This window comes from Candoia aspera, chromosome 3 (assembly GCF_035149785.1).
Source record: "Candoia aspera isolate rCanAsp1 chromosome 3, rCanAsp1.hap2, whole genome shotgun sequence".
Lineage (NCBI taxonomy): Eukaryota > Metazoa > Chordata > Lepidosauria > Squamata > Boidae > Candoia > Candoia aspera.
Genome location: NC_086155.1, coordinates 7634985 through 7779163, shown reverse-complemented (window position 1 = coordinate 7779163; position 144179 = coordinate 7634985). Strand labels below are relative to the sequence as shown.

General features: G+C 40.9%; 4 protein-coding genes across 10 annotated transcripts in view; 2 read left to right on the top strand and 2 right to left on the bottom strand.

The window, feature by feature from the left end:
* The window catches only part of COL9A3 (collagen type IX alpha 3 chain), a 58397-nt gene extending 30298 nt beyond the window's left edge, over positions 1 to 28099 (top strand). The window contains exons 14-32 of one of the 2 annotated variants that reach the window (XM_063296954.1): positions 1863 to 1916; positions 2243 to 2296; positions 3188 to 3241; positions 3721 to 3774; positions 7227 to 7280; positions 8802 to 8855; positions 9630 to 9674; positions 10200 to 10253; positions 10413 to 10466; positions 13657 to 13710; positions 14254 to 14325; positions 15068 to 15103; positions 17015 to 17059; positions 19180 to 19212; positions 20070 to 20216; positions 21973 to 22027; positions 24527 to 24709; positions 24801 to 24878; positions 26645 to 28099. In XM_063296954.1, the coding sequence (XP_063153024.1) occupies positions 1863 to 1916; positions 2243 to 2296; positions 3188 to 3241; positions 3721 to 3774; positions 7227 to 7280; positions 8802 to 8855; positions 9630 to 9674; positions 10200 to 10253; positions 10413 to 10466; positions 13657 to 13710; positions 14254 to 14325; positions 15068 to 15103; positions 17015 to 17059; positions 19180 to 19212; positions 20070 to 20216; positions 21973 to 22027; positions 24527 to 24709; positions 24801 to 24878; positions 26645 to 26820 (1356 nt within the window). In that variant the 3' untranslated portion in view covers positions 26821 to 28099. The remainder of the gene's footprint in view (positions 1 to 1862; positions 1917 to 2242; positions 2297 to 3187; positions 3242 to 3720; positions 3775 to 7226; positions 7281 to 8801; positions 8856 to 9629; positions 9675 to 10199; positions 10254 to 10412; positions 10467 to 13656; positions 13711 to 14253; positions 14326 to 15067; positions 15104 to 17014; positions 17060 to 19179; positions 19213 to 20069; positions 20217 to 21972; positions 22028 to 24526; positions 24710 to 24800; positions 24879 to 26644) is intronic. The other variant, XM_063296955.1, reaches the window with a different exon arrangement.
* Positions 28100 to 28198: 99 nt separating this feature from the next.
* Positions 28199 to 40621, bottom strand: TCFL5 (transcription factor like 5). The gene is made up of 6 exons (XM_063296956.1): positions 39569 to 40621; positions 37329 to 37521; positions 36828 to 36984; positions 35321 to 35558; positions 30554 to 30695; positions 28199 to 29231 (listed from the first exon to the last, which is right to left on the bottom strand). Exons 1-6 carry the CDS (start codon positions 40297 to 40299, stop codon positions 29109 to 29111), a joined length of 1584 nt encoding a protein of 527 aa, XP_063153026.1. The 5' UTR covers positions 40300 to 40621; the 3' UTR covers positions 28199 to 29108.
* A 17163-nt stretch (positions 40622 to 57784) lies between these two features.
* Positions 57785 to 127013, bottom strand: DIDO1 (death inducer-obliterator 1). 5 transcript variants are annotated; one of them, XM_063296949.1, is made up of 17 exons: positions 126697 to 127013; positions 106703 to 107006; positions 104984 to 105082; positions 103456 to 104326; positions 102202 to 102520; positions 101091 to 101288; positions 98391 to 98616; positions 79787 to 80267; positions 78672 to 78831; positions 77855 to 77971; positions 77079 to 77186; positions 76306 to 76441; positions 74491 to 75034; positions 73944 to 74097; positions 70600 to 70689; positions 69714 to 69909; positions 57785 to 63000 (listed from the first exon to the last, which is right to left on the bottom strand). In XM_063296949.1, exons 3-17 carry the CDS (start codon positions 105048 to 105050, stop codon positions 59705 to 59707), a joined length of 6963 nt encoding a protein of 2320 aa, XP_063153019.1. In that variant the 5' UTR covers positions 105051 to 105082; positions 106703 to 107006; positions 126697 to 127013; the 3' UTR covers positions 57785 to 59704. The 5 variants fall into 5 exon arrangements, 4 of the variants coding, with proteins under 4 accessions (XP_063153019.1, XP_063153018.1, XP_063153023.1 ...); XM_063296948.1 differs by lacking the exon at positions 126697 to 127013 and adding an exon at positions 108015 to 108182 and having other exon boundaries at positions 106802 to 107006; XR_010067521.1 differs by lacking the exons at positions 57785 to 63000; positions 69714 to 69909; positions 70600 to 70689; ... (6 more) ...; positions 79787 to 80267; positions 126697 to 127013 and adding exons at positions 85481 to 85507; positions 93556 to 93771; positions 108015 to 108182 and having other exon boundaries at positions 106802 to 107006.
* Positions 127014 to 130777: 3764 nt separating this feature from the next.
* Positions 130778 to 143369, top strand: GID8 (GID complex subunit 8 homolog). 2 transcript variants are annotated; one of them, XM_063296947.1, is made up of 5 exons: positions 130778 to 130859; positions 136780 to 136909; positions 137501 to 137697; positions 139530 to 139727; positions 140668 to 143369. In XM_063296947.1, exons 2-5 carry the CDS (start codon positions 136792 to 136794, stop codon positions 140839 to 140841), a joined length of 687 nt encoding a protein of 228 aa, XP_063153017.1. In that variant the 5' UTR covers positions 130778 to 130859; positions 136780 to 136791; the 3' UTR covers positions 140842 to 143369. The 2 variants fall into 2 exon arrangements, with proteins under 2 accessions (XP_063153017.1, XP_063153016.1); XM_063296946.1 differs by lacking the exon at positions 130778 to 130859 and adding an exon at positions 130881 to 130974.
* Positions 143370 to 144179: the final 810 nt, after the last annotated feature.

Genomic DNA, 144179 nt, shown 5'->3' with positions numbered 1-144179 from the left:
GACTTCCAGAAGAATTTAAAAACCTGGTTCTGCCGCCTTGCCTGGGATGGGAAGGGCAATAGCTCTTCCTGGGGGTGGTAGGCGCCGTAGTGCCCTCCCTATTGAATGAGAGATTTTCGCCACAAGGGTCGTATATTTATTTATTTATAATTATGTGTATATTCTAATTTATGTTTTATGGTTTTAATCTGTTATTGTGTTGTAAACCAGCCAGAGTCCCCCTTGGGAGAGATAGGCAGTGACAGAAATTTGAAATATATATAAATAAATAAATAGTCCATGTAATCACTAGCAGGCACCTTGGTTGATCTGAAAAGTGAAGCAGAGTTGGGCTGTTTTGCATTTGGATGGGAGACCACAGAAAATCTCAGGCGTGTGGAACCTTAAAAATAATGTTCCAGAGAAGGCAGTAGCAAGCTCTTTCTGTGTGTTCACTAAGAAGGCAACATGGATGTGTCTAAGTAGCCACCAGAAATTGAGTCTGACTTAAGGAAGAATTTTTTTTAAAAAATGACAACAACAACCCTGTGAGGTGGGTTGGGCTGGAGAGTGTGACTGCCCCAAAGTCACCAGCCGGCTTTACCATCCTCCCCACAACAGTTTGCAGTCAAGCTCAAGTGAGAACGTCCAGACTCATTGGCTTCCATCCCCAGCCATGGAAACTCAAGGGGTGACTGGGCCAGTTTCTCTCTCTCAGCCCAACCCACACACAGGAAGATTCCTGTCCCAGATGCTTTGAGCTCTGCAGAAAGGGGAGGCTCTAAATGTAACACATACATCATCATAAATGTTACATAAATGTAATTTATACATTTACATAAATTACATAATTACATAAATGTTACATAAATGTAACACATAAGTCATCTCCCATATAGACTACTGCAATGCACTGTACATGGAGCTGCCCTTGAAGAGTATACGGAAGCTTCAGCAGCCGCGCGAGCTGTTTCTGGCGCCCTCAGAAGGGCACATGTTACACTGCTGCTGCGCGAGCTGCATTGGGTACCAGTTTGCTTCCGGGTCCAATTCAAGGTGTTGGTTATCACCTTTAAAGCCCTACATGGCATGGGTCCAGGTTACCTGAGGGACCGTCTCATCCCCACAACATCGACCCGCCCCACCCAATCAGGCAGAGAGGGCATGCCACGGACCCCGTCTGTAAGAGAACCTCATCTGGTGGGGTCCAGGAGGCAGGCCTTCTCTGCAGTAGCCCCTGCCCTCTGGAACATCTTGCCCCCGGAGGTGAGGCAGGCACCTTCACTTCCGACCTTCAGGAGAGCCCTGAAGACTTGGTTCTGCTGTCTCGCGTGGGACAGGAAGGTGTCATGAGTACAGATGCTGAGCAGGAGGCCCCTATCCAGGGGGGGAAACGCATGCGTACTTTAGAGACTTCGAGCTGTCATTCGAAGAGACACAGAACAGACCCGCCTTGAGTTTTGGGGTTTAACTGTCTGGGTTTTCCCACGCTTCTTCAGTTTGGTAGGATTTTCTGTCTACTATAGCAGTTAAATAAAACACTAGGGACTTTCTCCTCGTCTTGGCGTGGTCTTTGCTTAAACCAGGACAGAAGGTGGGCAGCCATTCATGGGGTTGGCTTGCGCCTTAGAGCCCCTCCCACCTGATTAGAATTTTCCAGCCTCTTGGATTTTACACTTATTTATATTGTATTTTATATTTGTAAATTGTTTTATTTTTATAGGATATTAATTGTTTATTATTACAGTTTTAATTTTATTGTAAACTGCCCAGAGTCCCTCTTTTGGGGGAGATGGGCAGTAGCAAAATTTGAATAATAATAATAATAATAATAATAATAATAAATCAGCCCTGCTTTGCCTTGAACTGATTCTCTTTCATAGGGTCCTCGGGGATTAAGTGGACCAGTTGGGCCAATCGGTCTTATTGGTGACAGGGTAAGTTGGACACCATCCTTAATCTCTCTCTATTTCCTTGGCCAGAGTTGCTAGCAGGATTCATTCGGTTAACAGGATGGAAACAGAAAAGTTTGCAAGTTTAGAGCTCAACATGGCCACTAACCCACCCACTGATCTCCCATCGGCATTATGGGGATAAATAATAATAATAATAATAATAATAATAATAATAATAATAATAGCTTCTCATACGGGAACAATGTGAAATATCTCTGAATTCCTTTCTGGCCTTTGTAATTTATTAATTAAGGTTTTTTTTTTTCTGGATGGACAAAGATTTATCATGCTATCTCCTTGATTTTCAGGGAGACATTGGATTCAGAGGACAACCTGGAATACCAGGACCTCCAGGAAAAGCAGTATGTTTTATTTTTAAATTGTATTTTCCCCCCCAAAGAGCCTTTTTTCAAGCAACCAGATTTTACCCAAGCAGATAGTAAGAGAGCGCACGGCTTTCATCAGCAAGCACTAAATTTAGCCCCAGTGTTACCAATTAAAATGATTTCTGGAAGCTACTGGAGATCAGAAAAGGCCAATGAGATAAATGCTCACCTTCCCTCCCTTGCAATAATTTATATGCCGCCTCTTCCTGGGCTAGACAGTTAATCAACAGTCTGACAGTTTACCTATGATCATGCTTCTGCATCTCCTTTGGACTAGCATATAGAATTGTCTCCGCTTCAGTTGCTGGCTAATAGTCACCCTTTAAACCCACAGCATGTTATTACCGGCACTGTCAATTCACTATCATTGTGAATGCAACCTCCATGTTGGAATGTGACTTTGGAGGTGCCTCCAAGAACCTGTTGGTCAGCAACCATGAGATCTTCTATGATAAGTCTCTGTGAACTTGAAAAGTCTCCAAAGGGGGTGTAGTTGGGTTTGGTCAAGGAGATGAAGCTTTGGAAAATCTTCAGAATTCCCAACCTTTCCCACGTTCCCAAAGATGACCAAAATTTAGACTGGGTTTGCAACCTATGTGAATGATTCTATCCCATTGCAAACAATAGAAGGAGAAGGAGAAGGAGAAGGAGAGGAGAAGGGGAGGAGGAGGAGGAAGAGGAGGAACTACTGTGAAGGAAATGGAAAGAGACATTTCCATTTCCTCCATCTTTATTGTTTTGAGTGGGAGGGCACTGACTAAGATGCAATGCTCTAAGAGGGATGAGGATTTTTTACTTCAGTGTAAATCAGAGCTAGTAGTAGAGGGGAAGAGGTGATGTGTAATGGATTCCACTTAATAATTTCAGGGCCCCCGTGGTGATAGAGGCCATCAAGGTTTTCAAGGGCCAAAAGGTGATGCTGTAAGTATAGTGGAATTCCCACTTTCCATGTCTGTGTGTGTGTGTTGTTGTTGTTGTTGTTGTTTAAAGTGGTGTAAGTTATGTACCTATCAAGTTATTCCCCTTTGGGGTAAGCAGTGTTATGCAGAAGGCAAGAAAGAAGTAAGAAGTAGTAAGCCAAGGAAATTAATGGTGTGAGACAAGAAGAAGGAAAGGAGATATAATGAAAACTAATTTATCTTAAGATTCAGCTTTGCTCTACACCAGTGTTTCTCAACCTTGGCAACTTGGCAACTTTAAGATGGGTGGACTTCAACTCCCAGAATTCCCCAGCCAGCATGCTGGCTGGGGAATTCTGGGAGTTGAAGTCCACCCATCTTAAAGTTGCCAAGGTTGAGAAACACCGCTCTACACTATTACTGCCTCCTTAAAGGATTTGATAGGTCTTCCTTGGGCATTATTGAGATCTTCTAGAAAATTCCCTTGCTTTCTCTTTCTAGGGTCAACCAGGTCCAGAAGGAGCTCCAGGGACTGCTGGGCCTCCAGGAGAACCTGTAAGCCATTTTTATTTTTTATTTTTTTATTTATTTGATTTCTATAGCCACCCATCTCAACAAGTGACTCTGGGTGGCTTATGCCATGTTGCTTGCTAACTGTGGGATGCAAAGACATTTTAACAACATGTGGGTTGAATCCACACAACACTTAGAACCTGCATCTAGGTTAAGAGAATACAGATAATGTTGTGCCCCCCAAATGATGGCTTGACGTGATCACCTGCTCATACAACTTGCTAAGTCTATGGCTGCCTTCCCACCTCATGTTGCAATACAAGTACCTTAAACCCATGTAATAATAATGATATATTAAATTTATATGCTGCCCAACTCTCAGCGATTCTGGGCTGTTTACAGTTTGAGTCTAATCTAGTGTGTTGTGTGAAGTTAGCTATTAGCTAAACTTTTCCATGCAGGAAATTAAGTCTCACTATAGCTGTCTTCGGACAACCTCTTTTATTTTTATTTATTTATTATTCCGATTTATATAGCCCACCCACCTCAAATATATGACTCTGGGTGGCTCACAATTAGAAAACAATATAAGATAAGAACACCACAACAATACAACGATTTAAGAACAGTAAAGCCAATACCACAAAATTCATAGCTGAGGTAGGCAACGTTCATCAATAATGATCAATACAGCCATTGTACAGGTTCTCCTCCTTTCTGTAAGCTATTCACACGCACTGGATTCATACGAGAGAGTCAGACATTAAAAAATAATCAAGGATAAGGCTCATCCATGCAGCTACTTGGTTTGGAATTGACCTGGTAAAGTGGGTTGTACGAACACAGTCAAGATAGATCTTTCCTAGGCTGTGTGATTTCAGATCTCCACCACATATTTGCATACGGAGCCAATTAAATGGCTAGCCATAATCATTATTATTACATGCTTGTTTCCACCACCGGGTGTTTACTGGTTTTTAATCTTGTAAGCCGCCCAGAGTCACTATGTGTGAGTTGGGTGGCCGTATAAATTTGTTTAATAAATAAATGAATGTACTATCTCTTCAAGAGCCAGGAAAAGCATGCAGCTCTGGTTTAGGCAACTCTTTGTAACTCCTTTACTAACAGTGGCCCTAGGCCAGCCTTTCTCAACCTTTTGACCCTGGAGGAACCCTTGAACTATTTTTCAGGCCTCGGGGAACCCCTGCACATTCAGGCTCAAAAATAGGCCAGAGGTTACAAAATTATTACACTCGTTTCATGGGTAGCCCTGTATAGATGCACTAACAGTGTTCTTAAACTAAAAATAAAGAATGGAACTTACCTCTTTAATGTGAAGTTGCCTGGATTTGAAATAATTTTTTTAATAAAGCACGATCTCCCCGGAAACCCCTAGGGACCCCTTGCAGAACCCTGGGCTTGCACGGACCCTGGCTGAGACACCCTGCCCTTGGAGGTGTCACTTACTTAATTCTGTGTGAGGACATAAGGGGTTGCATTGGTATGTGATTGTGGGTTTGAGGAGACGCAGGGCTGGCCAGATGTGCTCCACTCTGGGTCATGTGACCAGAAAGGGGGGGGCTTAGAAAGGAGCAGTCAGCAGCATTCTGAGCCCTTGCCTGAGCTCCTATTGAGATGAACAGGGAGGTTTTTTCTGGGGTTTTTTCTCTCAGCAACCCCAGGCTGGACTTTGTGCATTTTCAAACCTGATCTTTCTTTTGCCACCAACTCCCCACATGCCAAATTTGGCCCTTTGTTCTGTTCAGAGAGTTATTCTGCTGAAGGACAGACAGACAGACAGTGTCCTGAGCCCCTTCATACAGTTTCCTTCCTTACCTTCTTTTGGGTTGGAATAATAAAAATCCTGCATGTACTTTTTTTTCTCTAATAACTTTATTAAATTTTAAAACAAAGAGATAAAATCTAACAGAAAGTAATGAAGAAAGAGAAAGAGAACAGAAGTGCAGAAAAAAAAAGAAAAAGAAGAGAACAGAAATAGAAAAAGGAATAAATTCTGATTCCTTTTACAACAGATATAAGTAAAACTTACATTAAACTCTTACTCCAAGGTTACAACATAACATCCATTTTTCTATTTCTATTAATATTAATCATTAATATATTAATGATGATTAATTTATTATTAATAATCAAATCCATATATCATAATTTCATTCTTTTCTGTTTCATGCAAAAAGTCCAAAGGGGGCTTCCAATGCGCCATAAAATTAGTCAATGCCTTCTCTCTAATCAAAGCTGTCAATTTCACCATCTCAGCCAACTCCAACAACTTTACCATCCATTCTTCCCTTGTAGGTAATACCGAGTCTTTCCACCTTTGAGCATATAAAAGTCTCCCTGCAGTCATCATATACAGAAACAAAGTTCCCTATGATTTTTCCAATTGTTTATCCATCAGTCCCAAAAGAAAGGTCTCTGGTTTCAATTGTATATTAATCTAAAAATCAAAAATCTGCATTTAATCATGGCTAACATGGCACGGAGAAAAGTTCAAACCAGACACACCATGTGCAGGGAGGCATATGTATACTTTTTAGATTGGGGCAGGCATTCAAACTGATATTTCTCCCCTCCAGCTCTATGGTTTGGTTTAATAAGAACAGCCTTACCTGATTCTGCTCAGCCCTTGGGTATTTGACTAAAAACTTCTCCAGAGTGTTTTCAATTTAACACAGCCTCATTATCTTGTAACTATCAAGAATGGCTTGTTTTCTGTTATTTCCCTTGTGTTTCTATAGCTACAGTGATTTAAATAAAAAGCATTATGGCAAAATTAGGGGGTTGAAATAATTCTGAATTACATAATACAAGAATACAAGTACTACATGCAGCATAGAAGGCTCTTAGTCATTAATTCATGTAGTTTTCCTTAGGCGATTTCCCCAAATCCGGGGGATGAAGGGCAGTTTGGGTAGCTGAATATAGAAGACGTGTTTCACAAAGGAGCCACTGCCAGTCTAGCCATGAATATTCCTGGTGGCTCCATCCTGGCGTGGTACTGTTGCAAATCATCCACCCAGGTATTACATTCTAAATATTTACACCAGGACTCCTTCCCCAGAGAGGAAATCCATACACTTTCAGCAGACCACTGGTCCCCTGTCTGGTTCAGAAGGATGCCCAAAGTAGAAGATGGGTTTTGTGTTTCAAACACCAACACAAACCATTGTGTTTTGGGTGGATAGAACTGAAGCCTCAATGGGTGTTATGGGGGGGGGTCGTCATCCAATGGTGGTGACTTCTCCCCTCTTCTCCTCCTTTGCGCTGGCTACATGCCAACCCATCTCCTGGTCTTCTGAACAGGCACCTACCCTGACTCAGCTTCACTAATGCCCACCTCCTTGGCTTCAGGTAAAGCAGTGTTTCTCAACCTCAGCAACTTTAAGATCTGTAGACTTCAACTCCCAGAATTCCCCAGCCAATAAAGAACCCACATGTTCCTTCTGCCTCTTCATCCTGTTTCCCTGTTTCAGGGCATTCCTGGAAAAGATGGAAGAGATGGAGCACATGGACTTGACGGTGAGAAGGTTGGTAGTCCTGTTTCGAAGTCCTGAAGGGCTTCCATTCCTAGTTCAAACCAATGACCCCTCTGGTTAGTGTATGTGCCTTCAGTCATGTCCCCCCATCCTTTGGCTAAAGCTCACAAGAAAAAATAAAACGAGGTATAGGTTGATGTGGCATTACTTTCCAAGTTGGGATTAAAATGCAAACATTAATTCTTGAACCAAGATTTGATTATAAGTCTGTGCAACATGAATACAAACAGTGAGGGAAAGTAATTGAAAATGGGGGCATTTTAAAATACATAAGACTGCAATCTTACATGCTCACTTACCCATAGATATGTGAGACTATTTATGTACAGGTAGTCCTCGCTTAACAACCATTCACTTAGTGAAAGTTTGGACTTAAGACAGTGCTGGAAAAAATGACTTGTGACAGTCCTCACACTTACAACCATTGTCACATCCCCGCGGTCATGTGATCACGATTTGGGTGGTTGGCAACCGGTTCACATTTATGACAGTTGCAGTGTCCCGTGGTCACATGATCGCCATTTTTTACCTTCCCGGCTGGCTTCTGGCAAGCAAAATCAGTGGGGAACCACATGATTTGCTTAACCATCATGTGGTTTGCTTAACGCCCACAGTGATTCACTTAACAGCTTCCACAAAAAAGTCATTAAATTGAGTCGCATTTGCTTAATGACCGCTTCACTTAGCAACCAACATTCTGGTCCCAATTGTGGTTGTTAAACAAGGACTACCTGTATTTGCAATATACATTGAATTCTGTTGTTTGTGAACATGGTTATAAAATGTTTTCATAATGGAACAGAAGAGTGTGTGCTGTTGACAGAACTTTTACCAAAAGGACTTTAAAACTCATGGGTGCCAGCAATACTTTCCTCTGACATCATTGAGGAAAAAAGAAGTGTTCTGCATTTTTCTCATTTTTCAGTGTTTCATTTCATTACATTTTTCATTTGTAAACTCCCATTTGGTTTGCGTTGATATCTATACAAGACCCAAGCAATCTTCTACAGCTTGTAAATGTTGTGTTCTTGAATCGAACGATAAGGGATTTGGAAACAAGGCTTCCCTACATGTGCAATTACATTGTTTTTGTGTTAAAGACAGCAGAAATGCATCAGATAATTGGCTTTTTCTAACCATATAGGCATGAACATTTAAGCATTCTCCTTTCTCCGAAGATCAAACCTACCAGGTTTCAAAGCAGCTCCCTATTTTAGAAGCAGTTTCAAATATCACACAAATAGCCATAATCAAGAGTTAGTCACCCTGGGCACCATCATGCATTCTTGTATAGCAGCCTGGGTATAAGAAAGAAAGAAAGAAAAAGAAAGAAAGAAAGGCCAGAATCTGTTAGTAATCATTGTCTATTCCTTTCTAAACTGATATATTAGCAATTATTACTATTATTATTAAAAATAGGGGAATGGATTGTCATATTATTAAAGCAAACTCTTAATAGTGTCTGTAATAGTCCTCAGCAAGTTGCACATCGTAATTTCTTGACCTTCACAGGGCGCTGCAGGTCGTTCTGGTGCTGCTGGAGAGAAAGGCCCAAATGGACTCCCTGTAAGTTTTCTTCCACAAAAGTTGGATCAGAGGGACCTCATGGTCCTTTTCAGATTCTCCTGATACAGCACAGATCTCCTACAGGTTGAAGAAACTATTCTTCAGAGATATTGGTATCCTGTACTGATTTTCAGTGGCCTAAAAAGTTGGCAGTGATGACTTTTCCGTTCCCATCCCATCCTATTTTTGATTAAGCTTCCAGTCGCAGGAAGGGGGGACCCTGCCTTATGACATACTAATCATTTTTAGAGGGCATGTCGAGTAAGACTGAAAACTTTTCTTATTTCCTTGATTTCTACTCCATCTTTCTGCTTTGTGAAGTACTGTGCAGGATTCCCAGAAAAACGTCCAACCCTTGATGGGCTGTTTGCAATAGTCATGCAGAGAGGAGGAAGGAAATGGGAACTGGAGTTGATAGAACAAAGCTTGCCCAACCTGGTGCCCACCAAATATATTAGATTTCCGTCATCCCCACATGAGGAATTATAGGACTTGAGGGGTGGGGAAGGCTGACATTAAAAGGAGATGGAAGAGGAGAAGAGATCCATTCTTCCTGCTGATCATTCTTGATTAGGTTGTTGAGCAATACTTGATGCTCCATAAAACTGGAGGTTATTCTATCATTGATCTGTGTGCATGCCTACATGCTTACTTTTATGGTTCAGTGAGAACACAAACCATTCTTTTAAGAATAGTTGGTCTCTGGAAGGAGACATCATAAATGTATTTACTGATTCAGTTTTTCAATGTTGGTGACACTTTTTCCCCTATCAGGGACTACCTGGAAGCGCAGGCCCTAAAGGTGAAAAGGGGCAACCTGTAAGTAAATCCTGCTACAATCTGATTCTTCAGGGTATGCGCTGAATTAAGCCATGGGTGGACCAGGGGGCTACCCAGAAGCCACACTTACCTTCTGTAGATGGTGAAGGCTGCAGAGGTGTGAGGAACGGTGCAAAGTGAGTGGACTATGTTGTACATGGGGGTGAGCTGCATAATATCGGAGCAGTTCCTGGGTTTGGGAAATTCCATTTGTTCCTAGGGTTTTTTAAAAAAATTAGTTTTCCACTAATACTTAACCCTACCATTTTCTTCTGATTCCCACTTCAAAATAATGTGAACCCATGGCACTGATTTTCAACAGATGAGGTTGAAAGGAGCTTGGGGGGGCCACAAAAGTGGTTTAGGGGATCAACAGATGGCCCTGGAGGTTCAGGTTGTCCATTCTTCAATTCAAGCAATACATGGATGTTACCAAAAGGCATCCCCTGGGCTTTCCTAGGTAGGTGAAAAAAGTAGCTTGTTTTGAGGTGTGTGGCTGACTTTTCCTTCCTCCTTTTCCTAAAGGGAACTCCTGGAGAAATGGGAGAATCTGGCCCTCCAGGAGAACCAGGTTTACCTGTAAGTATCTCCCCGGTACATGCATTTGTTCAGTGTTTCTTTCCGTATCTCTGAGGGTGCATTCAGGCCTGTTGTCATATCACCTAACCTACGTTTTGGTTATCCTGGGTTAGCCTCGTAGAAAACACATAACCAGCAGTTTTGTGCTTGTCTTTCTAGGGAGAACAAGGTATTCCTGGTGAGAGAGGTGAACCTGGCCCAAGAGGATCTTCTGTAAGTAACTAGTCATTCCATTTATAAGACCTGAACCCGCCATTATGGCACTCAACAAACTTAGACTGAACCAGAATTCTTACCTGGAAGCTCCATCGGTGGGTCTGGTGAGCATTAGAAAGTTAGGTTTCTGCTCCAAGATGTTTAGAGTCTATACTCGTAGACTAAGGAAGATGACCTTGACAGAGATGTGCAAGCTGTGTTGCCACAAAGACAAGGGGTAAAACACTGTTTAAGTCCAGAATGTCCAGATAACATTTGGAAGCGACTCAGACATCTCCCTAATCCACTGTAGAATAAGGAGGAGGGGGAGGTACAACACAGTCAGACTTGCAAGGTTCTGTTTTTCTAGCCAATCTCAATAAAATAGTTTCAGCCTTCCTGTGGGATTGATTTCTTGGTCTGGTCTACCTCATGGAGCTGACAGTAGTCCAGAGTTGGACAACCCTCTTTCTGCCCAAGGACTACATTTCATCAGGGCCACTGGCATGGTGGGGCTAAAGCCAATATTGGGTTGGATCCCAGAAGCAAAGTGGGTGGAGATGCCTGTTTTTTTTTTCTTTTTAACACCTGCTACTCTCTCTCTCTCTCTTCCTCCCTCTCTCTCTTCCTCCCTCCCTCCCGCCCTCCCTCCTATCCCTGTCCAAAGTAGAGTACAGGTGAAAAAAACTAATATTTTTGCAGGAGGGCTTGAAATTTATTTATTTATTCCTAACATTTATGTAGCCACCCATCTCACAGAACATGACTCTGGGCAGTGTACAATAAAAGGAAACCATAAAACGAACATTAAAACATTAAAACACACATTAAGATTCGGTCAGGAGCCATTTAAAATTAAATCTAGACCCCCCCTGTTGTACGATGACTGTGCTTTGTGGCTCCTGAGCGGGTTTTTCAGACTCTCAGTTTGTGAGATTAGCTGCTGAGCTTGGGTCTGTTGCCTTAGGACACGCTTGGGAGTTGTGTAAATACAATTCCTAACAAATCCTTTCCAAAATTACATTGGAGCAGAAGGTACCAAAAGGAACTTTTCAGTGGTAACTGACTTTTTGGGTTCCTCTTCAGAATATCATAACATTTAGAAGTCAACCCCTGAACGGAAGCTTTAATTCAAGATAATTATCTATATTCAGATGGCACATTATGAAATTTAGCAATAGACTCACAGCAGATGGTGTGTGTGTGTGTGTGTGTGTGTGAGAAACGGTTTCTTCATTTTTACTGAAACAGATTTCTTGCAAGCACCTTGAGTTAATTGTCAAATAACAGAATACCACATTAGGCTACATCATGGGGTTTTCATGAATTTCCAAGGGAGAAAGACATCAGCTTGAAAAACAAATATATTTTGCATCTCCTGCTTTCACAATCGATCTGCATGGAAGGGAACACAAGATAATTGAAGAAAAGCAAGAGAATATCTCTCTTGTGACCTGAATATCAGATCACATTCTTCTCTTGGATGATTTTTCTCCTGAAAGAATGCTCAAAATGGATGCATGAGGTATTCCACTGCCTCCCCTCCAATATTTTTCATCCAACCCTTCTAACGTGGAGATTGCACTCTTGCTGGGACTGCTTCAATTCTCCAGCTGCATAGTGAACATTATGGTATGTAATTCACAGCAGACTTGTAAACTCCCCCTTTTGGGGGGAGATGGGCAGTGATAGAAATCCGAAAAATAAATAAATAAATAACCGCATAGGATTTCTCCCACTTTCTAAAAACAGCCTCAGAGGACCTGGCTTGTGTTGGCAAGAGAACGAGGTTAAATCTGTAAAGGCTGTCTCCACACACAGATATATGTGCTGTTTTCCTACTAAAAATGTCATCCTGAAATTGCTGTTTCCATCTGGGGGGAAGAGATAAGTCACCCTATTCCATCATTGCAATATGATTCTGAATGACTGTCCTCCCCAGGAATGTTGGCATTGCAGGTGGTATCTCCATGGCGGATGCCCCAAATTTAAGTAGTGTTGGAAACCACAATGGCTGGTCCTGGCTGTTGGGTATATTGGATAATCAAAAAACTATTCCATTAGAAGGCAGTAGCAAAGAACGTCTTTAATAGTGCCAAAAAGACTTTATGACCTTTTTTAGATCAACAGATTTGGAAAGTTTGAGGGAAACTAGCTTTAGGTCAGGAATGAGAAAGATTTTGGCCAAAGACCACCATTTCCATTTTTTAAATTGAACTTTGAATGCTACAGGAGTCACAGTTGTGTCATTAAAGATGATGGAACTGAAATGTTGGCCCTTTTTGGAGAATCTTTTCTGGAGTTTCTCTGTGTGTGTGTGTTTTAGGTTGGGGTACATGATGCCTAGCAGAATCTGATCACGTCTGTTTTCTTGTTATTTTGGCAAAAATCACAAAAAAATTGCACTGTTTATTTCTCCTGGCTGATTGCTAAATGTTGATAGGGTGTCCTCAGGAGCTACACAAAGCTTTAGATGTTTATTTGTAATTTACTCTGGGTGCTAGACACTTCTAATATATCATGATAAGAAAAAATAAATCGAACTAAACTGTCTTGAAAGAGCAAAAACAGACATAGTTTTCCTTCCTTCCTTCCTTCCTTCCTTCCTTCCTTCCTTCCTTCCTTCCTTCCTTCCTTCCTTCCTTCCTTCCTTCCAGCTTAGTTGAAGAAATAAACAAGGACAGGCACCATGGGAAAATGATATTTAAGACCATAGCATAAAAACTAAGCTATAGGACAAATAATAAAATTTAAAAGCTCCATCATTGCTTTCAGGCAGCTGAGGTTTTGAGATGAGATTCATGAAGATGTTAATATTGATGACGGTGCTGGTGGTGATGGACTCAAGACAAAGACCCATGCCTCCAGGGAAAAACTGTAACTCAACACGCAGTCCTTGGTGGCTTCGCAGAATATAAATTCAGATTAAGAAAATGCTGTGCTCACATCACACGCTAGGCCCAAACGAGTCCACTGTTCGGTATAACAGCTTCACGTGATGGTCTGGTTCACACAGTATGCTGAGGCAACGGCTGGATTCTCACAATACGCTGAATCACAAGCTACCCAATTCATTTTAGCTAAGCTTAGCTTGCCGGGGGGATCCAGCCAGTGAATGCCCAACCAGCTTTTCCCTCAGTTTTGCAAAGGGAGCATTAGGAAAGACTACAGTACTACCTCCCTTCATTGACCCTTTCGTTTCTTCCAGGGAGGGCTTGGTCCACAAGGACCTGCTGGAGCAGCTGGCGTAAGAGGCTTCCAGGTCAGTTATCAGAAGATAACCTAATGATGGAACGGGCAATCCTTCTTGGCCAGGATGGGTGGCTGCAACTTGCTTCTGTATCCTGCCTGTAGGGTCACTACCAAGGATTTTATGATGTCAGCAGACTAGGTGTAGAGTCATGTTTCGCAAACGTGGGAACTTTAATGGCTGGCTGGGGAATTCTGGGAGTTGAAGTCCACACGTCTTAAAGTTCCCAAGTTTGAGAAAGAGTAATATTAATAAAAGTAACATGTAACGCAGGGTTCTGCCAAACTAAATGGGGCTGGCTGGCTGGAAAACTAAAGTGATTCATAGGGATCTGCAGAGTGCAGAGTTGCCAGATTACAAACCAGCAATCTTTTATTTCAAGACGGGCTAAGATGTTTTCTCCTTTACGGACCGCTTTAAGCCATCCTCTGAAATGTCCTTGATTTCGAGTAACGGCATAGCAGCTGCATGCGGTTTGATGCAAACTTGTCATCAAATCCCCTCTCCCTTTCTTCGGCTTTTTCTCTTATTTCTCTCTTTCATTTAACTTTCCAGGGTCATACGGGACCAAGTGGGGAGCCTGGTCGACCTGGCCCCACCGGGCTACGGGGGGAATCCGGTGAGCAGGTAAATCCTCTACAGAAGTGAAAAGTTGACCAGATGTGGCTTTGATGAATGTCACTGGCAAGGAATGCAGAACTCTTTTTGGTAGGGCTGCGATATTTAATCGGCCCACTTGATCGGTTCTGCAATCTAAATTTCAGAGTCGGTCTAAAATATTTCCACTGACTGAAGAGGGCTGCAAAGGAAGAGGTCATTTTTACTGCATGAATTCTAGATGTTAAACACTGTTATTAAATTAATGTTGTCTTCTCTGTTAGAAGATAAGGAATGCCGTTTTTAAGACCCATCTTCCTGAAGCACCTGTTTTGTAGGAGGCGGGGCTTAGTGGCAGCTCCACCCACACCGTGATGTATGCAATCATTACACGTGATGTCATTTTAGAGCACTAAATGGGTGGAACTTGCCACCCACAGCTTCTTCCACTGTCATGTATCTACTGCAGTGTTTCTCAACCTTGGCAACTTGAAGCTGTGTGGCTGGGGAATTCTGGGAGTTGAAGTCCACACAGCTTCAAGTTGCCAAGGTTGAGAAACACTGATCTACTGCAAAAGTGCTCCAAATACTGTCTTAGATTTAATACATTCAGTTAGAAGAGATTCTTTTAAATCAAACATTCAGATGTAGACTAAGCTAGCCTAAAAGGCATTTCTGGGTAACTTCTTTTTAACTGTGTTCCTGCAACTTGAATAACTGGTCGACCATTTTGGACGCTTCTTTTTCATGCTTCTTCTTTTCTTGTTTCCAGGGTCCTACTGGAGTTTCAGGACCCAAAGGTAACCAGGTGAGGTAAAATCTCAATTCTCTGTGTGCGTAAATCATTTTAAACCATGGTTTGTCTAATCCTGGTTTACTGAACAAATAGCAGTGGCTGGAGTCATAGAACAAGCTAGCCACACAAACCACATTATCATTCGATCACGGTGTGGGAAAATAGTTTATGCCCCTAATAGCACATCTCTAATATTACAGTTATGCAAAGGCAACACAAGTTCCACATTTTTTGTACGTGTGTTGCAACACTGCACCCGTGCGCGAAAGGGGCGGAGCTGGTGTCGCAGAAGCAAGATGCTGCTTTTGTTGTTTTGGTGAAAGCTTCAGATCCTGCAGATGCCTTTGTCTAGGAGAGCGATGCAATGGGTGCAGTTTGGGTTTATTTCCTTTAAACAGGCTACAGTACCATATTTGGGGTACAAATATCCAGATCACCACTGGGTGGCAGCACATCATTTCTGCCTCTCAGCATCTCTTTTGCAGCCCAAGGATAGTAGTATACAGGTAGTCCTCACTTAACAACCATTTGTTAGTGACAATTCAGACTTAATGATGATGCTGGAAAAAAACGACTTTCGACCAGTCCTCACATTTATGATCCTCACAGCATCCCCATGGTCACATGATCACAATTTGGGCACTTGGCAACCAGTTCGCATTTATGACCCTCGCAGTGTCCTGTGGTCACATGATCGCCATTTTCGACCTTCCCAGCTGGCTTCTGGCAACAAAATCAGTGGGGAACTGCTTGATTCACTTAACAACCATGTGGTTCACTTAACACCTGCAGTGATTCTCTTAACAACTGCCACAAAAAAGGTCATACAATTGGTTTGGATTTGCTTAATGACCGCTTCGCTTAGCAACCAAAATTCTGCTCCTGATTGTGGTTGTTACTGTAATTCTATTTTAAAGCCATAGGCTTTAACAACATGTAGTTGCAACTTAAATTTTGAGAACTTATTTCCATCTTCGGTTAAGTATGAGGTAGTTTTAGGTAACAGACACATTTCTGCATATTTTTTCTCTTAATACATTTGTTGATTCTGTATGTTTTTGTACTCATTTGCAAACCACATTTAGAACAATGTGGCTTTCTTCTCCATAAATGTGCCATTTGAGAAAGTGTGAATTGGATAAAATTCCTCTCCCATCCTTAACTGTGATTTCTCACATACCTGAACAAGGAACGCCCTCTTCTGGTTTAAAGGAGAAGGGCTACTTCTAACCAAGTGCAGCAAGCGACTAGGTTTAAGGCATAAAATTGTTCATGAGCATCCCAGAAAGAAAAATGCTCTTTGGTTTAATTCTGAATCAAAGTCATGCCTTTGGATACTCTTAGCAATACCAAGGCTTTGAGTTCAGAGGCTTGCTGTGCTCTAAAATAGTGGATAATTTGATCTGAAACTTGGACAATCCCCACTTTGAGCTAATAATCTTGAGTTGTTTGTGAGTATGATTGAACAAATGTATTCAAAATGCTCTAAGATAATAAGCATTCATAAATTAATATTAACATTATTAGCATTGTTAGTGTTACTAATAATATTGGTGTTATAAGGGCTACTGTTAGTTAGACAAAGATGTCTTCAGGAGATGGCAGCATTTAGCTGACCTGATCTGGGTTTGGAAGCTAAGCAGGTTTGGGGTTGTTTAATACTTGGATGGGAGACCATTAAGAGATCCCAGGAATGTAGGTAGACTAGGGAGTTGAGAAACATCTCAGGAGAAGATGATGACAAGCCACTTTCCTAATGTTGCCAAGAAAATTGTGTGGCATATCCAGGCAGCTACAAGGAGTTGAGCATGATTCAGAAGAGATTAAACATTGATCTTAATTAGCCAAACAACTATAGTGACTTTAAAGTCTTATTTTCTTTTTTCTTTTTGGTAATAGTGTTCTTTGTATTTTCACATGCAGGGCATTGCAGGAACAGATGGACTGCCAGGAAGTAAAGGAGAACTGGTATGTAGTGTTACATCTGGATGGATCTCCAACCAAACTTGTTTCACTCCACTTCTGTTGGGACATCTCCTTTCCAAATTTTCCAGCTGCACAGTCATGGCCCACCTAGGCTGGGAATTCTGAGAGCTGTAATCCTATCACTTCTGGAAGCACCAGATTCAGGGCGGATCAGTGACCTCACCATGGTGATGAAGACATGAGCCTGGAGATTCCAGAGAAGTCTTCCTGTAGGGTAGTCTGGGGAGGAGCGGGGTGGGTTCTGGCAGTGGCTTAAAACCAAGGGAATTTCAGCATCCATCCATCCATCCATCCATCCATCCATCATATTTATATAGCTGCCCATCTCACATAAAAGTGACTCTGGGTGGCGTACAACACTTAATTATAAAGAGTAAATACATAAAAACAGTCACAAAAATAACTATAAAAAGACACATAAAACAAGCAGGGATGATATCCCATTTAGAATCAAGATATCCCCGTGTACTCTAGTGTCATGGTCTGTGGGAATGACCTTGGGAGACAGGGGGAAGAGCTGCAACCAAGGCAACAATCTGATAAATGAAACCTGAGTCCGAAGGAGGGGTGGGGGTGGAGAAAGCATCTTGGAAGGGACCCTCCCTAGTTTTTGGGAGAGGAAAGGTGAGGGAGGGGAGAGGTGCTTTCAGACTCACAAGACTGATGTCAGCCCTTTGAGGCAGTCTAGACAAGAAGCTCCAACCATGAGTACTGACACTACCTTCATTGTAAGGTTGCAGCAACAGAATCTTGCAAGTCTGAAAGTACCTTTTCCTTTCCTGAAAACTAGGGAGGGTCCCTTGTGACACTTTCTCCATCCTACCCCTCCTTCAGACTTAGATTCTATGCACAAAACATAGCTTTTTGTGTTTGTTTGTTTGTTTATTTATTTGTTCATTCATTCATTCATTCATTCATTCATTCAATTTATATAGCCGCCCATCTCAAACTAGTGTTAGTCCTGATCATTCCAGCTTGAGCCTCCCAATCTTATCGACTTTGCTCTGCTCATAGCTGCCACTTGGGACAACTGGAATGTTCCTGCTTTTGCTACAGTGCCTGACTGTGCCTCTGGTATTCCTCAATTGCTGGATACTGGTGAAATCTATGCCATCAGGCATTGCTGCATTTCTGATTCTACCTTTCCAGGGCAACCTCTTTGCCCATCAGTGCCTCAACAGAGTCTCCCTTTATGTGGCAACCATCCAGTTCTTGGGCCGGTTTCTATGTGAACTCGCTTGGGTGCTACCCCAATTCCTCCCAGCATCCTGGGAAATGATGGCCTTTACCAAGGAAGCCATGACCCCTAGTAGGCATCACAGGGTTGTTTCAGGTCATATCTTCAAGCTAGGACACTTAAAGATCTAGTAGCTGTGGCCACACAACATAATACTCTTGGTTGGTGTTAACCCTCAGGATGTTTTCTGTGGCTTAGTGGCAAACCCAGCTTAGTTTATGCTTCCCTGTATTGTGGGAACCCAGATAGAGGGTTAATTCAGTAACTAGGTTAAGTGTATTGTGTGAATGTAGCCAATGTGATCATTGATTCATCTTCCTTTAAAAAATTAGCATAGCAGAGGGGTTTTCAAACTATGTTATACAGAACCCAAGATCCTACAAGAACTTGAAAGGGTCCCATGAAAGACAAAAGGGAAAAAGAAATCACTCAGATGTGGCCAATTTTCTATCACTAGAGTTTTGCCTCCTCATCAGTGGTTCTGGGATCTTGTTTTTTCAACTAACAGTTTCCTTGTCCTGAACAAGTTTGCAAGCCCCTGGAGCAGAGGACTTCAGAACTGAGGATATGATACAGAACTGAGCCAGTGTGATGAAATATAGTCTAGGGGAGACCCAGGTTCACATTCATCCACAGCCACATAAGAGCATTCCCCAACTAAACAAGGGTGGAAACCAATGGCCCCTTCCAACTCTGTGATTCTTTAGTTCTACATCGTCCCCACGTAATTTGTTCAGATGATAAATTTGGATAGAGTATTTGTGATCTGCAATGAAAACCAATCCAGATTCTTTCAATTTCATTTCAGTTTCCTGCATGGGATTTAAGCAAATAACTTTAGTCTAATTTCTTTCTTCTTTTCTAGGGTCCTTTTGGACCTCCTGGTCAGAAAGGGGAGGTGAGTATCGTGTACTTTCCAGAGAAAAAAGAAAATGCTGGTAAGCCCACCCACCCCTGGTGTTTTTCACTACATGTATTTGTATGCATTTATCTGGCAGTTTTTATTTAAAAAATCTGAGAGGTTGCTATCAGAGGAAGCTATGTAAGGGAAAGTCAATGTCACCTACGCAAGGCTTCCTGACCTCTTGCCGCCATTCCTATATTTCATTTAAAAGTCCCTGTGAGTAGTGAAAACAGTAGAAGGCCAGAAGTATGGTAGCTGATGCTTTAAGCATGCTGGCTAGGGAATTTGGGGAGTTGAAATCAGCCCATCTTAAAGTGGCCAAGTTTGTAAAACACTGCTTTAGAACCACCATTCCCAAAAACTCAAGGAGAGAAGGTGATATGCAACAGCCTGGCTGGCTGTGAATTCTGTGAGCAGTTGTCCAGGTACATCTGGAGAACACCCAATTGGGAACATGCTGATATAAATATTACCCACCAACCAAGCTAGATATATTAATTGCACAGGCTCTACAGCAGATGGACAGGGAGAAGTTAGCCTTTTTACCCTCTGTCTTTATTTCAGTCCTGATAAAATTGACCTCCCTGGGGCTCCCCTTTGGATGGGGACAGGAATCTCCATGGTTTTTGAAAGAGGATGTGGCAAGACTAGGGGCTGATTCCAGTTTTAACCCACCTTCCTCCACTGAGGTAGTGTCCATGATGGTTTCCAGGCAGTCTCACATCCAGACCATGATGAGTAATTTGCTTAGTTTCTGCAAGGCTGCTGTATCCATTGTATCCTTTCAGGTCCAGTTTGGAGGCTACAGCTTCTCCATTTGGGATTTTTTTCTTTCTTTCTTTTTTTTGCAGGCAGGACAGAGAGGAGACCTCGGCCCTAAAGGAGTCCAGGGCCCCAATGGAACTGTTGGAATGCCAGGAATTCCAGGCCATCCAGGCAAAATGGGTTTACAAGGAGAGCAAGGAATCCCTGGGATTGCTGGGAAACCAGGCCCTCCGGTAAGAAGTCTGGACATCTCATTGTACAACTGTATGTTGGTCCTTGTCTGCCCACTTTTTTTTTCCTACTCCAGTTTAAAACTCATTTTCCCTGTGCCCTAAGTGCTATTCCTAATATCTGGACTGTTGTTCAGTCGAAGACCCATAAGAGAGCACTCCACATTTCTGGGATGGTGGGATTTACAGTCACGCATGCCCTGGTTATCTCCCATATAGACTACTGTAATGCGCTCTACATGGAGCTACCCTTGAAGAGTATCCAGAAGCTACAGCTGGGTCCAGAATGCAGCCGCGCAGGCAATCTTGGGTGTTCCAAGGTTTGCACATGTAACACCTTTGTTGTGTGAGCTGCACTGGATGCCAGTCTGCTTCTGGGTCCAATTCAAGGTGTTGGTTATGACCTTAAAAGCCCTACATGGCATGGGGCCAGGCTACCTGAGGGATCGTCTCACCCAGATTACATCGACCCATCCCACCTGGGCATGCAGAGAGGGCATGCTACAGATCCCATCTGTAGTTTCATCTAGCAGGATCGTGGGAGCGTGCCTTCTCTGCAAGAGCGCCTGCCCTTTGGAACATTCTCCCCCCGGAGTTGAGGCAGGTCCCTTCACTCCTGGACTTCCGAAAAAAATTAAAAACCTGGCTCTGTCAACACGCCTGGGGCAGGAAAGAGAATAGTTCCTCTTGGGGATGGTTAGCTCCATAGAATTGCCCTGTTTGCTTGTGGATAGAGGGAATATCTTAGCCATCTGGATTTTATTAGAATATATTTTAATATATTTATATTTTTATGTCATTGATATTGTTGTATATTATTGTATATTATATTGTGGTTGAATGTTTTTATTGTGAACCGCCCAGAGTCCCTCCTTGTGGGGGATATGGGTGGTGATAAGATAGATAGAGAGATAGAGAGATAATGTAGCCACCATTGTATCTGGAGGCCCTCTGACTTGACTAGCCAGGATGGGGGGTGTGGGTGAGTGCACATTCAAAGAATGAGCTGGCTGTAAACCCCCAAACCATGTTTGCCGGCAGCTACCCAGCATCCAGCAAACACCTGAGTTTCAGTCTACCTTCTAAAGGGAAAGTCCTTTGTCATGTAGAAAGGAGAGATGTCTTTGGTAGGAGATGTATTGCTCCAAAGCAATAAATGCTTCAGATCTGTGTTCTGCAATAAAGCCAGAGTAGTTTTTTAAGTACATAGAAAGAAAAGAGCGAATACTTCAGTCCACAGATGCTCAGAGGAGATCCTGATTTAATTATTTATTTGTGTCTGTGTGCGCATTCCATTTATTTTCCACCTCCCTTCTGGGATCTTAAGATGACATACGTAAGGATTTTCCCTTGGTTGGGCTGGGGACTTGGGAGACCCATATCATCAGTTATGAAAGGTCATGGGATGACTTTGGGTCAGTCACTCTCATTCCAATCTAGCTTACAGTGTTGTTATTATTGGAAAAAGTGGGTGGTAGGAAAGTTAAGTATGCTCCTGAAGAAAAGAGGGGATATAAATCTGAAGAATACATAAATACAGGACGCCTAGTAAGGGCTGAAAGATTGTGACTGGTCCAGAGTTACTTAGAGAGCTCCCCAGTGAGGCATCACAAAGTTGGAAGCTAAGTTTCAACCCTGGGATTGAAAGTCATAAAACATCTGGGGGAGACCAAGTTGGGGAAGGATGCAGTAGAAGTTCCTAATGAGACCACAACTCTTATGAAGGTCTGGATCTCAAAATACCATTGCATAATTTTAGGGAAAAGAAGCTAGTGAGGAACGCATACGGGAGCTCTGTGATGGAATGATCAGTGGTGAGTACAGATGCAGCTTCCTGGGCAAGAAAATAATGCTGTTTTGTTAAATGGATTGTCGGTGACAAGTCCCGCAACTTGAGCAAATCTTTCAAAAGGGATGCTTCTCAAAGCACCAGGCCCGGGCTGCTGAGAGACCTGGGACTCTGGGAACAGCTTCAGAAGCTGTGGAACAAATCTGAAAAGAGATGTGGCTGCTTTAATGACGTACCAAAAGGCTTCTTACATGTTCCCAGGCATCACAAAGCACCTCTTTCAAAGATTTTGCACAACTGTAGTAAGAATAGAAGACTTGCTTTTCTTAATGCATCCTTCAAACCCAATGCTATTGATGTTGGCTATGGCTCCCTAGGGCCTTGGAAGGGATTTTTTTTCTAGGTCTAGCCTCTGATATTTTTGAACTGCATAATTCAGGGATCAAACTTCAGACCTTGGGGATGCTTTGCATTTCTAAATATAGACCTAACTTTTCTTTAAGATGACACTTTAAAAATGAATAAGGCAATGTGGTTAGTTGTACTGATTTCATGTCCTGCTGATTGGGCTTCAACTAGGGTTTGACTGGGGGAAACAGGAATTTGACATTTCTTAGTAAGTACATGAGATACTATAATAAGAATGGTTTAAAAGAAGAATCCATCACCTAGGCACTCTAGAGATAGTTTTAGATTCCATTTGGGAGGAATGAGAACTAAGACGGTTTCACACACAACTATAATATTGGATGACCAAGCTGACACCAGTTGTGTTATTTGCTTAATACAATCATACTTACATGCATACATATGGAAGGAGTACTATGCAAAGCACAAGCAAGACATCAATAGTACACTAAAAAGGTGTAAGAGAAGAACAAGAAAAAGGATAGCTCAATCTAGTTTTCACCAACATCAAGCACTATACTTCTTCAGGCCTCTCTGTCCTTGCAAGCCATCCTTGCTTCCACTAGGAACACGTGCTGCTTCATACATAGCCTTTTGTTCTTCAAAGATCTCATTGTTTTATTTTTGAGGTTCTCATCAACTCTGTTGAACCATGACTTCCCTAGTCTTTTCTTTCCTCTTCTTTTATATATTTGTTTTGCCATTCAATCTTCATTCATTTTCTCCATATGACTAAGCCACCTCAATGTCATTCATATTTGTCACTCACTTGTTTTCAATCCACACTCATACAGCGCCCCCCCTTTTTTGACCCTATCTGTTTTCTTAGCATGAGAGTTAGTTCTCAAACAGATTAGTGAGTAACAAGGTAAAAGCAAATATGGCTGTTGCAGGTGAAAACAAAAGAAAAAGAAAAGGAAGTGGGATAGCTCACACAAAAGAGTGGGACAAAAATCCATTCCATAGGGCAAGAAGGAAAAAGAAACTTTTGAGCTTCTTGTTTAGCCCTTTCACCCACTTCCAAAACAATGTTTTATTTCCAATGAAATCATTTTGTACTTCCTCTTTCAATATTAACTGTTTCTTGATCTCTATTTATATTCTTTAAGAGTTTGTGTGTATATATAATTTTATACTCTCTCTCACACACACAACGTTCCTTTTTAATTTATTGAGATTTAATTAATGGAAAGTAGGCATGCCTTTTTTCACAGCAATTATTCTTTTATATGCATTTTTTTTCATTCACAGCCTCTTTCACTTCATCCCCCCAAACACCTGTTTTTAAACTTCCTATTATTGTAACTCTGTGGCGTGATTCTTTACACTCTGTTCTAAGCAGCTTCCAGTCCTCTGTCATTACATCCATTTCCCTTTCATTCTTTTGAGATATTAATCTCTCTAGTTTGATACTTTTCATACAGCACTCATATCTTGTTTCCCTGCTGTCATTCTATTTTAACTTTAGGTTCCTTCACTTCTTTTTCTTCCATGTCTATTTTTTCCCAAGATCCATTCTTGACACTACTAGATAATGTCTGTTCTCATTCATAGCTTCTCATCATCCTTCACTAATTCTCTCAACCGTTCATTATAAACAATCAAATAAATGAAGAGTGAATTAGTTGACAGGACGTGGGTGACTAAGAAAATTGTGGTTGGGTGGAGTTGATGAGTCCCTAAAAAAGAGAAAGAGAAGTTTAAAGAACAGTAGATACGGTAAAAGCAAGGATGGTTTGCCAAGAAAGATATGGAGAAGTACAGCGAATGGCGTTTATTTATTTTCTGCATTCTGAATAAAGATGCTTATCCCAGCACAGAATACCTGGTACATGTGTGTGTGTGTGCGTTTGTGTGTGTATCATTTTTTTTTCTTTTGCATGAAAAGAATTTTTAAAAAGCAGGCTAAACCCCACAAAAATTAAAGAACAGTTGGATTAAATTAAATCTTTAAAGAAGTTCTAGAGTTCCTGTTTTATATAAAAAAATGGTTTGGCATGCCTTAATTTATGGCCAGATGTTTGCAAGCTTCTCTGGGAATGCATTGAATTGTTCCAATGTATCCTTTGACAGTCAAAAGCCAGCCTACAGTTTTCTTGTTTGTTTTTAATTCCAGAGCAAATTGCCCAGTTAGCTGCTAATTTAAGAAAACCTTTGGCTCCTGGCCTCATGGGGAAGCCTGGGCCTACTGGCCCTCCAGGGCCTCCGGGGGCAATGGGGAGCATTGGACATCCTGGGGCCCGTGGCCCACCTGGATACAGGGGACCAACAGGGCATTTGGGAGCCCCTGGTCCCAGAGGTGAGTAAGCCCCTCTTCAATGCTTCCCAAGTCAGTTTACAAAGAGTGTCCTTTAGGTTTCTGATGGACCATTTTTATTTAAATTTTATAGGGGACCCTGGTGAAAAGGGAGACAAAGGGGTCATCGGCAAAGGCGTTGATGGACCTGATGGAGATCAAGGATCACAAGGTAAGTTGAAGGAGTATTCTGCAGTTGTGTGGCTCCCACTTTCCGAAGCATCAAGACCAGATGTTCTAGGGAGACCATAGCTCCCTTTGGAGGAGACAGAACTGAAAGCCTACAGGGGTTTTGGTCATGCTTGATTTATTCATAAATATGCCACTCTGGTGGCAACTTACATAGATTTCCAGTAGGCGACCTCCAGAATTCTGCTGCTTTCTGCTAGTCCAAAATGGCTCCCCCAAAACAGAATCCTAAAGGTGGTCTCACTCTTTCTGCACCAAATATCAAGTACTGGTACCACTGTACATAATCCCAGGCACCACGGTGTGTACGCATACTGTATGTACAGACATACCTTTCCAAGCATCAAATAGCAATTCAGATATGATTGGCATCCTTCTGGAATCCAGAGCACTAATTTAATTTGTATAATTATTAGATGGATTTACATAACTTAATGAAGTTTCAGCTTTCACCTTCTTCGACTTCTCTATTAAAAGAGTGCAGTTATTAATGTTTTATTACTTTTATTTCACCTGCCTGATAATAATGACTGACAGCCCAGCTTAGTTGATGATGGTCATCAGGGAGAGTTCCTTATGCCCTCTCCCTTCTATGTTCCCTAATGAAAAATAAGAAAGGGGAAGATTAAGGGGAAAATGCTAAGTTATGTTCCGCAGACCTCTCCCATCATTATGAATAGCTGTCATAATGACCCCCCATTTTCTCAAACCATTTGCCCGTACTGGCCCAGGGGCACGATAATAAATCAAACAGCCACTATAAAATAGGCCTGCAGAACACTGGAAGTATGGGGGAACACACTGCAGATGATAAAAAAAATGTATTCTACAGTGAACCAGTTAGCCACCTGTTGTCATAAAGGGAAACACATTTGTTCGTATTTGATTAGAAATTTACCTTAAGAAGCCATCTCTGGGTCTGAATGATCCGATGAACTTTAGGCAAGTTGATCAAGAAAGTAGTGGCATTACAGCTCCATGAATACTTAGAGGAAAAGGACTGGCTAGGTACATTGCAGTGTGAATTAATACTTGGCTTTGGCATAAAAACAACCTTGGTCATCCTGATAGATGCTCTAGAGAGAAAAGTGCTTGGCTGATACTTGGGGCTGGCCTTCAGCATTTGGACACACACCAGATTTAGACAGGCTTGTATTTCCTCTTAACTAGCACTTCTACAGCTTGTAGGCTCTCCTATTTCTGGCAGTGCTACATTTTATTGCATCAGTGGTGGGGGCTTTATCTCTTAGTATAATTTAACAAAGCTTTAAACATGGTTCCTCTGGGTATTTTAGAGAGTTTTAGTTGGGTTTTAATAATTTCTATTACATGTAAGTATCTAAAAAATCTTTGTGAGCCACTAATAGGAGTGGGCAGCTTAGAACATAAATGAACCCAAACTTAGCCATAATTCAAACTTTGCAGTTTTCCACATTTTGTAATGAAACTTGACAGTTTTAAGAATGCATAGAGGGGGGTGTCTAGCAAATTTAAGAAACCAACTGACAATTTGCAAAGATGAGAAACTGAGAGGAGCTGAAATTGACAGGTTTGTCCATTTCAACCAATCTAGATTTAGATGTTTACAAACTAGATTAAGATCTAGATTTGGAGGAAGACAAATGGCACTGACAAGAACAGACTCAGATTTAAAACCAAACCAAACCAAATACAGTGACTTTTTATTTCTGGTGATTTTGTCCATGGAAATGTGCAGAATAACCAGCTTTTTGTTTTTCCCCTTCCAAGGACCACCAGGTGTCCCTGGAACTAGGAAAGATGGTCGGAATGGTTTCCCTGGTGTTCCTGGATTACCAGGAGACCCTGGAAGACCAGGTTCAGCTGGAGCACAAGGAACTCCAGGACTCTGTGATACATCTGCCTGTATGGGAGCTGCTGCTAGAGGAAAATCCAAGAAATCATAAAACTGCATGAAGTTGAATGAATGAAGTGAGGAAAGGGAACTGAGCATTCAATGGGTTTGTTCATACATGATGAAACACTGTCCTAATCGAAAGAAAATGAATAAAATGGATACTATACAGGTAGTCTTTGACTTGCAACCATTCAATCGTTTGAAGTTACAACAGCGCTGAAAAAAGTGACTTACAACTAATCCTCACACTTATGACCATCACAGCATGTATCTATGACAGTTGCAGCGTCCCAGGGTCACGTGATTATCATTTGCGACCTTCCCAGGGGCCTTCCGACAAGCAAAGTCAATGGGGGAAGCCGGATTTGCTTAACAACTGTGGCTAAAAAGGTCGTAAAATTGGGCATGACATTGCTTAGTGACAAAAGTTCTGGTCCCAATTGTGGTTAAGTCGAGGACTACCTGTATTTCAGTTCCATGGGGAAAAAAATCAACTTAAACAAAATGGTCTCTGTAGTTAAATTCTGTTTCATACAATGTATAAGTTCTTTGCAGAGATATCCTATTATTCCTGAAGTATTTTCCATTTAACAACTTCCCGCTAAGATTATACACTTTTTGCAATGGCTTCATTTGCCACCATTTTATGTTTATGAATCCTGTTTTACTACTGGTAAAATGACAGATGTAAAGGTTCCATTTATTATTTGCCAGCTGGTCCAACTGTACATACCTGCAGATATTACTGGGCAGATGACTCAGAGAGAATTATCTAGCAGGAACAATGCACACATAGTCCCATTAAATGGCTAGGAGCTGGGATACTTTGTAGAGATCTCTGTCTATTTTGACTGGGGTTCATAAATGTAAAAGAAGTGAACTGAATCAAAATGGATGCTAAGAACTACTGTTTATAAAATCTGCACAATTCAAAGATCCCCCTGAAATTCACACCCCAGCATTTTGTACCAACAGCTTATTATATTGAATCAAAAGCCCTGTTGGAGATTCATCTGAGTGTTCACGGGTGTGGGTTGATCACAACAGCAGCAGAAACATTCTGCAGGTGTGTTATCATGATACACTCAGAGCCCACTCTCTGACATGAATTCTTAAAAAAACTTCCAGTTCATGGTTTATGAGACAAAGCCTGTATGTATCTGTTCCTCAAGTGATGAATTTGAACATTTCTCCATTATTATAAAGGATATTCAGTAATGACACGTTATACCCTTTCCACATTATTGATAAAGACACAATGTACAGAAAATGAACACTATCTAAACGGAGTGTATAAATTACTGTAAAAATAAAATTTAAAACTGTAATATTGGGCCTGCCTATAATAGGCTAATTCTGCTTTGGGTTTTTTTTTTCCTCTTGGTGATTGAAAATAAAGGGGCTACACAAGTGTGAATATCCGTGATTTAAACAGTATTTATTTTGCGATAAGTTCTGTATAAGAATACCTACTAGCATCATCTGTTTTGATAAAGCCACTGTCAATTAAATATGCTAAATACTTCAGCTTTCCTAACAGATATATCTAATAGTTGTCTTTAAAAAAATGAAAGGAAAAAAATATGTGCACTTAAAAACCATGTATTTTTACAAAATACCACTTTTGCACTGAAAGGATATAGCTGAATGGGTATTGTCACATAAAACACCACGGAAATCGATGAGATTTGCATCAAAGCTTACCGCTGTATTTCTTCCATCCATTTAAATGGATCTTTGTGCAAAAAGAAAAAAAAATCCTTCACTTTTTCCTGTATGAGACATTGTCAGAAAGAGTGCAAAACATATTTAAAATAGTACTGTATTTGTAACACATAGTGAACAGCTTTTTCTATAGATTTTAATTTTATAGGGTATGAACTTTGAAAATGAAAGACAGATCTGAGTTACTCTATACAATTACCATCTTTTATATAGTTTATAAATTGCTTAAATTTCTTCCTCCAATAGCAGAACTGGTTCTCATGGGATTCTATTAATTTATCAAGAGGGAAAAGAACAAGTTGCTACAGATGTAGCATATTAATTATTACATATTTTGACAAAACAAAATCAAAAATAGAAATGGGGTGAAGAGTAGCATTTACTACTGTTGAACACTATTTCTGCCCTGCCGCTAATGAAAAGCTCTAGTGAATTAACGTTGCTGGTTGTGTTCTTTTTTCCTGGTTTTGAATAAAGTTTGTCATTTCTTCAATGTTTATATATTTTTCAACCATATTATAAGAGAAGACCAGTGGGTGAATTTAGACGTAGACATCACGGATAACCTTGTATGCTTGCACCTTTCACCGGCTCTTGAACATGAAGATCAAATTATTTCATGTCCATGGATGTACCATTCTGGGTGATCTCCTGGGCTGCACATGTTGCTATTGGATCTGATCTTGTTAATTTTAGTCTTCTGCCTGTTTTACCACAGAATACAGTTTCAAATTCCTAAAATCCCAAAAACAATTCCAAGATGAATGGATAAGGTTTACAAGAACTGTATGCACAAAGATATCCCTAAAGCCAGTAAATACTACGAAATCCAAAGTTATGCAGCTTATCTCAAAAATTGTTTGCAGTTTTTTTTAAAAGGTCCACTACATATCTTGGTTCATACAATTTTTTTTTTTAGTAACAATGGTAACAGCTGCTTTACTTATGTCTGGATAGAATTGTTCAATGTAAGGAGCAGTTGAAAAACATGAGGCTTCTTAACTATTGCTGATGACCCAATGTTTTGCCATTGCCTCCTTCCTAGGGCTGAGAGACAGTGACTGGCCCGAGGTCACCCAGTTGGCTTCATGTCTAAAGTGGGACTAGGACTCACGGTCCCCCAGTTTCTAGGCTAGTGCCTTAACCGCTGCACCAAAGTGGCTCTGGACTAAAATTATGCCTGTTCTTTTGCCCTACTGAGTGTAGTTCAAGAATTAATGAACTCACAACTAAAGTAAGCACATGCTTCCTAGCATCTTACCTGTCTGGTTCACCTTTGAAAAAACTTAATAGTTTGCTTTCAAATTTAATTTGACGAGACCCATATTAAAAATGTAAGTTCAAGACTGATGAATACTCCAGTAATTATTCCTTTGTATCTTAGTTTACTAGGTACCTGATTTGGCAGGTCTAGGGTGAAACCTTTGATTGGCATGTCCTTCTAGTCTAAAATCTTTTCCACACATAAAGTTTGGTGTCTGTTTTAGCTTCACAGCATCACAGTATTATTTTATGTATAATAATCTCTACTAAAAAAAAATGTAGGCTGGATTCACCTAAGCCTTTATATGGTTTAATCTTGAACATGTGACCAGCACTGATCTTGAACAATCTTGAACATCTTGACCAGCACTGATCACAAATCAAATGTTCTGATGATTTTTGCCAGTTTTCTTCCATTTTAATGTAAGAAGCATGTGATGTGCAAGCTCTAAAAGTTAGAAAAAGCAAAGAGCCTATTCCCAAAAGCTGGGGTAAATAATAATAAAGCCTTACACTGCACCCACAGCATCAGCTTCCCAGCTACCAAAAGATTGGTCCAACCCTGTCCTACAGAATGAGAAAAACATTGGTGGCTACTGCTCACTGGGCTAATATTAGTGTCTACCTGTCCAGCTTATATATCTAATATAATTTATAGGATAAACAATTGAAGATGTGCAGAGTATGGGAAGAACAAAAAATGATCCTATGAATAAATATTGCTTGAGATGCAGTGAGGTATTGCTGTAACTTTCTTATTACAATGTTCTATTATTTATGTGGAGCTTATTGACCTTTTTCAAGGAATCCCCATGTCGCTCTTGAATATATTTTAGAAATGCTGTTGTCCATTGTAACGTTGTTGCCTTATCAGTGTCTGAAGTGCAGAACGGAACAAGAAGATTCAGTTCATCGCAGCAAATCCTGATTCTGCGCCTAGAAGTACATATATCTCGGTCAGTTCTTGACTCTGAAAAAGCTGCCTTTGTATGTATAAACCCAATATTTTATTAAGACTTTAGGAAATAACTAGTCAAATGTGCTTGTAAGTTTCATAGGTATTACACAATACTAAGCATTTTTTTTTTATTTTTAAAGATCTAAAAAGCCTCCTTTTAATTAATTAGACTTGCCCCCTCAGCCCTGACACCCAAACAAAACACAGTTTGGTCTCATTCATTTCTTGCACTTCTTGCATCTGCTCCTCTTGTTGAGTCCTGGGAAATCTTATTTTGCTGTTCTACAAAACATCAGATACATTGATAGAACTATGTAAAGGATTCCTCTTAAATAAAAGGATGAGATTAGGGAAATCATCTGCTCAGAAAGTATATCACTGGCAAAACTTCAAAGGGTCGAAATATGAAAATTAATCCTTAATTATGTAATTCTAAAACCAGCATAGGTCTGGTCAGGTTTTCCTCTCTGAGATCAGATGGAGAACACTGGATTCCCCTTCTGTCTCTCTGCCAATCTCCCTAGCTCTTTTCATCACCTGAAATTCAACAAAGGGAGCCCTGGAAGGACTGATGAATTAATGACGCCTCAGAACTCCCAATCCACCATAAGCCTAAATACCTGTAATGTTTTGGACAACTCTCAAGCTGCTCTAATATTGCCGCCTGCTGTTTGCAGTAAATTGATTTTGCTTTTGTTGTTTATTCGTTTAGTCGCTTCTGACTCTTCATGACTTCATGGACCAGCCCACGCCAGAGCTTCCTGTCGGTCGTCAACACCCCCAGCTCCCCCAGGGACGAGTCCGTCACCTCTAGAATATCACCCATCCACCTTGCCCTTGGTCGGCCCCTCTTTCTTTTGCCCTCCACTCTCCCTAGCATCAGCATCTTCTCCAGGGTGTCCTGTCTTCTCATTATGTGGCCAAAGTATTTCAGTTTTGCCTTGAATATCATTCCCTCAAGTGAGCAGTCTGGCTTTATTTCCTGGAGGATGGACTGGTTTGATCTTCTTGCAGTCCAAGGCACTCTCAGGATTTTCCTCCAACACCACAGTTCCAAAGCATCTATCTTCCTTCTCTCAGCCTTCCTTATGGTCCAGCTCTCGCAGCCGTATGTTACTACGGGGAGCACCATTGCTTTAACTATGCGGACCTTTGTTGTCAGTGTGATGTCTCTGCTCTTAAGTATTTTATCAAGATTTGTCATTGCTCTTCTCCCAAGGATTAAGCGTCTTCTGATTTCCTGACTGCAGTCAGCATCTGCAGTAATTTTTGCACCTAGAAATACAAAGTCTTTCACTGCTTCTACATCTTCTCCCTCTATTTGCCAGTTATCAACCAAGCTGGTTGCCATAATCTTGGTTTTTTTGAGGTTTAGCTGCAAGCCAGCTTTTGCATTTTCTTCTTTCACCTTCATCATAAGGCTCCTCAGTTCCTCTTCACTTTCAGCCATCAAAGTGGTATCATCTGCATATCTGAGATTGTTAATGTTTCTTCCAGCGATTTTAACTCCACCCTTGGATTCCTCAAGCCAAGCATGTCGCATGATGTGTTCTGCATACAAGTTGAATAGGTAGGGTGAGAGGATACAGCCCTGCCGTACTCCTTTCCCAATCTTAAATCAGTCTGTTGTTCCATGGTCTGTTCTTACTGTTGCTACTTGGTCGTTATACAGATTCTTCAGGAGGCAGACAAGATGACTTGGAATCCCCATACCACTAAGAACTTGCCACAATTTGTTATGGTCCACACAGTCCAAGGCTTTAGAATAGTCAATAAAGCAGAAATAGATGTTTTTCTGAAACTCCCTGGCTTTTTCCATTATCCAGCAGATACTGGCAATTTGGTCCCTAGTTCCTCTGCCTTTTCTAAACCCAGCTTGTACATCTGGCAATTCTCGCTCCATGAATTGCTGAAGTCTACCTTGCAGGACCTTGAGCGTTACCTTACTGGCATGTGAAATGAGTGCCACTGTTCGATAGTTTGAACATTCTTTAGTGTTTCCCTTTTTTGGTATGGGGATATAAGTTGATTTTTTCCAATCTGATGGCCATTCTTGTGTTTTCCAAATTTGCTGGCATATAGCATGCATTACCTTGACAGCATCATCTTGCAAGATTTTGAACAGTTCAGTTGGGATGCTGTCGTCTCCTGCTGCCTTGTTATTAGCAATGCTTCTTAAGGCCCGTTCAACCTCACTCTTCAGGATGTCTGGCTCTAGCTCACTGACCACACCGTCAAAGCTATCCCCGATATTGTTATCCTTCCTATACAGGTCTTCCGTATATTCTTGACACCTTTTCTTGATCTCTTCTTCTTCTGTTAGGTCCTTGCCATCTTTGCTTTTGATCATACCCATTTTGGCCTGGAATTTACCTCTGATGTTTCTAATTTTCTGGAAAAGGTCTCTTGTCCTTCCTATTCTATTGTCTTCTTCCACTTCCATGCATTGCTTGTTTAAAAATAATTCCTTATCTCTTCTGGTTAACCTCTGGAATTTTGCATTTAATTGAGCATATCTCCCCCTATCACTGTTGCCTTTTGCTTTCCTTCTTTCTTGGGCTACTTCTAGTGTCTCAGCAGACAGCCATTTTGCCTTCTTGGTTTTCTCTTTCTTTGGGATGTATTTTGTTGCCACCTCCTGAACAATGTTGCGGACTTCTGTCCATAGTTCTTCTGGGACCCTATCTACTAAGTCCAGTCCCTTAAATTGATTCTTCACCTCCACTGCATATTCCTTAGGAATATTAGTGAGCTCATATCTAGCTGATCTGTGGGTCTTCCCTAATCTCTTTAGTCTGATCCTATATTGTGCAAGAAGAAGTTCGTGATCTGAACTACAGTCAGCTCCAGGTCTTGTTTTTACCGACTGTATAGATGTCTGCCACCTTTGGCTGCAAAGGATGTAGTCAATCTGATTTCGGTGTTCTCCATCTGGGGAAGGCCATGTCTCTTAGGTTGCTGGAAGAGTTTGTTATGCACATTGAGTTGTCTTGGCAAAATTCTATCAGCCTATGTCCTGCTTCGTTTTGTTCTCCCAGGCCATGCTTACCTGTAATTCCAGGTGTCATTTGACTGCCCACCTTAGCATTCCAGTCTCCCGTGATGAAAATAACATCTCTTTTAGGCGTGTTGTCCAGTAGGTGCTGCAGATCCTCATAGAACTGCTCTACTTCAGCTTCTTCAGCATCTGTGGTTGGGGCGTATATTTGTATCACTGTGATGTTAGATGGCTTGCCCTGAATTCGAATTGAGATCATTCTATCGTTTTTTGGATTGTACCCAAGCACTGCTTTAGCCACTTTACTATTAATTAGGAAGGCTACTCCATTTCTTCTGTGGTCCTCTTGTCCACAGTAGTAGATCTGGTGGTCATTTGATGTGAAGTGGCCCATTCCAGTCCATTTCAGTTCACTGATGCCCAAAATGTCTATCTTTAATCTTGACATCTCACCAATAACCACATCCAATTTGCCCTGGCTCATAGATCTTACATTCCAGGTTCCAATGGTGTGTTGATCCTTAGAACATCGGATTTGCCGTTCACCACCAGCACCGTCGGCCGCTAGCTGCGTCATCACGTCTGGGGCTAGTTGAATTCATCCTCTGTTCCTCCCCAGTAGCATTTTGACCATCTTCCGACCTGGGGGGTCTCATCTTCCGATGGTATACTGACATATCTCTGGTTGTACTGATCCATTTAGTTTTCACGACAAGAATACTGGGGTGGGTTCCATTACCTTCCCCAGGGATCGCATTTAGTCTGACCTGTCATGACCTTCCCGTCTTGGGTGGCCCTTCACGGTTTAACTCATGGCATCATTAAGGTGCTCAAGCTCCAGCACCACGACAAGGTAACAATCCTTTGCTGAAGTGATTTTGCTTAGTTTCACTTTAATTTGTCATTTAAAAAATGGGTTAAGACCTGGCTCTCCGGAAAAGTGTCTAATGCTGGGAAAGGTGGAAGGAAAGAGGATGACCAGCACCAAGTTGGATGGATTCAGTTATGGTGGTGATGAGGGAGCCATTGGAAGACCTGAAAGACTATGTTAGGAATAGATTGCCGAGGAGGAGGGGGAGCGGGAGGGGGAGGAGGAAGAAACAAATACTGATTCAGCTCAGTTTGTCACTTTACTGGTAGGTCTATCGGCTTAACAGAACAATAGCCTTATTCTGCCCTTTTGTAAAGGCAGAAAGGAAGCCTCTTGGAAATGTTGCTGAGAAAATAAAAAAGGACCATTGCAATATTATAACTTATATTGTACCATCATACTATCTGTGTTGTACAGTTTATTCGCTATGAATGTGGAAAGAGAGACTGTTTTAAAAAAATGCAAAAAAAGAAGAGATAAGGAGAGAAAGATTGCTCCTGAAAACTAGCACATGACATTACAAACTGCTAGGATCCTTGGACAGCAACTGACTTGCAGAATTATCAAACCCTGCATTAAATTAAATTATAAAATGTATTATTTTAAACATGTATACAATACTTTCATTTTAGTTACTCTGTGTGTGTATTCTTTTTAATTCAAGAGGCTTGCAAAAGAATTTGAAATTCTTCCACAAAGAACTGCTAACTCAAGAAGTCACCAACAGCCATTACCTTCTGTCTCTTTCCATCCGGTTGTGCCTCTCCCGGCGTTGGGAGACGCTGCCTTGGCTTCCATTGTGTGTATTTTGGGATGGCTGGACTGCTTGCCATGAACTCTGAGCTGGAGCAGCATTTTGATTATCACACACATTCTGAATATCACCGAGAGGTCTGCGCTGTATGTTGGTATCCAAGGGATGGATTCGACCACGACTTCTTCTGTTTATTGTTTGCTTACATAAAGCCTCTCCTTTGCAAAAAAGAGAAAGAAAAGCTAGCTGTATTTTGCCACTGTTGCACGCCTATAAAAATGATGGTTGAAACATATTTTCACTTTTAACCTCTCCGGCTCATTTATTCTCTTTAGAGCTGTCCACTACTGTATTACATCATTTTCCACTGATAAAGGTATAAAACGTGTAAATTAAAATGCATTTTAGCAGGGGTGTCCATAGGAAGAGCGTCAAAAAATCAAGAGGGCAACTACAACCATGTGATGGAAGCCCAGCTGTTTTTACATCTATTGCGACGCACATTAAAAAGTGGTAGGGCTTTGATCGCATGGCTGTGGCCCCCATCTCAACCTCTGACTCTGCTGCAGAAACATAAACAAACTTGCATCTTAGCAGGACTTTAAAATAAACATCAACTTGAGACGTACAAATTAGGTCACCATTTTCAATTTAATAAAAGTGTTCATTTTCAAGCAAAATTGCATCTTTAATATTCCCATTTAAATTCCTTACTGCAGGACAAAAATCAGAGTCAAAACCAAAGGTGATTCAGTGATCCTTTAACTCATAGCTCCTCTTGCTAATCAGAAATTATTGCCACTGATTAAATTTATTCCTGCTGACTGGCAAGTTATAACTGTAATTAATAATTCAATAGTTAAGCCGTATGGCTCCAGTTGCTTCTGACTTCCACAGCACTAGACACACCTATCTGCTGTATGTATGAAAGAAAGTGCTTTAGAGTCTGGAGAATTCATCCAAAAAGGTTTTTTTTTAGATTTTTTTTAATCCTGTTTTTATTATTTTTATAAATAACTCAAGGTGGGGAACATACCCAAATACTCCTTCCTCCTCCTATTTCCCCCACAACCACCACCCTGTGAGGTGAGTTGGGCTGAGAGAGGAGAGTTTCCTGGTTTCTAGCCCAGCACCTTAACCACTAAACCAAACTGGCTTTGTCTGATCTCAGAAAAAAAAAATGCAGTTTTTGGTTTGTTCAATTCTGAGTATTTTCTGTGGCTTTCTCTAGTACTCTACAAGCACAACACTAAAAAAAGAAGTATTCTATGCAGTAAAATCCATCAAGAATAAGACAAAACTCCCAGGGCCATCCATAAGCTTCTTCATAGCTTCCGAAGAAACAAAAAACTAGTTTGTTAATTGCGAATTGCAAAAAACTAGTTGGTGAATGCGATTTGCATTAAACAAGCTGTTCAAAATACCTCCTCTGAAGTCGAGATCCTTAAGAAGCCCACACCAATATGAGATAAAACTTCACCATTTACCTCCCAATTTAATCCAAACATGTTCAGGTACAGCTTTATTTCTGGCACCAACTGTTTGTTTCGTTGCTTCAATTTCCTGCTGATAACATACAGAAAAAGCTCGAGGCAATCCAAGGTCTTGATGTTTGGCTGCTTCTAAAACACTGGCTCCAGAGCTCTAAGAGGAAGAAAAAGCAAAGCTAAATTTGTAAATATTGTAAGTTTAGTTTTAATGCAAGAAAATGGGTAGGATTGGATACAAAACAGAAGAGAGGACTTTGGGGTGGGGGGGTGGGGGTTGCTCAAATCTTTCCCGCTTGGACTTGCTGTTCTTTGGATCCTGGCCATTAATTTGTTGATTCTATCAAATAACATCCAACAAGTGATACAGACCTTATGATTCGAAACTCAGATTGTAAATTCCTATTATTGTCTTTCTCCAGAAGTCTGAATATTGTAAAGCCTCAACTGAAACATCAAAGCAAGCAGAAAACAAACAGACCAACCAACCAACCAACCAACCTGTGTTTGTGCAGGATTCATGTTTCCAGTTGCAGGAGAAGCAGCGTTTGGTGTAAATATGGGACATGTAAATTGCAATGCAGTTGTTGCAGTAGTGGCAGTCTTATTTTTCACTAACGTAGTACATTTATTCTGCTGCTGGTGGAGAGGAACACCCATCACTTCTGAAGGATGGCGAATGAGGGTCACTAAACTATGAAATAAATCAATAAAAGAATGGAGTTTGTTTGAAATGAATCCATATTTTGATATCAGTAGTCACTTCAGAATGCTAGTTCAACCAACCATATATTGGACTATGTAATTAACTGATCTTTTTTTTAACCCAAAGAAAAAGAAACATGTTTTTTTTTAACTTTTTGAAATAATAACAAAGTGCTATAGCAATCTTCATCATAAACATCTTCATACATAATAGTTTTTTTTCAGGGCTTGAGTCGGTAAGATTTCCTATATAGTTCCAAGCTAGTTTCCAAGTATTCCCATCTTTTCAGGTTTTCTGAATTTTTTTCCTATCCTTGTCACTCACTACATGTTATGAGAACTTCACGTAAGTACAGTGATGTATAAAGAGAGTATGATTTGAAAAAATAATACCAAAGTTTGATGCCTGTGTCATTTATTTCATAAGCAAAGTCATTCAAGGTGCAATGTGTCGGTATGAAAAGGTTATCCCCTCAACCAGTTCAATCAATTCAATTAAAGAGATAACTAGAGACAATTATGTCAGTACTTCATTTAACAACTGGGGCTGATTTGAGTCAGCTCTGCCTTATATAAATTTTACAAGCTTTGGCTCCCTCCCCAATCAATGAAATTCCCACCCATACAGGTTTTAGAGACATGTCGTGCCCTGCTCAGAGAAAGAAAAACAAGATTACTCGCCAGTTTCTTCAGCTGTTCTTTTAACACTTACTGCTATTTTACATTAAGATATGACAAAAAAATAAACTGATCAGAGAACTGGGTCTGTCTGCCTTTCTCTTCTGTAATTGGATAACAAGCCATCTTTGTAGCCACATTCTTGGGAACACGAGGAGGAAGTTTTTAATTCATTTTTATTTATTTTATAGTTTTTGTATCCTGCCCAAATTACTAAAAAGAGCAACGTTTATAAGAGCCACAAATAAAGCCAATTTAGAGGCTGAACAAAGTCTATACTATATTCTTATGATGAAAATTTGCTAATGGAATTATTCACTGGCAATTTATGTCTAATTATTTATAGGATCCATAATTGGACTATTGATTTCAGCATATATGGACTGCAATCCAATGATTCTATAGCAAATTTTGAAAATCAATATGATCTTACAGTATAAAAATCTTTAAAAAGCACATATGCTTGGAAATCAGAAGTCACAGTCACCCTGAGCTGACCTTGACGCATCCATGCAGTTGACTTGATAACAACATGGAAATCCTTCGCTATTACTTTTTCCAGCATGTAGTTTCAATTCTCAATCTAACCTGCAGCTCTGGAGTTTCTTTGGTGGTATCTAAGTACATCCAAGTACAAACTAGTCTAACCCTGCTTGGCTTTCTGGTCAGATAAAATTGGCACAAAAGTCTTTTAAGTGCAGACATAGGCATCTATGGAGGCGGCAAACGACAATATGCTTGTCATGACATCATCACACAAATTTTGCAAATTATGTACTTGCATCATAATGCATTTTACATAATCACATAATTTGCACAATGAAACTATGACATGTGTGTCACCATTTTGACTTCTCTGTAGCTTGTAGCAGGTGCCTGTGAGTGCAGGAAATTAAAGGCAGAGATTCATAAAGAGCACTCAAAACTCCTATTCCTTAGTGTGGTTCAATTAAAAGGTTGCATTATTCTAAAAACAGGTTAGATCTAGAGCACACAACTGATTTGGGCAAGGATTCATGTGGAAGTTTACAATCATGCTTAATCAAATTTAACTACTTTTACAATCAAGGGAGCTGAAAATTGGAATTGTTGTTCCTCACTCTATGTGTATACCAGATGGTAAATTAATACAGTTGTAATTAACTTGAATGTTTATACCAGATGGTAAATTAATACAATTTTAATTAACTTGAATATGGCACCAAAGGCTGTAATAATTTCTTTCTGGAAAAAATTAATACATAATGAACATATAATAAACATGTTTCTGCACCTCAGCAATTCCCTGGTTTTACTGATGAACGACTATTACGAGCAAATTGAATAATACGCTTAAGGAAAATAAAAATGAAACACACTTGTTAATGGCCACTCCAGTTTCTTGAGTTTCTTGGCACCTGGGAATTTCAGTCTGGATACTGTTGAATCGGTCTTCTAACCGAACACGGACTGCAGATTTGGCTCTGGATTCAGGAACTGCTGCTAAAGTTTCTGCAACCACATTTTCTTTATTTATCCCACCCAAGGTTTCACTATGTTTTAATTTTACTAAATTTTGCCCGTTTGTATCTACGGAGCTCCCATTAGGTGCTTTTTCAGCTTGGATTGGTGGAAGACTAGATTCACTAAGCAACATCATCCTTAGCTCTTGAAAGTCAATATGCCCTAGACACTGATTAGGCCCCATGAAACTGCTGTCAGAAGTCAAGCCAGACTGGCAGATAATGGGGTAGAGAGACTGGTTTCCAGAGCTGTTTGATGAGAAGCCACCTTGGCTGTTACTACATGATGACAAGTATTGGGATTGATTTGCAGCATTGTTGGTTGAAAAGCAATTAGAGTTTAGCCTACTTTCCACTTCGTTTTCATTTGACTGGGCCTCCATATGGGAGTAGAGTATATGCTGAAGCTGTGTGTATTCTATTTCTGTCATCTCCACCAGGTTGAGGTCTGTGGTGGTGAAGCTAAGATTGTGCTCACTGAAAGAGGAATCGGTGGGGCCTTCAACAACAGGACCAGAAGAACCTTGATCCGTAACTACAGCCCGAGGTTCGGAGGCTTCAGACTCCTTGAGGGTTGTGTCTGACATGATTCTGAAGAATACCAATGCCACCACGCTTTTGGACCACTGAATATCCAAACAATGGATACCACCTGCTTGATGCACCAAAAACTGTGCAATGGCTGCAATCAAGAACAAGCACTATGAAAGGAAGTTGATTGCTGTACACAAAAATGCCGTTTGGATCCTCCTATTAAGAGCCAACCCTTCCCACCAGAGCATAAGCATGCCCAGCTTGCAAGAGCTAGTAGGAACAGCTGCACCATCCAAAGCAAACCAGGGCCGTCCACACTGCTGGCATGTTCTTCAAAAACTGCCTGAAACGAAAAGCTGCCCAAAACCTTAAAACACCCCAATCCTCCCCAAACTGGAAGGTCTGGTGGTAGGAGAGGAGAGGAAGGTGTCCTCTTTAAAGCAGAGAGACGCAAGAAAGCTTCTAGCCTCGAAATGAGAGGGGGAAAAAAACCCACAAAAGGATTGCACACCACCCTTTGAAAAAGCACCGATGCAGATTATGGGTTAGTACTGTTTAAAATGTTTTAAAAAGTTAAAAAGAGGAGCGTCTTGGGCCCCTCGTTCCCGGGAGGTCAGACAACCTTCCCCCACATATCCAGGGGGAGTGGGGCAGCGGGGCACGAGCTCGGGGCCCTTCGACGCCCCCTTCGGGGAGGGCGACTGCAAACGGGACAACCTGGGCAGCAGCCTCCGCCGCTCAGGGCAGGTAAGTCCCCGCCGTCGCCTTGGCAACCAACGGGAGGCCGGCTGGGCAGGAGCGCCACGCCCACCCACCTCCCCGCCCTCGCGACCGCCGCTCAAACTGCCCCGAGGCTCCCGGCGCGCGTCGGAGGACACGCCCCCTGCTTCCTTCCCCGCCCCCTTCTCTCCCGGCACAGCCTAACGGACAAAACCGCGACCGGAGGACGAGGCCAGGAACGCCGGGGGCGGGGACAGAGGGGAGGTGCGTGCGCATGCGCCTGGTGCTCACCTGGACAAGTTCCGCCCACTTTGTGTCTCGGCTGCCTGAGGGGAGCGCAGGCGGCCGGGGGTCGCCTCCCCCTCAGAGGAAAGCTGCGTTTTCCCGTCTGTCGCCGTGGAGGGGTCTTTTTTTCCCCCTCGTAGGAAGCCACCTTGCCCAGAAAAAGCGTTTGGGGTCTTTCCTCAGCCGCCCTGGAGCCCCACAGAGGCTTTTCTGGCGGAAGGAGGGGCTCAAGGCGGGAACGGGGCCTGATTTCCCTCCCTAGGCCCGGCTTTTCGTACTTCGGCCGTTTTCCTACAAAATAGAACAAACGCCACCGCCAAACAAGGTGTTTTCTCCATCGGGATGCCCTGACCCTTCGCAGTTTCGTTTTTTGATTGCCTGTTCTGGGGCTTTTACACCCCAAAGTCATCCTTTTGCACTCAGCCAACATCTTGCCCCCATCCCTTGATGAATTGCGGCAGAGAATGTTTGAGTGACTGCAGTGAGGAGGTTTTGACTGAGCTCAAAGAAGCAAAGCAGGACGGGAGACCACCAGGAGATCCCCAGAGCTGAGCACTAAACTGAGAAGTTGGGAGAAAGAACACCATTTGATTTATTTGTTTAATGCAGTTGCGAGGCTGCCTGATTCCAGATGACTCTGGGTAGCTTTCTTTTTTTTTAAGTAAGAACTATTCAAAAAGGAAACATCATACACATCCAGAAGCACTCTGTATAAAACAAAACATCTGATGGGCTCAACTGCCACTCTGCCCCAAGGCCTAGGAGAACAAGCCAAGTTTTCAGTGACTTTCTGAACATCATCAAGGCAGGAGTTGTATGGATCTCTGTCAATGGCAAACCACTTCCATATTGTTAAGATAATATCATGGCTGTACCACGCCCAGCCTTGTTACCCGGTATCTGGGATCGTGCAACACACAGCCTATTCACATTGTGGAAAGATCTAGCAGCTCTGTTGGATCCCTTGCTAAGCTTGGCTAGCATTAACCTTGGTTGGGGTTTTATGTCTGTGTAGAGGTTAGCATATGCTGTGAACCCAGCTCATTTGGTTGATTTATGGTTAAATGTACTGTATTGTGCAAATCCACTTCAGCAAAGGATCATTACCTTGTCGTGGTGCTGGAGCTTGAGCACCTCAATGATGCCATGAGCTAAACCGTGAAGGGCCACCCAAGACGGGAAGGTCATGACAGAGAGGTCAGACTAAATGCGATCCCTGGGGAAGGTAATGGAACCCACCCCAGTATTCTTGTCGTGAAAACTAAATGGATCAGTACAACCAGAGATACGTCGGTATACCATCGGAAGATGAGACCCCCAGGTCGGAAGATGGTCAAAATGCTACAGGGGAGGAACAGAGGATGAATTGAACTAGCCCCAGACGTGATGACGTAGCTAGATCAAAGCCGAAAGGACGGCTAGCGGTCGATGGTGCTGGTGGTGAATGTTGAATCCGATGTTCTAAGGATCAACACACCATTGGAACCTGGAATGTAAGATCTATGAGCCAGGGCAAATTGGATGTGGTTATTGGTGAGATGTCAAGATCAAAGATAGACATTTTGGGCGTCAGTGAACTGAAATGGACTGGAATGGGCCACTTCACATCAAATGACCACCAGATCTACTACTGTGGACAAGAGGACCACAGAAGAAATGGAGTAGCCTTCCTAATTAATAGTAAAGTGGTTAAAGCAGTGCTTGGGTACAATCCAAAAAACGACAGAATGATCTCAATTTGAATTCAGGGCAAGCCATCTAACATCACAGTGATCCAAATATACACCCCAACCACAGATGCTGAAGAAGCTGAAGTAGAGCAGTTCTATGAGGATCTGCAGCACCTACTGGACAACACGCCTAAAAGAGATGTTATTTTCATCACGGGAGACTGGAATGCTAAGGTGGGCAGTCAAATGACACCTGGAATTACAGGTAAGCATGGCCTGGGAGAACAAAACGAAGCAGGACATAGGCTGATAGAATTTTGCCAAGACAACTCAATGTGCATAACAAATACTCTCTTCCAGCAACCTAAGAGACGGCTTTATACATGGCTTTCCCCAGATGGAGAACACCGAAATCAGATTGACTACATCCTTTGCAGCCAAAGGTGGCGGACATCTATACAGTCGGTAAAAACAAGACCTGGAGCTGACTGTAGTTCAGATCACGAACTTCTTCTTGCACAATATAGGATCAGACTAAAGAGATTAGGGAAGACCCACGGATCAGCTAGATATGAGCTCACTAATATTCCTAAGGAATATGCAGTGGAGGTGAAGAATCAATTTAAGGGACTGGACTTAGTAGATAGGGTCCCAGAAGAACTATGGACAGAAGTCCGCAACATTGTTCAGGAGGCGGCAACAAAATACATCCCAAAGAAAGAGAAAACCAAGAAGGCAAAATGGCTGTCTGCTGAGAGACTAGAAGTAGCCCAAGAAAGAAGGAAAGCAAAAGGCAACAGTGATAGGGGGAGATATGCTCAATTAAATGCAAAATTCCAGAGGTTAACCAGAAGAGATAAGGAATTATTTTAAAACAAGCAATGCGTGGAAGTGGAAGAAGACAATAGAATAGGAAGGACAAGAGACCTCTTCCAGAAAATTAGAAACATCGGAGGTAAATTCCAGGCCAAAATGGGATGATCAAAAGCAAAGATGGCAAGGACCTAACAGAAGAAGAGATCAAGAAAAGGTGTCAAGAATATATGGAAGACCTGTATAGGAAGGATAACAATATCGGGGATAGCTTTGACGGTGTGGTCAGTGAGCTAGAGCCACACATCCTGAAGAGTGAGGTTGAATGGGCCTTAAGAAGCATTGCTAATAACAAGGCAGCAGGAGAAGACGGCATCCCAGCTGAACTGTTCAAAATCTTGCAAGATGATGCTGTCAAGGTAATGCATGCTATATGCCAGCAAATTTGGAAAACACAAGAATGGCCATCAGATTGGAAAAAATCAACTTATATCCCCATACCAAAAAAGGGGAACACTAAAGAATGTTCAAACTATCGAACAGTGGCACTCATTTCACATGCCAGTAAGGTAATGCTCAAGATCCTGCAAGGTGGACTTCAGCAATTCATGGAGCAAGAATTGCCAGATGTACAAGCTGGGTTTAGAAAAGGCAGAGGAACTAGGGACCAAATTGCCAATATCCGCTGGATAATGGAAAAAGCCAGGGAGTTTCAGAAAAACATCTATTTCTGTTTTATTGACTATTCTAAAGCCTTGGACTGTGTGGACCATAACAAATTGTGGCAAGTTCTTAGTGGTATGGGGATACCAAGTCATCTTGTCTGCCTCCTGAAGAATCTGTATAACGACCAAGTAGCAACAGTAAGAACAAACCACGGAACAACGGACTGGTTTAAGATTGGGAAAGGAGTACGGCAGGGCTGTATCCTCTCACCCTACCTATTCAACTTGTATGCAGAACACATCATGCGACATGCTTGGCTTGAGGAATCCAAGGCTGGAGTTAAAATCGCTGAAAGAAACATTAACAATCTCAGATATGCAGATGATACCACTTTGATGGCTGAAAGTGAAGAGGAACTGAGGAGCCTTATGATGAAGGTGAAAGAAGAAAATGCAAAAGCTGGCTTGCAGCTAAACCTCAAAAAAACCAAGATTATGGCAACCAGCTTGGTTGATAACTGACAAATAGAGGGAGAAGATGTAGAAGCAGTGAAAGACTTTGTATTTCTAGGTGTGAAGATTACTGCAGATGCTGACTGCAGTCAGGAAATCAGAAGACGCTTAATCCTTGGGAGAAGAGCAATGACAAATCTTGATAAAATACTTAAGAGCAGAGACATCACACTGACAACAAAGGTCCGCATAGTTAAAGCAATGGTGTTCCCCGTAGTAACATGGCTGCGAGAGCTGGACCATAAGGAAGGCTGAGAGAAGGAAGATAGATGCTTTGGAACTGTGGTGTTGGAGGAAAATTCTGAGTGCCTTGGACTGCAAGAAGATCAAACCAGTCCATCCTCCAGGAAATAAAGCCAGACTGCTCACTTGAGGGAATGATATTAAAGGCAAAACTGAAATACTTTGGCCATGTAATGAGAAGACAGGACACCCTGGAGAAGATATTGATGCTAGGGAGAGTGGAAGGCAAAAGGAAGAGTGGCCGTCCAAGGGCAAGATGGATAGATGATATTCTAGAGGTGATGGATTCGTCCCTGGGGGAACTGGGGGTGTTGACGACCAACAGGAAGCTCTGGCATGGGCTGATCCATGAAGTCATGAGTCGGAAGCGACTAAACGAATCAACAACAATTGTGCAAATCCAGGAAATAGATTACAGGTAGTCTTTGCTTAACAACCATTTAGTGATGGTTCAGAGTTACAACAGTACTGGAAAAAAAAACTTATAACCAGTCCTCACACTTGTGCCTGTTGCACCGTTCTAAATGTTAGGTCACGTGATCACAATTTGGGCCAACTGGTTCGCATTTATGACCATTGCAGCATCCCGTGGTCAAGTGATCGCCATTTCCAACCTTCCTGGCCGGCTTCTGTCAAGCAAAATCAATGGGGAGCCATGTGATTTGCTTAACGGTCATGTTCACTTAACCACCGCTGCTAAAAAGGTTGTAAAATAAGTCAGATTTAATGACTGCTTTGCTTAGCAACCAAAATTCTGGTCCCAGTTGTTGTTAAGTGAGGAATACCTGTAATTTAGTATCCAAGTACAGTAATATATTAGTTTAAATATTAATTTTATTATGAAAACCAGTGTTATGTAGTGCTTAAGATGTTGGACTAGAACCTGGGAGACAGAAGACCAAGTCCACCCTCATTCAATTTGGGCCAGTATTGTCCTTCAAGCTAGCCCAACTCCTTGGATTTTTGTTGTGGAGAAAAATGGAAGGACTGCTATATATGCTGTCTTGATCTTCTGGAGGAAAGCTGGTGTCATGAGTAAGGATGGCGAGCAGGGGGCTCCCATCCAGGCTGTAAAGCGCATGCGTAGTACTGAGGAATTAAGCAACCATTCAAAGAAACACAGATCAGGCCCGCCTTAGCCTTTGGGGTTTATATGTCTGGGTTTTTCCCACGCTTATTCAGTTTGTTAGGATTCTGTTTATGTAGCAGTAATAAACATTAGAGTACTACTCGTCTCACCGTGTGTCTCACTGTTAGGACATCAGTCCTAACAAACTCCTACTCCCATCAAAAAATTAAAGGAGAGACATTTGGAAAATGTCTTCAGAAAACCAAGAAATTCGGCTCGCCATCCAACAATTGGCAGCAGCCCTGCAACAACACCAACAACAGGTAGATCTACAGGTCAACACATTACAAGCTGCCATGCTACAGCAGTTACAACAACCAGCTCCGATTAACCCACAACCGGTGCCAGCAGCAGCAGCTCCGCCAGTAGTCTTGAGATCCCAGGGCAGTCTGCCAGAGAAGTTTGGAGGAGAAGCAGGACAGTTGAGAACCTTTCTCACACAGTGTACAATGTTTTTCGACACCAGACCAGCAGAGTTCCCCACAGACAGAACCAGAGTCACCTTCATCCTAAGTCTGCTAAAGGGACCAGCAGCCAAATGGGCTATTCCCATGGTGGAGAACAATGACCCAATTCTCAACGACTACCAGAACTTTTTGGCAGGGTTCCGAGCACACTTTGACGACCCGATCAGAGAGGTCACTGCCAGCTGGGAAATTCGGAAGCTCCAGCAAGGTAACAAGAAGGTGGGAATCTACATTGCTGATTTCAGGTTGTTAGCAGGAGATCTGGACTGGAATGAGAGTGCATTAAAAGACCAATTCAAACGGGCTGGATGAAGAGATTAAGAATGAATTAGTGCGCCAGGGAACACCAGCTAACCTAGAAGCCTTATATCAGTTGTCTGTGGTCATAGATGCCAGGCTAGAAGAGCTCAGACAGATGCAGCCGGGGAGAGTCAGGGGCCTCAGGACGCTCCCAGGATTTCCAGCTCTCTCCGTAGCATCTCCTCACTCAGGACCAGAGGAGCCGATGCAGATCGGGGCGAGCAGGGGGCTTATTTCCGAGGCTGAGAGGCAGAGGAGAGAGAGAGCCCTCTGTTTCTACTGTGGAGCCCAGGGGCACATGGTGAGAGCTTGCCCAGCGAGAAGCCAAGCAACTTCAGTAAGAGCCCCAGGGCAAGCAGCTGAAACAAGACCCATCTCCGCCTCTGCTTCCAACCAGGGAAACTCCGTAGGTCTCCCTCCACAGAGCTCAGCAGGGAGACCATCAATCAATTAAGGAGGGCTCATTCCGAGGATTCCAGGCAATCCTTTTACTACTTACCATTAATAATGCACGTCAACCCAGAGCACCAGGTCAAGCTAGAGGCCCTCGTGGATTCCGGAGCTTCAACCAATTTTATTGATGTGCAGACCATACAAGACTTCAACATTCCGACCATAGAATTGCCATGTCCCATAGAAGTGGAGACCATTGACGACCAGCCCCTCAAGGCAGGGCCGATTAGAAGGTTCACAGAACCGGTGCAACTGACAATGGGAGACCACACTGAGTGGATCCAGCTTTATGTTACTGCATCGCTTAATGTGCCTGTAATCCAGGCACGCCTTGGCTGAGGATCCACAACCCATTGCTGAACTGGACTATGGGAGCAATCTCCTTCCCAGCTAAGGAATGCCAGCACCACAAGATTCAAGCCGCTCTCCAGCAACCAACGCAGTCACGGAAGCAGGGGGGGTCCAGTTGCCAGCCAAGTATGCAGATTTCGCAGACGTGTTCAGCGAACAAGAGGCCACAGCACTACCCCCCCCCCATAGGGACTGTGATTGCACCATTGAGTTGATACCAGGAGCCAGGATTCCAGCAAGGAAACAATATCCCATGTCTCCCAAGGAACTAGCCACCTTAAAGGATTACTTGGACTCTAATCTCCAAAAGGGGTTCATCCGACCATCTACTTCCCCAGCGTCTGCTCCTACCTTCTTCGTACCAAAGAAGCCTGACCCGTTGGCACCTGCAAACCAGGAGACACCCATGAGAGTGGTCCACGATTCCAGTTTTTTAAATAAACTCACAAAAAAAGAAACTTATCCACTGCCCCTAATATCTGATCTGCTGGATCGCTTACAGAAAGCACGCATTTTTACCAGGTTGGATCTCAGGAATGCGTACAATCTGATCCGGATGAAAGAGGGGCACGAATATCTAACTGCCTTCGACACCAGGTTTGGTAAATTTGAGTACCTTGTTTTGCCCTTTGGCTTGTCTAATGCAGGAGCCATATTTTCCCGATTTATGAATCAAATTTTCTCTGATTTACTAGATAAGTATCTGGTCATTTATCTAGATGACATATTAATTTTCTCTGAGGATGCTACAACTCATGTAACCCATGTACGTAATGTCTTACAAAGACAGAATAAGCTATTCGCCAAGCTAGATAAGTGTGCCTTTGATTTAACTGAATTACATTTCCTGGGCTATAAAGTATCAACAGAAGGCATATCCATGGATCCTTCTAAGGTCCAGGCAATTCTCTCTTGGCAACCTCCCCAAAATGTTAAAGATGTACAAAGATTTCTAGGATTCTCCAATTTCTATAGGCAGTTCATAAAGAATTTTAGTGACAGGGCTAGACCCCTCACGCAGCTTTTGAAGAAAGGATCAAAATTCATTTGGGGGAGAGAGGGCAAGCAGCCTTCCAAGAATTTAAGCAACTCTTTGCATCCCAGCCGCTGTTAAGACACCCTGATCCCACGAAGCAATTCATAATGCATTCAGATGCTTCCGATATTGTCATTGCGGCGGTGTTATTGCAATATACAAACAAAACCGAGAATACATTGCTTCCGTGTGCCTTTTTTTCACGCATGCTCTCACCAGCAGAGAGAAACTATGATGTTTTTAACAAGGAGTTGCTGGCAAAGCAGCATTCCAAGAGTGGAGGCACTGGCTAGAAGGTGCAACCTTTCCTGTGAAAGTTTGCACCGATCACAAGAATTTACAGCTTCTACAAAACACCAGATCCCTCACCCCACACCAAATCAGATGGAGCCAGTTTTTCTCCCGTTTCAATTTTGTTATTTCTTATGTGCCCGGGGCGCAAAACTGCTTGGCAGATGCCCTGTCTCGATCCTTTCAGGCAACCCCCGCCACTCACCAGGAGGTACAGGCTACTATATTACAACCTCACAACTTTGATCAGTCTATGCGGGGGAACCAGACAGATTTTAGCAGCAGGCAGACAAGCAGAGGACCTATTTACAAGAGTCAGAGCTCAGCAGCAACAGGATCCATATGCCAGGGCCAGGATGGATGACCTCCAGAGGGGCCCGCAAGACACTGTCCCCCATTCAATGTGGAGGCAGGAATCCTCTGGCATAGTGGGCAATTATATATTCCCCCTTCATTGAGGGAAGAAGTACTGAGACTTTGCCATGACCATCAAATGGCAGGCCACGGAGGTGTTTTCAAAACTCTCCATAGAGCTCTGAGAGACTACTGGTGGCCTAAGATGACTGCAGATATAAAGGGTTACATTGCTTCTTGTCACACCTGCAGACAAGCCAAGCCTCTCCCAGGGAAGCCCACAGGACTCTTGCAACCCCTACCCACCCCCAGTAGGCCTTGGGATACAATCTCCATGGATTTCATCACTGATTTACCCCCGGTCCAGGGGATGACTTCCATACTAGTGGTGGTGGACCTTTTCACAAAAATGGCGCATTTTATTCCTTGCAAGGGCCTCCCATCGGCACAAGCCACAGCGCAGTTGTTCATGGACCATGTTTTTAGGTATAGAGGCATGGTGAATCACTTGGTGAGTGACAGAGGCCCACAGTTCACTTCCAGGTTCTGGAGGGCCCTTTTCCAGTCATTAGGGGTCCAGATCCACCTGTCATCATCGCATCATCCGGCTAGTAACGGGCAAGCCGAGAAAATTAACCAGTGGTTACAGCAGTATCTCAGGTGTTACACCACTTATCAGCAAGACAATTGGCCAGCCCTGCTCCCCATGGCAGAATTTACTTATAACAACTCTGTGCAATCCTCGACCAAGATGTCCCCTTTCCAGGCACTCTATGGGGTTAACCCTCGGGTGTTGCCCACCTCCTCCCAGCAGGGAGCTGTTCCAGACGCGGCTGATTTTCTTAAAGAGCAACAAGCCGCACAGGAGTTGTTAAAGGAGCAGCTGAACAGGGCAAAGAGTGCTTACAAGAGAGCTGCAGATGCTCACAGACAAGAGGGGCCAGCGATTGCAGTAGGAGACAGAGTGTGGCTCTCTACCAAGTTTTTGAACTCTACCAGACCCTCCAAGAAATTGGACTCTAAGTTTGTGGGCCCTTTCACTGTGGTACAGCAGATAAATCCAGTGGCTTATCGTTTACAGCTACCAGCATCCATGAAAGTCCATCCAGTGTTTCACAGATCATTGCTAGCCAAAGACCCTCCCCCAAGTGCCTTACGATCGCAACTGCCCCCCCCCACCTCCAGTAATTGTGGAGGGGGAGGAGGAATACGAAGTTGAGGAAATTCTGGACTCTAGGAGGAGGGGAAGGGGCATCCAATATTTCATACACTGGAAAGGGTACCCTGAGGAAGAGCGCATGTGGGAGAATGCCAGAGATGTACATTTTCCAGCACTGGTTCATCGATTCCATCAGCTTTTCCCTCACAAACCCAAGCCTCGCACTCTACCAGAGATTCCTCACTTGGATGAGCAGGCAGAGGAATTTGTAAGTTTGCACCTTCCACCCCCGCCTGAAGCCTTGACTCCAGTTACAGAGGAGGGGGGGCCCCTGCAGCCCTCCACCTCAGGCGTGCATTTCCCAGGGGGGAGGGGGGACGACTCTTCTAATTATCTAGCTATTTTCCAGCAGCGGCCACCTGGTCCAGAAGCGTTATCAGACCTGGAGAGCAGCACTGATTTGTCCTTGGAGGAGTTTTCCTTTGAAGACTTTCCATTGTTGCCCAGTTCCCATGGGACCTTAGAAGGAGATGTAGACTCTTATCAAGCCTCTGGAAGGGAGGGGGCTGAAATGGAATGTGAATCTGGAGGGGAGGGTGATGTCATGAGTAAGGATGGCGAGCAGCGGGCTCCCATCCAGGCTGTAAAGCGTAGTACTGAGGAATTAAGCAGCCATTCAAAGAGACACAGATCAGGCCTGCCTTAGCCTTTGGGGTTTATATGTCTGGGTTTTTCCCACGCTTATTCAGTTTGTTAGGATTCTGTTTATGTAGCAGTAATAAACATTAGAGTACTACTCCTCGTCTCAGCGTGTGTCTCACTGTTAGGACAGCTGGAATATAAATCTATTTTTATATTTGTATCAAATTTTCGTATTTTATTTACCCACTACAAACGGTTTTATGCTAATTTAGTCATTTTGACAAAATGACTCATAAGCAGCAATATACAAATATACAATAATACAGCTGTCATAAAAAATCAAATATATCAAACATTTATGTACTTAATTTTTTCATTTAGCAATTTATATGGTTGGTCAACTTGCTAATTACAACTCAGTAACAATTGCACAATTGTATCATAATCATAAAACTTTAGCACTATATTATCATCAGACAGAAACACATATTCTCAGGTACTTCTTCAACCCTCAGTCCCCAGGTGCATGTTGGAAAAGTCATGTTTTCTGAATATTAAAAGCGATTCCAGATTTTTTGTGTGGTAGGAGGGCAATCCACAGGAGGGGAGTGCCTGCAGAGCAAGCCTGCATCCAGGTCCCCCTTGTTGCACTGAATCAGAAATAATTCAGCAGGACACAGAGGTGCAGAAGCTAATGGAGTTTTGCAAAGAGAATTCTGCTTGTTGCAAAAGCCTGCTTCACGCTGCATAAATGCAGAGGACTCACATGGCTGTCACTTGATTAGATTGGCACCAGCCCAGCTGGCCTTTTGAAAGCAGCGTACAAATGTTTTAAATAAAGCTATTCCAAAAAAGGAGGCGGAAGAAAATGTGAATATTATCAACCTATCGCACGATGTAATTCCTTGTGCCAGCAAAGGGGTTTTGCCTAAACGCTTGCAAAGAAAACACCCATCCACGCAGATAGAAATGCTAGATGATCAGACTGGCTTCAGAAAAGATAGACATGAAATTAGGTTGGTAATACAAGATAGATATGGGGGAGAGCAAGAGAGAAGTCTTTGACTATAGCAAGGTCTTCAAATGGTCATGCCAGAATGTGAAGCATACAAGGCTAATGGGTGTGCCAGAACTTCAGTCATATTCATAAAGGATACTTCTGTTGATGATAAAGATAATGAAGGATATACATAATTCCAAGACAACAAACACCTGGATATTTTAAAAATAGTTTCTGCAGTAGTAGTGTACAGTTGTGAACGCTGGACGCTGAGGAAAGACAAAGGGGGGAAAAACACACACACCCAGGATGCCTTCCCACTGTGGATGTGGGGATTGTTACTAAGAATACCCTGGACTCCAAGAAGAACCAGTCAGTTCTGCACCAAATGAAAACCGACTGTTCTGTTGAGCAAGGACCAGCAGACAGAAACTCCTGTCCTTTGGGCCTGTGAGCCCAGCAGATAGTGGGCTAGAAAAAATGAAGATGCTTGGCAAGGATGAAGAGAGAGAAGAAGGGAAAGATGGTTAGTACAGAGGATGAACAGAATCGGAGATAACTGGCAAGTTCTTGGAAGAACTGCAAGCAGGCCCACAACTAGGGTCTGTGTCACCCGGGGCAAACATGGATTCCACGCCCATTTTGGTGCCAGCCCCAGCGCTGATTTTGGTGACCCCCAGCGCGGTGCCCGGGGCACATGCCCTACTTGCCCACCCACCCCCCAAGTTGCAGCCCTGGCTGCAAGATACTAGTAAAGGCAGGTCAAGGGAGGAAGCATTTGTCCAACTCCATGGCACTTAACTAGCAAACAAATTCTAAGTATTTTCAGAACATGGAAAAATAATAGGTTTGGAAGAAACAAAGTTCCAGGGTGATAACATTTACCTTCTGTCTGGCAAGCAAATTCTCCCCCTGCCCTCCTCACATGCCCCTTAATGTATATATAAGTTCAGTTCCTGCAGTTTAATTTTGTTTTCAAAATATTTTCCCTGTTTTATGTTTGGAAATGTTTTAAAAATAAAATGGGTTTCTTAAGCTCAAAAACTGGGACACAAAAAGTAAAGCAAAATGGATGTTTAAAATATGTTTTCTTATAAAATAATTTAAATTAAGATTCCCTCACTTCAAACCTGTCTCCTGATCATTATATGGAAGCAACTGTGTCCTTTTCTTAGCAACAGTATAGAAGTGGTATTTTTTCAACCGCCCAGTGTGAATTACCAGCCCTAGGATTTCCTGGTGGCCTTCCATCCAAATACTGACTAGATCCAACCCTGCCAAGGTTCAGTATGTACCTGCTGTGCAAAACTTTGGTGTATCAAAATACTCTGCAAGAAAATGCTAAAGCAAAAATGTGTTTGAATGTACTGTATGTCCCTTGCAAAGGTAAAATCCGTGCAGTTTCATTTTTAATACCAAAGATCTTACTGGTTGACAATATTGCTTTCCTTATTTTTAATGCTGCACAGGATTTGGGTGAGTTACTTTATAGCCTCTCATAAATTACCTGCCAGAGTTCTTGTTCAGGGATTCAGGCAGCCCTGCTCTTGCGCATTCCTCCCACATCCCACTTTCACTCAACAGATTCTCAGCATTTGTGGCCACAAAATATGTTCCATTTCTTCAGATATTTTTTTTTTTATTGATGGATTGATTGAGGGAAGGATCAAGCTTTCTTTTTTCCTCTACTAATGGTTTAAACACAAGCAAATAACAACAAATGCTTCTGCAACTCTTGTGGTGTTCCCAAGCATGCTAATAACTCTTTTTGGCTTCTCAGAGGGGCCGCATTAGCCACTGACTTCAGTTCAGCCACATGAGTTCGCAGAGCAACTTGGTGGTTAAGTTCTTTCCCATCTGGTATGAATATACACTGAACAGGATTCCAGAGCAGGACTGTTTTTCGGCTCAACTTGGGAACTGCACTTGTGAAAAATTACGGGTGGGATTTTCTCAGATACCAAAATCCTCTGATGATACTACCTGATCTCAGTTGGCTATCTTAGAGGAAACTTACAACCTGCTTTTTTAGTCACCGCCTGATCAACACATACGTGTAAATTAAGAGTGCCGTCTTTATTCTATTTGTTCGTTTTGCAGTTCTGGAATATCAGACCGATGGAATTCAGTTGTCTGAGTTTGCTTAGTAAAAGTCAGTGATGGAGAAATGTACAGAAATGCATCATCCCTGCACCAGTTCTGGGAAACGGCCATGGGTAGTTTGTTGGCATGTCACAGTTGTAGCTTCTGAGTATTGTTGTTGTGCACCCCTTCCAGTTCCAAGCATGGCAAGAAGCAAACTATTCCATTCAGTGGAGGGCTTGGAATCCTGATGGCCAAGATCACAATTATCTTTTGTGCCAAATTTTAATTGTGAAAAATGTTTTCGCATGTCCCCTTTCTTCAAGGGCAAAGATGTCCAATTCCATCCATTCACTAAAGAAAATAAGCACATGTTCCAAAATGTCATTTCAGAAAGTATAGTTACTGCTTTATGGGTTCTTTTTTAAATTGTTTTATTTTTTATTTTTTTTTATCCCGTCTTTATTATTTTTATAAATAACTCAAGGCCGCGAACATACCTAATACTCCTTCCTCCTCCTATTTTCCCCACAACAACAACCCTGTGAGGTGACTTGGGCTGAGAGAGAGGGACTGGCCCAAGGTCACCCAGCCGGCTTTCATGCCTCAGGCGGGACTAGAACTCTCATACCACGCCTGATTGGCTCTTGGGCTGAGAGAGAGGGACTGGCCCAAGGTCACCCAGCCGGCTTTCATGCCTGAGGCGGGAGTAGAACTCTCATACCACGCCTGATTGGCTTTTGGGCTGAGAGAGAGGGACTGGCCCAAAGTCACCCAGCCGGCTTTCAGGCCTAAGGCGGGACTAGAACTCTCATACCACGCCTGATTGGCTCTTGGGCTGAGAGAGAGGGACTGGCCCAAGGTCACCCAGCCGGCTTTCATGCCTCAGGCGGGACTAGAATTCTCATACCACACCTGATTGGCTCTTGGGCTGAGAGAGAGGGACTGGCCCAAGGTCACCCAGCCGGCTTTCGTGCCTAAGGCGGGACTAGAACTCTCATACCACACCTGATTGGCTCTTGGGCTGAGAGAGAGGGACTGGCCCAAGGTCACCCAGCCGGCTTTCGTGCCTAAGGCGGGACTAGAACTCTCATACCACACCTGATTTGCTCTTGGGCTGAGAGAGAGGGACTGGCCCAAGGTCACCCAGCCGGCTTTCGTGCCTAAGGCGGGACTAGAACTCTCATACCACACCTGATTGGCTCTTGGGCTGAGAGAGAGGGACTGGCCCAAGGTCACCCAGCCGGCTTTCGTGCCTAAGGCGGGACTAGAACTCTCATACCACACCTGATTGGCTCTTGGGCTGAGAGAGAGGGACTGGCCCAAGGTCACCCAGCCGGCTTTTGTGCCTAAGGCGGGACTAGAACTCTCATACCACACCTGATTGGCTCTTGGGCTGAGAGAGAGGGACTGGCCCAAGGTCACCCAGCCGGCTTTCGTGCCTAAGGCGGGACTAGAACTCTCATACCACACCTGATTGGCTCTTGGGCTGAGAGAGAGGGACTGGCCCAAGGTCACCCAGCCGGCTTTCGTGCCTAAGGCGGGACTAGAACTCTCATACCACACCTGATTGGCTCTTGGGCTGAGAGAGAGGGACTGGCCCAAGGTCACCCAGCCGGCTTTCGTGCCTAAGGCGGGACTAGAACTCTCATACCACACCTGATTGGCTCTTGGGCTGAGAGAGAGGGACTGGCCCAAGGTCACCCAGCTGGCTTTCGTGCCTAAGGCGGGACTAGAACTCTCATACCACACCTGATTGGCTCTTGGGCTGAGAGAGGGACTGGCCCAAGGTCATCCAGCTGGCTTTTGTGCCTAAGGCGGGACTAGAACTCTCATACCACACCTGATTGGCTCTTGGGCTGAGAGGGACTGGCCCAAGGTCACCCAGCCAGCTTTCGTGCCTAAGGCGGGACTAGAACTCACAGCCTCCCTGGCGCCTCAACCACTAGACCAAACTGGCCTAGTTATCCTGCCCCCACCCCACGTAAAATACACATATATACTTTTCAGTCTGTTTCTAGTATTCATGTATCTTAGACTGAAGAAGGAACAGAGCTGCATGACTGACACACTAAAGGCCAGAATGAAATCTCAAAATGAAGTATGCAGACCCATACACACTGCACTAATACCAGTAATTTTGAAAAGGGGTGTGTGTGTGTGTGATTATGCTATTCTTTTCCCAAGCCCACTGTCCTCCACAGAGAGGCAACCAGCATACAGATCAGGTTCTAAATCTAATTTCAGACCTGCAGGTGATGCTGAACTACCTACCCCAATTTTGGGAACCTTCCATGTTTTCTTTTTCTTTGTTGGAAATGTCAGTTGTTTTGGATGTTCTCTTAATGCTTGTTGGTGGCATGCAAATCTTTTCCATCATTGGGGAATATGCTCCGAGGTTCCACTTTTAAGCTGCTGAGAGTGCGTGTAATAACTACATGAATAAAATGTATAGGGGACTGCACAAATGATCAAATTTAAAGGTTCATCTGGGTTTTAAAAAGTGGTATGCCTTTTCCCACCATGTCCCTTCTCCTTCCTCCTTCGAATTAGCTGGCAAGAGTATGGTAAAACGGAAGACTGGAAAAGATTCAACCTGTCCACCATTAACATTCAAATCTACCAGACCTGCAGAACTCAGAACCCTGCATAAATGCAAAATAATTGCTTCTCTCTCTCTCTCTCTCTCTCCGTATAGGCCCTCCAATTGGCCAACATTAAATGGCATATGTCTCCCCAGTATGTAAGTGGGATTAAAAGTAATGCATATTTAAAACAAAATCATACAATAACCAGGAGACATGTTCAGAAGAATGAAGTCAATAGTTATAGCGAGTTGTCCAAGTTGACGAATTTCATATTTTGTCTATGTAATGTGAAGCAATTCCTTCTATCGGTCCTGACCAGATACTCTGCCCCTTTCATGAAAATCAAAAGCATTCTTGTGACCTGTAAAGATGTAGAGATAATCAGAACTATTCTTGAAGGGTTAGTCTGAGTTGCTGGCCCAGATGAAGGGGAATCTACTTCTCAGGTTTGAAACTGGGTTTGCCTGCTTAGCAGTCCTAGGTACTGTAAGTGCCTGTCATACATGACCACCACTTTTAAAAACTGAAAGCTGGCCCATGATGCTGTGATCACATGACTGCTATGCTACCTTAACATTGAAGATGCACAGACCCACAACGGAGCATCTCACAGAACTTAATTCCAAACCACAACAAAAGCATACAGCATCTTTTTTAAAACAAAAAAATGTGAGTGAAATATCCCCTTTTTTGCAAGATCTGGCCATCATTTCCCAGATTATACTGGTATACTACATGATTAATGATCTAATCAGTACCTATAAAACTATTCATGCCAAAGCTTTCTGTAGATGTTTATTTGACTTACAGTAACAAAAATCTATGAAGTTCCACATTTAATGTACAATGATATATTCTGAAATATAAAATACAATTTACAGAAACCTCTGTCAAGTAAACCTAAACAACACTTGATTTAGCATACTTACATGTATGGTTTTAAGTTAGAAACATCTTGAATAAAAAAATTACATCATAGTAGATATTTGCGTTTCTATACCACCTCTTTACTGCTTTGCAAAAGAGTTTGCAAACAGGCCATTTTTTAACGTCAGCATGTCCATGATGTTTAAAGACTAAGATGTACCAATATAAAGTATAACTATGTAGTGATTTATTTATGGAGTAGTACTATTTATAATGCAGATTTCAAAATGCAGATGTTACGAATCTAATTTTACATTTGCAAATGTTTACAAAAATATCAAAGTAACTGTTCTTCTGTAAATGTATAAACCCAATTCAACTGGTAATGTTTTTCTATGTACGGTTTAGAATTATATTATGAACTTGAAGAATACAGAAAAAGTAATAGAATACTGTATTTCACAGTGAAAAGCCTTCCCTTTTAAAGCACAGGATTGTTAGTAACAACTTTATTTTTCCAATCTTTACACAAATATTTACCTCCAATTTTATCACAATAGCCATGAATTCATACGGACAAGACACATTCCTGTCAGAATTAATTTCAGTGCCACTGATGTCAACGCGACAATTACCAGCATCCTGAAATCTCTCCCACCCAAGTTAGAACTTAAATGTTCTTAGTCTTGGCTCAACTAAACTGTTTTAGTTCATTAATCTTTTTGACCGATAACCATAAGAAAAGTCAAACTGCTTCAACTCAATGCTTGATGTATTAATCCAGATAACTATTTTCCCTCCCCTCTTTATTCAGTCAATTTATGTTAAAAAAAAAAATCCAGTAAGTGTTTTTTAAAGCTTAGTTGTATTGTGTACAGAGGGCATTAGTTTTCATCACTTTCACCTTTTGTAAAAATGCAGAATTTTAAAAGATTCTATTGATAAGAAAGGTAGCTACCTAGGTAGACATATGTATTTATTGTCTGAGCTCTTAAATCAGTTGAAGTTACATTCAAAATGCCCTCGTGTAAAATATGAGTTTAGAAATTTAACATTTCTTATTGAAATACTCTGCAAATTACAAATAAGTAGCAACACTGCTCTTCAGCCATCATTTCCTAAGTACACAAAAGCCATTCTATAACTAGATTAACTCAGGACAGAAAGAATTGACTTTTGCTGTTATGTAGGAACCTGAAACACCAACACGCTATAGATTTGAGATGTAAAGGTATGGCTTCTAAGATCTTGCTTAAATCCTCATAAAATTACCAATCAAGTTATTGGAAAACACAACTCTGAATCCTTTAAAAGCAAGGTGCTTTTTTGAAGACAGTTCCCATTTTTTATGTCTGCAAATGGGAACTCAAGATAAAGGAAATAGTAAGGAAAACACAAAAAGCCGCATCGTAGAACTGTTAGGCCCCAGCCATGATCCTTCTGGGGGGGGGGGGGGGAAGCAGGCCATGCACATGAGCTATGAGGACCCCTACAGACCCCGACTCTAAAAAGGCAGGGCAATGGTCCTGTGCCCTACTGTCCTCTGATCTCTACACTGGTACTGTGACCAGCCAGGGGAGGATTGCGTCTTATGTATTCTGTAAGAAAACATTATGAACAAAATGTATCAAGTCCAGGATGCACCTGCTTCCTACCTTAACATATGCATTTACAATTCAAAATTCGTCTCATTTGTACGAAAGCTTTTACCAAAGTATTTTCTAACAGAATATACAGTATATACAAGTAGTACACAGTCAATTCTTACATTTTCCCCCCCTTTACTTCTAAGTGACTCCTTGCTGAAGGGTCTTTTTTGTTTTGAAATGTCTACTTAGCAGGAGCAACAGCGGCTTCTGGGGGTAATGGCTTTTGGCTGCCTGCCTGCGACTCTGGCTTAGAGTCTCTGTCACATTCCTGGCTTTTGCTCCGCTCCTTGCGGTCCCTCCCTCGATCTTTGTCGCGGTCCCTCTCTCGGTCCCTCTCCTTCTCTCTGTCCCGGCTGCGGGCCCTGTCCCGGTCCCTGAACCTATCGTAGTCACGGTCTCTGCTCCTGGATCGGTTCCGTCTTCGGTAAGAATCCCCTTCTCTGGTCCTGGTTCTTTCCCGGTTCCTTTCCCAATCTTTGACCCGGTCTGAATCCCTTTCCCTGTCTTTATTGTAGTTTCTATCTCTGTTTTTATCCCAATCTTTCTCCTTGTGTCTCTCCCAATCCCTCTCCCGGCCCCTGTTCCAGTTTCTGCCACGATCCCTTTCCCAAGCCCAATTATGCTCGCGATCCCTCCGTCTATCATCATTTCCTCGGTTTGATCTATTATCTGATTTCTCGGGCTGCTCTAAGGCTTTTTCCTTATTACCGCCCTCAAATCTTTCCCTCTGCCTCCCTTCAAAAGCCGGGCCTCTGTAGTCATTACTTCGACTTTCGCGAAAATCAGATGCTGGCCACTGTGCTTCTGATGCAGAACCTTGCCCTGAAATATTAGGATGAGAAGAAGATGGTCCAGATTCGTCCCATATCTCTTTTCTGTGCTGTGGAGGATGGCTTGGAAGATCCAAAAGTGGTCTGGGGCCTGGTTTCATACCTTGAGACTGCCCTGGAAAATTAAGTCTGTTAGGGGTAGAATCATTTTGTTCTGAAAACGTGGCAGGTGCCGGCCCCCTTGGTCCTCCAAACTGATGTGGTGCTGGACCCCTCTGGTTTGGAAATCTGGGTGGTGGACTTGCTCGCCTGTCTTCAAATGGGGAGGGCAGAAGTCCCCTAGGTCCTGGCATGTGACCTGGTGCAGGTCCTCTTTGTCCTTCAAATTGATTTGGAGGAGGACCTCTTGAACCTCCAAAATGATTAGGTGGTGGACCTCTTGGTCCTCCAAACTGAGTTGATGGGCCCCCTCTTTGATTTTTAAATTGATTTGGTGGAGGCCTCCTTTGGCCCCCAAAAGGAAATGGGGATGGTCCTCTATTTCCCATAAACTGTGGAGGCTCAGATCCTTCAAACTGCCCAGGAGGACCACTCATCTCACGATACTGAGAATCTGAAAATTCTCTCTGTTCCACATGCGATTCTTTGTGATCTTCAAATTGAGAGGGTGCCTTTTCTCTTGGCCCACCAGGAAATGATGGTGAAGGGCCCCTATTTTCAACAAAAAGAGGTGGACCATGTTGTGCAGAAAATAATGAAGGAATAGGTCCTCTTGGAGCTGGAAATCTGTTTGGTGGGGGACCCCTTTGTCCATCATTATTTGGTGGAACATTAGACCCTTCATTAAACTGTTGTGGTGGAGCCCTTTGTCCATGGAAATCAGAAGCACTACACATTACTGGAGGGCCACCTTTTTGTCCAGCTGAAGAAAATGGAGGACCACCTCTTCCTTCCTCACTTTGAATTGTGGAAGATTCCATCTGTTCATAAAAGTGGCAAGGAGGAGGATTTATTTCACCTTCATAATTCAACTGACCTCTTTCTGCTTCAAAGTGACCAGGAACTTTCTCCTGAGATGTAAACGCTGGACTTGAAAAAGAATCTCTTACGACCCCTGGAACATTACTGTCCTGAGAGGTATTTGCCCAAGGTACAGTCTGAGCATTATTAGAGCCTGAGAAAATGGGGAGAAAACATGGATTGGGAGGTGTGGGTAGCAGTACTTTACGAACAGGTGCACTTGTAGATGATTCAATAGAAGCTGGTTTATTTATAATTTCCAGGTGAATTTGTGGAACACTTTCAAAATTGATAGGCACATTTTGCTCAGAGACAGCAGGACCCGTTTCACTTGCAATCCATGCTTCATTGTGACATTTATCCTCTTTGTCAAATGAAGCTTGCAGTGGACCTGAATAGCTGGATGGAGGAATCTGTCCAGCAGAGGATTCTCCCTGTATCACCTGCTGCTTTACATTAAAGTCAACACTTTCATTACACTCAGTGAGAATCCTTCTAGCTTGTCGGGGATCCCTGCTTTGTCTGGGATCATTTCCTTGGCTGAACACTTGAGACTGAAAAGAGGAAGTAGGCATTTCAGATTTTTCAGAAATCTGTTTTTCATGTTGGAATAACTCAGTTTTTGCTATGGATGATTTTGGAGGTGGTGACATTAAAGCATCAGATACTGAAAAATGAGCCATTGATACACCCACAGCTGCCCTTTGCTGCCTGAGGGCTTCTTCTTGCTCTTCAAGTTGTCTTTTCTGTTCTTCTATTTGTTTATTTAATTCTTCCAGCATTTTCTGTTGCTCTACCAAAGAGGGTGCAGCAGCTGTATCAGGCACAAATGGGGCCGATGTGGTTATGGAGTTGTTTTTAGAGTCTAAATACATTTTATTAGGTAAATCATCCACAGCCACTTTTGCTTCTTCTAGGATAGTTTCATCTTCCGGATCATAGGCTTCATCTTCTTGTTCTGAAGTTTCACAGCATTTCTCAAGTCTGCTTTCACCAGCCAGAATTTCAAAAGCTCTCTCTGGAGCATATTCTTCCTCAGGATCATAAGGTCTATCATCTTCCTCCTCTTCTATAGCTTTATCTTTTGACATCTGTCCAAATTGTTGCACAATGGGGTCTATTAAAGGAGCAGCAGGTAGTTCGTCATCAATAACTTGTGCTTCAGGCTTCAAAGTAGGAGTACCTTCAGGTTCCTTAGGAACAGAGTCAAAAGACTTCTTTTTCCCAAAAAGGGTTTGCAAAATGTGATCAAGTGGTGTGGATGATTTTGAGGTTGAGGAACCAGAAGAAGACACAGTAGTGGTAGTTCCTGACCCGGAAACATTAGATGGTGCCACAGTGTTTGAGTTTCCTGCTTTCACTGATGACAATATTTTTAATACAGAAGGTGCTACTGTTGAAGACGGCTCTGAAGGTGGATTTGGAGGTGGAGGTGGAGGTGGAGGAGAACCAGGAGGTGTTGTACCAACTGTTGTTTCTCCAGAATACAGAGCAAATTTTGCAGATTTCTTTTCTTGCTGTGGAAGTGTGCTGCCCTTAGGGTATCCTGAGACTTCCATTTCTTCCTGTATCTGGATTCGGCTTCTCTTTTCATCAGCCTTTTCTGATTCCAACACAGCTGCAGGACGCTTAGTTTTTTGACAAATCACTAATCCAAGAATTAAATTTGGACGGGTTGATTCAAGACCTAAGGGGAAAAGAAGAAACAAGATGTTTAGAATTTAAAGAACCATTTTTTAAAAAAACAAACCATTTAATGTTTTAATGTTAGGGAGAGTTACTAACTCTGGCAGGTACTTTATTAACTATAAATCACAGGTATATTGGTTATTTTATTTATTCTAAGATATAGTCAAAAATTTTACTACTAAATAATCAATTAAGAAATATGAATGTTGATACGATTAAAAAGTTGTAAATATTTAAATGAAAAGGTTAACTAATATAATTTAGGAAGGAAGCTTATGCCATATATCATATTAAAATATTTACAAATGCACCATGGTTATGATGCATTACCTCCATGAATTTGCTAAGAATACTACATACGTTTATGTAATAGAATTGTTAAGTATTACTTTCACATATTCAGTTACAGAATGGTACCCAGAAGATGGTCTGTAGTTTAAATGTACCAAAAATACTGTGAGCATAAAATATTGAAACTCATGGTAACACAGGAAAAAAAAAGAGATAGCAATTCACCACATTTGTAACCCATGTGTTAGGGCTCAGTTTTAAACATGCTGTCTGTATTATAACAACACAGTATGTTTTACATTCGAATTGAAACAGACCAATCAGTATATGGGTATCATATTTATGTATTTTTCATCATAGATCATGTCACTTGCAAAACAGATATTTGCAGTACAGGTCAATGAAATGTACCGTCAATTAGACATACAGTAGTTATTAAAAGTTTCTGAACCCTTTTGAATTTTCAGTATTTCTGCATAAATGTGACCTAAAACATGATCTATTCTCCACACAAGTCCTAAAACTAGATAAAGAGAACCCAATTAAACCAATGAGTCAAAAACATACTTGTTCATTTATTTATTGAGGAAAATGATCCAAAGCTACATATTTGTGTGTGGCAAAAGTATATGAACCTCTAGGATTATCAGTTCATTTGAAAGGGAAATTAGAGTCAAGTGTTTCAATCACTGGGATGATAATCAGGTGAGTGTGTGGGAGGTCCTGCCTTATTTAAAGAACGGAATTCTGGGTATTCACTATCAAAGTTTGATCTTCACAACACAGTACGTGTCAGGCCGTGAACCAAGGAAATTCCTCAGGACCTCCAAAAAATCAGTTTTTTGGTGCTCACAGGCTGGAAAAGGTTACAAAACTGTTTCCAAAGAGTTTGGAGTCCACCAATCCACAGATCGTGAACAAACGGAGGCAATTCAACACCATTGTTAATCTCCCCATGAGTGGTTGACCAACCAAGATCACACCAGAACAAGGTGTGTAATACTTCAGGAGGAGCAGCCCAGGGTAACATCTAATTAAAGGCATCTCTTGCATTGGTGAATGTCTGTGTTCATGAGACCACTGTGGTGGTGTGCATGGCAGGGTTGCAAGGAGAAAGCCACTACTCTCCATAAAGAACATTGCTGCCTGTCTGTAGTTTGCAAAGACCACATGGATAGACCAGAAGGCTATTGGAAGAATATTCTGTGGACAGATGAGACCAAAATAGAACTTTTTGGCTTGAATGATAAGCATTGCTTGGCGTAAGGCAAACCCTGCATTCCAGGAAAAGAACCTTATCTCATCTGTGAAACATGGTATTATGGTTTGGGCCTGCTTTGCTGCCTCTGGACCAGGACAACTTGCCATCACTGACGGAATTATGAATTCTGAATTCTACCAGCAAATGCTACAGGAAAATGTCAGTGTTTCTGCCTAGGAACTGAAGCTCAAGAGAAAGTGGGTCATGCAGCAAGTTGTGTGATCAAAGAATGGTTAAAGCCAGAGAAAGCTAATGTTCTGGAATGGTCAAGTCAAAGTCCTGACCTTAATCCTAGAGAACTGTTGTGGAAGAACCTGAAGCAGACAGTTCATGTGAGGAAGGCCACCAACATCCCTGAGTTGAAGCTGTTCTGTAAGGAGGAATGGGCTGAAATTCCTCCAAGCTGACATGCAGGACTGATCAACAGTTATCAGAAACTTTTAGTTGCCATTATTGCTGCCCGAGGGGGGCACCCGCGTCACCGAAAGCCAAGGTTCACACACTTTTGCCACATACAAAAGTGGCAAGCTTTGGATAATTTTCCTCAATAAATCAATGAATGAGTCTAATGTTTTTGACTCATTGGTTTAATTGGGTTCTCTTTATCTAGTTTTAGGACTTGTGTGGAGGACAGATCATATTTTAGGTTATATTATATATGGAAAATTCAAAAGGGTTCACAATCTTTTAAGCACCATTGTACACAGATTTTAAACTCATTTGGGAATGGAAGAAATATTTTGGTGTTTTTAAAGGAAAATAGTACACAATATATGAAGAATTATAGACAATATACAAAGAAACTGAAATTCATTGCTTAAAAGACTTTGCTATTTCCTAGTTTTCTAGACAGCATGACAAATTAGAGGTTTTCATAATGAAAACTGAAACTATTGAAGGCTCTGTCTTTTTTATCCTCAAAAGGAATCAACTTCTGATGCCCACGGTGACAAGGTGGATTATACTGTATTTCATGTTCGGGTAAGGATACAGGGAAACTATATTTTTGACTTCTATATTATCACTTCAGCAAACTTTCCAAGAGATGATCCTCCTTTGTTACTGGTCAAGTAGAACCTCCTGTAAGACTCCTTCAATGCCTCTCCTTTCACCTCTGCCCCTTCCTCAACTCCAATCTTACCCTTTATTCCTAGCTGGCATTCACACCAACATTAACTTTGGTTTACATCATCCCCCAAGACAGTTGCCCTCAGGCTGTCAAACAAGTCTCAACTGGGATACAAGCAATATATTTCATGTTTTTGAGGGAATTATTAGAATGAAAAGGAAAAGCCTGAGCTACAGAAAAGATTTCATCAGCATGAAATACTACTCCATTGTATCATGTTGATACAAATGAGAACTTCAGACACTGCTGATGCCGCTGTGTCAGCTGAAAGAGTTTTCCTTCTGAAACCAATCCTGAGATTTACTGCCGGGAAATTGCTAGTCTTGAAAAGTGTATTGGTGTGGATTTTGTAGGAATCTGATAATTCATTAGTGCCTATGAAAGCATTTCAAGTTCCTGGACAATGGTAAATATTGCTATTATCTGAAAGCAATGATAGTCTGTGGTAGAGCCAGTACAATACTGTTGATCATACTGTAAATGCTAAAAGTGCTGCAATGCAAGACGACATTGTGGAGCAGTGGCGGTTGGTGGACAACTCTACACAACTCTAATCCACATAGGTTGTTTTACCTCCCTCCCCTGCACTGGTGATAGTTAGGGGCAGGGTGTGGGGAGAGGAAGTAAATAAGCAGAAGTGACCAGAAAAATGTATGAATCTTCCTCAGCCATCTTGCTGTTAGAAGGGCTCAATTTTATGGATCACAGACATGGAAGAAATGATAAATGGGGCTGGGATAATTTATTTATACAGGAAAGGAAGATGCCTTGCTGCAGCATTCATAAGGCTATTCCATTTTTCCAATTTCTAATTTTATTATAGATTTGGTAGAGAAATAAAAGAAATAAATACCAACCACTGAAACTTCTCAACAAAATGGATTAAAATAATTGCAATTTTAAATTCCCAAGGTTTTGTAATGTTAAACTATATCAATCCCATTATAAATGAGATTTTCTTTTTCCTTCTTGATTTTAAGATCTGTTGAAGTAAATTCTTATAGAAAGAGTGTGCACCATGTGACAGAACTGCCTAGATATCCAAGAACAGGTGAGGAAGTAATACAGTGTATCTATTTTGCCCATAACGTCTTTTTTTCTTTTATCTTGGGCTATATACACTTACCTGGAAGAAAATACTATTGAACACAATGGGCCTACTTAAAATTACACTTTTAACATTTTGTAGTTTCCATCTTGAATGTATTAGAGCAAGAGGTAATTGTTACTTTTGAAATATTGACTTTTGATACTGGCTTTAAAAAAAAATGATACTCCAGAATTCAGATAAAACAACAGTCTGAACTCTAAAATGGAAACTATTGATGTAGAACAAATACTTCTTAAGTGTACTTGTAAAATAGTCCTACAACATGTTGCTATCTATGTACAGCTGATGCTTTATTTCAAAAACTATTTAAAAAGGTATGATTTATCTTACAAAACATTAAATTGACAGAGACAATTACCACTTCGTATAAAATACTTTTATTGAGATTATATATTGAAAACAGTATTCATCTTTTGGGCTGGGGAACATTTATGATTTTATATCTCTTTTTATACATTCATCCATACTACAAAGAATGAAGACAACTCCTTGTGTGTGAAAATACTCTAACTAATCTTTATCAAAATTATTAGTACACAAATTCTGTTCCATGTTTCCTTTTAAGAAAGTGTGGATTGAGAACTGCATGGTCCTTGGCTGTATTATAATCCCCATCTCTTAAGTAAAATGGTAGCTACAGTTCGTGAAGTTGTGATAGTCAACATTCTTGCATAGCAGTTGAGAATTTATTTTAAAGAGTACCATCATTCCCTCCTCAAAAGTACATTGAAATATGTACTGGTTGAACAATCCATAAAAGTTGGATATTCTAGGATGTGAAAGCAACCACTCAGCATTAAAAAAAAAACTGTATAGAGAACAAAGTGCCTTTGTATGTGCAAAAAATGTGAAGTTTAACCATATAAGGCAAAACCATACAATAAACCCCAAAGAAATGGACATGCTCGCAGGATGCACATGAGTACGTTTTGTAACCACCCCAGTGCTGGAATCTGCTCCCATGGGACAGATCCAACGACTGTTGCTGAGTAAAATTCTCTCTTTACCTGTTGGATCCCTCTACTCATTGGGCATGGAATCATAATTCCATAGCACTTCCCAGTCATTATGCCCAGGATTGCACTGTAAACATGTTTCAACTTATGTGCATTTTCAGGAGCAACGATATTTATGATATAGAGATGATTTCAGACCTGCCTTCCTGCCTTTCAGGTTGTGAGAGACCCATTAGGAGAATACATCCCAGCAGCTTCCTTTCCCCTAGTATTTAGTGGAATATTTACAACAAGGCAATCTTTTGCACAGACGATATTTTTAGAGCAGATTGTTTTGCCCACCAAATTATTTATATGATTTAGAATGGCTCTTAGGGAACTGGTTTTCCAATGACGCATGCATTCTTCAGAAGGATATCTTTCATCAAAATGTTGATAATTTGTCCATGACTATGGCTCTTCCCTGAAGAACAGAGAGTGATTTGCAATTTTTAAGGAATATTCTCGGTTCTTGCCAGCCTCAAGATTTGCCCAATAGATCTTAAACTGATTATTTTATCTGGACTGGGGGGACAGAATAGTTTTAATACTGAAAGCCACAATTGGAACATTCCCTGCCAGTGATTCATAGAACCAGTATGTCTCCCTCCTTCTCTTTCATTTACCCAGCATCTGCTGGAAGAAGAACCTCCTTGCCAAAATTGTAAACTGTTTATTGGTAGAAATTTATGCTAAAAGATCACATGTGATTTTCAGGTTGGCCAGTTCAGCCCTAGACTATGATTATACAGAGATTTTCAGTGATAGAAAAGACTGCAGGAAGAGGTCCAAAGTCAAGATCCAAAGTAAGAATTACTGGTTTTGATAAAATGGGTACATTTCTTGTTTTCTTTAGTTCTCATTTGCTTGCATACCCAGATCCAGAGAATTTCTGGAGGAAGCCATTTTCTGCCCACCTATTGTAGCACATTTTTAGCTATTTTGCTTTACATGTGTAGCATACAGACGTTCTCTCTACAAGAACATCTGTATGATTTCTCAGAGATCAGGAATATAGAAGTATAGACATTTAACTTTTAATTTCAGTAAGAATGTGCAACGATGATGGTGATGTGCCATCGAGTCAGTGTTGACTGTTCTTGACTACATAGATTGATTTTCTCCAGGATGATAACATACATGTTCAATTAAAATCTATTATTAGGCAAAAAACCCTGTCTTCAAAGCTAAGAATGTCATTTTTATTGGAATATCCTATCCCATGTGTCAAAGCTTGACTGAGGTGATGTCACAGTCCAAATTAGGCATTTAGTGTATGTCTCATTTGCTACTTCAAAACTTCAGATCTACCCACTCCTTTACTTCACTTGGAAACTTTGTACCCAAACCTAGAGATCTTGTAAAATTTGTGATATGAGAAATCAAGCATACTCAGAAGATACTTGTTTATATAAAACACCATTCAACAATGGGCAAGCAGATCCTACCTTCCAACCCGAATTTCATTTTATAAACTTCTATGAAGATAGCATTCAGACCTGCAGCATGTCATGTTGTGTGTTAATGTTTTAAAACTTGGCTAGTATATCTACGCCTGTTTGAAGAGCAAAAAACCCTTGTCCTCTAGGGAAAGATATGGCTATAATCATAGATTATATTTTTCTTATTACAAAGTGTGTGTGTGTGTGCGCGCGCGTGTTTGTATGCCACCCAGAGTCACATTTTGTGAGATGGGCAGCCATGTAATATGCTAAATGAATAAATAAATGACCTATGATTACATACCTACATCCACGCACCCACAAAGATGCACTTGAGATGAACTGTGGTAGAGTTAAAGTTTTTGCAATCACCCTCTCCAATTTCTACTGAAACATATACAGTGTGTCATGTGTGGTGTAATGGTTGTAGCTGTAACTTGGAAGCTAAAGGTATGTTGTGCTTCCTATAATTTATTGCTTACCTGGTCCCTCAAAAGGCAAAAGTTTGGATGGAATAGGATCCTTAGCACTGAGGGGGATCAAATAGAGGTCTTTGACATGTCTGTTGTTATTAGCTACTACTCCAAATCGGCACCGACTGCTAAAATAGGAGTAGAGAGAAATGTAGGCAGCTTCCTCCTCTTCTGTGGCCGGATGGAAACGGATTAGACACAATTCCTGGAATATAAAAATATAAAGGAAAAATACTGATTCTTGAAAAAAGAGCAAATAAAAGCAACGTACACTAAGGTACCACATTTTCGAAAGAATTAGTTCAGAATATTGGTGGCAATCTCAAAGGTTGTGTAAACTTAAAAAAAAATCTTAACTAGCCTATCTAAAAAGTCCCCACCAATTTATTAAACTCAAGGTATTGTAAAATTATCATTAATAATTGAAATGTTCTGATACACAATGCTTTTTAAAAATATTCAGAGGTATATCAAAATAAAAGCCCTGTAACAGACCAGCAAAAATTCTTACTGTGATGGTTAATCTTAAATCAGAGATAACAAGCGGTTATAATCTGTTGCTTATCTTTCAAAAATACATACAATCCATACAATACTTATTTACATAGAACTAACCAGGGAGGAGCAAAGAAGGCTCATCAATATAGTTTACTTCAGAAAATCTGGCTGACTGCTGCATTGCACAATTCTTTGTAAAGTTCCTGCTATTTCAAAATATGTAGAGCGGAACACATTAGCGATTGCTTGTACCAGAAATTCAAACTGAACTTAACTCCACCCTTGGGCAGCAGAATTACTCTGAAGATGTATTTGGCCCCAATCATCATCATCATCATCATCATCATCATCATCATCTCAAATGGATTACTGCCAAACTTGATTTTTAATTGAGTACCTTTGATACAGAGGATTTAAGTTTCCCAATATAATCCCACACTGTCTTTGGTGAGATCCTCCCGCCGATATGAATGGTGTCTGGTAAATCCTAAAGAGAAAACATGAGAAGAAGCCATAATTTGAGGGAAAGTTTTCTGTTCATACTGTAATAGCTAGTATATAAAAAAGAGTTAATATATAAAGAAAAGTCATATTCTTATCTTTCTATAATCAGGGCTATTATCCTCTCCTTTATATCTAACTATTTGGCACAAGGTTAGAGAACTTGAGGCTTTCATGGTGTTGCTACTCCCAACAATCTCAGCAAGAATAACTAGAGGGGTTCTGACCTAGGACATTAATAGAAAAAAAAACTGACATTTGTTTCCTCTCATAAGAAAGTCAAAATGGATCATCTAACTAGGTCCATATGACCAGGCAGTTTTTATGTATACAACTATTACCTTGCATGATACAAGAAAAAACATATTTGGAAATCCTTAAGCTACGCTACAATATTGCTAGCTTACAGGGAAGTAGTAATCAAGAAATACAAATGACGAATCACACTGGGAAAATCTGCATCAAAGACCTATCTAAAGTTTTCAGAAGTAAAGATGTCAGTTTAAAAACAAAGGTGCGTCTGACTCACACCATGGTCTTCTCAACTGCCACATATGCCCGTGAAAGTTGGACATTAAAAATGGAAGATAGAAGAAGAATTGATGCATTCGAATTGTGGTGTTGGCGAAGATTATTGAAAATATAATAGACTGCCAGAAGAACAACCAAATCAGTTTTAGAAGAAATACAACCAGAATGTTCCCTAGAGGCAAAAATAACTAGGCTTAGACTCTCATACTTTGGGCACATCGTCAGGAAAGACAGATCGCTTGAAAAGGACATCATGTTTGGTAAAGTCGAGGGCCATGGAAAAGAGGAAGACCTTCAATGCGATGGATTGTTACAATTACCGCAACAAGGGATGCAAACATTGGAACAGTCAGTCATATGGTGCAAGACCGAACAGCATTTCGTTCTGTTATACGTAGGGTTGCCAGGAGTCCTAAACGACTCGATGGCAACTAACAACAACAACAACTTCATACAAAATTATTAAAGTTACCAAGTTATTAAATTTGCTTTTAATTTTTTGCTAGATTTAAAATGTATAGCTTATCTATGAAACAGATTAGCGGAGAAATGCCAGCATGACGTAGTGGTGTTAAAATAGGACTGGGGAGATGCAGGTTCAGGTCAGGATTCCACTATGGAAGCTCCCTGGTAACTCTGGGCCAGCCACTTTCTCTCAGCCCAACCCATCTCAGAGGGTGGTTGTATGGAAATGTAAGGGGATGGGGCACTATGTATGCCACCCTGAGCTCCTCAACATCTAACACAGTGTTTCTCAACCGTGGCAACTTTAAGGTATGTGGACTTCAACTCCCAGTATTCCCCACCCAGCATTTGAACCACTGTCCTATGTCCTCATCCAACTCTTATGCAAACCCCAAAGAGCATCATGCATCAAGTGTGTGGGTTTGTGCAAATGCCAGGGACACTTTCTTCAAATCACAAAGGATTTAAAAAAAAACAAGTAATGATTGTGTGTGTGTCAACCTAATTCTTTTTTTTAATCCAATTACAGACGTCCCATTTGATAACTGCATCTAAATAACAGTTTTGTGTTTTCCTTCCAGACTTTGAGTTACTTTACATCACTGCTTCTTACCAACTCAGGCATCTACCCCATAAAGTAAATTGCAATCGACCATAATATATCAGCCCTCAACCTCACTACACAATCATGATGCAGTACCTGCCATGCAGCTTAATGCTGTATTATCCTGAATGGAATGAGCACCATTACCTTACTTTAAAGCCAACAAGATTCCTTTTACCATTTATTTGTGTGGTTCATTTACTGCCCTTCTTTACAAAACTTCCATCACTCTAGTCTGCCCCATTTAGTATAATGCAACATGCCAACTCTTGCCAATAAAGGAATGTGGCCGTTAAGTGGTCTTCTTTTAACATGCTGAATGTTTAAGATATATTATTTTTATTCTCATCAAGTTCTCCAGAAGGCTTCTGGATAGGTATCTGACTTTCCCGTTAGTTAATGTGAACGGAAGTGTGTCCTTACAACTATTGTTCAGCTACTTTAATTTCTAAAACAGAGTTGGGTTTACTTTTTTCTTCTTGCTCTCTCCCCCTAATTTATGCAGCTGCCTGTCAGATAAGATGTGACTTGGGTGGCGTACAATAAGAAACAGACCATAGAATGTTTTAAAAAACATTCTACAATTAAAAACACCCATCAGTATTTACTATTAACAGATCAGCAGAGGATATGATGTGATAGGCAGTGCAGCCACCTCACTAATTCACCATTACCAGTACATGCTTTGTGCTTAGTTTTATCTTTTAGAACAACTATTTGGGGGGTTTTTTTGTTTGTTTGCCTTGTAATTTGCTCTACTGAGAAAGACCTGTTTGGGAGGAACTTTGACCACAGAATAAAGATGTGTGTATATATACTGTAAGCCAGAAGCTAACTGGAAGATCAGCTTCCTAGATTTATTTAGACCTCGGCCATCTTCAAGAATCAGAGGAAGGCCTGCTGCATGTGTTGCAAATGGCAGATCGCCACCTGCAATTTTCCACGTGTAGCAGCGTTTTCAGCGTGGCTGCTCTCTCTCTGTAGTGCTTCACCATGCGCAGGAAACAGCAACTCTGAATCACTTAGAACTCTCTATTCAATTAGACCTTCCCTGGAATGAAGTTCAGCACCATTTCTCCCCTGCTCCTTTTACATGTTATGAATGGTTTTAATTATTGTAGTTTTATGTCATTTTTGTACTATGACTTATTAGAAATTCGGTTTGTGCACTGCTATACCCCGTTTTGAACCCAGAAAGCACTACGCAAGCGGGTCAAATAAGTAAACAAAGTGCTTTCGTCGCAAAAGGCTGCAAAATATGCAGCTTGCACCAATAATCAACTGCTGGAAATTGCACCTCCTTTTTCTGAACTGGCTGCTGGTGCAAAGTTGTCTTGTTCTAAAAGGAACCTACTTGCATCCAAGTAGAAACACTGAAATCCCTTTGCAAACATGCAGCTACAATTTCCTTCACTGTTAAGTTTAATATCCAGCTCTGCACAACTGTCTGCTCCCAGCTGGACCAAAATCATTTATGAGCTTTTTAAAGAGTTGATTTCTTCAGCTTGCAGACTAATGTATACATAACTGATGTATAATGAAGCTGTCACATACTATTTTTGTTCCTTAAAACCCAGTTAATAAGAAAAACAGATTCCAAAAGTGTTCAGAGAAAAGTGGTATGCATGTCAAAATCCTACCTCACTGAGATAATCAAAGGACCCAGAGACGGGATAAGCTTTGGTGACGAACTTGGCCACGCTCTGCATGTTGATAAAGCCTTTCCAAATGGTATTCAGACGAGAAAGGAATAGGGATGTGTCTCCTTCTTGGGGGGACCAAATCTCTGACATACTGCAAAACCATAAAAAAAAAAGTCTCAAAAGGTTTCCCCATAACAACCTTCTCCATCCCAAACGTTTTAAACATTTTTAACTTGAAGCAGCTGATGCTGCATCAGAATTCAGCTGCAACTTGGCTACTCAGCACTGAACCCAAACTTCCCACAATTTGCTGGTTCACGTGTATTCTATTATTCCTGAGAGCCGAATAAAAAAATTAGGTTGCTTTTCCACGAAAGAAAAGTATTTTGGATTTGGCAGGAGATGGACACCATGAACTTTTGGGCTGGGGAACATAAGATTTGCTTCCTCCACAGTCCCTTAATTACATGCACATGCATATGCACCCCCCGCTCCCCATTTTGTTAAAGGCTATGATCACCCCTAATCACAGGACATAGCATACCTGACACTTAAAGATGATTGACCTGCCAAGTATCTTGGGTCTGATGACGACAGTTTTGTTAAGATTGACTTTGGAGCTGGTAAAACAGGTCTTAATATTTCTGGCTTGCTCTCCGCTACTGAAACTTTGTCAGGAGCGGGAGAGGGATGCAACGGAGAAACCCCAGCAGAAACCGAAGCTGCTGAAGTGCTCACAGCTGTGCGGGGGTCTTTGCCAGAGACCGTCACTGTCGTGATGACCCCGGCGGTGTAAGATGTGGGGTAGGCTGAGCTCTCAGTGGACAGAGAAGATTCGGAGTTGTTTTGCACTTGTGATAAAGGAATGTAAGTTCTTTCCAAGGTTGGCTGAGAAACGGTCTCAGTTGCAGGTTCAGCAGTGGGTTCTGGGGCATTCTCCAGATCTTCCTCTTTTACGACCTCGGCATCATCTGTTGGTGTTGAGCTTTCGGGTTTCAACTTAGTTTCTGACTTTGGTTCTGTCTTCTTGGCAGTTGATAATTTGGGTTTTTTTGAAGCTGATTCTTCATCAGATGCAGAAATCTGACCTGTATGGTAGCCAAAATGAACATCCATCACTGCAACAGGGTTTGTGGCTATAGTATATAGCTTCATGAATAGGGAGCAGAGCATGAGCCTTAGAGACCCATGAAGCTACTCTTTGTAAAACTTCAGTGAATATAACATGACAACCTGATTATGGAATTCCCTTAGAGGTGAGGACACAATAATTCCATCCCTAATAACTTAACTGGGAAGAAAAACATTTATTATTATGCCTGGTTTTAGTGGGTATCAATCAAGACTGAAGGTTTAATTCTCCTTAGTGTTAATGCACTGTTTTAGTATTTTGTTTCTATTCTTTGTATTTAGTTCTTTTAAGGCCAGGAGGGGGCCTGGAAATGTCTGTATAAATAATAATTAATGCACTTCATAGGTTTGCTGTGAAAAAAATAAGAGAGGTGAATCTCTGATTCAAGGCAAACTGAAATACTTTGGCCACATAATGAGAAGACAGGACACCCTGGAGAAGATGCTGATGCTAGGGAGAGTGGAAGGCAAAAGGAAGAGGGGCTGACCAGGGGCAAAGTGGATGGATGATATTCTAGAGGTGACGGACTCGTCCCTGGGGGAGCTGGGGGTGGTGACGACCGACAGGAAGCTCTGGCGTGGGCTGGTCCATGTCCAAGTCACGAAGAGTCAAAAGTGATTGAATGAATAAACAACAGTCCTCAACTTAAGACCATTTGTTTAACGATGGTCCGAAGTTACGACAGCCTCAGAATGGGTTCTTTATGGCCTGTAAAGTATTTCTGAATGTCACAAAAGTTGCACATACACCATAGTCACATGATCACATTTCAGGCACTTGGCACCCGGCTCGTATTTATGACCGGTTGCAGCATCATGCAGTCATGTGATTGTGTTTCCAGCAAAAAATACCCATCGGGGAAACCGGATTTGCTTAATAACCGCTGTAAAAATGGTCATAAAATCAGGTCTGGTCACGTGGTGACTCAACTTACAATGGAAATTCCAGTCGTAAGTCGAGGACTGTCTATATTCCCTTTATTGCATTTTTATTGTATTGTATTTATATTTTGTTTCTTATATTGTGAGCCACCAAGAGTCACGGCGCCAAAATTGAATTAATTAAATAAATAAATGGAAAAGAACTGTTTTTATCTGAAAGTCTGTCAACTCAACTTTTTTGACTGTCAGTTCAGATCCCTAATTGTTTCTGAGCTTGTATTCAGAGCAGCTGACGTCCACTGGACAGTTTAGATTTCCATCACATGAGGATTTAAGCAACACCTACCTGTACAAATTTTGCAGTTCAGATCAAAAAGGTGGGCACGATGCTGACTTGTGGTGTCCTGCAACATACTGCTGAAAACATCCAAAACAGGAGCGCTGTTCTTCTCAGGTGCTGCTCGATCTGACTCTTGCTGCTCCTAACAGTGAATGTACAGGATGCAGAGAGTAACATGAGTTTTTGTTTGTTGTAATTCACCTCAGCCATGTAGGCAAATAAAGTAATTCTTGGAGTAAGAACAGAACAGGTTTTTTTTAAAAAGCAGCCCTTATTGCTAAGAAGTAGAAAGAGCAATGGGCATCTACCCATAACTTGAGGATAACCCTCATCCTGTTGAATTCTGGAACCCTTGAACAGAGATACAAGGCACATTCTAGGTGAATTTAAAGTATTTTAGTGTTTTCTGATGAAGAACCATGCCCAAATGAGAAATAGTAGGCAATGGCTAATACCATCATAGAATTGGAACCCACAGTATGTCTTGTAGATCCCACTGCTGGACTGGACTGCCTCTTCTTCTGATATCAAGTCATATTACAAGATTGGGAAGTATGGCATTTTAAACTACATGGCATTTTTCCTTTTCATATTAAGAGCTGTCTTTTCAAAGAGCCTTCCCCAAACTGGTGCCCAAGTGATGGGCTAGACTTCCCGTTTCATAATTTCTTGCTGTCTGGAGATTATCGAACTGAAGTCCATCTGAGAAACGCAAGCTTAGGGAATGCTACCAAACATGTGATGCATAAAATCAGGTATCTCAAATAAACTATACTTACATCGGAATCAGACACTGGTGGGGAATCTTCCATGTTAACATCTGGGATGAGTTCTTGTTTCACAGCCATTTTTTTATTTTCAAAGGTTTTACGTCTAGATGCCATTATCTATTTAAAAAAAAAGATTATTTGGTTAGTTTTTAAGCACTACTCCAAACTTTCTACTTTTGGGACTGCAACTCCCAACATTTCCAGTTGACATGGATGCTGTAGTCCCAGTATAATCTACGTCCCACCTACCTCCCATGGTAGCCCGGCCAGAGTGGGCACACTCTGGTTTCCTTCAATGAAGCTGGGCCATCAATTGGGCACCTCTCCTCTGGCATGAGGTACCCCGTGAGACCTAGGTTGCTTCCCCTCAGTGGCATTCTAGAGGGCCTTCAAGACCTGGCTCTACTCCGAGGCTCAGGCTAGGCTAGTTGGAACCCCTTGTACAGTGTTTGCATGTGCTGTTGGCCAGATTTGCCATTTGTTCATACAATCTGGATGGTATATTGCTGTTTGTTTCTATTTTGTGAGCTGCCTGGAGACAACTGGAGTCGGGCAGTGTCGAAGTCAAATAATAAATATAACAATAATCACTAGAGAGCATCAGGTTGGGAATAACTGTACTAGACTGTAACCAGTTACAAAATCCATTGTAATTGCCACTTTGTTAAAAAAAACAACAACCGTAGTACATTCTTACTAATCGTATCCCCTAAGCATTAAGGATTTAATAAGAAAACCTCATCAACAATTTTTACTTAATATGTGCAAAACAAATTATTTCCTACTGATTTGGCTGGTTTTTCTTTCCATGATGATAGCTCTTTAGATACAAGCTCTTCAGGCTTCATTCTTACGAGCCTTGACAAAGGAATGTCTTCTCGAAGAACGCGATGGAAAAGACCCTGGAGAGAAGATTGATTTTATTACAGTTTATGAAAGAACACAGACTTCTAGATAAATAAATAATAATATCAATTTAGGTAGTCCTAATTGTGAATCTAAAGAACACCCATTCTTTTGAATGTGGTTGCCAAAAAACAATAATACTGAGCAATTTGATGAAGTATATGGTCAATTTCATCCATTACTTTTGTGTTTTTATGAAAAATCTTACATTTATCTCTTTGTGCATTAAAAAGGAATGTTAAATCCTACATTTCAACATAAAATACAAGTAACCCAATTAAGAGTGGGTGGGTTTGATAGCAGTCTTATATCCCTAATAGTCATTAATCACCCTTTAAAATTACCCAGGTTGATATTCAATACTACATCCTGAAGCTGAAAATGTTTAAATATTAACAGTTAATTAGTAAGTACTTTTGTTTGTAATGAATGCACACTACCAAGCCATATGAATACCATATTAACCAGATGACTAATTAGTGAAATGAGGGAAGCCAAATTCTGTTTACACTATATATAAATTTATCCATCTATCAAGTGTTTAGTTATTTTTTCAAAACTGAACAATCTGAGACTTCTTAGTTTTAACATATTCTGTTTCCAGAGCAATATACAATAATTCATATTAATTTCTAAGTTAAAGGTTGCCTGCAGGAAAATAAAAGCAGTCAAAATAATTGCTATATATAAACAAACCTGATTTTTGGGGTCCTTGAGGTTGAACATAATACTGCGATATTTACTCTTATATCGATTATCTGTAGCCTGGAATAAATTGAACAACTCTTTTTCAATATTCAGTGCAATCTTCCCCACTTCACTTTCTGTCATGACCAGGTCATCACTGTCATTTACTCTGGAGAAAAAAAAGACAGTATTAATAGCTTAATCTAAAGGCAGCCAAGGGCTATGTAGTCTTCTGCAATTAGTCTCATTAACGGATCTCCAATAGAAGAGAATATTTGTAGCTCAGGGTTGAACTGTGGAGTCCTTGGTGCTCTCTGAGCTTGGTGGTTTGCTTGCAAATGTTTCAATACCCAGCTAGGTAACATCATCAGTGTGACGGACTGTGAGGTTTCCTGCCTGTTTACTGTATATACAGTCACTTGCCCTGCCAGCGTCGGCAGGGTTTCCTGCTTGGTGGTTCCTTGATTAGAGTATTGCTTTCTGCCTGATTATTTGCCTGGTGCTGATCCCTGCTTATCTGAGTGTGGGCTGCTGGAGCGGATGTGTTATAGTCTGTTTCCATCCTAGATTTTTTATTGTCTTTTGAATGGTGTATACATGTGGTTTGTGTGTTTGCTGATGGCTCATTTGCCTGAATGCTAAGCTTCCAGAGATTCGCTAGCATTTTTGGATTTTCTTGGTAAAGAAATGCCTGTGAGTGAACAACCAAGCTCAGGGAGCACCAAGAACTCCACAGAACACTGAAGGGTGAATGGCCCTCTTCTGATCTGGATTTCCACCCTTCATCACTGGCACATTTCTGGATCATTTAAAATAACTATCTGTAAAGGTGCATTTGATAAGTGCTGTTAATGATTTAGGACAACTGGTGCTGTTAGAGCAGGAAGGCATCAACCAAACCACATTCCTTTCTTTAGAATGTTCTGAAATGTAAAACCCTTCATTTAAAGCTTTAAAGTATTTGCTTCTCAACAGCAGCCCATTAATGACATTATAAAGGGATTTCATAAACTTAACTTGAAAGTTAATGTGAAAAGGAAATAATAAATGAGACCCATGCATTATGCTGTTCAGGCGTAGTGTGATTATCTTAAGTGTGTGTTGTGTGTCTGCAGCGATCCTACCTTTTCCACAAAATTTCTTTGAGAGATCTCCGTATGTTTTGTCGAATCTGAGAATTGGGTTGCGACTGGCTGGGGCTTGCAGTTAGCTTCGCTTGTGGAGGCAAGGATACTGTTGAAGAAGTGGAAGACATCATGGGCTTCTTAAGCCCCGCAACTGTGCTAGAGAGGGGAACTGGTTTTTTAGACATGGAAGAGGTTCCATAGGACAAAGACGACTTTGAGGATGACACAGTGCCTGAAGCAGGAGAACCAGTTGAAAGCGAAGTCTTCTTAGGTATTACCCCTTTAAAACCTGCTGCTGAGTGTTTCATTGGAGGCTTCGTAAGCGAAGTACTGGGCAATGGGGGTGGTTTCCTCAGAGGGAGACTTCTGGTTTGGGAAGACACGTGCTTCTCAACTGCAGATACTGGCCCAACAATTTTCTTCGACGTCACAGAAGGCTCTCCTGGTTTATCCTCAATCTTCCGCTCTTCTTTATGTGCTGTTAACACCAAAAAAAAAAAAAAAGTAACATGCTAGCTAAATTATTATACTTACTAATTTATTAAACTCGTATGCTGCCTGGCTCTCAACAGTATTATGCATAAGTGGTGCAAGGATTTAACAACTACAGCTGTGATTCCACAAACCTGAAGAATGATTTAGACTGATTTTTGTAAGGGAGATTTGATTAAATCAATGGTTTGAAAAGTTCATCTTTTGCTGGCTGTACTAAACAGAAGAAGCATCTTACAGGAAAGGAACTACAAATGTAACTATTGGGCACAATACAGAACAGCAGGTCAGTGGCTGTATTGTTTGCAATGTGTTGTTGGTTTTTTAAAGGCTTTTTTTAACTTGCAAGGCTTAATTGATTGATTGATTGATTGATTGAGATTGGAAAGCAAAATGTGACCAATATCCAGTCATTTAGCTCACATGCATTCCAGGAAAAAGGAAGAAAACTTAGGTTGTAAAGGTATCCTCAACGTATAGATGTTGAACTCATGGTACAAATGATTATGGCCAACATGTATCAGTCAGAAAGGGAATAATTTTATAGCAAGAACACATTAAAACACAGGCAAAAAAATGCACATATATTTTCACACGTTTCAACATAATGTTTTAGGTTTTCAACGTAAAAGAGGCTCCATCTTCAAAGATTGCACACACATATTGACATTAAGAGTTCAAATGAAAAGAAAGCATTGAACAAATAACCATTCATATTCTCCTAGGCCTAATTCTTACTCCTCTTTCCTTTCCATAGGGTTACAAGACTGTTTTATGTCATCCCATATGGCTATTCTAATCCAGACATACAGGCTGGCTTTACAGGGAACAGAATATAGGCAGTCTTAATTATTTAAGCACTTGAAATGCTTATTCTATCACCTGAAATAAGGATTAATTTTACTATTTCAATAGAAAAGTTGCAAGAACATGGCACACTGAATGACTGTCTCCCTGGTATTGTCTCTAATAGTTTTACTATGATTGTAACAAATACCAGACATAACATATACCACCCACTAGATAGTACTTTTAAATTGCATGGCTTAGTTTCTGCTTAAAAAGAAATCACAACATCCAAAGGTATGGGTAAACATGGTCAGCTGCTCAGAATCAGCTAAAGAAAGGAAAAAGACAAAATCTCCCTAATAAAAATACACAACCCGAGACATCCAGACTATTATGTTGATCACTTATCATTTTACCGTCCATTACCAAATACATAAATGCGATCTCTGAAGAAACCCACTGTACGACAGAACATGGCATGCTATATTCCCAGTTCTTTAGAAAACTTACAATCATGCATAGCGAAAAACGTTTTATTATTGAGTTACTGAAAATGTAGAAATCTGGTGGGCTGAATTGCTGCTGTTTGTGTGCACAGCAAGAAGCTGCCATTTTGAACTACAGAGATGCAATACATACAGAACTCTATGTTAATAGAGTTTGAGTGAGATGGGTGGTGATGAAATTCAAAATATAAATCAAATAATACTACACAAGCTGAGTAGGATGCAAGGGAAACACACCATGCATCATTTGTAGAGGTACGACACAAGGACTATAGGGGATAAGCTCATGATATTCTTAAATTCGCACAACTAGGTATTCAAAATCTGTTTCGATTCAGATATACTCATATTAGTGAGATTTGCTTTATTTTATAGACTCCTAAACAATATTTGCTTTATAAGAAGGCATAATTGGACCTGAACAAAATTAGAAAATTGCTATCCTACCTTTGTTGGCAAGGATTCCTGACCAAACCAAGCTTGCCATGATGTGAAACTATTTTCAGTTATCTTGTGTTAAGTCTTCTTGACAGTTAACTTTTTCAGTTCACTTGAACAAACAGAAAATTTGTAAAATACGACTTGAGTATGTCAAGACTTTTACAAGAACCCTCAATGGATAAATTGCAACTCACCTCACAGGGTTGTTGTTGTGGGGAAAATAGGAGGAGGAACCAGTATTAGGTATGTTTGCCGCCTTGAGTTATTTATAAAAATAATAAAGGCAGGATAGTAAATAAATAAATAAAAATAAAATGTGTCTGTCCTTATCAGATACAAGGTTTTAACTTTAGATAGTCTCTTGACCAATGAATCCATTATAGTCACCTGATCCCTATTCGACTTCAAAGTATTTATTTTCAGTGACTTGGGAAAAAAAGCAACTTAGGTTCATACAGAGTACTTCTGTGTTCCCTAGTGATATTTATAATCCTAACTTGGTTTTCTGAGCAGTTGTTATCCATGCCACAATTCAAACAAAGAGCCACTTTCTGAAGTTTCCTTTGAAAATATTGCGCTATATAGGATCAAGCAAATCCATCCAAATAAATGCATTTATTGGTACCAATTCATAGTTCACTTTTTGTGACTGACTGAATGGGGTTAACAAGAAAAAAATTAAAACACTGGTAAAAAAAACTTGATTGGAAAAGGTCTGGCTGAAGAGGATGATGCTGGCTGAAAACAGAAAGAATGGGGACTGAATTCACTCAAACTGTTGGGAGCAGGAAGGCTCAAGTGTTTCTGGGTTCATAGACCTGGTTCTTAATTCTTTAGAACCTGATTAAAATGGGCCTCCACAGATTGATCTCCATTTGGAAAAATCTATGAAGCTGTAATACTTGGCTACACCAGCTATTAAGTACAGAGATATACAGTATTTATTGAATATGCAATCATTTTCGTAACACGCTACACACATATGCTTTTAATAATGGTTTGAGTTTACTAAGGAAAAAGATAACTGGTCCTTTTTCCATTCACACTGCCAAACCCAAAACACCGGAACTTCAGTTCAAAGCCATCCGTATACATAAAATTATCCTCCTTCCAGAAACACTTAGTACTACTTTGCCCATCTCAGTTGGCCAAGGAGTTGTCTTCACCTAGAAGCTACTCCATAAGATCCTGACTTTTGGAATGACTGCTCAGAAGGAAAATGGCATCAGCTTTCAGATCTCTTTGGATATGCTAAGCACGTTGAAGTTGCTGCATTTGCACACTTTGTACCCCTCGTCTACATTAATCTTACTGCTCCAACCAAATACCATCAAACCATTCCAGTTACCTCCAGGAAACCATTGTTAGTAGGAACCAAAGATGGTATGACCACAGTCAACTATATTGATTAGTTGAAATAATCGTTCCCAACCAACATTACAGTTAGTCTTTTGGGCACTCATTTAGCTCCAGGAAAAGTCTTAGAATTGAAATGGCACACTGTGCCTCGATTGTGCTGTAACAGACTTAAGGTGAACGTTGTCATTAAGGAATGTTCACCCATGTAAAATCATTATCTGTGCATGGACTTTCTATCACTGTAAGCCAGTGTACAACTGTTTTTTAATTGAATGTGATGCTTGAGTGCTGTATCAGTGAATAAACCACAGTTTCAAGGGTAGTAAATCATGTCAAAATCATGTTGGCTTACTGATTATAAATATGAATTATCATGATGGGCTAACAGGCCACTGAAGTTGCTTGTAGTTTTATGTTCTCCCCAAAGTATTAATCAAGCACTTGATTCCCACCTGCAAAATTCATTCTGGCTTGTTTCAACACAGTACAGTCAGCTACCAGAATTGTTGTTCTGCCCTGCCTTCTCCCTGACACAGTGCATAAGCTTTCCTGTTTTGATTTTGGAACTGGTGCGCTATATATGCACCAGCCATATATGTACAACTGTTTTGTGATACTTTGTGGGGCACAAAAACATGTAATGCAAATGAGGGAGTTTGTTTGTTTGTGCTTATTCTCTTGGCAATTATAAAATGCAAATAAGCTACAAAGTCAAGTTAAGAACCCTCATCACATGTCAGTTTCCATGGCTTAAGAATCAAGATACTGTGGAGCAATTTGTCAGTTCCCCGCACCCCTTTGTATTGCAGGGATGTAGTATCAGGCATCACCCATTTTGAACTGCGTTGATGTAGATGAAGGGTCATCTATGCATACCAACTTCATCCTGCTGTGCCATCAGTTGAAATTTCATTATGGAAGTTTGCTGCCATTTGTTAGGCATGTGTAACTGCCAGCTGCCTCCAGGACCCTGGCAGTTAGAAGTTATCTCTAGTATAGATAGCTCTGCCCAATCCTTAATGCAAGCCCTGATTTGGGCATGCTGTGTGTTACTCATCAGTGGGTGATGGCCATTGCCACTGAATAAACATTAACTCTTCTCTCCCTTGATGCATCTCAGCCATTTCATAGCACTGTGGAGGGGGCCAGAGATGTGATGTGAGGACTGCATCCCTCCACAGAACAGGATCACCCCTGCTTGATAGCAACACTTGGTCAACCAGTGGCATCCCCTTGCAACTCTACTGAATTACAGTCAGGACAGTAATTCAAGAAAACCAGGTCACTAGAAATCCAGTTCTGATTATCGGAGTTCACAGGTAAATTTCAGTATCCGTTGGAGTGGTTTCATTTTAGCATTTTTACATTTGCCTTTTCATTTTTAGTTAAGATCCAGTAAAATATACGGCCAAAATTATTAAATACAGTAGTTTGCAGTACTACCACTGGCATTTTACACACATGGGATAACTTTAAAAGTTTAGATTCACTTAATATTTTTGCTTAACTTTGTAGAGGGCTACAAAACAAAACACTTTAACTCTTTGCCCTTTGCTTCTGATCATCAGAGGGACGGAACATCCCTGAATACACTTCACCAACCCTGGGAAAGGCTTTCCAAAGTGGCAATGCCACCAAACACAGCCCTTTATTTTCTCAGAAACTCTGTCCAAAGATTGTCTCATCAAGGACACTGGCAACATTCAGGAAAGCCCAGGTATGTTTTAAACAGCTATTCTTTACTTGGATAATTTAAAAAAAAAAAAACGAACAAACCCAAACCCTGACATTGCATTGGCAGCACATACCTGGCAAAATCATAAAGTACAGTTGAGAAGTGAGTGGATTTTTTTTTATTATTATTTCTCAATTAAAATTCAGTTGTTACAAATTGGTTGAAGCTACTTGTAAAATATGTTCTACTAACAATAATAGGGGTGTCATGTAGGAGGTACAAGTCATTTTACGCTTTTGCCTTACTATAAATACACTAAGCAAAGTGATTCGTATTTGGGCTTCTTTAAAACCTAGTTTTGAGACAGACAGGAATGGCACCCAGAACTTAACATGATGCATTCTTAGCAGATGCCAGGAGTAATTTTTGCTAGCCATTTCTTTCTCCTTGCTAAACCTTGAAGTCAACAAGATCGGAGCTGCTCTGGATTCATTAACTTCAGCAGAAACTTTCCATTGTTCTGTTACTGCCACTGTAAAAGTCAGCCCTGCCTCCACTCTGTATCTAGGCACCTAGGAGGAACTCCCAGAATCCACGTGGGTGCAGAGGAAAGACCTTCGCAAGTCTCATGTGTAAGAGATTTGAAGGTGGCTTCACTTGAAATTCCTCAAATACATACCTTCATAGTATGGATTAAAGTTTGAGACTGGAATCACCTGGTACAGAACTAATAGCACTAGGCAGGTGTGAACCTGCCGAATCCCTCAGAGTGGAAAATGCTGAATGGACAGGAATCCTTTAAGGAAGAACGAGAGAGAGTTCTAACTTCAGGTTAAGTAAACGCTTGTGGGGAAGAGCCCAATCTTACTGGAAGAGGGAAGATGGTAGAAGTCCCGACAGGAGAAATGAAATTCAGTGGGGATTGCCTTCCCCCTGTGGGCTTGTCTTGATGGTTCTGCTGCTCCCCATCGTCCTGCACTGCCAAGAGAGCAGCAAGCCCTCAGAAACAATGGGGCTAGGATGGGCATCCCCTCCCCCCTAGGTATTCAAACTGGTCAACATCTTGAAAACAGCAGGGCAGGAGAAAAAACAGGCTGTATCTTCAAACACTATTTGTATGCAAAACAAAACAAAGCAAACCCACCACAGAGCAAATTAGGTTTCAAACTGCATCCAAGCCTTTTGCGCTTCCATGCAGGAAACGGGGGATGAGATCTTGAAAGCCCAGCTGCGTAGCAGAGTTGCAGCCCAGAGGTGAGCACAAGCAGCAGCTGCAGACTTCAGCCTTGACCCAGTAATTGTGGGGAGGAAGCTCTGAGGCTTGAAGGCGGAGGGAGGAAAGGAAGGACTGATAACACCGTTCATGCGAAGTCCAGTGGTGATTGTCCCTCCCCAGGCTCAAGAGGATGCCGGGGTGGACACCTGACCAGGAATAGCGTAAGGGGGATTTCATCCTACCGCAACCAGCATAGATTAACATGATTATTTCCATTCAGACTAGACAACTCCAATCTGAGCAACAGCAAAAAAAAAAATAAGGGGGGGAAACCAAGTTGAACTTTTCAGTTTGACATTTGAGCAGACAAATCATGAGTTATGAAAGTGACATTTACTACATTTATGGTACCTAGGAACAATAAAAAGAAAGGCCAATTTTTCCTTTACAGTAAATGGCGCAATGGGTGAACAGTGGTCAACTTCCAGAGAGAGATGACTTCAAAACCAGCTTTTCCCGTTCGGGAAAAGCAGCAGCTTGGGAACTTGTATTGAATCAGTAAGGGATTCAAGAGACAGAGGGACCCAGTTCCCTGTTGGAAGTTATTTTGGAAAGACCGGTGAACTCTTGAAGGGTAATTCTATCATTAACATTTTAAACAAAGATGGTTGAAAGCAACAGTGCAAACTTTTAAAGGAATGATTGTTCCACTCTTATCAAAAGCAAAAGTCACACTGCATTAACTGAAAGAAATGTATTTGAATTGACTCTCATTAACACAACAGCTCAGAGCTTCAAGTCTCCCACAGACATTGCTTTTCATCCTCTGAGGTGTATGGTAGTGGCCAGCCTTTCAGGCAAACGTGCCACAAATCCAAAGAATGAGCGTCACTCTAATATCCTTTATAGTAAGCTGGGATCAAATTAACATCATGGGGGGAGGGGGGAGAAAGGGGGTTGGCCAACAGCCAAGGTTTTCTCCAAACATCTGCCAAATTTCTCGTCCAGCAATGACAGAAATGTCTGTTGTTCATGTCATTTATGGCACCTGATGTAGAGTCTGGTCAGTCACATTTCAGGATGGGTGAAAATTAATTATGGGAGAGAGAGAGATCCTCAGTATCACTAATGTTTAATCCAGGGAATTCCTTTGCATCAGAAATGCATCAGAATGGGCATGGAAAAACCCTGACTGTAAATGGTAATTTTCAATGTGACAGCAGGGGAATGGGAAATAAAATAATTTAATTGTAAGGAATTAATGTAACATTACAATTGAGCTTAATTTAAATGTACCCATCTAGTTTTGGCCCTGGCCCTGGCCTCTTCATGGAACCCACCCTCCCAGCATGTTACTCGAAGTTCCAGTCCTAACTTCGGCCCCAGCCCCAAATTGTGCATTCCCAAGTCTGCACCGAGGAGAGGGCTGGTTTAACCTGATTCGCAGCCGATGGGGATCAGACTGTTTCTCTGTCGCTCCTTGCAGGAAGCAGACCACGGCTGCCCCAAGACAAGGGTCTACGCGCTTGGGACAGCTGGGGAAAGAACTGCTGCAAAGGAATGCATTGGAAACTTGCAGTTGTGTCGGTCTCGCTGCATTTCAATGTCACGGTCAATTAGGACTCAATGAAATGTGACCACCTCTTTCTGTGCTCCCATGCCCTCTCCCTGCTCCTCATTTTCAGGAGGTTGGAAGTTTGTTGCTACCACTTCTGATTAACCAGTTTGCTGTTACCCCGTATCTTTTAACTACGGTTACTGCTCTGAAGGCCTAGAAAAGACCCCAAAAGGTCACCCTTGCCTTTTCCTGATCCTTCACCACCTTTCAGGAAAAGACAAAGGGGGGGGGGGAGGAAACCACCACCACCCTAATTTATCCCAGCTTTTTATAAGTGGGTAGTTTAAGTAAGTGTATTTCCCAACCGTTAGCCATAGAAAAGATGATCACAATTCTGAGCTTATGCAATAGGAAAATTGTGGTGGACTGAAGCAGGAGCTGCATGGAAATAGAAACTGTGTAGTCAGAGGACTGGAAAGAAAGGGAGTTTAGTGTGATCCCAGAATAACCCCTAAGTCAGACACCAACCCAGTATTGCTAGTTTATCATTGCATATACATTCCGAAGGGGCCTGAACGTTTGATGGCTAACATCCGCAATGGATTTCATCTACAACTGAAACCTCTGCCTTTGACTGAAGGAAGCGTGGTGGCTCTCAACTTTCACAAAAAAATGAGCCTTTTCAAAATTAAAGGGGAAGGCAGGCTTCACTTTTCCTGGATGTGATGGCAGTGCCATAATCTGATCTTACATTGCTAGATGATCCCACTGTAATAGCTGCAATAACGCAACCCAGAATCTTAAATATTTGGGCTCCCCCCCCCCCCCAAATTTAGTTCTTTGCCCTTGTTCTTGGCATTTTCCCTGAGAAAGGAAACATGCTGCTTCTGTTCTGGCATTTACCAACAGTGTGTGCACCTGCATTCCAGCACACAGTGGGGATGAAGGGGGTGGTATGGTCAACACGAAGGCTTTAGGTTTCTAAAGTGCAAAATACAAAGGATGAGTCTTTATCCTTGGCTGTTACACAGGTTATCATTGTCAGTTCTGAAGTTAACCATTTTTCACTTAAAGCTGCAGATCTGTACAGCCTGGCCAACAAAATGGAGTACGTAGAGCTTGCTTATATAATACAAAAATCTCTTGAAATAAATTTCCCTGTAATATGAACACCCTAGCAGACCTACCAACTAGCAGACTTAGGAGTGCTGTGCCCAAATATTCCTATGCTCAGGGCTAAATTCAATTATTTTTATTCCAATAACTATATGAAACAAACTAAATATACTTTAGGGAGATTAGGCACACAATGAGCATGCTTGTCATTTGCCATACAATTTAGTACTTTTAGACATGCGTTTTCTTTTAAGAAATCACTTTATCAGCTCCATGGCATTATGTGGGCTCCGTTTACAGTAAACAGTCCTCCTAAATCCCATTAGATCAACTAGTCTATTTAAGCTGGGGGAGGGAGGGAGATAATCTTTCAGCTGCCAGTCAATTCTTTACAAGTGTGCAACTGCATCGATGTTAACAGCCTGGCAAACTCCCGTTATGAAGTTTTTCAACTTCAGAAAGCATCCCGCCCGTTTCACGGGATGTGTGGATTATCATGTTGGGACTCTGGGTATTAAACAAAGCAGGAAGGCAGTCGAGAGAGGCAGAGATAGCCTTTTCAACACAGCTTTAGCAGATGGGGATTTATTCATCCTGTTGCACTTCAGCGAAATATGCTATTTTCCGTCAGAATAATTAGCACAAAAATTTGATCTGAGAATTATTTCCATGTCCTAATTGACACACCGTAAATGTGCATCCAAAGCCGAGGAGGATTTAAGGGAGAAGGGAGACAGCCATCATCAACTTTCCTTCAACTGATACTTCAATTCTGGAACTTCCGATATTCATTTGCAATTCTCATTTTGTGACATCATCTTGTGCGATAGATATTCCAGCCATAAAGAGAGCCTGTGCAGTCACTGTAGCGCAATACCAAACAGTAGACAGACTGCCCATTTCAAAGCATCTTCTTGATGCAGGGCCCAGATTAACTAAGCTAATTGGCTTTAAATGGCAAAGAAGGGCACAACAGTCCTACTCAGCTCCCTTCTCTTTCACAGTGGAGAAATTCCATTGTGACAATTGTCGCTACACCTGAACCTGACAATACTGAATGGTTGGAAAGTATCTGACGATCCAGTATTAACCTTTTGAGAGATATCTTCCTCTAAATTTAACTTCCTTTCCTTTTTGAAAAAGTGAGCTGGATCTGCACTGATTTTTTTGGAGAACCACCAAGTAGAGACTGAAGAACACTTAGTCATGATCAACTCATTCTTATATCTGATTCCTTGCAAGAGATCCCTCTGCCTGGAGTGGCAAATCCAATTCCTAGAAGTCGAGTAACACAGTCTCCTGCGCTGAGGCAGACCTGTGCACAATCCATAGAGACAGTCCACAAGAGGTGATGGATTAAAGCCCATACCTGGTTTGTGGGTGTTATATAATTGCTACTTCTGCATAAAATGACTGTCATGAGCAAGGACTGGTCTGTGAATACCTTTGAGTCAGTACACAACTGAAGATATTGTAACATATTATGCCCATTCTGAAGAGTATGAAGGCAGCCTTCGTATCTAAGCCATGTCCTATCGAAATCACCCCCAGATTCATTGAACACAAATTTCTTAAATATAACTGAAATACTTTTAGGGTTGGGTAGATTAAAAATAGTTTTGATTTTTTTTGTACAGAAGCAGTAGCTTACAGGTTACAAAAGGGCAGAATTTGGGTATCACTCCCAGCATGAGTTTGTTAAAATTTTATCCCTCATTGAAGTGCTAAAATGCAGAGGTACTTCCTTATTGCTACAAATTGCTAACTTTGCTCCTGCCTTTTCCCATTGCATAAATTCACAATTAGATCCAAATGCCTAACCTATTCCAAGAACAGGATAGGTTAAGCATTTTGCAGATTCCGATGAAATTGTAATTATCTTAAATCTGAACATGGGTTACTTTCTCTGTCCACAGAACATTCCTAGAATTATGTATCTGAAACAATAAAAACAAACTTCCAAATAAGTCCAGCGGACTTTACTAATATTCCGGAAAGGAAAACCAAAACAGCTACTTTTGGGGTGAATAAGCCACACGCTATGCCAGAAATCACGCTTTACAAAAAATACTACTTGGATTCACACAATTAGCTAAGCCACAGCAAGCAAATTCTATTTCAGCTTAGTGTGGGGTATGTGTAGTCTTAATTTTCTGTTTCAGATGGAATCATGTCAAGGAAACAAGAAACAAGAAAAAGAATAAATCTGGGCATATTTCTACGTGTCTTGCTGATATACCTACTGCCATCATTCTAAACTGTATAGGAATTGTATGTGCACAAAGTGGGGCCAATTCGAATTCTGAAATTTCAACCTCTTCAGTAAAATATGTATCAGTAGCAGACCTGGTGACATGCTATTGATCAATTGATCAGCACACAGAACTGCTTCATACAAAGGCTTCCCACATAATCTGAAAACCAGCAACAGCACAAAGCTGAAATGAGACCAGAGGCAAGGGCCAAAAGAGTGTGGTAGGGTAGACAGTGCATCGCCATTCCCCTTCAGCTTAGAACTAAATTGCTTCTGTTGGTGCATAAGTGGCTGGGAAAGGCCAAGGAGATCCTGTAACTCAGAGCACTGAATCTTCCAAAGCATTCGTGAAATGGAAGTACAAACAAGGGGGGTTGGTAATATAGGAAAGGGGACTTAAATCTCACTCTTTTAAGGGGATTGCTTCCCGTCTATCTTCAGGATTTTCGGTGTAAGCTTTACAAACGTCGGCTGAGATTATGCACACCAATTGACTTACAAAATAATGACTTATTACGTTGATTTCTGGGAAAATATGCATGTTAATTATCCATCTGAAATGACCTGCAATACTAATGATTTCCACAATAGCTGCTTCACGGGAATCTTGCATTTCTTATCCCCAGGTGTCCATTCTGTAAAGCTGGGAGTAATATGCAGCAGATTAAAACCTCTAGAGGCCTTATTTCAGTTCTGCTACACCCAGGATATAACCAAACAGCTCACAGTGCTGAGAATTTTGAATTCCTCTGCAACCCTCCTCCCAAGTGTGAGCCAAGGTTGTTTTTGCACTGTACCATTACCTTCTGGTGAATGAAATACTGAAATGCAGTCTAAGCTAATGGACTACAGACAGACGCAGAGCCCCTTCAAGTGCTGATACACTGCGCAGATTGCTCTTTTGCCATGTTGCTATGATTTGAAGTTGACATTTTCATCTTTTGTTTTGGCATCTAAGAGCATGAATGTGTTTAATTAAATGTGGTAACCGTTGACTTCCCACAACTTTTTATTATTTATGTACTGACAACAGTTATAGAATTATAAAATTATATTGTTCTATTTTAACACAGGTTTTTAATGATCTGTACACACATGGAATAAATATATTCCTAGAGGAATGATTAAACCTTGGGGACCAAGATACTTAGAACCCATCCAAAATGACAAAAGATGAGCTCGAACTCTTGCTGAAGGGGTATTTTACTCACAAAAGGAAGCCCACTCCATGCACTATTTACCTGAAAAACAACCTAAGACAAACAAATGGTGTAGACACTCTACAAAGTTACTTACCACAAACAGCAGCTTTCCATATTGCATCTGCATGGGCACTGTATTGGCAGACACACAGTGCAGAGCCCAACTCCTATAGCAGCATGCTTGAAAAGGACTTAAGTATCTCTTGCAACCTTAACATTTAGTTTCTGCAGATGTCACCCACACCTACCTCAACTGCTTATCTATCAGAGCCTGGAGGAAGATACTGCTACACTTATGCTTTAATGTAGCATTTAATTATATCCTCTCACCAGCCCTCGTCAAACTTAAAACCAATACCAGTTTTAAACCCAAATATCAGGCACAATATTTGACAAGAGATTATCAGATTCATGCCCAGATTTTCTCATAAAAAGCACAATGAAAGAGACATGTGTAGGAGCATTGCCCAGTTCCACACCACTCATGTCCATTCTTGGTTCAGGTCATCTTCAGTTGTTTTCATCTCTAATTTGAACAAATGGAACCTGTAACTGTTTGCTACTGCATACAATCAGGATTTGATTTCATGCTCTTGCGTCAAGGCATTGCTACTAAAAAAAAGGGAGCATCAACTTCTCTATAATTCAGCCACCTTTAAAACATCAGAGAAAAAGGACTCTACCTTTCTGGCCCCTCCAACAGGGAGTTATAGAGGTGGTTGCATTTGTGTATCAAATTAGATATAACGTATTGCTATAGCTTTATGTCCACGTTTCCCACAGGCTTTCAAAAATAGCAGAGGAACCTGTTTGCAAGCCAACTGGATGAATGCAAGGGCTTGCAGGACTTTTGCCAAACATGTCATCAGTGTTTTACTTTACTAAAGGCAGGAAAGGAAGCCCATCTTTCAAAACGCTGTTCCCCCTGAATCGTTCAAGACCTCACCAATTACAAAACACTCCATTGGTGCATCTAGGGCTGAAAGTCTAAAACTTATTTGGGGAAGGCTTAGTATGTCTTCCTTGAATACTCAAAATCTCAGCTGTTGGCCTGTGGGGTAAGAACGATCTATGCACTTTTCTTTCCCACCCCCGGTGCAGATCTGTGTGTGACTCTGCAGCTTGTACACTCCACCCCCAATATCTGGTGCAGCCCACCGCTTAAATCTTCTTGGGCAGGTCTTGAAGATGTTGCTCCGTGGAGGGCCTCTTCAGCTCCCGTTCACTGCTTTCAGGCACAACAGAAGCCACCACAGCAGGCTGGATGTGATTCTTTGTCTCTAATACTGGATATACGATACACCAGCATGGAGGACCCCTTTTACTTGGGGGGGAAGAAGGAGGTGGAAGATTTCTAATGAGTTATTCAGCCAGCTTAAGAAAATGATAAAAACAAAACATATTATATGTAGTAATAATGTTCAGCATTTGATTAACAAAAGGCTGGAAAGGACAACACAAAGAAGCCTCAAATAATCAGAGCTCTCCCGATAAATGTACTGCGCCAACCCATCCATTCCCTCATTTATATGGGATGAGAATTTAACCCTAATTCTTTTAATTCCATAAAATGCTTTGTTTTTAATCATCTTTACTTAATATCAATATTTGCCTGAAGCTTTGTACTCTGCCTGTAGTGCTCCAGGATGCAAAATTCTTAAGCATTGGAAAGTCTGACTGATTAACAACCCTCCCTTCCCTGCAATATCCCTCCTTTGTCTTACAAATTTCAAGTGAACAAATTCCATGTGACTGGAAGACATTGATTTGCCTTCCTTGAACTTAGGTGTTCAAGGTGCCTCCTTACTGTTAGATGTAGGACTGTAAGGTTTTCTCAACATCTGAATATTCAAGCTATACCTTGAGAACATTTCCTACTGAACTAACGATCACCGTAAATTCCAGTTATAAAGGTAAATGTATGATAGCCCTCTGACACCACCAATGATTTTCAGTACAAATTAACAAAGGCAACTCAACTGTTTCTAAACTGTTTTCAGAAATAAAAATTGTTACTCCTAGGTCTTGATTATGCACAAAACAGAATACTGTGCTTGTATCTAAACACTACATAGCTCAGAGCTACTCTAAGCATGTCCTAATGTAAGATTCATTCAGTTCCTAGAGTATTTTTATCAGGGCACAGTATCTTATAAGTCCTCTGTACAGGACATTTTGATATGTAAACCACAACAGAAGGCAAGGTACTGCTTACCTGCCCCAGATTTTTCTGAAAACCACCACCTGGTAAGGTGTCCACTAACTTCAATGCACAAGGCCTTTTCAAATAGTTAACTACAAAAGCAGCTATATATGCAATGATGCTAAAAGGGACAGAAATTTTATCCCTTGCTTCTCCAGTGAAGACAGACTTAACCTGGAGTAGCACAGTAATTTGATCCTTTTATTTTTACTTTTTTGCCCTGTGAAGGGCTTATTTCCTATCTTTAGTTGCATAATCTGTTTTTACTTTGATTTATCTGGCTGCTTATAAGCCCCTAATTCTTTTTAGTTTTTTATAAAAAGAAAAATCACAACAGCTTTTAAATTATTTAAAAGCATTGACTGCAATTTTCTTTCTTTCTTTGGTTCATATAGCTGCCCATCTCATTTTTGCGTGACTCTAGGCCAGTGTTTCTCAACCGTGGCTGCTTTAAGATGTGTGGACTTCAACTCCCAGAATTCTACACATCATAAAGTAGCCACGGTTGAGGAACACTGCTCTAGGCAGCTACTGATTTCTTACTCTAGTCGTACCACTGTTTCCCTATTTTCCTGTGGCTAAGAAAAAGAGGTGTGGAATGATGCATTTATTTTAAAGGTTGATGTTCTGATTCTGGCCAGCCAGAGTCAAAGTAAGGAGAGCAGCAGAATATAGGAAATTTTACCCTTTTCACCCAGTGGGTGGCACAAGACCCATCCTTGGGATATATTGGCAGGATTTTCAATTAAAGTTTATTACCATGTTATGATTCTGCCTATTATTTGGATTCTCAAGACCACCATTTTTGTGACTACAATTGTCCTGATGCCATGTCAAAGGCTGAGAAGCAATGCACCTACAGAAAAGTACAGTAAATGAAACAACATCCTGCTTCATTCACTAATGAGGCAGAATGAAGGGTAGAGTCTGAAATGCTAATACAAAATAAACCACAGATATAATTACAGCAGAGACAAGTTGAGCCTCACTGGCTTTGCTTTTGTGGTGCAGCTGTGTTAGAATTTTGGAATTCCACTCTCTGATTTAATCTGCATAAAGATGTTACACATTTGTTTGATACACATTCCAGAACTGTGGAATGGCTTGGCAGTTGGTTTTAGATATAAGGAACTTACATTCAAGGTCCGGTTTAAGTAAATAATTCACTGCCTCTTGTATCATGGCAAAGGATATTGTGAGATAATCTCTGGCTAAATCAACCCCAAATCGCAAAGGTTACCTGCGAATTCCATAATTTCTTAATGACTTATGATTAGACAACACTCTTAAGATAAATTCAAAACAATTTGGTGTTCCAGGCCTAACCATTGTGTTGATGCAATATTGTGCTGGAATTGTTCCCCTTCTTCTCTCCAAAGTGCACTATTGGTTTTCCTTGATCTACTAGAAAAGAATGGATTTTTCTGTTATATGGTGCTTTTCATCTTAAAGCAGTCCATGTGAGACCACTAGAGTTATCTGTAATTCTTCTCATTTGAAACTCCTTCAACAATATTGTCTCATGGCCTGAAGTGCACAATGTCCCCCTAGATGTCTTCTTGAAGCCATTTACCAAAAATCTGCAACAATCAAAGGGTGCGTATTTTTCTAGAATTAAGAACTAGGTTGCATGAGATTTAGCTCAGCCGGATAATACGTTCCCAAGACCTAACATCTACTCAAGATTAAAGATAAAAGTCTTTTTTTCCTCTCAAAATTTTAAAAAACTCTGAAGACCAGATATTACAGTGGAGACCTTCCCAACAACCTGGGAATATTAACACCCACTTTAGGTACAAAGCAGAAGAGACACATTTTAAGTTATTTTAGACATTTGTGAACAATAAACAGATACAAAAGCAATTGGAGCCAAGTATGGTGACATGGCCTTAACACCAAATGCTGCTGAACTCAGCCTTTTCTACCATATTGGAATGTCTTTCAAAGGTTGAGAGGCATATAAATCAGATTGCGGTGTGTGGCTATGAGATCCAATCCTACTTTTGTACACAGTTAATTCATATAGTACTCATTCTACGTAACACTAACCATTGATTTCTAACTACAAATATTGCATAACTCTCCTACAAAACCAAGAGGAAGGGGCAACTCATTCCTGGATAACCTCAATCACTGCAGGATAATGGGGTTGATTTAATGTACGAATTTATATTTGGTAGCTGGAAGGGCCGTAAAGAACTTCAAGACAGCAATCAACTTACCTTCAAAATCAAGCCAAAATGTCTTCTTAAGATGGTAAACGTTCTTCACTAAACATAAACTGAATTGAATGCATTCATTTCTATGTCTGACAGCAACAATAAAAGCCAGACCCAACTACAGTTCTTCTTTTTACTTACAAGGTTTTAGAAAAAGACAGAAATGTTGTTATTATCCTACTTACTACAACATTTATACGAAAAATTAAGCTGTTAGTACCTGAACTGCCCAGCAAGTAAATAGTCCTGAGAGGAGCAGGAAGGAAGCCTATGTATGCTGGGAAAATGAATGTTTACTTTCAGGCTGCTGATGTAACAAAATATGCATAGGGAAGTGAACAATTACTTTTGGAGATTTTTAACTGGTCATCGGAATTAATGAAAAGACTGAGGACAACTACTTGGGGTTGGACTGGGAGACCTCCAAAGTCCCTTCCAACCCTATGGTTCTATGACACTCCTATACAGAGTTTAAAATAAGGGTTCAAGATCCACAAGGCCCAGAAACAAAATCCTTCTTCCATGTATGACTGTCAAGCAAGAACTGTAAATATGGAGGGCTACATCCCGCAATTGAAGGGGAGCAGGAAGATGTACTCGATGGCTTCTCCTCAAGCCTGGGAGCTCCATTCCTCCAGGGGGTTCGCCAAAGCCATCTTCCAATGGTAATAAAGATGTAGCCAACCTCAGCCTTCAGAGGTTATGGAAAAGATGAAGTCATTTCTGTTGCATGCCCAGAACCTTCTATCAAGGTTCACATTGAATCAACTGATACACAACAAATGAAAAACACAGAAATCCAGACCGCAGACTGTAACATATTTAAACAGAAGGGTGAAAGCTTCCTAAGAGAAGAACAATTTTACATTATCAAGCATTCATTTACTTACCTTCATAAGCTAACAAGATGTTAAAGATATTCTGCATAGTTATCATATACAGAGTGAGAATTCTCTGCCTACTTTCCTGTTTTGATGAGAGCTTATATGGCACACAGCTTTCATATTAAAAAAAAAAAAAGCGAAAAACAAAAACAAGTATCTGGATTTATGCTGGGCTTCTGGCATCAGGAAATTTATCTTCTTGATAGGAGCTTTCTCCTCAAAACTGACAAAAAGTGTGTTTGTGTAAAGATGTAAATTAATGGTGCAAAACACCTAAAAGCCTTTAAGTTCTGACATTTCTAATTCAAAATGCAAAGGATTAACAGGGCTGATCTTAATGGTAGATACAATCACTCTGAACATTACATAATTTTATGCAAAGGAAAAAAAATTATTTCACCTACCTTCAGTTAGAATATAGCTACCATCTACGAAGAACATAAAGAAAACTATGCATACCTTTGCATATTAAATTCCAATTATAGACAACTAAAAGATAAGACCCAAGTTATTATTAATACTATACATGAACCTTGGCATTCTCCCTGAGAAATATGTGTGTCAATCTTTGAAGACAGAGCAAAGGAGCCATTAAAACCCCTTTCTGTTTTTTGCAGGGCCCAGAGTGGAAATGTATTGATAGGAAGAATAAATGACTGCAGAAGAATATCCCTGGGAAATACATACATTTGAACAACAGTGCTGATGAAATGGCAGGAGTCTGTTCTGGCTTTACTGCATTATAATTATGATCGCTTGCCCAGGATGGTGTGCTGCTCTCTGAGGTTGGGTCTTTAGCAACTGTCTGAGTATTTGCTTCTGTCTTAACAGTGGTCACTGATGTTTTCTTTGTGGTCATCTCTCTCTTCTCAGGAACTGGTCTCTTCTGCATGGGCAAAGGTTTGGTACCCGCCTGTATAACCAGCAGAACCCTAATCACTATATATTGCAATGATAAAATCATCATGATACAGGAGGAGGGCAAATCAGTTTAGATATATTGCAAATAATGTTATGCAAAAAGGTACACCTGTACCTCTTCAAGCAGAAATCACATCCCAGACACAACCTCTCATTTTGTATTATGAATGCTCATGTGCCCTTAAAATATTTCCTGCTGATGACTGTTCGGATTTCTAGCATGCTAATCCAAAAATCTCATGCCAATTCCAGAAATTTCACTATTTTACCCACCAACTTGAAATCACTTCTAATGCATTAATTACCTTTTAATAAATAAAGACAAAAACACTTCACTAATATTTAGCTTAGTGAAACCTTTGCTGTTACTACTGTGATGGCAACCAAGATCTAATCACACTTTTAATTATTAAGAAAAATGTGAATCTCGACTGAAAACAATCAACGTAAGAATTGCACCGTTCAGTAATATGCACAAATTCTTAACAGTTCACTACACAGTTGTTAAAACAAACTTAACTCTAAAAAATCTGGGGAGAATACATATTCCAAGAATGGCTTGGTGACAGTGTTTTTCTCCTACCATCTGATGTATTAAAAAACACTCCATAAATCTGCTAATTAGCTGCTCTGAAAGCTTGTTAAAAAGCAGGATAAGAAGCAATATAAAGAAATACCTGTAATGATTGAGATAATGTATACCAATATATAGTTTTACAGAACTATTACAGTTATTAAATGTGTTAGACTCAGATGGAGAGGCAAGGCTGGACAATATGATCAGAAACTGAATGATGATGAAATTTTTACAGCCTGGTATGTTTTGTTTTTTAATCTTTAATTCCTTGTTTATATATTGTGAATTAAATATAATGTAGGTGGGATTTTATTTCCTTTCATTCTGGTTATTTTTACTTTTTCTGTTCGGTTATTTTCTAGGAATTTTTCTTTTGTGCCTTTTCCCCTGAGCAATTTAGTTTAGGTTTTTTTTTTCCTTTCCTTTTAAAAAGCGCATCATCTTTTCATACAATAGTATGGATAGTACGAACATTTATACTGCTATCTAGGTTATATACAATATTACAAATTAAGAATTATTTTTCTAAAAGGTAATACTGCATTATAAATGAACTGTTTATAATCTTCATTGTTAATTTAGCTGATACCATGTTAATTAATTAATCTATCTATCTATCTATCTATCTATCTATCTATCTATCTATCTATCTATCTATCTATCTAATTTATCCCTGCCCATCTCCTCCCGTCGGAGACCTCTGGGCGGTTATTTGCATAATATCGAAAGATGCATTTCATATTTATTTTTATCTATCGTTTATCTATCATTATTAATACTCCTCTTCAGTAAAACGTAACTAAAAATGATCAATCCATGACACCTTCAAACCGAGAAGTGCTATACCTGTAACCTTCAGGAAGGGGCAAGCAAGACGGAGGGTCACTTCCTGTCCTGCTGATCTGACTTCTGAGAAGCAATTGCTGGTGGCAACAGAACGTCACACTGGACTGACTTTTAATGTAATCCAACCGAGCTCTTGTTCCATTTTTACAGAAATGGACTGAGCAAACTAAAGTGGGATATACCTGTCAGGTATGGTCAGTATTACAATAGTCCACTATCTAGCTATTTCAGTGCAACAGCAGGATGAACTGAAGAGTCCCTCCAGTCGGAGGAGATGGGCAGTGACAAATTTGATAGACAGACAAACAAACAAACAAACAAACGTATCTTATGGAATTGTCTGCCTCACTCAAGATATAGCTAGTGTTACGTAATTATCTAATCATTCGTGGAACCATAATGGAGTATGAATCTGTTACAGCAGAGAAGTTTTTTGGAAACATTCTGGAAGAATCATAGAATCGTAGGGTTGGAAGGGACCTCGGAGGTCTTCTGGTCCAACCCCCTGCCCAAGGCAAGAATCCTCATGCCATCTCGGACAAATGGTTGTCCAATCTTTTCTTAAAAATCTCCAGCAATGGTGATATGTAGTGATATGGGCTTCAGGGGGCCTTTAAATAGGGCACAAACCTGCCCAAGTTATACTGACTGTATTTTCCAGAAAAACAGTAAGTTATTTTTTTTTTAATCCTCTTCTTCCCAGTGCTTAAAATTTGAATGTGGTGACCTTTAAAGGACAAGTGTGGACTCTTTCTGTGACCAGCGGCCACAATATATCACTTCCTTTTTCTGTGTTTGTAACCGTGATCTCTATCACATGAACGGCTTTACAATTGCAGAAGTCAAGGGAAGAATAGAGAGACGTATTCAGCTTTATATGAATAAAGGAAACATTGTGTTTAAGGGCACACTAAAAGGAAAAAGTAATTTGCAGCGTAGTTGTATGAATAATTATTCTTTTTAACTACACGAGGGCATTTGTTCCTTGAAATCAAATAGTCGCCAAGGGACTATATGACTTAACACCAGCAACCCAGACTTACCAGAGGCTGAGGTTTTATGAGAACAGGTTTGGGTCTGGTTTTCTCTTTGGATTTTTGCTCTTTGCCTTCGCTGAGGAACTTCATGGTGGCAGCAGCGTGTTTAAGGATGCACTCATGCCCGCAGTACACTGAGCCTGGCTGGGCCACCTTAGAGCACCCTGGGCCAATGCAATTGGCTGCTTCGGGGTCTTCAACCACCTGAAATATAGCAGAGAGGGAGAAAGTTCTACAGCCATAATACTGAACATTCTTACTTAGCTACAGAACAATCCTTCGTAATGCGGAATTATGTTTTGCTTGTCGGCTTGCTAACATTTCTGCATATATTCCTCTGAAAAAGATGGAGTCAACTGTTTGTTTTCCTTCAAAATAGACCAATTTCTATCTTTATCAAAGGTGTCTGTGTTTGCAAGTAATGTTTCTGTTTGTAACTTACAAGTGCTTCAGTTATTTTAAATGTCTGGCTATAATTGCTTTTAACATACCATAGAAAAAAGAAAAGCGACAAGAATTTTTTTAAGAAAAGTTTTCTATTGCTGATTTTCCCATCAAATTCTACTTTTATTCTTGCCCTTTCCTGGGGTAACACATTATGCTAAGCCATAACATGGTGGGATGGTTTGGCTCAGCAAGGAGGTAGGGCAAAACAGTAATCCACGGGCGTGGAGGCCTGTCTGTACAATGGCCATACAGACTTTCTTTCATGCAGATTTTATATTATTATTTTCATTATACTGCCTCAAAAGAATGCATAATATGCTACTGATTTTCAGCAACTGTGTTTCAAGGGGGATTTTGATAGATGCAACCAAGGGTGCATGCAACTCTAGATCCTTGGGTTGTCCATCACCACTATGAGAAAATCAGTAAATTCACAGAAAAAAAACCTGCAACCCTGACCCGGATGTAAAGATAAACAAGTTTGCTAAGAATTATTTTGCAAGACCTGCCTTGCTTTTTGCTAGGGTGTCAGACTTTGAACATTTCATATGACATTAACGCACACACAGATACACACGCTTGAGATGATACCGATAGATGAATCAGAATGTTTCCACCAGAAATGTACCAATAATGCAATAAAAATGAATTGAATAGTTTGAACACTCACTGGCTGAAATATTTTGAGTTTTTTCTTTCCACTTGGATTTGCAGCTTTCTCAATACGACCCTTGATGCCTTGATCCTCAATGGACTTTTGTTCAATAGTTCCTATGCTTGTGAACTCTGTGCCATCACCTGTTACCTGTCCCAACAGAGCTTCTTGTTGATCTGTTTCCATAACTGTCTCATCTTGCACCTGCAGAATGGTGCAATTTGGGCAGATGTAGTCTTCCCCATTTCGTTCCAGCAAGCGCCCACGGGCCTCTGAAATACCTACACAGTCCCCATGAAACCATTCCTCGCATCTATCACAACAAATCATAAACCTTAAAAAAAAAAACATTAACAAAGTATCAGTAACATATATCAATCAGATTTTGTATATGTAGCATTCCCAATTGTATATAGCCTATAAAGTTAAATTAAAGTCTACCAACCAATAATAGAAAACTGTCTTTTATCTACCACCTAAAAGAATACAACTTCCTTATCTGCTGCTTTTTCTTTACAGAATTATACGTTTTTATCTTAGTAAATGATGAGATGTTTTGCCCTCAACTTTACATAGGATTTCTACTGCACCCAGCTGCTCACAGCTTTATTTGCCACCTTTGTATGCCACCAATATATGCCCTAAAGGAACAAATGTCCCTACAGCCTTCATTTCCGTTTTTGTAGATAGCTGCTTCCCTCTGCCAGCCCTCTCTGCATTATACTTTTTTGAGTTTACGCTACAATACAGTGCAGACGGTCGGGAACCAAACTGTTTCAGACATGCCCTGTAGTGGCAGTACAATTTAAAATACGCTATCATTCTTATATATTTAAATCAATAAGCAGTTGTTTCCATCACCATTTAATTCATCATTCTCCCCTTTCTATCAACACTGCCTGTAGCATTTGTTGCTAAAAGCACTAATATTGGAATTGTATTTGGATATGTCATAAGGTATACATTTGGTAGTTAAGCCAAACTTCTTAAATATTTACTTAACCTGGATAGCCATTGTATGAAATACAGTAGACTCTCAGTTAACTGGAACTCAAGCAACCGGCACAAAAATCGAACTGGAAAAAAACCAGCACTCACAAGCAACCAGAAAAAAAACTGGCACTCTCATCTGCTGCCATCTAGTGGGTATTAGGGTTTAATAGTAACTCTCAAGCAACCAGAAACTACATTTATCTGGCATCTACCAATCCCCCTGGGTGCCGGTTAACTGAGAGTCTACTGTTCTTTGCCATTAATTATAAAGAATACCTGTTGTTGTGAGGCTGTTGACAGATACAATAAAGCGTACTGGGATCGTATACTTCTGCTTCTGATTTACCCTTTGTGCATTCTTCAAGTTCATCAGTGGTCTGCACAGCACATTTTATTTCTTTCTTAATCTGACCTGCTTCACTGGTTTCCTTGGAGACAGATCCTTGCTCTCCAGCCTCAGCATTATCTGTAGTTCCTGGTTCTTGCTTCACAGTTATTTCATGCTTAATTTGATTGCCTGTCTGGACATCAACTGTCTCAGTAGGAACTTGTTCTTGATGTTTCTTCCTGAGGTGATTCTGTATCTCTTTCAGCGTTAGTTCTGAGGGTTTCTCTTCAATGCGCTTCCTTCTCAGACGGTTCTGTAACTCTTTCAATGTTAACCCATCACTATCGCTGTCAGATGTATCTCCCTCACCCTCCGACTCATGCTCTTTAGCACTTCTTCCTTTTCGAACTGGCTGGCCTTTACTGTCATTAGAACGGCCCTTTTGAGTCACATTTTTTGTATCTGGCATACTTTCTACACTGCCTTCAGAAGCAGTTTCGACATCAGTAACATGGCAAGACGTGGGCTCGCTGAAGTCCTCAAGAGCTGCAGGAAGAGTCTTCCGTCCTCTGCGCCTCACGGTTGTAAGAAATTCTTCCACCCGTTCAGTACGCTTGGGCTGTCGTCCACTACGCCTAAGAGCCAGATTTTGCTGCTGAGGAGATGCTTGTTCGGCAATGTCCATGTCAGCATCTCCTAAGCCTTCTCGCTTTGCAATAGTAGTCCTTCGAAACCCCCATGTTTTCTTGAACTCCTTGCTAGTGGGTTTAACTGTTTTTTGCTCATCCTCATTGCTTTGCTCACCTTTGTCATCCACAGCTGATAAAGGGAAACAATTGTCCTTTTAAAAGACCAAAATTCTGAAATATAATATCACTTCCATGAACAGCAGCACCCAAGAAGAACTATGAAACATGGAATACTGCAGTTCTGAATAAAGTACTCTCTGTCAAAATGCCTTTTAAGGCATAATACAAAGCCCCACTTCATTTGTAGTGCGTGAAGCTAAATATAATTTCATACCTCTCCATTAGAAATACGTCTTTGAGAAATTCAGCGGCCTGTCCCCATTCCAATGTTGCATCATAAACAGAAAGTGCAGTCACATTAGCACTGGAATAGTCAGCACATTCTTACAGCAGATGACTGCCCTGGCAATGGGTAGGGAATAATAACCATCAAGAAAATATGAAGGGAGAATGCACGATGCTGTTGTATGACTATGTACAAGCCAGCTTCTGGACTATAAATTCAGAGATGGAGCTAGCGCCTCTTGTGTGTTCCCCTAGAAAGAACAGGAACTACTCCAAAATACTAGAATCCAACCCTCTGAGTTCATCAAAGTCTGCCAATGCATCCCTCTCTAAGAGTGGTACAATTTTGGCTATATAGAGAATGGCATTTGCAGCCTAAGCAAAATAGTGGGAACAATTATTAGCTTCTATTAAATTTACTTCCCTAAATAAAATAATTTACCAAGAGAAGAATTTTCCATATTAGACTGAGACTCCAGTGCCACAGATCCCAAATTCTCTTCTTCCATAGTACTGATATTACTGTTCCAAAAAGTCACCTCTGAAAACAGATAAAAAATAATGATAAACTTTTTGGGGTTTGCCATTGCCTGCTTCCTAGGGCTGAGAGAGAATGAATGGCCCAAGGTCACCCAGCTGGCTTTGTGCCTAAGGCAGGACTAGAACTCACGGTCTCCCGGTTTCTAGCCCAGTGCCTTAACCAGTACACCAACTCGGCTCTCGATGATAAGCTACATATATGTAATTCTGATGTATTCTCATTTACTAAATTTTGTTTTTAGTGCAAATTATCTTTGCAAGCAATTCAGTCTCTCATTCATCATGTCTATTAAAAAGATCCCAATACTTAAATAATAGTTCTGTTAGTGCCTTTTGAATGCACTGTTATCAAATGATCTGAAGTATTTACAGCTTGTCTTTCAAGGCAAACGTGGTTCTGCATGAACAAGAGATACGTTACAGTGAATATACTGTGAAAGAAACACACATAATGGAAACATATATTCACAGAAAACACTGTCTTATGTCTGCGTTCTCTCTCCTCCCACAAAATTACTTACCAGAAATACTGAAGATGATTTAATCATACTAGATATTCTGCATCTTCCACAGTAAGCCTCAACCTCTCAAAGGTTCTGGCTTCACTCTAGATTTGTAGTAAATACTTAGCAATATATTTCCTTACTTTACCGTTATCCCTGCTATGTCTGATATGAGCATAATAATTGCTTCTAACAGAAAAATTGCTCCAAGATCAAGATACCACCCAGTCAGCTTTCAGACTCTTTTCCACTTATGACACAGTTCTGTTGCTCCAAGCAGGACATCTCTTATCCAGAACACCAGGGTGGCAACCTATGGTCTGCAGGCCAGATGTGGTCCACCACCTGAAATTATCTGGCTCAGCAACCCAAAAAAGAAAGGGAGAGAGTGCCCACCACCTCCTCAGGTGACCATTTTGGTGACAGCTTCACCTTGGCACAGGCAGAGCAATAAGCTCCCTGGAAATGGTCTTGGTGATGGCAACATGGCTTCTGGGCCTACAGACAAGAAGGCTGCCGATCTCTGCAGTACACTTTGCATTGATGAACTCCAGTCCTTGACCAATCACAATGAAAGATATGACTGTCTTTAGAAACAGATGCAAATCGTTAGGCCAAGAGTAGCTTGACAGTATCACTGTGTCTAATCTTGCATTAACAGACCTAAGGTAGCAATGCTATGCATTAGTCTTAACCAAGGTCTTGGAGAATGGTTTTTGTCCTATGATGCAGTAATTCAACAGCACTTGATGCTGGAAGCACCAAGTACTGGGACCGGAAGCCACATAAAGTATCAAAATGGCACATAATCTATCTTGCTCATGGTAAAGTTCAGATGCAACTTTTCTACAGCCCTCAACTTGACGTATTAGATTCTACCAATGCTATCTGACACAACAGCCTCTCTCCTTTCAGGCTATACGATTGCTATCACATAAGGAAAGCAGCATGCTACCCTTTCTCTCCCAATACACCCGTCTTTTGTCCTCAGGTAGCCCTTAGTGAAATTTAAAACCTCCAGTTTGATTGAATGTCACACTAGAATTTCTGAAGGGGGAAAAAAGGGCGTGGTACAGAACATCACAACATGCAATTAACATCTTAAGGAAAGGGTTTACCTTTGAAGGCGAAGAAAGGTTAACAGTACGGATGAATCCCGTCTCCAGAATAAGCAAGAGAAATAGAAGAGTCTCCAATATCCTCTAAATGCTTTTTACCTGGCACAGCATTAGAGGTTGCTGGAATTAGTTCTTCCTGTCCCCTTAAGCCAAGGGAAGAATCACGTGAGGGCAGAAGCGAATCAGAATCATTCAGCATAATCCCAACAACAGAGGCTATTCTGGGGAAGTCAGAAGTGTAATGGTCATCTTGATGCCATCCCGAAGACTCTGAAACCAGCAATGCTCCACTCGATGCAGCAACCTGTTATAGGAACATTTATTTTTAGTTTTGTTCACCTGAATTACTGCTTAAGTTAAAAAACTAAGTATCAAAACTTTCATCAATAAGCTTAAAAGTTAATCTAATTTAATTGCATTACAGACAATGTGGGATCTAACACACATTAAGCATTTCATTAGGCTACACCTTACAACAATCACCACGCCTTCATCCTTTCATCACTATTTTACAGAAAAGGAACCAGCAAGACCCTGATTTTTTTTCTATTAAGAACAGTACTAGCGTAATCTACAGAACCAAAACCAAGTATTACGCATAAAATCCCTGCTCACTCTGTTCAGTAAATGATTCTAAGAATAATCTGTGTTCTTAAGGACCTGTAAGGTCTTTAACTATCATTGGATTGCTGACTTCTAAACATTTGCTTATATGGCACCTGCTACCCACCACTCTGCTCTCCAACCATTATTAACGTAATTGTGGTATTTCCCAACTGACAAATCCCAGCCACCACAAAATCAAAAGCCTGAAAATTCTAACTCATTTCACTTAAAGGGGCAGCACAGGAGTTGTCCTGCTACGGACCTTTGACAGACACGGAACACCAACCACATTTAAAAAAAAAAAAGCCCTGGCTTTTTGTACCTTGCTATAATGCTTACCGAACACCCCTCAAATAACTACATATATCCCATCTATGTAACCATATTTCTCATTTATTTGTAACATCTTGTAGTTGCCGCCCGGATACAAAAGATTTCAGCAGTCTCTAAAATTAGCTCAGTTATGTTTCACAACTGGTTTATTATCCAATGACTTCTAGGGACATGTGAAATGTCTTTTCTCAGTTAAAATAGTGGTTTTCTTCTATTCATATAAATCATTCTCACGTTAAAATGTGCTGCATTATGGATAAATGCAGATTGACATTTATCATGGAAGGCTTTCTACATGTTATGTAGGTTAAGTAAATAGTGAAAAGACAGGATGCTCTTGTGAGTCCTGAAACAACATTAAGGGACTTGATACCTTCACTAAACTGCCTTGTGGTCCACTGCTTGAAGCAGTAGCTACATCCCAGGAATCAGAGGTTGATGTCTGAAGAGATTCTGAGCTTAAAGAGCTTCCTTCCACGATGCTGCTTTGTAATAACCTCTCAATCTCCCTGTTAAGAATCTCCAACTCATCACACATCATGCAATTTTAAAAGATCTGCCAGAAGAAGAGGGAAAAATTGGCTAATCATTTCTTGCTCAATTCACACACACATACGAAGACAAACCTTTAATTATAAAAGTCTATTCATGTTTCCACAAAGAGGCACATTAAAGATTATATGCAATCCAGCAAAAATCAAAGGGACATAAAGCTATTTATGCCATGTAACCTACCCATATTATACTCAAATCCGTAACATGCCCCAGTCTGAATAAAAACTAGCATCAAGATCAGCTAGCAAAAGTCAATTTTACTCTTTTGGTTATTCTGGAGCAATGGAGAAAAAGGGTTCTGAATCCATCTCCCCCATCAAAACTAGAATGTAAAAAAATATGCTAAAAACTCCAGTATGAAAAGGCCTCCCCATCTAGTTATTCAACCCTGGAACATGAATTAGAAAGGAAAAGAATTAGCACTGGATAGAGTGATGGGAGGGCGACTCTGATTACCCATTCCTTGCAATTCCCTTCCCCAACTGCTTCTGCTTGTGTTGTTAGAAGAACAAGGCTGTGAAACTCCTTGGAGGATAAGCACTGCACCCATGTTTGAATCTAATTAATTCAGGTGGCATGGCAACCTCGTGGACTTCAGTTTTAAATAGCATTGTAAGAAACTTACTTTTAAAATTAGTTATCACACTTCTGCAACTGCAGAAGTAGAGTTGAAAGAAGAGTATTGTTGGCTGCCTTTAAAATAGTGGATTTCAATAGGGAAATTATTCTAATTGAAACTAATGTACTGCAAAAAGAAATGTACTTTTTTTTCCTTTTACTGGTAAATTATGTCATTCTTGTATTTAAATCTATATCGCAATATAAATGCATGATACAATGCAGTAATGGTTGAATGGCATTACTGTTTCGAAATGTCAAAGTTACTTCAGCCAATTTTGTCCATTTTCATTCTGCGTGGGCCTGCTTTTGAATTTGCCACACTAGCCAATTTTTTAAAAAATGAGCCACTCATACTCTTAAACCAAAACCTAGTGAAAGAAAATGTATTTTTGGAAACTGTTGATTTAAGCCAACACTACCATGCAATTAGGCAAACTGCTTACAAATTTGTTTTATATGTATTAATTCTTTGCACTGATTTTTTTCAGAAATGGGGAGAATCTTGGATTTAAAATGGCCCATGCAGTCTAATATTCCTACATGATTTGTTGCTGGGTTCAGCTTCTCACACTGTTCTAAAATATATACTATGATTTATTTTTGGCTTATGCAAACACAATCATTGGGGTTGTCATGCTCCCGGATCAAATGTTCCCAGAACATCTGATTGGATTTGCATGCATGAATGGAGTTAACACGTGTTGGGACTTGTGGGTCAGTGGAATTGGGAGGGGGAACACGCTAGGAGTGTGAAAGCATCTTGTTTGGACTATCTCTGGCATCCAAGGTCAAGCTGCTGAGCCATTGGAGACATCTGCATGGAGTTGAACTGACTGGCACGAAGAGGGGGGCTGCATGCCTGAGAAATGGGGGGGGGGTTGAACTCATTGCGTTGTTCAACTTGGGGAAAATGCGGGAACTTCATTCACAACTTTTTCACTGTTCTGTATACTACTCTCCATTAAAGGGATTTCTACTATAGTTATGTATGAATTGAATTTAATGGCAGCTTGAGTAATAGTCATTACAGGGGTTTATGAACTATAGCTTATGGCAGGCAAGCATGCTTTTAGAAAGGCACATTTAAATATTTTGGGGGACCAGGTAGGTGGGGTGAGGCTGTGTCAGCCACATGTACAGGATTTTTGTTGGGGGCTGAGAGAAAATTTGAGTGTTTTTTTTTTAACTTTGTTGAACCTATATTGAAGTACATGCTACAGTTTTTTGTGTATTGCCTGCCTCAAAATGGTGGGATGCCACACAAGGAGTAGCTCAGTATACTTACCCCGGCTTATAGTTTGATCTTACTAATGACACTGGCTGCCATGCTTTGTTCAACTGAACCAATCATACCTGTCCCAAAATTTTGCAAATTTAAAGATACTAACACAAAAGCTGTCCTTTTGTCACACTTCATCATAAATCTGATCTGCTTCAAATGCTAGAACATGTTAAATCAACTTGAACTGTTATTTCATTGCTTTCTGCTAACATCATCAATATTATTTACGGCTATAAACGTTTTTCTTTAAATCAGCCAGCATCTTAAGTTATATGTGCACAGAAGTGCATACAGAAAAATTTCTGCATTCAACTGCCATTTCTAAATTTTGCAGACTGTTGAAAGCCTGTTGGGTCTTACAATTTCCAATATCCCTGGACCATGCTGGGTACAGATGACAACGATTTCTAACCAAGACATCAGGAGACCTCGAAGATGGGCAAGACAAGATATAAAATGTCAAAGGACAACAATCGAATGGCAAGATTAAGCAATATATTAAATGCTAAAATCAAAGACAGAAGAGACAAACCGATTTAGGACATGATTTTTAAAACTAGTGCCATCATAGTACATTATGAAGTGCTAATACTGCATCTTTAGCTTTAAGAAATCAGGACATGAATGTATTATTGCAAGCATCTGAAAGAGGACAGCAGCCTCCGCTGACCTGCATCGCCCTTTTCCTCTTCCAACTTGCAGCTAACAAGCAATAAAATGCTTGGGAGGGCATGTTTTCCTTATGTTTTCTAGATAGCCATGGGTTGAAATTGCATCCTTTAATGTATTTCTATTAATAATGTTTTTATGTTAAATGAAAACACGATTTTAAAGCATGTCTCAATTTTGATAATGCTTTATAACATCGGAGGATGGGGTAAAACATGATTTTCAAGGCACATTAAGTCCAACATTTAATTTAGGGTGCAATTATGTATAATCTGGGTTTCTTTTAATATGAAAACTGTTATTTCTGGAAGTAACAAGATAGCAATATTAGACTGTTCTATGTGAATATATCATTTATTTATCTATTTATTAATTAGATTTAAGTCTGCCTGACTCCAGAGTGACTCTGGGGTGGCTTATAGTATAAACGTAGTAATAGACAGAAGAAACCATAGAGGTCCAGATACAAACCCCAAATACTACCCAAAATACACTGACGAGCTCAACAGCCCCCCTTTACCAGGCCTGGAAGAAGAGTCAAGTTCTGGGGTGATGCTATTCCAGAGGGTAGGTGCTGCAACAGAGAAGACATGCTTCCTGGATCCTGATATATGGCACTGTTTAGCAGATGGCACATACAGCACACTGACTCTGCCTGATGCCACTGGAAAGATCCAGTGTTAAATTTATCAATATAAAAATAATGACTTCAAGAAATGCTGAACCACAAGTACCATAACTGACGGCCAGAAGCAATCCAACACTAGGGGAGGTCACTTGCTGTGAATAATGGACTAGCATAACAATGGTACTAAAAGCTACCTTAATCATAAAAAGAAGTCACTATGATTACAGTTTTACACTGAATCCAGTATCTCTAATACTCTACATTTGATTATTGTAAACACAAATAATATGTATTTTATGTTGCCTACCTATATTATATTAAGCAGTAAGTGGCCTAAGAGTTTCAAAACAATTGGTTTTTCTGGATTTCTAAATATCAGAATACTTGCCATATAAATATTTTAACAATATAAAAAAAACACTACAGCTGAAGTTAAATGGGGACTCTGAGGTTCATACAAGGAGAAGAACATTATTACCAATGAAAAAATTGGTTTCCAAACTCTTAAATTTCTATGAAGGACCCCTGATATATTAATCTTAGCCAGACTGAAAGAACGTGTCAAACGATCCAACTACACTTGCTTATCTTTTCCTACATGGTCTTTTCCACAGTAACAATGGACAATGAATAAACACAGAAAGATCAATCTTTTGGCTAGCCAAACAGAGGCATGGTTAAGCTACTTTCTTACATCTCTCTCCTCCCCAAATTTCAAAAATGGTATTTTCCCTCCAACTGGGAAAGCAAGAAGGAAAATCTGACAGACCTTATTCACTAAATATATATAGTATGCGGATATTAAAAATTAGTTAATCTGATTACTGGAATGCATCATGTAGGCAATGAAGGAAGCCATCTAATAAAACGGAAGGCTAGGAATAGGGGATTAAATGCATGCATACCAAATGCAAAGGAATGATAGTTTCTTATACAGGGAATTAAAAAGAAAAATATTGCATCAAAAATGATTATATCAACTTGAAATTATAGTATTAGTTTAATTACTGAGTATAACAAAACTGATTATAACAAACCCAGAATTAAAAGTGCAAGTTGGCAGCCATATAAATGGATATAAATTGATTTAATAAAGAAATAAATAGAATTCAACAGATTAAAGTACTCTGAGAGTCTAATTTTTAATATTCTTTTAAAAACTGATACAGTACTAAGAAGCCTCATTACATTTAAAAGGAACTACTGTAAGAATCATACCAAAAAAATCATAGCAGTGTGGAAACATGAGGGGAAATAGAAGCAACTAAAACAACACAGAAGCTTCTCAGTTTCCAGACTTTCTCATGCATATGGATTAGGGGGGGAAATTTTTTTTTTACTGCTATTATCTGTATGAGTCACATAGTTTGATGAAGTGATGGAGACCCTGATGAACTCACCAGGTATGAGCAGTATCAGATTGTGCCTGCAGTTTGCTCCATGGACTGGGTTGTACAGATACAACATGCCTCTTTTTGAGCTGGAAGGAAGGATGTGAGTTTGGGCAGTAAAGGATGGTAAGTGAATTATCTCTTAACACTAGGTATTCTGAAAGCACACAGGCTGTATAGCATTAAGGCAATATTTTATCCTTCTACAAAGTAGTCTTTAAAGCTGTCAGGAACAGGTGAGAGAGTATTAGCGATGCTCCTGGGCACCAATGTAATCACCAACACAGGCAGAATTGACTGGAATATTCTAAGCAGCTCCACTGTAATTTAGCTGTCAGTAATATATTTATATTTAAATACTGGGAAATAAGAAAATGTAAGCTGAAAACAAAAAACAAACTTCTGTCCAAAACTTCTTAAATAAGGCTGGATTATGCTCTAGCCTCTTTAATAAAGCTTCTTTGATCTATACTGGCCTTTGGAATCCTAGAAAGATTCTCCACAACTGAACACAAAAAAATCAAGTGTCTTGATTTTGACACTTCCTTCCTACTTCGTTCCACACAGCACTTCCTGCCAAGAGCAAGCCAGTATTACCTACAACCCGAGCTTCTTTCTATACATACACACAGACCCACTTTCTCGACGATTTCTTGCTGCTTCTGGCAGACTATGTCTTAACAAGAGGCAGCACTTGGCTGAACCTATCTGGGCTCAGAAGCTGAACCTAAATTAGGCCAAGTCACAATCTGGATGAAAGACCATCATGGAATACAATCACAGCAGGCTAAACGGGGAAATAAAAAAGCAAAAAGCAGGAGATGGTGGCTAACCAGTTTTACACAGTTATCAAGGAAACTGTGTGGTTGTGTCCATGTAGTCTCTAGGAGTCAAACTTGACTCAGAGGAGTGGATGTTTTCTCCTAAAATCCAGGGGAAAACAGATACTATCAGGACAAGTGACACACTTATTAAACCTAAAAAGAAGGGGAGAGGGGATGTTGGAAATTGCCACCAAAAACTTCTAGGAGCTGTTTGTTTATAGCTGCAGGAGGGAAGCTCTATAAACCTAGACACATTTCTACCATATGTTGTTCATAATAAAAATTAACTAATTCAGACCATTATGGTTTATTTGAAAGGAATAGGAGGCTATGAGACTCTTTTATCTTTGAACCCCAGATACTTTTCTAGTGTCCAGTTCCCCTAACAGGCCACTGCAGGATTCCATAACACCTAAACAGAACTAGCAATCCTTATTTGGAAAGTAAGAGCCATTGTACCTAAAAGAACTTGTTACAGAATAAGCATATAGGCATATTTAGGTTCAAATAAGTATACATGTAGCATACATGTAATAGCTTCATGCTTATTGAGCCCAGCATGAATTACTGAGCTTTCCATTCTGCCCTTCTTTCTTTCTCTCTCTAGCCAAAACTCTAACTTTTCTTCCACCATTTTCACTCTCCTTCTCTGTTTATCTGCCTGTCCCTTTCCTCACCCTTCTCCTTCCTTTCTTGCTCTAAAGTTTCTACCAGAAATAGGAAGGGGGAATGTGAAAAAGAATAGTTGGTAAAATTATCTGATACTCTATCTGCACATTACAGTCTGGGTGCCTTATTTTACCAGCAATTTATATTTACGTTATTATTAATTCAAATAATACTAGCTTAACTACCTGTGTTGGTCCTGTCCTTTTTTTTTTTTTTTGGAGGAATGTAACGCCGGCCACATGACCACGGAAGTGTCTACGGACAAACGCCGGCTCTTCGGCTTTGAAATGGAGATGAGCACCGCCCCCTAGAGTCGGACACGGCTGGACTTAATGTCAAGGGAAACCTTTACCTCTACCTAACCTCTGGCTAGTGTAAATTTATACTGATATAGATAAACTTGTATAAGTATGTATATGCCACATCCACACATTTACTGGGAGAAAAATCTCTAAGATCGGTTTCAGATTGAGTTGGCAATGTAGGTTGACAAGTTGGGCATTATATGAATTTGTGTGCACTTACATATATTTTTCTGTGTCATTCTTTTTGCGAGGGGGGGGAGAGGGAAGATTATTTTAAAAATCAGGACTGTTCTCAATAGCTACATTTCAACCGGCTGTTTACAAGTACAGGCATAACTAGAGAAAGTTCAATCAAGCCTCTGTTTCAAAATAGACTCCAAAACAATATTGGGCTATAAGGATATCCAACGAAGTGAGCTGCAGATTTTGAACTCCCACAGTTCCTAGTACTTGGCAATGCTTACTGGGACTGATCCAAAACAAGGCACAGATGTGCTTTTCCCTATCAGGTAGAGTTACATCACTATTCTAGAATGATTAAACTTGCCTGGTAGAAAATTACAACAAAGATGGGTCTCTGAAGTTTCACGTACCGCTTACCCAATTTTCATTACATGAAAATTGACAGAGATCAGACTTGTGGTTTAAGCAAAGTTGGACCAAACAAAAAACTCACCACATAACTCTCTGCCGTACAACAGGACTATCCACACATTAAATAATGAAAGCTAGACCACAGAATGTCACAGAAAGTACGTGGACTTCAGAAAAAATGTAGAATTTCACATTTCTTCACGTTGCCACCCCGAAATACTATGTATAGCCTCCAATCACTAAAAGATGTCCCCTCCCAATGTATGATTTCCCACTAAATGCAATGGTTCAGGCATAGTAGGATTTCCAAGTGAATTATACCAATCTGAAATCACTCTTCTTTCTCTACTGAGATGATGAACGAACATCCCGAAGCTCAAGATTACATATAACCACCAAAGCTTTAGATGCAGCCCCAGGAATGCTTCCAAATGTTATTTAGCAGGATAGAAGGGGAAAAAATATTCAGTATACATGAAATAATCATATTCATAGTACTTAACCATTAAAATTGCTTTTTAAAAATCCTTCACCAGCAACTTGCCCTGGTCTTGCCTTTAATGAGAGGAATGGCCAATATGCCATTCAGCCAACTGGGACCCGCAGCCTGAAAAAAAGCTGTGAACCCTTATTTAAACCTGTTAGCGCAAAATACATAAAAATATAACTAATCCATAAGTATTAACAAGCTTGCGACCTATAACTCAAAACATTATATTTCACATTATTTTGGAGGCTGGCACTTTGCTTTGCAGCATGTAAGTTGTCCATTTAATTTGGGAGAGTCACATGAAGCGGCAGCTTTATTGGGTGCCAATGGAAATGTCTGCTGATACTGGTGCCCACGATCCTTAGTTAATTGCCATTAAGTGAGGTTTGACTTTTGGTGACTGTATGGGCAAACGCTCACCATTTGACCTGGTTTTTGTTCCAGCTCATAGCATTTCAAAGCACACTGCCAAACAATGTTCCCTAGTTCATCATCCACTTGCACACATATGTGAGTTTCTAGCTTATACAGCTTATATATCTTTCTTCTCTTGTTTGCTCTTTCTTTCCTCTTGCTGCTGTAAGGACTGTTGATTTCTAAGTTTAATTTCAAATTAATTTTTCAATGAATCTAAAAATAATTCTGCCTGCATGAATCATAACAAACAGGAACATATCTGAAGTACTTATATGCATAAATCACGTGTACATGATGTATTTACTCAAGCGGATGGAGGGATGGATAGGAGTAAACAGAATTCGACTTCATAAAAGAAAGTGTGTGCTCAGGGTAGGAAAGGTAGAGACTAGCAAGGAGGAGGAAGATTTGATTTTACAGGTTTGATTTTACTGATTCGGATGTTTGTCAGAACTGGTAATGTATGGCTCAAAGAAATTGATCCATGTGTTAGAAGCAAGACCCTATCTCTCTTCAACGTTTACTTTCTGTGAAACAAGTGTTTTATGCTTGGCTGGGCCCACCACAGCCACATTACTAATAGACAGGCTTGCTTTCCATAGCAGCCACTCTGACACTCGAATTCCAAATGTAGCCTTCACCCAGAAAGTCTGGAAACCCAACCCCGACATCATAAATCAAGCCTGTTGAACATCAGACCTAGAGGCTATTTCGAGAGTTGACCATCAGCAATCTCTCTCTTTTATCATACACAAAACTGATCACTGACCCATTTTTGGAATTAGAAAGCACATAGATCAAGAAAGATCAATTCAGCAATGGACCATCTGTCTTGCAGAACATCATCTTCTGCTGTATTCTTTAACTGGGAATGAAGTTATTAGAGAATGCGTTTGACCAGGACAGGAGTAGTAATTGGAGGATTTATTTTGTCTTTTTAGAGTATTTTAAAGAACAAACAATAGTACAATATGTGAGAAACTCGCATAGGTTTCTACTAAAACACATAACAAGGTAACTGTTATTCAAGTAGAGTTTATGTCAGTGAAGTGTTCAAGCCAGCAGAGTCTCAATAAAGCGTATAGCCTAAGACTCCTCTGAACATTTTGGACTTCAACTCCCACCAGCCCAAGCCAGCATGACCAGTATCAAGTAACCATGATGCAAAGTGGGGACTAAGGGAAGAAAATATACAGAAGGATAGTACCTTGGACTTAATGACTGACAATTGTTAAAAGCTGAGATCTAGACCATGTTTGTTGTTTATTCGTTTAGTCACTTCCGACACTTCGTGACTTCATGGATCAGCCCACGCCAGAGCTTCCTGTCGGTCGTCAACACCCCCAGCTCCCCCAGGGACGAATCTGTCACCTCTAGAATGTCATCCATCCACCTTGCCCTTGGTCGGCCCCTCTTCCTTTTGCCCTCCACTCTCCCTAGCATCAGCATCTTCTCCAGGGTGTCCTGTCTTCTCATTGATCTAGACCATACTACTGTAAAATTTTGAAGTACATCTCCTGATACGGGATTTAACCTTCTAATCCATTGAATAACTTACTTTTAGCTACCTTGAAAAAAAGGCTGGACTCATAGAACATGTAATGCCAAAACATAGTTGGCAACTTTGTAGCTCATTATTAGGTGAACCTAGGAAGCAGGGATAACTGAAAAATTATGATTAAGCATATAATGAATACAGCCAACATGCCCCTCTTACTTGACACAACCCAGATCTAAATGACTCTTGCTTATTCCCACCCTTTGACCTCCTCCACACACACAAAATAATTTCAATCCAATCCTGGTCAGTAGGTGAATCATAAAAGATGGTGTTCTCCAGTTTCAAGAGGCTACTTAATTATCATCTGATCCTAAATAATCTGATAAAAGAGATTCGCTAATACTGATCTTTTTCACAATGCTTCATGCATGAGGCGACTAACAAAACAGAAGTATTAAAACGTGAAGAACAAAACATTTTGGCTTTACTTTCTTTAGCTGCCCTGAAATCTACAATGGTAAAAGTGCCCATTAAAGAATTTGAGGGACACAAAATTGCAAAGTTTGGCATTAGTTATAGATGAGATATACAGTATTAATTTCCAGATTAAAGCTTTCTAGCATTAAAGCACCTAGTCCATACAGCTAGACCATTTATTTGCAATGTCGCTAAACTGTGGCACTTGTACTGCAATGACTAATCAGTTAAAACTTTGATATTCTGAAGTTACATGGTTTGCAACAGGTTCTAAATTTTTTGTCAACTGCAGATTTATGATTCTTAAAATACACATACTCTGTATCTTATATACAGAGCAATTACCTGCAATTACCTTCAATAATTCAATTCAATTACACAACAAGACCTGCAGTTCGTGTTTTTTTTAGGTTCAGCCAGTCCTGCTACACTGTGTGCACAATTATTAGGCAAGTGAGTATTTTGACCATATCATCATTTTTATGCATGTTTTCCACCTCCAAGCTGTATAAACCTGAATGCTTATTGGATATAAGCATATCAGGTGAGGTGTATTTGTGTAATGAGGGAGGGTGTGGCCTAAGGAGATCAACACCCTATATCAAGGTGTGCATAATTATTAGGCAGCTTCTTTTCCTTAGGCAAAATGGGCCAAAAAAGAGATGTAACTGACTCGGAAAAGTCAAAAACTGTAAAAAGTCTTTCAGAGGGATGCAGCACCCTTGAAATTGCTAAGATATTGGGGTGTGACCACAGAACCATCAAACGTTTTGTTGCAAATAGTCAACAGGGTTGCAAGAAACGTGTTGAGAAAAGAAGATGCAAATTAACTGCCAAAGATTTGAGAAGAATCAAACGAGAAGCTACCAGGAACCCATTATCCTCTAGTGCTGTCATATTCCAGAACTGCAACCTACCTGGAGTGCCCAGAAGTACAAGGTGTTCAGTGCTCAGAGACATGGCCAAGGTAAGGAAGGCTGAAACTCGACCACCACTGAACAAGACACACAAGTTGAAATGGCAAGACTGGGCCAAGAAATATCTGAAGACAGATTTTTCAAAGGTTTTATGGACTGATGAGATGAGAGTGACTCTTGACGGACCAGATGGATGGGCCCGTGGCTGGATCAGTAACGGGCACAGAGCTCCACTTCGACTCAGACGCCAGCAAGGTGGAGGTGGGGTACTGGTATGGGCTGGTATGATTAAAGATGAGCTAGCTGGACCTTTTCAGGTTGAAGATGGACTCAAAATCAACTCCCAAACCTACTGCCGGTTTTTAGAAGACACTTTCTTCAAGCAGTGGTACAGGAAAAAGTCTGCATCTTGCAAGAAGACCATGATGTTTATGCAGGACAATGCTCCATCGCATGCATCGAAGTACTCCACTGCGTGGCTAGCCAGTAAAGGCCTCAAAAATGGAAGAATAATGAGATGGCCCCCTTCCTCACCTGACCTAAACCCTACTGAGAACTTGTGAGCCCTTCTCAAACGGGAGATTTACGGTGAAGGAAAGCAGGACACCTCTCTGAACAGTGTCTGGGAGGCTGTGGTTGCTGCTGCACAAAAAGTTGATCGTCAACAGATCAAGAAACTGACAGATTCCATGAATGGAAGGCTTATGACTGTTATTGCAAAGAAGGGGGGCTATATTGGTCACTGATTTTTTGTTTGAAATGTCAGAAATGTTTATTTGTAAATTTTGAGTTGTTTATTATTCTCACTTTAACAGATGAAAATAAATGAGCGAGATGGGGGAATTTTCATTCTTCATTTAGTTGCATAATAATTCTGCACACTAATAGTTGCCCAATAATTGTGCACACATAGATATGCTCCTAAGAAAGCCAAAACCTCACTTTTACTTTCTTAAATATTCAGGTTTGAAGTTTATTAACATTTTGGATTGACCAAGAGCACTGTAGTTGCTCAATAATGAAATTCATCCTCAAAAATACAACTTGCCTAATAATTGTGCACGCAGTGTACTCTTTAATATGGCCGTCTCTTTGAGATGACGTACGGGTAATGTAATTCTTGCATTCACAACAATATGCACCACGAGAGATGGAAGAAGTCTACGTGTATAGACCTAGCAATGTATGAACATAAAAGCACTTGTATAGAGGACCCCAAAAGATTTCTTACTTGCATATTCTGCTTTAGCTTCCCCGTGCCTAATTACTGTCCTGAACTATCAACAACAAAAAGCAATATTTAAGGAAGAGGCAGGAACATTATAGAAGTTTTATTATTCTATCTCAGGATCCACCTCTTGCCATGGATATTCCTATAAACCATCCAAACAAAATATATGATCTTATCTAAAAGAAATGTTCAATCATTTTAATGTGACCCTAGGGACAAAGAGGAAAGGGAGTCTAACTTCTTTGCTACTGGTCATCTTTTACTTGAGTGACCATATGTTTTATAAAATGTGATTGTTCACCTTTAAGACTTGTGCATAACCATATATGACTCTTCCACCTTATTAATCCAAGGTAAGAGATTAGTTAAAACCCCAACAATCTGCAGAAAGAATACTAATTGTTTAGGTACTTGCTAGAGTGAAAAAAAAGTTTATACCTATTTAGAAATGTTTTAATGGCAGGATTAATTTCAATTATACTCCAACCTTTTCAAATGCATGCCTGATGATTAATTCATAAAGCACATAAGTAGCTCAGTCTTTACATACAACATTGGTTTCTCTTCTATGAAACTGCAACCATCTTCATACTATTCATCATTTTTCTGAGAATATCACATTTTTCTGGTAAATTCTGGATTGTTGAACTACAGTTTTCATCAAGAAAAAGCCTGAAGACCAGCAATTAAAACTATAAAAAGTCAGTAAATATCAGTATATAAATATAGCTAGTATTAGTGTGGATATGGATACTAGAACAGTGTTAGTAAGGTCTGCTATTGGGACGGTGTTAGCTACAAGGATGACAGAATTTGGGGGAAGGGAAAGAAATCAGTACATACATATTCAAGAGATTCTTTAAGGGTGATGAGTTTCAAAACTACGTATGAAACATAAAAGTTGAGATTTTATATACCTACTATTTACTAGAGCATCAATGACCCAATTAAATACCTACTGCAACACCCTGGAACCATTTCTAAGATAAAGTTTCAAGATGTGTAAAATCTGCTGTGTTACGAAATTCTATTTTCATGCTGACCCATCAGACCATATCGTGGTGCCAAGGACAGCGATTGTCACGTAGAAACAAGTATCTGCTACACAAGGAAAAGCCAAAGGCAAATGAGATGTATACAAGCAATGCATTTTGGAATTCCAAGATCTTCAACAAACGGCCTTTTTTCTACATCCAATATTAGTGTATTATGTTCTGAGGAAGAGTCAAGCAAGTAAATTCAGATCTTTAATAGTAGCAAAGCAACAGCTCAAACAATTGTCTGTACTGCTATATCAAAGGAAGCTGCATGGTACCAGAGCAATAGAATCAGGTATTTATCCCTGTAGGATATAGTTTTAGCATATTATTAATTTTTAAAAAGTATGACTGACATGTTTGTTGTTTTATAGTTCTTTTTTCTGTACGCCACCCAAACTCACTTTTTGTGAGATGGGCAGCCACATAAATTTGATAAATGAATGATATTTATAATTGCACAAGTTAAAAGGGTGCAAATTCTTAAAACACCCTATGTAAAGCACTGAACACAATGAGGCTTGTATCAGAATAACCACTGAATAGGATTATGCCATAAACTCTACACTATATTTTAATGTCAGAATTTTTAAAAAGAAAGCTGTATCAGCAGAAATAAAACCATCATAGCATTAGTGAGAGTATGAAGTGGCATCAGAAGGCATCTAGGAATCAGTCAACGAATACTAAATGCCAAAGAGCTACAGTGTGCAAGAAAGGAAAAACACTGTGTTGTATTCATGGGAAAAATAAATTTGAAATGTAAAATGTAAAATATAGAGAGGTTCTGAAACTGAAATAACTAGAAAGGAACAGACCTGGGACAGTATAACTTTCCACCCGGACGACTGAGAATCTTCATCAACATGTAACTTTATACGGTGTATCTGTACTGTCTTCTCGAGCTATAGAAGTAATAGTATGGTTTTATTAGGCCCTTTTTCAGCCTTACTCAAGTTTTATACTATCTAAAAGTCACATGATTGTACTATTTCCCCAGTTAAGAAAATAAATTACACAAATAACACACAGTTATTTCAAAGAACTTTTGGAAGGCAATAGCCTGAAAAGCCTATACAACTAAAATCTAACTTAAATAGAAAAAGATTTCCAAAACTGCCACTGACACTAAAAACAAATCTAACCGTATACCCATCTCTAATCCAAACCACAATCTTCTTCTGAGAGACCAAAATAGATAACTATTCACAGATTACAAAAACTGCCACGTCACAGTACAGCTTTATGACTGTCTAGCAAGAAGTCCAGCGAAGGGATCAATTCTCAGGGAAACAATTTACAGAAAAATAGCCAGACAGAGCAATCCTAAACACAAGGAAGGGGGCAGAAGCCATGGCTGGGTAATCACTATGGCAAATTCTTGCCAGCTTCCAGAGACCAGGGCCACTTCCACATGGTACACTTTCCTCCATCCCTCAAACAGCATGAAGCTCTCTCAAGGTCATCTTCATGTTCGGCAACTTTGAAACGAACACAATTGTGAGAGGAATCAAATGAAGGGTGAGGTGAGGGAAGAGTTACTACCAAAGTGGGAATGGTCCGTTTCAAAAGTATTGAAGAGCTGCAGTACCTTAAATGAAAAGATTAGATTTGATATAGCTTCACCATAACCTAGGGTAACAAACAAAACAAAAGATGCAGCTACCACACTCTGCAAATATTGTGAGAACTGGCAGGTCCTGAAATGATTCCAAACTGTTGCAGAGACTGATTTGAAAGGACCCTGGGTTGGTATGTGAGATTCTTGGACTTCCCAAAATAAAGTTTCCACCCCAATGAGATTCAAGGGAAGGATCTAGCTAATGAGCTTCAACCTAGCACACTTTCAGGGCCTTGTGGGAAAATGTCAGGGAAAGTAAAATATAGTTTCCTTCAAGACAAGCTCAACTCTGATGACTTCACTGACAGGTGCACGTACTTTTCCTAGAAGCAATACAAAAGTGTTTGCTATTCCAGGATTTTTAAAATTCCCCATCAAAACCGCAGTCCTGTATTCCCTGGTGGTCTCCTATCAACTGGGCTCAACCCTACCTAGCTTTTCAACATCAGTGAAGGCTGGCTGGGGGGACATTCCAAAGCCCAGATTCTAAGCACATTAGACCACTTTTGACTCTCGCTTGCAATACAATGTTGTGGCTGATTCAAGAGCTTTCTGCTACGATGCTGGGAAGCCTCCAAATTTTTTTTGTCAACTGGAGGGAGATCCAAAGCATCCTGCTTCCCCCTTAGCTCCCTAAATTACCTCCAGGCTATTGCAGTGAATTCTATGCAATCTTATTAAGGTTATTGCATGAACAACTGGTTGGCTTCCAAGCTCAGAGCCAAACTCAAAGAGCTAGCGATCACCTATAAAGCCCCATATAATGTACCATCAGTATGTCTGTCTGTCTGTCAGGGACTGCCTTGCCAAGCATGATTCTGCCCATCCAAACATCAAGAAAGGGATAACACTCCCACCCTCAGATGACGTAAGTGGGATATGGAGTACAAGGAGAGGCGTTTTGGGTAGTACCCACCCCCCAAATCCAATAGACACTACCAGTGTATCTCAACCTTGGCTCAACTTTCACATGTTGAAGTCCAGACATCTTAAAATTGCCCTGGTTGAGAAACACTGGACTATACTATCCTTAGATGTATGTCTGGCCCCACCCACCACGCATTCTGTAAAGTCCTTAAACCTATTTTATTTCAGCAAGCTTTTGGCTTATAATGTCATTGCAGGCAGCCTCCCAAGTGCAATTTTGTTAATTATTTTAGAATTAACGTTATTATGGGGTGGGTTATTATGTTGTTTTTCCTTCCCAGAGTCTTTTTGACTGGGGTGGTTTACAATTATTGCATAATAAATAAATTGGGAAAAGACCAACAATCCTCCGTAAATCTTGCTGATAACATTGTTTATTATCTTTCAAACTGATACAAAGAAAATGCCACCAGTGCTCTATGTTTCTATAACTGCCAAACTGTATCACAAGATTTGATTTGCTAAACAGAATATAAATGCCATGTTTATTCTTATATGCATAATATTGAGCATCAACCAGTTCTGGTGAACATTTTAATATCACATATATTACAGCTAATGTCTATATTATCTTTTCAAAACAAAATAATAATCACAGATTAAATAATTCTATCTTTACTTTCACTAACCCATTAAATTCCTGAGAAACTTTACTCATAAACATAATTATTAGGTAGCATGCAACAAGAATTAACTGTACTAAATATTACTAATACAGTATTTACTAATATATAAAAAGATAATTATAAATAATTACAGTTGCCAATATACCGCCCAGAGTCCCCTTTTCAGGAGAGATGGGCAGTGATAGAAATTTGAAAAATAAGTATCATATATCAATATAGAAAGTGTGAAAGCAAAAAAACTAAGTGTCAGAGGCCTGACAGTTTGGTATGCAGAATTTGCCCCCAACGTAGGTAGCCTTCAATACAGGGGTTCCAAAGTATAATATTCTGATTTATTTATTCTTTAAATAATTATTTGTACTTTCTGTGGGGGATTTTTTTTAAATCCCCAAATTACATAAGGGAGCAAGCAGGTCTGTTTTGTCATTTTAATAATCCAGAATTCTGATTCTTTGGAAACAGGACAGAATTTTCTTTCTTTGGCTTATAAAATTCTGCAAAGTACAATGTAGACTGACAAGATATTAAATCATTAATGAAACTATTTTGTGCTTAGATGCAAGGACAGATCAATAACGGATTATGATAGTACAAAAGTAACCCACACATTTTTTCCTTTTTCTTTCCTTTACATTTTTCTACACATTCAATATAAATTTCCACATCCATGATAAAGTTCTTTTTCCTAATATAATAATTTGTACCCAATCAATAATTTTAACTTCACCAATCCCTAAATACACAGAAGAGAAATACTGAACAGAGAAATCACTTAGGCTATTCCCATTATCAACCCCCCTCCTCAAAAATTAATTGAAATTCTAATTATTGGGTGAGCTGATGGCAACGTATTTAGCTAATAAAAGATAGGTTCAGCCAGCAGCTAACAAACCACACAACACAGGTGTTACTGGGAGGGAGCTACTATTGTCTAGCAAGTCTCACGGGTTAAAAAAGAATTACATGAAGTATCAAGAAAATAAAACCACTGTTACAGCTACTTTCTTGATAGTGCAGTCCTATACACTGCACTGCCAGTCAGATGTAAGCCCCACAAAATCTGTAACTGCTGAACTGGGGGCAGGGGAGAATTAATTTGAACTCTCCATTCACCAACAAAGCTTACTTGGACCATACATTATTTCTCAAATGCAGTCTACCTCCTGGGATTGATCTGAAGATAAAGTGAGCTTCTGGCTGAAAGGTGAGATGTAACACAGGGCACCCTATCTGGGAGGCAAACTCTGGGGCAACCACCAGAAGGCAGGCATGGGATACAGAAACTTCTGGCGCTCTGCTGCCATCTGGGGGCTGTCTGCCTGTTTGCAGCCCAGGGAGGGTAGCTTAAAGGGCCTAAAAAATGAAACTCCCTGATTACAGGGCTTCCTCCCGACTGAGGTCAACAGGGGTCGATTGTGAAGTGAAAGCACTTCCAAAAATAAATAGAAAGTGAGGAGGCCACCCATCCAAAACCCCACAAAGCTCAACAGGCAAAGATGCCGGTTAAGCACCTTGTTTTTAACCCAAGGGTCTCCAAACTCTTCAGCTCATCGACCCCTTCACGAAGTTTCAGACTGTTCATCGACCCCAAACAATTTAATACTACTTTAACGGTACTGCGAATAATAATAATAATAACAACAACAGCAACAACATCGACCCCCTTGGATAGTCCCATCGACTCTCTGGGGTCAAATACTGACCACTTTGGAGAGCCCGGTTTTAACCGCTTCGCTTAAAAAAAAATTATTTACTTAAACGTTTTAGCCTCCCAACTCCAATGGTGCGGGGAGAAAAACGTGACTCCAGCGGGGGGCGGGGGTCCCGATCCCTCCTCCCCGGCCCAAACGCGGCGAGGAAAGCAGGCCGGGGCCAGCGACGGTCGGCTCGGGCGAGGCGGGCCCTCCCTTCACGCTCACCTCCCCGCCGGCGCTGGCAGGCCGCGCCCGGAAGGCCTAGAAAGCCGCCCTCCTCGCCGCCTCTCGCCCCATGCAGGAGAAGCGAGGCCGAGAGCGCCTCCGCGTCGCTCGCCCGGGCCTCTCCGGGGAGGACGGGCCGACGGGCGGAGGAGGGCGCCGCGACGTCACGAAGCCCCTTTGACGTTAACCGATTGTGGGGTCAGCGCCGGGGAGCGCAGAGGCGGCCTCCCGCCAGGCCGCAGCGCATCGGGCCCCGCCGGGGACGAGGGAGCGGGTGCGCCGCGCCTTCCCCGCCCGCTCCTCCATTTTCCAGGCAGGCCCGACGCCCCGGGCTCGCCTGCGTGCCTCACTCACCGGAGAGGAGGGGAATGGGGCGCGCAGAGACGCTGAGGGGGAACCGGGGTCGCTGCCTCAGCCGAGTCGCGCGCTGAGAGCGGCCGCCGCCGCCATTTCCTCCTCCTCCGCCGCCGCCTCGCGGCTCGCTCTCGCCAGCGCCGGGCGGGGGACTTGTTGCTCCGCCCGCGCTGAGGCGGCTGCTGAACCGGTCGCCAAAATGGCCGCCACCCGAGGAGGCGGCGAGAGCTCGCAGGAGCTGCCGAAGGGGCGGCCGCTCTCTCCCGCTCTCGCGGGCGGACACACTGGCACTTGGGAGGACTCTTCGGGGCGAACCATAGAGCCGCGCTTCTCCTTCAGGGGAAAGAAAGGGAGGCGCGGCCAAAGGGGAAAAGCAGCGCGTACTCCGCCGAGTCTCGGGGCGCCTCTTGTGGTCGGGGAAGGAAGCGCTTAGGGAAGCGGGAGAGGGGTCCAGCTGCCTGTGGATGTGCGCGCGGGGGCCAGCTGTGCAGCTGAAACGCCAAATCAAACACCTTCTCTTTCAAAAATATAGTTAAACGCAAGTAAACATCCCATGCAATCTTGCTCTGTCCCTGATGTCTTGGAAACAATACAGAAGTGCATTGTAAGGAAAGAGAATATGGAAGCGGTTGCAACGGAGTCTGTATGACCTGTGCCTTCCAACATTTCCAAAGGAAAAATCAGCATATGTAAAGCTGAAGCCCGCAAAACTAAAGAGGGTGAGGCCAGACAAGTTATCAAAACACTGGGTAAGTGCTCTGAGCATCCAAGGCTGAGAAATGGGCAGGAAAACGTACTTTCATCACATCAGGGCTGGAGAACGAAACAGGGTTTAAATACAGCTTGATTCCCAAATTCTGCAATAACTGATCTTCGTTGTTGTAAGAGTTTCTTTTGAAGCTGCAGCCAAAGCAACGTCTGAGCCCACGACTGTGTTTGCATTCTTAGAAAGAGGTTTAGCGCAGGATGAAACATAATTAAAAAACCGTAATTTATATAGCAGTTTCTAATGTTCGGAGTGCTTCCTGCACAGGGTTCAGTTGTAGAATATTTGTAATGATCAGCCTTTTTTGATTGATTGATTGATTGATTGATTGATTGATTATGTGCCATCAAGTCGTTTTCGACTCCTAGCCACCACGTAGATAGATTTGCTCCATGATGATCTATCCCTAACCTGTTCTTTCAAATCTCCCCTCCAAAGTACTTTGAAGTCAGCTGGGTCAGTCTTCATTCCTGACAATTTGGAATTCTGAGAAAAAGCAGGAAAGGCTTTGAACCATCTGGTCAATAGGAGGGTGCAAAAATTGCCTTCTATCTTCCTGAGCTATGACCATTTATGGAACACAAAAATCTCATTGTCCTGCTTCATACAGTAAAGGAAAGAAATATACCGCTGTTCTCTTTCCCTCTGTTTTTTGGAACATGTGTGAATGTTTCACCATTTTTCTTCAGATCTGAGCTGTTGGAATAAGAAGACAACACGCCACCCACATATAAATTCCCATTGAAAGCAACAATGGTGGCATGGCACCAGAGTTTAGCACATGGATGCTTTTCCCAAGAGCTCCGGCCAAGATAGTAAGCAAGACCTTGGTGGGTGCCATTTATAAGTCTTCTCAAAATCAGCTCGAATTCTGAGGGCCACCTTGCCTCAAGCATAAGGCCCCCCAATTCAAGGAGGTGGAAGCAGGAGGAAACAAAAGTTCTTGCCAATAGGAAAACAGTCTGTGTTAAAGCTGTTGGAGTCAGGCATGAAAAGAGAAGTTTTGTCCATTCTTTTGCTCTGCAGCTAAGGAAATCGGGTCCCTGCCCAGTACCCGCCATGTGAGGCCATAGATGACTCCAGCTGCTGTGGAACAGGTGTAGAATTTTTAGAAGTCATAGCGGGAGTATGGGACAAACATTGAGGAATATATTCAATAGTTTGGGAACAAGGCAAGAAATAAATGTGTCTTTGAAAACTAGAGGCCTCTTCACTGGCCTGAGTGGGCCTTCAAAAAATACTGTAGCAAGGAGGGATCCTATTCCAGAACATGCCCTCTTCCTGAATGCCCTCTTCCATTCCTTCACCCTTGATTTTCTGTTACAGCTCATCAATAGTCAGCACAACAGACAAAGTCACAAACTAGGCAACTTTATTGTAGCCTGATGTGACAGATTGTGGGAAGGCAAGGAAAAGTAATAGAAGGGAAAGTCAGCATAAACAATCCAGAGATAGGTGGGTCCATTGGCAGTGTATCTCATAAATGGCAACTCAGCCCTGGTGGGGAGAAACATGGGAAGAAGCATTTAATACCATTCAGAGATTCTGTCTTGATGAACTTGGTACAAATCAGGATTGGCAATTAATGTTGCAGTGTCCAATTTTCTGTAGCACCTCAAGACTAGCATTAAAGATACCTTACTGAAGTCTGTATAGTGCAGTGTTTCTCAGCCTTGGGAACTTCAAAACATGTGGACTTCAACTCCCAGAATTCCTCAGCCAGCCATCCTGAAAGTTGAAGTCCACACGTTTTAAAGTTCCCAAGGCTGAGAAACACTGGTGTAGTGTATTGTTCTAAGCCAGACTTAGCATTCATGGGGAGTGGGGGTGGGGAAACCCAAGCCACATAGAATTAGGATATTAATGATCATCAGCAGATCCATTGTTTTGGTGTGAAAAACCGTTTATGTAGGTTCCTGATTTAGGAAGGAATGCTAAACTAAAGAATTCTGTTTATATTCTCGACCTACTGTTGAAGGTGCTTTGAGAATACAGCAAGCTATCAACACAGGGCCTGTAAATTTGGTTGTTTACTAAAGTTGCATATTTTACTGGGATTTAAATGATAAGAGATATAAAATGGATGAGGCTTGATTGGCTAATGAATGGAGGGAGCAGCCTGTTTACTTCAGAGAAGCACAGTTACTCCCACAGCAGGCAGATGGCAGCTGTTAAAAAGAAAACTTTTTAAGGCTCAGAGAGCACCAAGGACTCCACAGAAAACTTCCTTTAAAGCAAGGGGATGCCTGACCACGGTATAATACTATTGCAAGTTGCCACAAGTACAATCTCACCATTGTGGCTGGATTCAGTCATTACATGACACCAAAAGTGTAGTTGGCTAGCCTGGAGCTTAGTGCATTTGGTAAACCCAACAGCATAGTTGTAAACTATTGTTTATAGTTTAGTGTGTTGTGTGAAATCTAAAAAATATGGTTTGGTCAATTAACAAATTATTAAATAATTTGTAGTGGGTAAGGCATCAGGCTAGAAACCAGGAGAACCTGAATTCTAGTCCTGCCTTAGGCACAAAGCCAGCTGGGTGACCTTGGGCCAGCCACTCTCTCAGCAGTAGGAAGGAGGCAGTGGCAAAGCACTTCTGAAAAACCTTGCCAAGAAAACTGCAGGGACTTGTCCAGGCAGTCTCCAAGAATCGGACACAATTGAATGGATTAAAAAAAAAGAAAATAATGATTTAGTAGTGTACAAATGTGTGTGTAAAGAAACAGTGAAAGATATTTTACACCCCAAGAAGAAACTGTTCCCACAACTACAAATACATCTGTATTATGGTGTCAGGGATAATGGGAGATGATCATCAGATGAGGAAGGGCTGCTTTAGTATCTTAGACTGGATTAGCCCCAGGAGTAAAATATAGTTTGCCTGTTTGAGGCTTAGCACACAACAGGAATCCAGCCCACTGTAGTTTGTTCAATAAACCACAATTAAACACACTGTGATGTGTCAACTCACAGTCTTCAGGAGCCAGAACCCCCAAAAATGAAGGCTTGCCCAAAGTGTAATAAATAATAAATTTATTAACAAATTTAATAAATACATTAAATAAATGAATAATAAAATATCATTACAGTAGTATTGTTATAATGATAAATAAATAATATACAATAAATAACTAGATTAAACAAACTAATAAATAAATAATAAAGTATGAATTCGGGGTTCTTGCTCCGGGCCAAGATTCCACGCCACAGATTTCAAACCAGTCGCTTCGTCCTCCCATTTCTCCGAGCGACTATCCCTCCTTTCACTCTCCGGTGCGTCCACCTCTGACTTCCGGGTCTCTCCTTCATTCTCGACTCTATGTGCCCGCGACCTTTCGAGGCCGGCGCGGCGCGATTGGTGGCAGGGTTCTCGCGAGAGGCGCGGCCCGACGGGGTGAGAGCGCGCGGGCGAGAAAGAGAGGGAGGGGGGCGGAGCGGGTGAAGGGGCCTGGCGTCAAGGTCCCGGTGGCGGCGGAGGCGGCGGTCGCGCTCGCTCGCTCGCTCGGTGAGTGTCCGAAATGGCGGCCGCGCCTCGCGGCGGTCCGCTCCGCCGAGGGAACCGGCGGCGGGTGACGGGAAGGAGCCATCTTGGGGCCGCTCGGCGTCTGTGGGAGGCTCGCCCGGCCGCGCGGAGGGGCCCGCCCCCTCCTGGGCCTGCCGCGAGCGCGGGGAGACGGGAAGGCCCGGGCTGAGGCGCGCGGCTCTGCGCTCCGAGGCCCGGCGCGGCCCTGCCCGCTTGCCGGCCCCGCGCCGCCGGCCTGGGCGAGCAGCCAGGCCGCTTCCTGAGGCGGCTCTCGCGCTGGCGGCCGCCCGCCTTGGGCGCTGCAGCCCCATCCCCCGGCCTTCCGCGATGGGTCTCGGCTTTGAGGCTTCCTCTGACGCCCCGGGGAGGGGCCACGTGCCTTAGGACCGAGTCGCGCTCGCCAAATGAGACGCCCGTGTTTGAATAGCCCAGAATTGGCCGTCGGGGTAGAGACGCGTAGGAAAAATAGGCGGAGGGAGGAAGGAAAGAAAGCGCCCAGAGTGGTTGAGAGTTCGGGTGGTGGTCACATTTCAGTAATGATAATAACGACGTTTTGTTCTTAAAAGAAGAGGCGTTCTCCACGTCCCTGCTTCCACCCCTGGGGTCCCTTGAAGAGAGCCTGCCTTCATTAGTTAACTATCCATTTCCCTAAGCTTAGTGGAGTTATTTCTGTGGCTGAGATACGTACGTAGGAAATAGCTTGGTTGCTACTACTTCCCGGCCTTATAAGACAACGCGGTTGGATTAGATTTTCTCGTCAAGCGTTCTCTCTTCAAAAGACGTTGGCTGGGTGTTGCCTGGTTGTTCGTAGAATATAACGAACTCGTTTGTTTGTTTGTGAGGTTTTGGTACTGCCTGGAACTAAATTGACCCTAGACGGCTTACATGTGAGACACCAAGCAGTCAGTCTAATAATTAGAATAATAAAATCAATTTGTGCTGTAAATAATGGTAGAATTTTGTAAATATGGTGCTGCTGGGTATAATTCCCCACCCAGAGTCCCTTTTCCAGGGAGACGGGCAGTGATAAATTTGATAGATAAATAAATTCATGTCTGATAGATTTCCTGTTTCTTTGGTTCCAATTTACCTTAGATAGATATCAGCCACTCAGTGTTTGTTATGCTTACAGGTTATTGATAGGTCCATCCCCCATTAACTCATACAGTCTTTTAAAGAAGTATTTAAGTACAAATCATTATTATCATGACTCAGCAGGTGGCAGCACTTAACTGATCTTGCCTCAGCTCAGAAGAAAAGCAAGAGTTGGGCCTGGTTAGTAATTGGATGGGGGACCATCAGGAAATGCCAAGCTGAATGTGAAAGTAAAAAAAAATTGTGGAAAAAAGGCAGCGATAAGCCACTTCCTGATTGCTGCCAAGAGAACTACAGAAATGTTTATGTTATATTGGGGGATTCTACAGCTATGTATATGCTGTTTGAGGAGTAATGCCCTCTTGAGAAAAAGTTGAATAAGCTAAAGTTCTAGAACTGACACTATTTGCAGTTCTAGTTAAGTTCTTGAGCTTCACTTTCTAAAGTAAAATATTCTTTTCCACTTAGGTTTCCTTTGCCATTCTTCAGGTCATTTTTTTTCAAGCTGGGGCAGTTTGAAAAGTGGTTTTTAGTTATAGTAGTATATCTTTCAAAGAAGAGGAAAGCAAGATGTTCTGAGTAAGCACATAAACTTGGAGCATATTTACGTCATGTTAATTTGCTTAAATTGCTTAATTACTGTGTGCTTATAGATTGTTAAGAGATGAGCTGTGAACCAGAAAGTCAAAATCTTACTCTGCTATTTCAACTACAGTACGTGTCTTTAAGATAGTCAGCATTTCCCAACCTTCCAACTGCAGCTTAAAAATAAGATTCCAACAAGATGGATGACTATTATTATTCTGTATGATATAAGAATTGCTGAAGTAAATAACCCAGAACAGTAAAAAAAAAATACTTCAAAGAGCATGTCATGGTGGCACAGATATACAAATATATGACTCTCTGGTTAAACCAATTACTTTATTAGATCCTACGAGTCTTACAGAAGTAGACAGGTTCTCAGAGCTGTTAGTGTTGCCACCTGTATATAAAACCCATAACATTCTGACTGGGCAAGGTCACCTGTGGTTGGATTTGAGTGGTAGCAAATTCATCTTTGAATGAGGGGATAGTGAAAGAGGTGGTGGCACACTCCTCCTTCAAGAAGCCATCACTGGTTACAATGATACTGGACAATTTCTGTCCAGTCTCCAAATTCCCCTTATAGGGGAATGGTATGGAGAAGGTGGTTGGATTGCAACTCAAGATGACTCTGGAAGAAACTATGTTCCCCGCCTTGAGTTGTTTATCAAAATAATAAAGGTGGGATTAAAAAAAACTTAAATAAATTATCTGGACCATTTTCATCACTTTTCAAGCCAGGATATAATACTGAGACAACACTGATCACATTTGTGGATGATTTCTGGTAGAATCAGGATGAGGGTAGTGCAGCTCTCCTGGCTGTTCAACTCTTGGTGGTTTGCTGTACCATTGATCATGGTGTCTTTGGACCAGGTTTGGTATTTGAAAATGGGAAGCCCTGTTTTGCAGTAGTTCTCCCTTCTCTGCAGCCCATTCCAGTTGGTGTTGATGGGGAAGGCAGGTAAGCCCAAGGCCCCTGCTTTCTAGAATTCCTCAGGGTTCAGCAGTTTCCACTCTCCTGTTTAACTTCTACATGAGCATGCACAGTGGCAGATCATCCAGTAGTTATCATCAGTGTCTTGACCCCTGGCCAGCCAAGTGATGCTGGTGAGGTGCTGTCCTTGTGCCCGGAGATTTCTAGTGTCTGGCTGGGGAGAAACAGGCTCAATCCTAGCAAGATCAAGTGGCTTTGGTTCAGGAATTGGGCATCCCGTCTTTAGTTCTCAATGGAGTTATATTTTCCCAGACAGAACTAGCGTACAGTTCGGGAATCCTCTTGGATTTAGGGTTCCTGTTGGAAGAGCAATTGGCAGCTGTGGCTAGGAAGACTTCTGCAGAGATCCATCTTATGTGCTAATTTCACCATTCTGGGGCTAACAGACCTTTCTAATGGTTAAGACTACTGCAATATACTCTGTGTGGGGTGTCAAAAACATTATACTTGTTCATCTATTCATTGAGGAAAATGATCCAAAGCTACATATTTGTATGTGGCAAAAGTGTGTGAACCTTGGCTTTCGATAACTCGGGTGCCCCCCCTTGGGCAGCAACATCTGCAACTAAACATTTCTGATGTTGATTAGTCCTGTACATCAACTTGGAGGAATTTCAGCCCATTCCTCCTTACAGAACAGCTTCAACTCAGGGATTTTGGTGGCCTTACTCACATGAACTGTCTGCTTCAGGTTCTTCCACAATATTTCTCTAGGATTAAGGTCAGGACTTTGACTTGACCATTCCAAAACATTAACTTTCTTCTGCTTTAAGCATTCTTTGGTCACACAACTTGTGTGTATTGGGTCATTGTTTTGCTGCATGACCTACTTTCTCTTGAGCTTTAGTTCACAGGCAGATACCCTGACATTTTCCTGTAGAATTTGGTGGTACAATTCAGAATTCATAGTTCCATCAATGATAGCAAGTTGTCCTGGTTCAGAGGCAGCAAAACAGACCCAGACCATGATACTCCTACCACCCGTGTTTGTTTTCTTTATCTAATTGGTCCCCGCCCATCTCCTCCCATCCGGGGACTCTATGTTTCATAGATGGGTACAGTTCTTCTGCTGGAATGCAGTCTTTGCCTTTCACCAAACATAACAATTTTCATTCAAGCCAAAAAGTTCTATTTTGGTCACATCCAAAATAGATAAACACTCTTCCAGTAGCCTTCTGGCGTATCCGTGTGGTCTTTAGCAAACTGTAGACAGGCAGCAATGTTCTTTTTGGAGAGTAGTGTCTTTCTCCTTGCAACGGTGCCATGCACACCATTGTTGTTCAGTGTTCTCCTGATGGTGGTCTCATGAACACTGACATTCGCCAATGCAAGAGCAGCCTTTAGTTCCTTAGACATTGCCCTGGGCCTTTTTTGAGGCCTCCCAGAGTATTACACTCCTTGTTCTTGGTGTGATCGTGGTTGGTCAACCACTCCAGGGAGCTTAACAGTGATGTTGAATTGCCTCCATTTGTGTACAATCTGCCTGACAGTGGACTGGTAGAGTCCAAACTCTTTGGAAATAGTTTTGTGACCTTTTCCAGCTGGTGAGTATCAACGACTGCTTTTTTGGAGGTCCTGAGAAATCTCCTTTGAGTTATGACGCACTTCCACTGTCAGACTTTGAATAATCAGAATTCTGTTCTTTAAATGGGGCAGGACCTCCCATGTTCACATCTGATTATCATCCCATTGATTGAAACACCTGATTCTAATTTCCCTTTCAAATGAACCCATAATCCTAGAGGTTCACCTACTTTTCTCACACACAAATATGTAGCTTTGGATCATTTTCCTCAAATCAGTGAACAAGTCTAATGTTTTTGACTGATTTGTTTAATTGGGTACTCTTTATGTAGTTTTAGGACTTGTGTGGAGAACAGATCATATTTTAGGTCATATTTATGCAGAAATATTGAAAATTCAAAAGGGTTAACAAACTTTTAAGCACCACTATAGTTGTAGTCAAGGGGTTAATTGTAGACAGTGTATTTTGCAATGTGCTGTGGTTAGAGGCAGTACTGTGTTAGTGTGTGTAGTGAGGCTTGTGTCCATAAATTGGATTCCAACCACTATCCTTTGTTGTTATTAAAGTCCATGTCCTGATTTTCTTCCATGATGAGTTTCCCTGCCACCTCTCCCAACATACTGAGTCAGATCATGGAGATTAGAATTACTTTGACTGACAGCATGCAAGATGTAAACAAGGAAGGGGAAGAAAGAATATTTACTTTTCTGAGACTGCTTAGCCAAGGGGAGAATAATCTACGTATAAATGACTAAAGTGTTGTCCTTCAGGTAGGATGCACAGTAATCTACAGGGTGTTGGAATTAGGATATATAAATTCTCCTTGCTACCTTCTTGACATGATAGGAAGGCTCAGTGGCTTCAGCAGTGATGTTGGTTGCAATACGAGCTTGTAGGGTTTCACTTTTGCCAATAAGATTAAAAAGAGGAGGGACGAATGAGACTAAGAATAATCCACAATGGGCCAGTTGAGACTTGCAGGCATCCGGGAAGACAACACACCTGTTAGAAAGAATTTCAAACCCAGAAGAAGGTAATGGCAGATGACTTACCTGTTGAGTCCTTGGTGCTCTCTGAGCTTGGTTGTTTGCTTGCAGATGTTTCATGACTCGACTAGGTAACATCATCAGTGCGAGTGAGTGTGGGGTTTGCTCCCTGTTTATGTACAGTAGCTTGCCCTGCTAGTGTTGGAGGGGTGTGTGGTTTTCTTCTTGGTAGTTCCTTGATCAGGGTATTGTTTTCTGCGTCCATAAATTAGAGTATTGTTTTCTGATTAGGGTATTGTTTTCATTGATTAGCTACAATGAAATCTCAGTCTAACTGACCAATGGGGCTGTGTGTCCCTTCATTATTCAGAAAACATGTCAGCACAGTAATTTACATCACTTGAGTAATGAAGTAGTTCTGCACATCTCACAAAGTATATCTTCTGCAAAATGACATCTTTCATGGAAATCTGGTCCACTGCGTGCAAAGTCTCTTGTATTAAGATCTGGTAAATTCAGGGTTTACTATATTTTTAAACTGTTTTTGTTTCCTCTAATCAAGATTGTGTCTCAGCCCTCAGATTATTTTTCCTCTTTTTCTAGTGAAGGACAAAAATGAGTTATGCAGAAAAACCCGATGAAATTACAAAAGATGAGTGGATGGAAAAACTCAATAATTTACACATCCAGAGAGCTGACATGAATCGCTTAATTATGAACTATCTTGTTACAGGTAACAGTCACTAGATTTATGATCACCTCTTAATTTAAGAACAGTGTTTCCAGCACATGTTTGTATTCATTGATGGCTCTGCTCCAGCGGAGTCTTTTGTGAAGAAAGAGACAACACAGCTGGTTCCAACTCATAACACTGTAATTATGTGTCAACATTATTATTTTATAAATTGTGTAAAAGTTTCTTAAGTTTTAACAGTGCAGTCTCTTCTTACAAGCTTACAGGCAAAGGGACAAGTAGAAAGGGGGGACAAAGAGAGAAACAAGGAAGGATTCACACATAGCTACTAATTTTTCAGAAAGGTTTCATGGCCACTGAGGAAGATAGTTTTGAGAGGGGGCCTTAATAAGAGAATTGCATCCTTTGATCTTTTTTGTCCTCTTTTGCAAGCAGAAACTTCAGGTCCCTTTTTGTTGTAGAACAAAAACACCACACATCATTCAGTGCCGATAGCATTCGAGATAAGCTTTCCCTTCCCTTCCCTTCCCTTCCCTTCCCTTCCCTTCCCTTCCCTTCCCTTCCCTTCCCTTCCCTTCCCTTCCCTTCCCTTCCCTTCTGTAAGCAGTTTCTTCTTCCATTTCATTTCAGAAGGTTTTAAAGAGGCTGCTGAGAAGTTTCGAATGGAATCTGGAATCGAACCTAGTGTTGATCTAGAGACCCTGGATGAAAGGATAAAAATTCGGGAGATGATCCTCAAAGGTCAGATTCAGGAAGCCATTGCACTGATCAACAGCCTTCATCCAGAACTATTAGACACAAACCGGTACCTTTACTTCCACTTGCAGGTAAGCTACAGACTTAAAGAGGCAGGGATTATATTTAATAAATCTAGATAATAAATAATAAATACATTTATTTACTTATTTTTATTTAGGAATTATAATAATTAAATTAGTAATTTATTTTAATTTGTAGGATGCACACTTTTAATGCCCTTGGGCCTTGTGTGAATATAACTGTGTCAGATATTTAAAAGTGCATAGTGGAACTGTCTAGATGCTCCAATCCCTTAACAGTATTATATATATATATTGGCCTTGACATTAACCTGAATCTGTCCTAACTGCCAGGAAACACGCTGAGACAAGGAACTGGTCTCTAATGTTTTATTGCTTGTACATAACAGGAATCCTAACAAACTGAAGAAGCGTGGGAAAAACCCAGCCATATAAACCCCAAAGGTTAAGGCGGTCCCGATCTGTGTCTCTTTGAATGGCTACCTAATTCCTCAGTGCTACGCATGCGCTTGACAGTCTGGATGGGAGCCCCCTGCTCGCCATCCTTACTCATGACAGAATCAGTTTGAAATTGGAGAGGATTTGCCATCCTTTTTCAGGAGGGAAGCTAGTTACCTCTAAAAGCAGTTAGTGCTAATGGAGATCAAGTTCATAATAGCGCTAAGCCATTGTTTAGTGCTAGTGGAGATTGAGTTCATAATAGTGCTAAACTATTGTTTAATCATGGTTTATTGAATCAGACAGAATGGCCTAGGCATATATAGCATGGTATACCACATTATGATGTAATATGCTATGTGAACTAGGGTGTACTGTCAAGGTAGAATTTATATTGGAATTTACAGCCTATATTTTCTCCTCTATTGCTGTTTCAAAATCTTTTCAGCGTGTGATCCCGAAAGTGTGCAAAGGTCAGGAATTTACATTGATTTACATACCATGTTAAGCCCTAATGAGGTTTGTTTGATTTGGTATAGTGTATAAACCCAACCAACTGTGGTTTATTCAACAGAGAATGGTTAAACTGTGTCTTAGAATTATGTCTGAAACAGCTACCGAGTAAGGGAGATTTACTGTAGCCGTGAAGAAGTGGAACAGATGCAGTAAGGCTCAGCGAAAGGCGTATTATAGTGTCCTGGCTTTGTAATGCAACAGCTTAGTACTAGCCGTGCTGTTAGTGTGATACGTTATTGATGTTCATGAGGCTGTAAGGTAGATTGTAAGAGTTGTATCATTTCCTTGAACAGTCCTGATTTAAATGTACCGTCCTGTGCAGTTCTTTGGATGAATGTTGGACCCCAAATGTCTTATGCAGGAAAAGGCCATCTTTGAGCGATAGAACCGTATTAGAGAGGTCTAGGGCAGGGGTCTCCAGGCCACAGACCAGTACTGATCCATGGCCTGTCAGGACCTGGGCCACACAGCAGGAGGTGAGCGGTGGGCGAGCAAGCGAATTTACAGCCGCTCCCCATCGTTCACAGTACCGCCTGAGCTCCGCCTTCTGTCAGAGAAAGCAAGCCCGTTGGATGCTATCTCCAAATGGCATGAAGAAAAAGGATTAAAAGGTTGGGAAAAAGAGGAAGCGCTTGAACCATCCTGAAACCATCCCCCCCTGGTCCGTGGAAAAATTGTCTTCCACGAAACTGGTCCCTGGTGCCAAAAAGGTTGGGAACTGCTGGTCTAGGGCATTAAGTGTCCACATTCTCCTCTTGTTGACACAATAGCTTGAAAACCTAAGTTGTATAGTTTTGCTTCTGGCCGTTAGATTTTTTTTATTATTATTTGAAGTCTTTGTTTGATCAAAGCTGATACTTGTATGTAGAAGAGAAGCCGTGTTTATCTTAACTTCCCATTTCTGTTTTCCTATTTGATCTGTGCAGCAGCAACATTTAATTGAACTGATTCGGCAGCGGGAAACTGAAGCTGCTTTGGAGTTTGCTCAGACCCAGTTAGCGGAACAAGGAGAAGAGAGCCGGGAATGTCTGACGGAGATGGAGCGCACGCTTGCTCTCCTGGCTTTCGATAACCCAGAGGAATCCCCTTTTGGAGACTTGCTCAACATGATGCAGAGACAGAAAGTAATTACTAGTTACAGAGCTAGAATTAAATATTGCGGGACCCTAATTGCTGGCGCATTGACGTTTATCTCTTGGTGTGTTGAGGAGAATAGGTAGCTTTTTATCATTTTCCATAGTAGATTGAGATTCAGGGGTTTTCGTTTTAAGTGCTTGCTCAATCAGCTAAATTGCTCAGCTAATCAACTAACCTTTTAACTCATCAGTTGTGGGGATTCAGGTTGACTGGTGAGGCAAAGATGCCTGGGACTGGTGAAAGCTAAGACATTACTGCCTACTTTTCTAATGGATGGTTATATCAATAACAATAGAGAATCTTACCAGGATAGAGGGCTTCCTGGTATCAGCATACACCTGCAGAATAAACTCCTCTATAATGTTATGTATCTCTCAAATTGGCTATCACTAGGGAGCTTGGGGGAGGAGGTGAAATGCAGATTTGTGGATGAGGAAGGGGTAATAAAGAGGGAAATCCTTTGAGCAGATGCAGCTGGAATATTCAGCAGTGTATGTTCTGTATTTTCAATAAAGCACCTGCTCATTCTCAGTCAAAAACATGCTTGCTTTAATCCAGGACCCTTCATCTTGTTTGTTTGGAAGATGCTCACGCAGGAACTTCTTTTTATTCTGACTATTTGGGGGATGAATCTTTAAAGCTTGGAATTAGTGAAAGTCTCTGGGTTATCTTATTCTTCAGGCTTTGCCAAACCCTAACATTTTTTAGACTGCATTTAATTTACAAAGTGGTGTCCGCTGTCCTAAATCCACCCAGCTACTTTGTTAAGGTCCCTATATTGCAGATGGGTGTGACAGTAAGAAATTCTGAAGACCATGATGGAAAATGCAATCCTCCAGGTCAAAATCAACAGGAACTGGATAACTTCGGGCCACTCTAACACAGAAATATACGTTACTAACGTAAGTTCCTTGTCTCTCTTTCTAGGTGTGGAGTGAAGTTAACCAAGCTGTGTTAGACTATGAAAATCGCGAGTCAACCCCGAAACTGGCGAAATTACTGAAGCTACTACTGTGGGCTCAAAATGAGCTGGACCAGAAGAAAGTAAAATATCCCAAAATGACAGATCTCAGCAAGGGGACAATTGAGGAACCCAAGTAAAATGTGCAGATGGACACTAAATCTCACAACTGCACAGTTATATACATTTTTAATCAGTCTGTGACTGAAATATTTTTACTACAGTTCAGGACTTTGCAATTTGGTTGTGTGTTTTGTTTTGTTTCTTTCCTTGGCAAGCATACTTAGAGGGAAAGGGTCTCTTTTTAAATGCAGCAAATTGGCATTGGAAACGCATTACATCACTTTGACCGTCTGACTTAGGCTATGCACTGTCATATTTTTTTTAGCCAAATACAGGGCTCTTTTTTAAATACCGTACGGAAGGTTTGCAGTGTCTGGCCACTGAAACAGATTTTGGTGGCCAGTGAATTAATGTTAAAGCTCTTGGCAATTCTCCAGTTAAACTTCATCTGTTTTTCACTTGAACATTGACTTATTTTCTGTGTTAATTTATAGCCAAATATGCATTCCCTATTTATAAGCTAGCCATTGGTTAAAGTGATCATTTTGTAAACCTCCTGGCAGTGTTGTTTTCTGCATAGACTTAGTATAGAAGGCTTGTAAGCTGTAATTGAAGATAACTGCCCTTGCTTTTCACACCTTGGTGACTTATTTATATGGGGCTGAATGTTATATTGATGATGGGCCTAGTTCTCTCAGAAGCGTTGCTAAAATGAAAGCATTTTCTTTTGTAGTTTCCAAGAATGACCAAAATAGCCTCTGAAGAAAAACATTAAATCACATTATAGTTAGGCGTTCTTTCCCCAGAGTTTCGTTTTTGTTCCATTTCTTAATACCAGTTGCAGTCATTATACTGCATGGGGTGATAGTTACAGCCTTAAAGCCAGTAATATATTTATGGATGGTATGAAAGATGGAAATAATGTTAGCCATTCCCAGTAAGAAGAAATAGCTTAATGTAGACCCACTGGAATAGTATGTTCGGGGGCTATAATTTTTAAATGATGGAATTATTTTAACAGTTTCTTATCTTGGGTAAATAGCACTCTGATTTTACAAATCTCCTCCCTAGAGCTCCCATCTTTATGGTGGGGGTTATGGTTATCATGATTAGGATTTATTTCTGCCCCTGTACTTAAAGGCCCTGTAATTCCATGAGTTATTTCTTATTCAGTTGCTGCATTGCAGTCTTCTGTTTGGATGGTTAATAACATGCAAGACTGTTTTAAAAGCATTGTTCCCCTATTAGACTGGTAGGTATAAGTGCTAATCTGGCCAGTTTCGAGATTATCATCCTGCAACGAATTCGATTAAGTTGTCTCCAAGGCTACAGTAGCCATGCTATTGTTAATGTTATTGCCACCTAGCAGCAATCCCCCTCTCTGTGCTCATTTTACACAGGAGTACCTTTCTTCTGAATGGGAACGTACATAGAGTAGCAATCTAGGAGCAGCCTCCTAATGCTTGGTGGGTAAATGAGCAATCTGTAGAATGCAAACATTTGGCTTTCAGCGAGGTTGTTGCTGTTGCTTGGTGTGATGAATCTTTGCATAGGCCACCAGAAACTTCTCAATATTCCACATAGGAACAATTGAGACTGACACAGGGAGGTTTCCTGATGAGGATGGAGAATATGTACTTGTATGCAGCTGGATTCTGGATGAAGCCAATGGGTAGACTAGAGTTACAGTAGTTCCAAGATAAGATGGCACTTGTGTTTTGCACTGATGCTTGTACAGCTTCTCATCGGAGAGAAAGCTCTGACGGAACATTCTTAAAATTTTTGGAGATCTCTCAACATGGGATTGATTGTCACTGCTTTTAGTGTCCTGGATTATTCTATATTCTTGAGAAATGTTTCCTAACAACTCAACGTGGCCTGATAAGTTATTTTAGCTGACTGAGCACAGCTACACTGGAAGTCAAAAGATCTAGGCCTTCTTCAGATACAACCAATTTATCTTCCCTTCCCTAGCGGTGTAGAAAGTTTAAAGCATCAGCTTTCAGTGTGATACTGACCAACGGCTGGCTTCTGCACTAGAAATCCTGTGTGGCAGCCATGTTTAAGAGGTCTCCTTTATGTTTAGAGCATTATGTTTAAGCCATGGTTGCATAATAACTGGAATTTACACTATTTTTTTTAAGAGCCAAATATGCGATATAACTATGACAGTTTAGATATACTTAATTTGGTTTTTGTTAAAACATCTCACACTGAAGCAGCTTTAATCTGTAAAGGTTTTTTGGGGGTAAGTTTAGAGAAAAATATTTAAAATGGTATGAAAGAAAGCTATGCATTTTACAGAGCGCGCAAGGGTGTAGTTCCTGTGGTACTTTTAGGGAATCTTTATATTCACATGTATATAAAATAGTTTGCATATACAAATTATAATATAATCAGTTTGAATTATTCTCAGATGGGGAGGGTGTAAAATATAACTTATGAAAATATTCACAGAAGACACAGCCCTCACGACATAAATGAATTTTTTGTCATACACATGAGAAATGTCTTACTTAGTGGCTGTGAAAAATGGTTGCAATTTATCTCCATAATGTTAGATCGCCACTCTTAACTGCTTAGCATTAAATACAACTTTGATCAATACGTTTCACATTTGGTTTTTCTTCTAGTTTCTTTTTATGAACCTCTTTGTAGAAATAGTATTTCAGAGACTCTTAAGTGTTCTAATTACTCCTGTGAGTGGGAGTAACTTTTGCAGTCCATGTAGAGTAGGCTCTGTTACATGCACATTTTGTGTGTTTTTGAGGGGTGTGAAAAATCCCTCAAATTCAAAAAATTGAACTCAAAACATTTTGAATTTGAAATTTCAGATTCAGAATGTTTTGAGTTGAAAGCGGGCTGTTCTAGCTGCTCCGGAAGGGATCCAAGCTTGAAAGGTAGGCTCAAATTTCACAGCCACATATTTAAATAACGTAAAAATAATGCTGATTTGTGTGTTTTTTGGGGAAGGAGCCATGTTCCGTGGGATAATTTTTGGAATGGATTAAAGTGAGGCAAAGCAGCACATCTTAAAGGTAACGTGCATGTAATGTCGTAAATTAAGAGATTTTAGAGTTTCCCTTCGACTCCAAGATGGTGGCTGTTACAGTATTTTGGATGCAGACATGCTTTTGACCGATAAAAAGCTCCGTCTGTTGAAAGCAGTCTTGGCACAAGGCAGGCTTCTGCCTGAAGAGGAAGAGAAATTCAACTTCATGTACCTTCCAGAACTGATTTCCAGAATTTGCTAGGAAGGCAGTAGCGACAATTATCCCTAACTGAATGTGACGTTGAAGGAGAAGATTGTGCACTTTAACATCTGGTACGTTTGTGGCAGAGGTGAGCTGGACTAGACTTACACACTGCCTTAAGCCTTTATCTGATTTTTGTTTTGTTTTGTTTTGGGATTAGC

Coding starts and splice junctions, on each gene's coding strand:
- TCFL5 (XM_063296956.1), bottom strand. CDS start 40,299: ATGTCAGACACAACCCTCAAGGAGTCTGAAGCCTCCGAACCTCGGGCT. Junction 37,522..39,568: donor ACTGGAGTGGCCATTAACAA/GTGTGTTTCATT, acceptor TTTATTTCATAG/TTTAGTGACCCTCATTCGCC. Junction 35,559..36,827: donor TGTTTGGATTAAATTGGGAG/GTAAATGGTGAA, acceptor TTTTTTGCAAAG/GAGAGGCTTTATGTAAGCAA.
- DIDO1 (XM_063296948.1), bottom strand. CDS start 108,182: ATGATGTGTGATGAGTTGGAGATTCTTAACAGGGAGATTGAGAGGTTA. Junction 78,832..79,786: donor AAAGAAATTTTGTGGAAAAG/GTAGGATCGCTG, acceptor TTTTTTCTCCAG/AGTAAATGACAGTGATGACC. Junction 74,098..74,490: donor CAATCATCTTTAAGTGTCAG/GTATGCTATGTC, acceptor ATGGTTTTGCAG/TATGTCAGAGATTTGGTCCC.
- GID8 (XM_063296947.1), top strand. CDS start 136,792: ATGAGTTATGCAGAAAAACCCGATGAAATTACAAAAGATGAGTGGATG. Junction 137,698..139,529: donor ACCTTTACTTCCACTTGCAG/GTAAGCTACAGA, acceptor TGATCTGTGCAG/CAGCAACATTTAATTGAACT. Junction 139,728..140,667: donor ACATGATGCAGAGACAGAAA/GTAATTACTAGT, acceptor CTCTCTTTCTAG/GTGTGGAGTGAAGTTAACCA.